We start from the raw sequence: 118,614 nt of genomic DNA on the forward strand, positions 1-118,614 counted from the left end.
TCAACCCGGGATCATTTAGTGACAGCCACAGTCAACATTAAATTGCTGCGATAATAGCTGTGGGACGCGTATGCTACTTAGGACCTACTTAATGAAATCCAGGGTTACTCAAAGGTCAGAATGTAGTCAAATGTGACCTGCCTGGATCACATAAGAGCAGCACTTTTGTTCCCCACATTGCCCTCCTTATAGAAACACACCTGTTTCATTGGGGAAGCAGCGGAGGAATTTGCCCCCTCATCCTCTTCCAGCCGGCTCTCGCTGCCGTCCTAATGAATCTCATCACATGGCCTGTGTTTTCCCGGCTGCTGCTTTGTTTGTTGACCTTTTATAAGACGTCGTTACTCATTATCTTCGAGGGTTGTGCAGTTTTGCCCCATGACACAAGACCTTCAACGGCAACCCCGGCCAACAATAAGTGTACATCTATGTCTGATCAAATCCTTCTTGTCAGTGTAACAAGTCCTTAACAATGAGGCGTGCACTTCACCATGTCTCCCTCCTTCCTCTATCTGTTCTCTCCTCTCACCCAGAAACACAGTGTCCTGCAGCATTACTGTTATTGACAGTAAAACTAATTGGTGCATGGCCATGAAAGTTCCCCTGGGACATTTTAAAGTGGACGGCACAATTTCCTTCACCGTCTAAATCTGCATTCTAGACCAGAAGAAATATTGATTACAAATCTATTAATATGGGTCACTGCAGTTTGCACAGCAAGGGGCGGATGATGGAGGGCTACATGTCTAGACTTAATAAACTGACCTCATCGCCGGTTTGCATAATGGATGGCGATGGGGCAAAGCAGGGAAATCTGTTTCGCAGTCCTAAATGCTCATCACAATAATGGAACAGATGCACTCAATTCTGAGAGATGCCAGTGAATTAAATGTGATTTCTACTGGCAGAAAATAACAGAAATTGGCAGCTATTTTTCAGAGCAGAAAAGTAAAAAGATTCAGTCTCGCACTACTTTGAAAATATTAAAGGGGCAGCATTATGTAAAATTTACTTTTTTTGAGCTTTACATAATGATATAATGTTTTCCCTCATCTTAAACATACCTGGAGTTTTACCGTGATTCTTTCATGCATGTTTGAGAAATTATTGAATCTCTTCAGGCAACCATTTGGGTTTGTAGAAGCCGAGCCTCCACCTCACAGAGCAGCCCACCCCCACTCAGCTCCTTCAAACTAGCAGCAGCAATTAGCAAACACCATGTGGAACTGCGCATCTGCTGAGCTAATTGCTTCTCAGTCGAACGCTCCAACAAACATTTGGAAACACTTGATAGAGGAATGTTGATATGATAACATCTGGAAAGAATAGGAGTTTCTTAAAGAGGCAGTAGCCCAATTTCAAGGTGTTAAATTGCAAAGTCAAGTTTCTTTTAAGTCATGTTTGTTATATACAACATTTTTATAACAACTGAAGGTGACATAGTTACTTTATTGTGCTATAAAATGAAACTATCGGGCTCAAAAACGAAATACTGCTAAATGTGAATGTTTGACAGGCAAATGTATAAAACTAGAGTCAAAGTTCAAAATGTTGTATTCAGTGTTTTATCGCCAAATCTTTCTTCAATGTTTTCTCCAGATCAATTCTACTCCAACAAAGTTAACCAAGTTATTATTGGTAATGATTACTGATTGATTATTGGTATGCATAGCGTCAAAGTGTCTTTTTAGACAACCAGTATAGGTTTAACATAAGGCTTTCTCATAGGTTGTTTCGTTACTACCAGGCACAGGAATGCTTATCAGGAATGCTAACTTATTGAAATTTTCCATCCATTCATTTCTGTTTATCATTGCAGGTGCTTTTCCCCAGTTTTCTACAGTGCTGCCACTATGGTGAGGTTTGATGAATTCAGAATAGATCATGCCAGTAGCTTCTCTTTAAGATTCCTGGATGCTGAGGTGAGTGAGTCCTCATCAGCTAAAAGCGTTTCCATAATGTTGCGTGAGATAAAATAATGTTCGTATAAGGTCAGAACTGCTGCATTTGAGCATCAGTAGTAGAAATACAATAGCAGTGCCACACATTCAGCACACGTATGGTCATTGAAATTGTTCAGCATGTCCAGAAAATCAGTGGCAACCTGTTTTATTTGGTAGTTAAATCATCTATGCCACAGTAATAATAAAGGGGAACATTACTACCTCCAACAAAAGTCTTTAGTTGTATCTTGAATGCCTTGAATGCAAGTTTTGACAGAATAATTGTAACAAAGTCCCTAAAAACCAACTATGAATAAAAACCGGTCTGTTGTGGATTTACTGCGCAGACTAAATACTGATTTACTGAATTGATGCTAATGTGTAAAAGGCAAAGGATTCTGGGATTATGGATTTATTTTGGCAAGTGTCTAATGCCATAAAAGCAGATTTTGGCTAACCCAGATAGCCGTTGATTGCTAATAGCGATGATCAGCATGGATTTACGATGTTCTGTCTGTGTGGGCTCTAAGCACACTGCATCAACATTACGCTTGCTTCACCCAAACACAACAACTGCTCCACATCTTAGAAATTTGACTCTATGGCTTTTTGAAGCACCTGGCGACCTTTCACCTCTTTACTGGGAGAGCAGCATCTGGAAGGTGAGGAAGGACAGATGAAGCAGCCATGCCGAGCTGCTGAGAGCTGTTGACATGGTAACGGATCTGCTTATTAAACCAGTATACTTTAGACACACTGTCCAACTTTCTTTTCAGAGATGGATTACAACCTCCCATCCCCCACTTCATGTTCTGTGACTTTGAAAAGTGTTCACCAGCCTTGAGATTTGATGTCGGATCATAACCACAAATTTGACAGTTTGTTGCGATTTTATGTGATAAACCATGTTATACCAGTGTGTAATTCTATAAAACATGTTTTTGAATTGTATTTTTATATAAAAACATGACTCTGCATGAGACACTTCTTAGTCAATACTCTGTAGACTAAGTGTTGACTAGTCTACTATACTTAGTCTTTTGCTGCAACTACATCTGCAAGTGTTTTGTGGTAACCCTTTTCTAGCTTTGCTCATGTAGAAACTGATGTTTTTGCCAGTTCTTCCTTGCAAAACAGCTCAACCTTAGTCAGACTGGTCGGAGATCAGAGATGAATATGCTTCAATCGAAAACATCCCATTGTAGGTCTGACTTTAGGTTCTGGGTAACGGCCCTCCAAGAAGGTGAATCCCTGACTAGTTCCAACTCTTTTTCACCCTTAAACAGGTTTTCTTTTGGATCACTCTATATTTAGCTGAGCTCATCTTCACATCAACTCTGACCAGCGTCTCAAATTTCATAGCATCTGACCAATGTGTCCCCCACGTGTGTTTTTTTTGCAAACAGGACTCTATGGCTTTGTTTCAACAATGGTTCAGTTCTTTCTGCTCAGTTATAAAGGCAGGATGGTGGAATCCACTATTAACAGTAGTTCTATCAACAGGTTCACCTACCAGATTTACTATTGGCTTGAGGTTTAAATGTGACCTATTATGCTTTAGATAGGTTTACAGACCATGCTCCCTACATTTTTTTTTCCACAAAATCATTCTCAGTCTGCTCAGTTCTGCCTACTTTGAGCTCCTTTCAGAATGAGCTGATTTAGGGATTCTTGTGACTTTAAATACAAGGAGGCAGCTGCACACTCTTTCCTCCCCCCAACTCAACATTTATGCTCGCTCGCGCAATTACACCAGTGTACGTCTTTGAAAAGTGGAAGTAAGGCCTCCTGCTCAACCAACAAGAATGTAGGAAGTGATTTCTGAATAGTAAGTCAACAACAAAACAAACAAAATCCTATCTTTTCCAGCAGTCCTTATACTGCCATACAGTAAAACCAGCTGAGAAAATGTGCTGGGTTGCTAGGTGATTGGCGGAACTTCTCAGGGGTTGCTAGGTGATCAACGGAACTTCTCAGGGGTTGCTAGGTGATCAGCGGAACTTCTCAGGGGTTGCTAGGTGATCAGCGGAACTTCTCAGGGGTTGCTAGGTAACAGGTCTGGGCTTCACTGGGGTTAGAAGGTGAGGGGCAGTGCTTGTTTAGAAGGCTTTTAGGAGGTTTTTGAATGGCAAATTTTCCAGACACCAAAAAACATTAACTTGTTGCAACAAAAATGGCTGGGTGAGTGTAGACTCAAATGGAAGTACAAAATGTGAACTTGACTTGTCTGCAGTGTTCCTTGGTCGTTCTGATTCTGTCTGCTCGTCAGTGTTCTCTAACAAACCTTTGAGGCCTGTACAGAACCACTGGCGTTAAAACTGATACTAAATTACACACGTCCAGACTCTACTTAACAATTAGGCAACTCCTGAAGGAACCTGGTGGCTAATCACACATGGAAAGCGCATTTTGAAAACTTTCTTCCACTTTATAGTTATGCAATATCTTATGATAAAATCCAAATAGGATACACTTAGATTTGTATATGTAGCAATGTATGAAAATGGTCGTGTGGTATTAATGCTTTTTAAGGACATGTTCTTTGTCACATGTCCGTGTCCTTCTGTTTGCTTTTATTCCTTTATCCTTCCTTCTCTCCGCTGTCTTCACCAGTGTACACATATCATTCAGCTTCTGATGTATGCACAGCTGGTCTTGACAGAGCTGTCCAGGAAACCTGTGGTTTACAGATCCCTTAATGACGCTCAGATTTGACTTTCCTTTTTACTTACAGAGGATTTTAACTGTGCAAGGGAATATTGAGGTCCAGCTCGGAGTGTTTGACCACAGTGGGAAACCGCTCAACATGTGGTGCATCCTGATAGACTGAATGGATGTGCCATTTAGTACACGAAGCCCAATGCAGAGTTATGGTTTCTGATCATGCAGGCTGCGGCCCCCACACCTGCTCACACCATTTGTCCCAAAGAATTTTAGGTTGTTAGTCTTCCTAAAATGCTTTTCCACACCTCGGTTTTTATGGGCGTCATAACACTGAACGTTAAGTTACCGAGCAGGCATGTCTGTGGTGCTAAAACGGCAGGACCAAACGCTTTACAGCTTGATCTACCTCACACACAGCTGACACAAAATACCGCGATTAATAATGCAAACAGGTGGACGATTTATTGTGAAGGTCTTCTCTCTATTTTGAGTTATCGAGCAAAGCTGCATTCATTCTCCAACTAAGCCAAATACACCAAAACAGCGCTACGTTTAGTATTTTTACAGCTGCATGCTGTGAGTCATTCATAGGAGATGAACAACCTGCGTTAATATGGAAGCCATATAATCATAATAATTAGTTTAATGTAAACTGTCAGTCTCAAACAGACAGATTGCAAACACCAGCTGAACGTTGTCACCCCACATCTCAGACTTTGAGCAGTTTAAATGGTAGGCTTTACTGCAAACAGGTGCAACCTGCACTCCTATAATTCAATAATGAATGCACCTGTGAGACAAAAACATAAAAAATGAATGCCTGGAAAAGAGAAACTGACCTCCAACTTAAACAGAACTGCGGAGGGCGAGACATCTGTCATGAGAAAGTGTTTGCCCCCCCAATAGATCTTTTTTTGTTGTTGTTTTTGCTTTGTTGTCAAACTTGAATGTTTCAGATCATCAATAAGAAAATACAAAATGCCAGTTTTAGATGCTGATTACAGTTTATTGGGGGTGAGGGAGGCATTTAGGCACAGAAAAAAAACCTCTGTTCTCCTGAGCTAATGTTGTGATTTTAAAGAGCAATGTGAAACTTCAGACCAGAATCTGCAAATAACCAAACAACAAGCTAGAGAAAAGTTGCAAAACTGACACACACCGAGTGAGATCACACCGGAACGTTATTTTTGATTCCTCATTTCCTTTTGATGCACTTTTACATTCTGTTTATTGTTTCACTTTGTGTTTGCTCTGGTTTCACCACCATACTTAGTTGGAGCAAGGTAACATAATTTATCAATTAGAACTAATATTACTTTGTTAGTTTTAGGGAAAACGACATTATGCCGCTTCATAGAGTTGATTGATCCAGTGCATTAATTTCTGACACAGTGAAACCCAACACTTAAAAAATCTTGAAATGCTTGCTTTTACGTATTTTACTTCCCTTATAACCATTTAATTCTGTGTCTTTACCTAAAACAGGAGAAGATTTCCCAACTTTTTTCACACTGGCCAAATATCTCAAGTCAAAAATACTTATGGGTCAAAAATTAATTTTTTACCTGTTCAACAGTAAACTAAATAGGCAACATTTTCATAAGACAAATATGACAGTCAAGTGTTTTGAAGGAAATGTAAATGATTATATGTTATATTATATTACTCTCAAATATTCTACCTTAATGCAGAAATGCAAGGCCACTTCATTAGGTACACCTTTCTTCTACCAGACTGAATTCCCTTTTTGCCTTCATAACAGCCTTACATTTTTACGACGCAGATTTAGCAGTGTGAGAATTATTCCCCAGAGATTTGGGTCCACATTGACGTAGCGTCATGCCATTGCTGCAGATTTGTCAGGTGCACAGTCACAGTTTAAATCTCCTGTTCGTCCAGATCCCAAAGAATTTCCGTTGGACTGAGATCTGGTGACTGAGGAGGCTGTTGGGGAACAATGAACTCATTGACGCATTCAAAAAACCAGTTTGAGATGTTTTCACTTGGTGACAAGACACATAGATTGCTACAATGTGACCGCAAAGAGACGGAGATGTACAGCAGCAAATAATACCTAATTCATACTTTATATTTCCAAAGTGTGCTAAAAATATGTCTCTCAAAACATAACACAAGCCTAAACCACTGATATATGCAAGGACTCGCAACTTAAGCAAGAAGAGTCTTGCTGAAGTCTAAATGGATTGAATTGCTGTCATATAATTGATTGATTCACTGTTTGTACCTAATAAATTAGCCTGTAATGGTGCAATTGAAAATTTAATCCTTGTACAAGCCATCACTATTTGTACAAACTTGTTGATTTACAACCAGACTGTTGACTCCAGTTTGCGTTGTAAGCGATTTACAGATTCATCCTCCTCCCAACACCAATCAGCAGTCCATGCTTTAAAATTTCTAGAGGTGTTTTGTAAATGTTTTTCAGGATACATCATTTCTGTTAAGATCCTAAAATTTATAGTCCAGGCATTTATTTTTTAGTAGATTGCAAGGATTATTGAGATCGGCAACATTTATTGAATCATGCAATTAGTTTGTGATTCTTTACATTTAATAACTGTCTGTAGGAGCCATGTTGAATATTTTTCCAATGCAGGGAGCGTTTGTAGAAACTGTACGATCTCCTATATACTGGGAAATATTTAGAAGGAGAAGCGGCGGGTGCTTAATGCATAAACACTGATGTCAGGGTTGGATGTTTTTCTTTCGCTAATACTTTTCTAAGCTGTGGTGCAGTGAAAAATAATTCAGTAATATTATATTTATGCAGCACAATGCTCCATCGCACGCTTCCAAGTACTTAACTGCTTAGAGTAGCTACACAGACGTCTAATGTGATCACCCCGATGACCTGACCTAGATTAAATCCTATTAAAACTGGGTGGTTGGTGGTTAAATGAGAAATTTAAAGTGTGAAAAGAAAGGATATCTGTATTTGAACTGCATTTACAAGACCTAAAGCTGCCTAATTAGCAACTGGTAATTGTTAGCAAATGACAAAACTGGCAGATTCAGTGGATGGAAAACGAGCTCTAAAATATGCCTGGCTGTACTGGTCACTCACTGGTTCAAAAAAAAAAAAAAAGAAAAAGAGGAAAATGTTTTATTTTGGTTTGGATGTTAGTCACGTATACAGAAGTACTGCGTTTGAATGTGGTTTTCTTGTGAATGGCTGCTTCTTCCTATTCACAAGTCAATTATAGGCCACAAGAGCTGAAGTTTTTCTCAGGCTCATCAGACACTGACAGCTAATGACTCACGTCTCTAAATTTTGTTATGGTATCTTTTAACTGCCAGGATTTAAGCAATGCCCTCTGAAATAAATGACTCAACACACACCCTGTAGTTGTTAGGTCTTTCATAAACGGTTGCTTCTCTGCAAAAATTAATAAACGTATCTCAAGCACGATTCAGTGTTTAAATCAATGGTTCCCATGAGGTTTAAGTTGCTGCTTTTCTAATGTCCTACAGCAAATAGCTGCAATGATGCAGAATTCAAATATTTCCTAAATAGAACCGTCTGACAATATGAAGTAGGGTCAGAGTTAACAATAAGAATAAAATGGCATTCATGGGATAGGTCTAAGGCAAAAACCAAAGCAGACCAAAATGTCACTAGAATTTATCCACCTCTGAGTGGTTTAAAAGTTACAATAATTGTTTTAAAGTGACCTAGTCAAAGTCTGTTCTTAAATCAGACTGTTCATGCTTGAAAACCTTGCAATGTTGCTGAATAAAAAACAATATTTACATATTCATTCCTTCACAGTAATGGGAAACACTCACTGCCAGCTACCACAGACGCTGGAGGGGAGTTTTTGGAGCCAAAGGCAGGAGAACCAGTGACTAGGTTTTGAGGGAAATTACTTTTTCACAAGGTTAGGTAAGTATTTCTTAATTAATTAAGTTGTAATTTGTAAACTGTTTTTTATGTTTTCTCAGGTAATTTAGGTCTGATAAGCTGGGAAAACACTGCAGATCTTTTTAATGTCCACATCTAAATTGTCCCATTCATTATTTTTATTTTTCTGTCATCGTACTAACAAAGCTTAAATATTTGTGCTTTCTCCAGATGACGGTAACTCTAAAAAAGACAGACGTGTCAGTGCTACAAATCTGTTATGCAACACTTTATTTGAAATCTGTTGCAGTTTATTCCCAAATGTTAGACAAAAAATCTTTCACCGAATGTTCTTACACAATTTTATTGCATAATATGTTGCGTCATTAAACGGAGGAAAGAAAACACACAAATCAAACACAGCACAGGCAAGGCCATGTCTCTATAAATGTTAGACTGAATTAGGGTTGAGTCTTCATAGTTGACTGTGTGTCCATATGGGCTCTGCCACCCCTCATTTATTACAGCGGGGGGAAGACGGCCCCCGCTCTGCCACTCAAATCCTCTTAGCCAGCATTTAGCTGATTGATTTTTCCCTTTCTACATCCATTCAGATTATCAATGGGATAAAACCATTAGGTTGTAAATTATTGATCTCTCCAGGGTGAAACGATGTTGAAGAAAGTGAAGCGAATGCTTTTGGCTCCGACCACATCTGGAAGAAGAATATCAGCAAACCCGCTGAAAGAAATTAATCTCCACATACGGATATGCATTTCATTTGCAGCGCTGTGAGAAAGTGTCTGACCTTTCGCAGATTTATTCCGTGTTTGTCACACTCTCATGTTTCAGGTCATCAAACACATTTTAAAATCGGACAAATGCAGCCAGTTTTGGAATCATTATTTCATTTATTATGGGGGAAGTCTATGGCTGTCCAAACCAAACTGGCCCCTTCTAAAAACGTAATTGCCCCCTAAGCTTAATAACTGGTTGTGCCCCTTTTGGCAACATAAGCTATCATCAAATGTTTGTGATCGATGGGAAAGAGTTTTTTTTTATGTCCCTGTGTAAAAAATGCTCTCTATTTTGTTCTAATTCATTTAATTTTTTTACAGCTTTGGACTTGCTGATGCGCTTAGGATCATTGTCCTTCTACATGACCCAAGTGTGCTTCAAGGTGACCTATTATGCTTCCTTTAAGAGGTTAGGATAGGTCTGTTCATTACATTTTATGCACAAAAACATTCTTGCATAAAGACATTTTATTCGGGTCAATTCTGCCTATTTTGAGCTCCTTTCAGAATGAGCTATTTTGGGAACTCTGTCACTTTAAATCCAAATAAGCTGTTGCTGGCCACACCTCCCTGAACGACTGCAAAAAGATGCGCAATTATGCAGTCTAAATTCTTTGAAAAGTAGAAGTAGAACCTCCTGCACAACCAACAACAATTCAGCAAGGTTTCTGGATGATGAGTCAACAGCAAAATGCTTGCCTTTTCCAGCAGCCATTGTACAGCACATACAGCAGTAAAACCAGCTGAGAAAGTGTGCTGGAACTCTGCTTGGGTAGCTAGGTGATGTGTGGAGCTGCGCTGGGGTTGCTAGGTGTTACATTTAGAAGTTTTCTGATTTTGGTGTTTCTGAAACACCAAAAAATAGAATTTATTGCCAACAAATGGCTGTTTTTTTTTTTTTTGTTGTTGTTGTTGTTGTTGTTGTTTTGTTTTGTTTTTTTTTTTTTTGTAAGTGTTTGAGTTGTTCCCTAACCAGAAGCTAGTGGGACCATGGCATGGAAAAGTTTGGGAACCCCTTTCTTAGCCTACTTCATGTTGTCAGACAAGTTCTATTTCAGTCATTTCTTATAACTTTAATAGAGCTTGAAGCCTGGTAGAGCTCTAAAATGTGGTGATTGAGTTGATCTGAAACATTAAAGTGTGACTGGAACACAAAAGCACTGCAAAGCTGCAGCAGTGGGTTATTTATTCTCAACATACTTCTTCTGCAAAAAAAATAAATAAATAAAAAATTAGATAACATTTGTCAAATCAAGCTTCCCTCACAAGCATGCAGTAACGATTTCTTTCTATTCCACTGGCTGTTTATACTCCAGGCCTTTTATCACAGAGATCCGTGATGATGGTTTTGACTCAGCACAACCCCCCCATAAACAATGTATTCCACCTCAGGCCTATAGGAACCGCATACTTCACTCAGCCACCAGATCAGGTCTTTGAAACATGTGGTTTAGCTTTATGTTGTTTAGGATACTTGGGTTAGAAGACTCCATCGGTTTGCCCTGTGTGTTCACCAGATGGCACCGCACATCGTCCCACACAGTTCCCCACAAGCGACAGATGAACCCCCACCTCCGCCCCGCAGTAGACAACCATAAAAAATAAACTAAATGATGATTGTGGAGATTACGTGTTGGTAATTCCTGCAAGGTCTTTAAAGGAATGCCCATGCTGTGAGCTCTAATACCCGGCAGAGGGGATTATGGAGACCCCTACATGTGGTGTTGTGGCTGCATACCTCCAGTCAGACTAAACCCAATCTGTTACAGATTTGGAATAAAGAAGAGAGGTGCAGCGAGCGCATGGGGGGTTTGTGCCGTACAGTATTCATGCCTTAGAGAGTTGAAACCCACTTTTTAAACAGCGGTATTTTTATCTACGTGTGTAAGAACATTAAAAGAAAACCTTGGCTTGTGTTAAGGCTTTCTTTACATTTTCTTTTTTTTTTTACCATTTTTATCCTTCCTTTGTGGATCAGGCAAATCCCAATTCCCATACAGCTTTCTCATGAATATGGGTCCAATTAGGGACATATGTGCATTTTCATATTGAAGCTCATAAAAGGTAAACTCCAGTGATTTACATTACATTTACATAAGGAATGCTAAGTGCCTGCATATGTGAGGTGTGCTAATATCTCTATCGAAAGCAGATGGACTTTCACTCTTCATCACTCTTCACCCAGGGTCGTTTCATTGAGCAACAATCTCATAAATGGGTGTGTTGTTTTTTGATATCTGGAGAATTCCTTTCATTTCCCGTCAGGAGAGACCAAACATTTCGACATTTGAAGGAATCTGAAGCATGTTTAAGTTCTTTGCCATCTTATTCTAGTGGTCAGCCAGTAGGGGGCATCGGAAACCAAGGTCAGGCAGCTCTACGTCTATTAGATCAGTGTTTTATGAGTTTTAGATGTGTTACTGGTGATTTAAAAGCTTGAATGAGCTTGTCAATCCGTTAACCAAGTCCTACAGGAGCCTTGTAATTACAGGTCATTAAAATCAACCAAGTATTTTACAGCATTCAGGGCTACAAACCCTCAGAGACTGAAGCTAAACAGCCAAATTAGTTCTGTGTTTTTCAGCGAGTCGGATAAACTGTTCATCTACTGGGATTAGCACACCAATATCTCTCATATTTTCAGAAAGTGGCAGAAAAAAAAGGGCGGCGGGGGGGCAAAAGTAGCTAAGAAAAACCCCAACATACAGTAGCTGCTGTACGTGGATAGAATACCACCCACTGCAGAAGTTCACAAAAGTGTTGCTCTTGTCAGCCAAGCATATAAAACCAATACTAGAATTTACTAAATTTGACGATTGGAACAAAAGCTGTCCAGTCCAACGAGTCTTGATTACAGCCGTATCATTTAGATCGAATGTCAAACTTGAGGCCTGAGGGCCAAATCTGGCCCATCGGAGAGGATTCAAGATAACAGTTGTTTCCTTAAACATTGTTTTCTTTTTCAGATAAAAGCAGTTTTTATTTGTATACATTCAAATTATCCTCATGTTATTTTAAAAAGTACTTATTAAATGCAGAGATGGCTATTTATTGGTAACGGCTTCTGACAATACATTACGGCAAAATCGTCTCTTTCAGATCTCAAAATGAATATGGCCCAAAATGAAGATGAATTTGACACCAGTGATTTAGATGATTGGGTGAGAACTTGGTGAAAACTTAGATTCATCTCATGCTGACTCTGTACATTGTAATGTGAGAACAGTCCATGGACTGTACCACGATGTACCCACCTTTAATGGCCACTTCCAGCAGGATAATACATCATGTCACAAAGTTCAAATCATCTCAGAGAGTTTTCTTGAACATGACGATAAATTCTCTGTACGCCGTTGATCTCAATCCAAAAGAGACCCTTTGGGGTGTGGTGGAACAGGAGATTTACATCATGTACAGTATGTGCAGCCAACATTTCTACTGCAACCGGGTGATGGATTCATGTAAAAAAAATCCATAATCTCCAGAGAATGTTTCAGACATCTTGTTAAATGTGTCCAGTGATAGATTAAGGCAATTCTACAGAAAAAGTGGTCTAACAAAGTACCAACAAGGTGTGGTTTAAAAAGTCATCGGTGTGTTTCTGTGAAGAGATCTAACTTTAGAGCATGACAGACAACACAGTTTAGTGTTACTTGAGAGTTTAAAATCACAAATAGGAAGGAAAAGGTAGGTTATAATCCGACATGTGGCTTTAATGCTAAACAGCACATGTTGCCAGAATGGACTAATGTCTTGGCATTCGCTCTACAAATGTCTGGCTCTCTGCTTCCTTCAAATATTCCCTAATTTGGTTCTCCGTGAGGTGTTGGAGAACTCTCTCTAACAAGCTGGTTTCAAACTCATGCCAGCGGAGATTTCATATTTATAACTCCATTTAGTGGCACTGCCATTTTTGTGGAAAAAGGACAAGACTTCCCAGGACAGAAAGTGTTGCATAACAGAATAAAGATTACGATTCAGACGAGGTTCATGGATTTACTGTGAGAATAAGCTACAGGATGTCAGAGAGACTTTGTCCCCGCAGCGCATGGGTCAGTGGTTTAGGACTGGATTGTTCACTTGTCACAAATACTGAGAAAATATTGAGGGATAACTGATCTGAACAATATAGAGTAGACTAATGGCTTTCGTATTTTCCATTACTGATGTGCCTAATGTACTATCGCCTGCCTTTGTAGCCAAGGCTCAGGTGCTGCAGCCATGCATGCTGTCGTCATTGACCTGTTCACACTGAAATGGACAGATGATTGGAGAATGAAAGAAAGCACATGCTCTTGTTCTATTGCATTTATTAAAATTCAAATATTTACAGAGAGTGATCTTTGACAATTCAAAGTTCTCCAGATTGTCCCTCGTTTTATGCTTTCTTCTTCTTTATTTTTACCAAACCGTATGAGTTATCAACCATATTTAGGCCTGAGTGCTGTTATTATGGCCACGGGAGAATGTTGATTTTATCTATTTTTTGCCTGGTGAAGCATTTGTGTTTTGTTTTGATTGCGTAAGTTGGATAATTATCTTCTTAAAAGACACAATGTTGATCCATTTTCACATTTCTGGAAGTTTCCGCCAAGATTTATTCAAAATTCCTGGTATTTGACAGATTTCAGGATGACAGATTACACAAAGATTCTTTTAAAGAGAAACAAACCCACAGCAGCACAGATTCCCCTCTGTACTTAGCGGAGGGTATTGGGGCCTTTTGTTTTACAGCAGATCCTCCATGGAGCATTTTAACAACCAGTTAAAATCTCAGTAGCTTTTATCAAACTCCACATGTTTGCAATAGGCAGAAACAACATTTTCCTGGCATATCTAGAGTAACGCATGGGTAAACATCGACTTGCTGATCCGAATGTGCCACTTTTAGCTGCTGTTCGCTAACAGTATTTATTTTTTTGCAGATTTTTTAACGTTCTCATCACGATAAACCTTGTGTCCTCGTCTTGCCGCGGTTGCCACAGTTGGAGCTGTTTTAAGCCTTCAAACTGTTGATCTGACTCTTGTTAAACTGGGCAAGTTTAGACGAGCAGCGTGTTCAAGTAGCCATTCCTTATTCTGACGTTTGGCATACACCTCAATTACTGGAATGGCAGGTTTTGTTGTATTTCTAACTTTTAAGGCCTCATGGTTTGTTTTTGATATCCAAAAGACAAGAGATAAGCTGTATTTTCTGGCACAGTGCTTTAAATTTGTATGAGGATGACTGTTTTTTTTCTTTTTGGGGGGGCGGGGGGGTTCTGAGAATCGCAATAAGTGAAGCGCAAAATGCAAAGCTCAAAGTTCTTCGACTCCAGGCTACAGGATAGTGGAAAAAAAAACAAAAAAAAAAACAATTATATTGGACAGATTTCCAACCATAAAGCAATTATTTCTTCCTTCTGGATGCACTAGGTCAAGATATCCAAGTCAGAAAGGTATAGGCTTTTTCTATGAGATGACATTAGATTTAAAAATCACCTTGCAATACAGATGTTATTCTCTCTGTAACTTAGCTCATTTATCTCCATCTTAAGATTGTTAATGTCGAAGCTCTTCCCTTTAAACCATCAGTGATGATTATACACCCCTAAAATATTAAACCAACACACACGAGAAACTGAATGAGCCTATTTGTACCTGACAGATTACTGAACGATTCAAATAAAAAGCAAGAAACGTTCAAATGTCACCACTGTCGCACCAAAAGGTGCTTTTCATTTCAGAGCTACAACTCCCTTTAACAATACTTTTGTTTAATGTCAGTGATTTTATGTTTTTGCCAGTAAAATAAAGAAAAACTTTTTCCCAGGTCTGAATGCTGATAGTGCCTCAAACTGAAACGCCAGGAGACTCAGGTGAATTTGCATCATGAAGCACAGTTGGATCCTGAATGCTCCCCTGTGCAGTGTCTTGCACCTTTATGAATTCATTTTATTTCAATTCATTTATTCAGGCTTTTGTTTCGTTTTCTGGTTTCCATTGAAGGAGAAAATCTGGACCAAGATCTACTGGATTTGAATAACGCTTATCAAAACATTTGTTTGCCAAATTTCCACATTTCCAATTAGCAATCTTTCCAAATATGAATCGTTTTTGCCATCCGTTTAGGTGCAGATGCAGAAGGATTTCTCTCTGGTGTTTTGCTGCCCCCCGGTGGTGAAACTCTTACACATCCTCACATTAAAGAAGCTGGAGATAATTCAAATAAAAAAAACACCCACAAATGAAAGGAATCAGAGTGTAATTTAAACAATTTCACTTTATTCCGTGTTTATTTCCTTTGTTATACTTTAACAAACACTCTCTCGGTAGGTGAAGTTTACTCTGAGTTAATCTGCTACTCTTCTTCATAAGTGTTGCTCATTCTTTTACAATCAAGCACATAAAAAAAAAGAAAAAAATGATAAAGCATATACTGTCAGCCCGTTATTGTAGGGAAACCAGACTCTCCTACACACACGCTCTAACATCAGACTCGTGTTTGAAATACGAAACGGCAATGCACAAACAAAACTGTGAGAACTAGTGATTAACTGTGTACCAGAGGTATAATTGGAGCCTGTAATTGCCGTAGTGTCTCATTGTTACTCTGTACCTCTAATTTAGAACATTTACATCCCATAAAACAATAACTTTGGCTGAGATCAAATGGCTAACAGAAGCTGTGGTGAAAAACATATTTACTTATAGAAGCAATAAAATCTTTTAGGCTTTTCTCTGTAATGCACTTACACTGCCCCTCTCACATTTATTGTCATCTCTGACAAATTATGTGTAAAACGCCTTGAAATAAAACACTTTTAAGCATAATCTTACACTGAACATCTCAGAAGAATCCAACCTTTAAACTGAGTACATTAATCCAATCGAAAGCGAGAATCAGCAATCATCACAGTCTAGTTTTAACTAGACTCACATTAGTTGATTATTTTGTTCAATATGCTTGACTTGATTTGTCTTTGCGCCTTGATTCTGAAGTTGTAAGGCTGTGGGATTATTTATTTTCCAAAGCCTGAAGAAACATTGTTAGCATGCATATCATTGAAATGTCAGAAGATTTTAAATAAACAAACATGATGACAACTATGAGAAACGTTAAAAATCGGTCATCCCTGGGGCTTTTATCTGCATTATCACCAAATCAACACAGAAATTATTTAAATCTTACAAAAATCATTCAGAATCTGCAAGATGAGCTGAATAGATTCAGTTATAAAGGAGGATCCAAGACTTTGGAAGATTTAACGAGACTGTGCAAAGAGGAACGGTCAAATATTAAATTTTTTTGCCCAGATTTTGAATAATTTCCTTCATTTAGTGCAGGATAAATGGACATGCAATAGTGCCTGTACCCTCAGCAGTCAGAAGGGGGCGACAATTCCCCATTTACTGAATATACAAATAGGCAATAGAAAACTTAAAGGCACAACTGACAGCGCATCCTCTAACCCAGGGGTGTCAAACTCAATTTCACCAGGGCCACTTCAGCATATTGGCCCCCCTCAACGGGCCACATTGACGGTACAGATCAGGAGTGCATCCCTGCTAAAACACCCCAGACAAAAGGTTGACTTCCCTCATCCAGTTCTGTAGAGGCTTATAATGAGTCAATGGTCCAGGTGTGTTAGAGAAGGAATCCATCTAAAGCTGCAGATGGTAGCTCTGCAAAACTAGACTTGGGCACCATTAGCATAAATGTATAAAAATACAATGTTAAAAATAAATTAAACACCACCTCATATTGTTAAATAACTGATTTTATGTATTGAAGTTTAAAATATTACATTTGAGTTTCCATGGATGTAAAATTACGGCTCAGTTTAAAAATTACAATATTTAAATCAGTGTTTAAAGGTAAGCAAACAAATAATAAGTCACATGGCCAGACATGATAGACTTTACGCAAAGATTTAGTCTCAGAGGCAACTGAAATCAATTAATTTAAAAATCCTTTCTGAATATCATCTCATGGTCTCTGAACTAAATGCGTCTTTCTGACCGGGAGCTGACGGCGTGTTGAAGAGTTATGGACCGGACGCTTTGGAGCGTCTGGTTAGAAAGCGCATTACAAACCTTTGGTTGAAATGGCGCGTTAAATTCAAGTCTCCATTACAAACCAGAGAAAACTAAAGAGAATGCAACGTTGTGGACAATGCAAAAGTTAATTAGACTGTATCATGCGCAGTCCGCTGCTCAACCACTGCGGACTGCGAAGAATTAGAAACCGCTGGAAGTTTCTAACATCCAGCGGATTTAACAAATGGAGCCTTCTGGGTTCACGTTACCCAGGAGAGCGGCGCTCTGGAGGAGCTGCAAACGTAACATCTGTCCGTTTCGGAGAAGCGAAACCACGCAAAATAAATAAATAAATAAATAAATAATCCTGGTAAAAGCGCACACCGGACCGCGCAGGGTAAAACACTCACAGAGTTCAGTTGATCTGTTTGGATCAGACAGATCCAACTGACTGATGAATTAGTGCAGATTTTTCTGCAGATGGGAACCAGGAGGAAGTGCGTTCAGAACCCAGCGGGTGAAGTGATGCTAATTTAAGTGAAGTCGCTTAATTTAATTTATTAAAAGTTATTGGGGTGGTTTTTGTCACTATGATAAAAATGTAGATGCATGTGCATTACACCATAGAACTGCCAATTGGTAACTGAAGTAAAGTAGCTTCGATTTCAAAGAAGCCTACATTGAAGTCGATTGGCAAATTAACCATCACAAAAGAGGAAGGCTCTTGTTGTCTCACTGCACCCCAAGAGATGCATAACCTACAAAAACCATTTCTGTCTGGTTTTGAACCAGAGACCTTTTGCATGTAAAGCAAACATGATAACCACTACACTACAGGAACTGAACTTCTCTGCTTTGTTTCAGTTTGAGGTTCCAAAGTTGATGATGTGAGATGCAACGCATGAAAATGTCAACTTAGGTTTGCACTCAGATGCCTGGATTCAGAGTACAGACCATGACACCACAGAGTAAACTCCTGTGATGAATAGAACATACTAAATCTGTTTCTGTCTGGTTTCAAACCAGGGACCTTTTGCATGTAAAGCAAACATGATAACCACTACACTACAGAAACTCATGCTCTTTCCACTGTTCCTAGTAGATGATCCAACAGTTGTTAGAGACTAATGTCAACAATGGGCATGGAACAATGTCAAATACTTATACCACAGATCCTCTCAGAGAGCACAGTAACTTGGTGAACAAACTGTCAGACTTATACTTGTGCCTGATTTAACATTACAGTCCATAAACTAAGCCTGGGATCAAAGAATTGTATTGAAGATGTCATTAGCAGAGACAAATGGTTCTACAGAGACTTGGCTAAATGGCTATGAAATAAAATCAATACTTACAAATAAAAGATGGTTCAAAAATAAAATTGACACATTAAATTAAAAAATATCTGTGAAATACAATCAACACTTCAAAATACAAAATCTCTGGAAAATAAAATATTATGTACGTTGTTTTGAAAAACATTAGAATATAAGCACTTTTATCAAATCTTCATTGTGGTAAGATCATGTAAGTTCTTAAATCCATGGAAACTCAACAGTTTGTAAGGTAGGTGAGTTAGCTCAGCAGGTTAGAGCACCGTGCTGGTAATGCTGAGGTTGTCGGTTCAAACCCCATATGGGGCAATTCATGTGTAAGGTCTTTCACACAATCAACACTTCAAAATAAATAAGGGTTCAAAAATAAAATCAACACTTCAAAATTAAAAATGGTTCAAAAATAAAATCAACACTTTGCAATTAAAAAATGGTTCAAAAATAAAATCAACACTTTAAAAATGGTTGGAAAACAAAATCAACACTTCAAAATTAAAAAATGGTTCAAAAATAAAATCAACAGTTCAAAATGTATAATGGTAACTGTTTCTGTCTGTTCAGTCCATAAACTAAGCCTGGGATCAAAAAATATATTGAAGATGTCATTAGCAGAGACAAATGGTTCTACAGAGTCTTGGCTAAAAAGTAAAATCAATTCTTACAAATAAAAAATGGTTAGGAAGCACATTACAAACTTTTGGTTGAAAATTCAAGTCTCCATTACAGACCAGAGAAAACTACAGAGAATGCAATGTTGTGTTAATCCATTTGAGGAGCCGGTAGTTTATCTGGAGGAAATAAATGACGATGCAAAAGTTAATTAGACTGTAACATGCACAGTCCGCTGCTCAACCACTGCGGACGCGGCTCCGCCGCTGCGAAGAATTAGAAATGTGAAGTCGCTTAGATGTGGATACATTTATCTGCTTAATTGGTGATGGGATCTGGATTCACGGTGAATATTAACTGAACCGCATAAAATGCGACTAAATAGCCGATGTTAATATGATTGTAATTTCACGGATAAAAATAGTACATGACCGATTTTTTTTTATTTTTTTATGTTGTCGGTCAAGATAACGGATAACAAAAAAAAAGTCTAGCGCGACCTGCCGCCCTGACACCAACTCACACACATCTTCATTCACAGTCTTACTTGTAAATCGATTTTTCTTTTCTCGGACATTTTGATGTTAGCTTGTCGATGTCTCAGTTTTATTCGCTGGGAAAATCAATAAGCAGCAGGTGACTCTGCTGCTCTCTAGTGGCGAGAAGCAGTAATGTTGGCTGGTAAAAATCAGAATGCATTGTGGGAGATGTAGTTTGCAGTCAATTTGTGCTCAGAACCTATTTTAAGTAAATCATCGGCCTATAAAATGCTGGGGCCGGCCACATAAAATGACATGGTGGGCCACATGTGGCCCACGGGCCTTGAGTTTGACACATGTGCTCTAACCTCTTTTCAATGCCACCCAATTACCAAAAGGTTGTTGTACAAAGTATTGATTACCAATAATTGGGCCAATGATGAGTTTGTTAAGGATGATTTGACTCAAATTAAAGGTTGAATTTTCCTCTGAATTTCTGCTTAAGAAATATTTGAAGGCATTTCATTCATCCTTCCCAGAGGTGGCAGTAAGTGAGGAGGGTACTGTACATGAAAGAAAGGCAAACATTAAAGACATACATAACAAAAGCATATACATTATAGAGAAAACTGTGTTACGCTTTTTCTTCTTCTTTTATTTTTTTACATAAGCTTTATAGCTGTAAATGCAACATAGCCTGGCTACAAGTGCAAGCACTAAATATATATAATTACATACTGAGTGCTGGATTTACCAGACACCACTTAAGCAATAACTGTTGCAAAACCGCATGTAACAAAATGTAAGAAACATAATTACATTGCATATTTGTTGCTATAGAAACATCTTGTTTTTCTTAAATAAAATGGAATACAAAACAAAGAAATCGCTGAGATGTCTACCTTTTTGCTGCAGCTGAGTAAATACTTGCCAAATACATTCCAGATTACCGGCAGATCGGGGATCAGTTGTTGTTGTTGTGGTTTAAATTGGTGACGCGGGGCTGGATGGTCACCCTCCTGACCGGCGTCTGGTCTGCGTTGCGGTTGGCCACCAGCTCCTGCAGCTGCAGGGCGCCTCCGCCGATGAAGCAGAACGCAGGGCAGACGGGGCCGGAGCAGTCGACGTGGCCCTCCCACAGGGGCCGCAGGGAGTGGGCGTCGTAGAACGTGACACGCCCTTTCTCAAAGTCAAGGCACACGCCGAGTCGAGGAGGCAGCGGGTAGGTGAGGCCCGTGGGGACGTTGTTGTTGGTGAGCGGGTCTCGATTGTTGCCCCCGTGGTTGTTGTGGTGGTGGTGGTGGTAGCTGTGCTGGGGCAGGTATATCTTGCCCATGCCCATGGTGAGGAAGCAGAAGGGCGGCGCAGAGTCCAGCGCGTCCTCTGCTCCGCTGTCATGGCCGCTGTCTGGGTCGTAGCTTGGTTAAAAACAAACGCAGTGATGAATATTTCTGTGTCTGCAACCAAACCTGCAGTGACGTGGAAAACCAGCTGCCCCTGAACTGACCCGCCAGGTGTTGATCAACTGGAACACTGATCAGCACATTCGCTTGTTTATTTTGACGATGGCGTTTGACAAAATTTAGTGTTTACTGCCTGCTCCAGTTACTGTATTATGTTTTTATGGTGTAGAGCACTTTGAGCTGCCTTGCTGCTGGAATGTGCTGTACGAGTAAACTTGACCTTAAGTTTACTCGTTGATGTTGCGACCTTTGGCAGCACCAACCGCCATCAAGCCTTTGTGGTCACTGGAGTGTTTGGCGTTGACATGGAGGAACTTTGCCTCACTCGTCTTTTCTGAAACTGCAGGATTTGAGCAGTTAATTGAAGTGTTTTATTCTGAGCATTTTTCAATTCATGCCAAAGTATCTGATAGTTTTAAGTCCAAGACGAAATGTTTTTTTTTTTTATTGTTCTTTTATTTAATGAGTCATGAAGAAAGGTAACCTCATGTATAGCCTAAGTGCATTTGATATTAAAAGGTGTTGGAAAAATTACCGAGATAGAAATCACAAGAGTTAGAGTCTCTTTCAGATCTTTGTCTACTTGCCTTTAGGAGAAAATGCAACGAGTTTCACAGTTTGTCTGTCAAAACATTCTCTGACAAACAAAGGAAATGCTCTCGTTTAAATACAGTCTCTGCCTTGTGCAAATATGTAAAATGGGTGTTTTTGCAGCTTTGTCATCTCACAGGCAGTCCTCACACCATAAACAGGAAATTAACTTATGAATTTCACCTCTATTATCAACTGTGATGCTGCCAGACTCACTGGAAACATGGGGTTAAATGAGCAAAACGAACAACAAATGAGTAAATTAGTCAAAAAGGGTTTTGTATGTTTTTAGTTGGACTGAGGGCAAAAGTGGCTTTTTGGATTGTAAAGATTAGCAACTCCTGCATGATATATGCTATAAGAAGTCCACTAGGAGACCAAACAGGGCATAAATGTCAAAAAGGAAAGAAATATGTAGTTTCCAATTTTATTTGCAGAACAAGCTTTTTTTTATTCCGTCAATCTAACATGATATTTTCTTGAACCAACTCTTCTATAGCGTCTCTATCTACAGACTGATATTTCTATATTTTCTCTGCAAAATGGCTCCAGCTCAGATTGGTCAATGTTCTCAGCCTCTCCGTTCCATCTGAGTTTCTTCCTACCGACCAGCTTTTCCTGTCCCTCAGAATCCGCAGCATGATGCTGCCACCGCTGTGTTTCACAGTCTGGAGTGTGTGTGTGTTTGCTGAACTCACCGAGGACTGGCCATGTCCTGTGGGAGGTGAAACCACTCCTGCAGTTTGGACTCCAACCCGACTCCAACCTGCTCAGCAAAAACAAGACGCAGCAAACGAGAAGTGAGGCCTCTTGTATTCAACGAGAAGCTGAAACCGCGTTTTTTTTTTTCAGAAACGATCCAGAATCTAAAAATAATTTCTGAACTCCCTTCCAAATCGTTTTTCTTCTACAGTAGAAAATTGCTGTTGTTTTGTTTATTTAATTCACTCGAATCAAATAAGATAGGAAGGACAAATTAGATACAGATAACTGGATGTGAAAATTAGATGGATGGATTTATAAGATCTAATGTATTTACATGACCCTTAAAAATATATCAAATCCTGCAGTTTTCCTTATTTTTCAGTATGTACCAATTACCCTAAGCTCAACATTTTTGGTTTTAACTGAACAACATCTGCCTTTAATGTCTTTTTTTGAGAACTTCACTTCAACAAAACACAAAGAAAATACTTAAAATAGCATAAAATGCCACAATATTACTACAATAGTTTGTTGCAGTTTAATTTAAAAGACCCTGAATGAAATCCTGTTAGAGAGAACTGACAATAGTTCAACCTAACATGTGGTTCAATGGTAATTGCTGTTTAGGCTACAGTATAAATAAAGGGAATCAACAATTGTTTAAGTTTATACAATGTCTCCATGTGGTGCAACTAGAATGAACCTGCCTTTACAAGGTAGGATCCAGGCTCCACTGAGCATGCCCAGTAGTGTCTTCCTTGTGTAATGGCAACGTCCCCCACCAGGAGGTCCGACGTGAGGTGGCAGGACGTGAGCGCGTGGTCGGCGGCCTGCAGCAGGGAGAGACCGGGGACGCTTCGAGCCCCACGCTGCTCTTTGCTGACCACCAGTCGGTCAGCATGGAGACCCCAACGAGAGTCAAGGTAGAAATTAAGCACTGATAGAGAGGAGAAGGCAGAGAGAGGAGGAAGATACGGAGAGATCAGACCGAGAGTTATGAGAGAAGACGAGAAGGAACGTCAGATTTAGGAGCAGAGTGACAGAAGAAGTTCGGGAGATAACAGGAGGAAAGTTGTGCAGATTTACTGCCAGAAAGCATCAAGAAGAAAAGAGCAGACATGCACCTCCTCCCATCAGCACTGCAAGAGAAAAACACATTGATCTTTACACCGATGACTCAGGGAGCCAAATAAACAGCAGTTATCACCACACAGCTCTTGCAGAAGGAAGCCTGGTTGTTGATAGGATAGCAGGAAGGGGAAACAGCCAACGGGGGGAATAGGGAATTCACCAGGCACACAAATCGACCCTTACAAAGCCCCGGATCTGAAGCCGATCCATTTTGTTAAGCCCCATGTCTTAACAAAGTGCAAAACTCATCAGCGCTCGGACAGATCTTGGTTTGGGAGCTAAAATGGGATGGTCTTGTAACAGAGGATGACATAGGGGTGCAGAGAGGAGGGACAGGGATGAATGCACTTCTTACGTTCTGTGGGAGGCATGTAGGCTGGGCAGCGTGGAAGTAGCACAGCTCAAGATGACAAGTACAAAGCTGTGAAATGGAAATAAGTGAGGGAATAAAGAGCAAGACAGTGAGGATGTGTCGGTAGTGAGAAGACTGTTGCAGAAAAAAGGTGGAAATGGAAAAAGAAAAGACTCATTTAGTTTTTTTTGTATTTCAGATTTTACTACTTTTACGACTGTGCCTATTTAGAGGGGCAGTGTTATGTAAAATGAAGTTTTTTGAGCTTTACGTCATGTTATAATGTTATTCCTTTGTCAAATACGTACTTAGAGTGTTGCCTGGATTCTTTCATGATTATTTAATCTTCATGGCAACCATTCAAATGTGCAAAAGTCCTGGGTGGACGCAGCGCCACCTCAGAGGCGTTGCTCCTCCTTGGAGCTGCAGTTTTCAAGCTTTACTTCTTTCGCCTCACAGAGCAGCGACTCCCCGACTGAGCGCTTTCAGACTAGCCAGCAGCAATTAGCACACGGCTACTGGAACTGCACATCTGTTAAGCTCAATATACGAGCTACTTCTCAGTGCAGGGCTGGTAAAAATGTTGTTTTTACCTGCTCTTTCTGAAACTCCGTCTCAGAGTTTCAGACAGAGCAGATTTTTTTTTTTTTAGAGAGACAGAGGCCCGATTTCAAGCTGTTAAATTACAAAGTAGATTTTCTTTTAAGTCATATTTGATTTTATACAGCCGTTGTAAATATCTGCTTTTATTTGAACATTTAAAATCAGGATGGAATCACAGCTTTTAATGAAGTTTATGTGCAGAGAAATCAAGGATAAAGAAAACCAGAACTAGTTGTGGCAGGCAGTACATGCCTCTGTGTGTGGACACAAGAAACCTTTAAGCTGCGCCCTTCACTGGGTGTCAGTCTCTGTTTGTAGAGCATTATCTATCCTTGTGCTGCCTGTTTCACTGCATTTCATTTTGTCTCTGTTTGGTGAACCACTAGACCCATCAATCAGTTTGCTGGGCTACAAAAGAAATGAGAGAAACAGACTATGAACCAGCCAAACTCTTGGCAAAGTCAAACATCGAATAACATCAGTGGCCAAAGAGTTAAGGTGCAGCTCGGAAAGTTAGAATATCATTTAAAATTTATTTACTGCAGTTTTCAAATAGCAAACTCTTTCACCTTTGAGAGTTATTATGCATGAATATGATTTACAGTTCATGAAAACCCAAAACACAAACAATTCAGACAAAAAAAAGGAGTTTCATACTCCTTTTGTTGGCCTGCTGAAAAGCATCTCCAAAAATTGAGTTTTATCTACTAAGAATACTTTGGACCGCTGAGTGATAGTCCAATTCTTTATCCCAGATTTGATGCTTCTGGTTTAAAACGAGGATCGAGGAAAATGACTCTGGAACGGGTTTTGACTCAAAAATCTCCTAACGCTGCTTTTTCAACCTTACTTTTTCCCTCCTCTCAACTTTTCATTGATTTGCTTGGAAACAGCAATTTGTGGACAGCCAGATTCCTCAGCAATTAACCTTTAACGAATAACATTTTCCAACATGTTCAAATTTTTTGAGCGGCCTGTTCAAATTTTGCATGATTCATAATGTGGGTTTAATTTCGGGCTCTGCAAAGACACAAAATCTTACCAAGTATTTTTGGTCAAGTTTCTACTGCAAATATCCTAGTACACTTGAAGTAAAACTGACTTAGAAGTAACTTTTCAACACGATATAGGAGCTTGTTTTAAGTCAATAATTTCTTAATATTGATGAAAAAGTTCTTGATGTAATCTACCAGTGGAATAAGACACATGTATTTTTTCACTGGTAGATTATTTCACCTAAAATTAGTATTTTTCATCAATATTACAGAATTAATGATTTAAAGCAAGCTTTTATATCTTGCTGAAAAGTTACTTGTAAGTTATGTCAGTTGTACTAAGATATGTGCAGTAGAAACTTGACCAATAATACTTGGTAAGATTTTGTGTTTTTGCACTTTGCAATTTCATAAATTGTTTGGTGTCCACCCATTTTTCACGAACGTCTCTACAGGAAAAGCCAGTAAGAGGCGCTGACACGAGCGTTCCCCCACCTGGTGCAGGTGGGGTGTGCAGGTACACCTCCTCGCTGTACTCCCCGTAGCCCGCCTTGTTGCAGCCCCTCACGCGCAGGACGTACACACTGTCCATCTCCAGCCTGTCGATCACGGCGCTGGTTCCGCTCACTTCATCCAGCCGCTGCCAGCCCCACCTGGCGGCAGCCAGGCCTCCTCTGATCCCACCCCTCGAAGCTCCTCCGGGCACCACGCCTCGGCGGCGATACTCCACGGAAAAATGCCAGGCGGGCGCCGACTCCTGAGGCAGCCGCCAGCACAGGAAGAGCTGGTCGTAAGCCAGAGAGCGCTGGGTGTCGATGACGGGAGCCAGAGGAGCTGAAACAAGAGCGTGTTCAGTGTTTACTTTTGTTTGTATTCCCTCAATTTGTCTTTATTTTGGTCTCTTTTATCTTAATATCCATGCATCACCACTCTCTTCCTTACCTTGGATGAAGTTAAGCTCTGTCAGGAGTTTGAGCTCTTTGGAAACATCCAGCTGGAAGTGTCTGAAGGACGGATCAGCAGCCAAAGTGAAATGCTGGAGATTCTCGATTGCTTTGCTCAACCTGGTTCCATTCAAAAGCAAAAGAAAAACAACGTAAGAGGAGGAAAAGTGTTTACACAATGTTTTCAATAGGAAGGATTAAATGGGCTGCATAAAAGACAAGACCACTGCTATTCTACGTTTTTATTACTCCTAACAAATCTGTTGGACAGAGCCAAAAATAACACCTCATTAGTTCTCTGAACACGTCAAACTCATTCTTTTCTGCAGAAGACAAAGTACCCAAACATTGTCTTGTGGGTCATTAAACCACTGAGCAATGCTTATAAGAAGATATGACTCAACCTTAGATTACATAAATATTATGCATCATTTAGATTTAGAGATTAATGCGGATTTGGAGATTGTTTTTCTTAGCAGTAAACGTCTGTGGCTTGTTTAAAGAGGAATCGCATCACCAACAGCAGCAGTGAGATTTAATCAATCATGCAGCTGCAATGATCTAAGCAAACCCGTTTAGTTGTGAATTCTGATACTAATAATGTTAAAATTAAGGGATTTTAACATTAATAAATGTTAGTCTGTACCAAAATCAGATTAAAAACATCACCAGTTAGCACTTAGCCATTTGGTTTTCTCTCAGTATTAAGGTAAAATGTCTTTGTTTTAGTCTCATCTGCCCAAAAGGCCTTGTTCCAGAAGCCGTTTGGTTCATTCAGATGTAATTTTGGTCAGATAAGTGTTTCTCCTGACATCCCTTCAAAATAAGCCAAACACAACTTTAGTTTTTCCCCACCTGTTCCGACTCACACTGAAACATTTAACATGCTGGCAGAGATCTGTGGAGTCTGAGATGCATCTGTTAGGTTTCAGTTAATTTTCTGGCATTGCATGATTTGGTCTTAAGCCAAACCTGCTGTGATCTATTCATGACAACCTGGACAGCTGTCTTGATCAATTAGAGTAATCATTTTCACCCCAATCCAGATAATTTAGAGATGTTCCTTTAGCCCTTCTGAGATTCAAAGAGTGACACCAGAGCTAAACAAAAGAGAAAACCTGTTGTGTGTTTGGCGAGCGGCCTGCACGAAGCAGGGCTGGTCCGTCTCTTTCAGCAGCTCCTGGGTGAAAGCCATGAGCCCCGCATGTTCCATCAGGCCGCGTCGCTCCGCCACCTGAGCAGACAGCGCCTCGCCGCGTTTCTGCCGCGCCGCCTCCAGGGCCTGGGTGAGCGAGGCGTGACGCTCGGCGAGAGCCGCCGTCAGGTCCCTGATGCTCTGGGCCAGCTGCTCTCTGGCCGACACGCTGTTCACCTGGTTGTACAAACCAGAGAGGAGTTCACAGAGCTACGGTGGCTCCACAGGTTCAGGTTAAAATTTTAAAAAGACTGGATGCAATGCAGGGAATGTAACACCCCTGCTGGGAAATACAAACATGTGATCACTGGTGTTTAAAAGCAAAGTAACTGATTTGATGCTTGAAAAATATATGAAAATTGCTTAAAAGCACAAAAGTAGCCAAAGGTGTGTCTGAGACATTTGATACTTTTTTCAGTCGATTTAATGATAACTGATGTCAAACTATCTATAGCCCTCAAAAGTAAACTATTATGTCTCAAGACGAGAGAAACACACAGCAGCTTTAGGATGTTTTGGGGATTTAACTGCTAAGTGTTTTCATCACCTCAGTCTGAGTGATGGCGCTCTCCAGCTGGGTGATCTGAGCCAGAACTGTGTCCTGGCTGGACAGGATGAAGTTCATCTCTTTAGTTATCTTCTCCTGTAAACATAAACATTTTTTTTTAATCCAGTACTTTCCATGTATTAATCAAGACCACTTTACAAAATCAGGAGAACGTTTTTCTCATCAGAAGTGAAATATGACGAAAAGGTGCAATCGAAGCAAAGCAGTGCATATTTGTATAAAACCTTAAGAGCTTGGTAAGCTTGTGCCACCGGGAGGATTTTGTGTCCAGTGTGGATGCGCCGCAGTTTGCAGAGCGGGCAGAGCAGCCGCTGGCAGGACCTGCAGTAAAACTGCAGCTTCTCCTGGTCGTGCTCCGTGCAGGTCAGAACCTGAGCAAAAGAACACAAACAGACCTGGACTAATGCATGTTTAGAATACCATATCATCAAAAACGACATGCAACGTCAAATGTTACGACTTTCTTTCTTATTTTACTTAATATTTTTAAAGATTCTGCTTGTTACTGATAAGTGATTCAGCCTGCAATTCACAAAATAAGGCATTTAATGGGAAAATAGGCAGATTTTTAACAGAAATTTGCCTTTAGCACATTATAAAATAGGGACTGTGTGTTATATGCCTTTATAAATTGTAAATAATAGGGATCAAAGGCCTTTATGCAGTTTAAATATGATAGATAGTGCTTTGCAAATTTTATATTCATCTTAAAGTTTTGTCAAGTTGTAAAACCAAATTTCAATGTTCTGTTAGGAATTGCATGTGATGCATCAACATAAAGCATTGCAGAAATATGTATTTTTACAAATGCAGATTTGAAAAGTGTTGCATGCAAGACCAGTGAACACACTAGACATGTTGAGTAAGAATTCAAAGTAGGTTTGACTTTTAAAACTGAATTACAAGCTCTGAGCATCTAAACTCTATTGAACTCTATTCAATCCATTACCTGAAAACTAAAATGTACGACATTTCTGTCCTACAAGGATAAAGGCTAAAGAGAGCAGTAATCCTGATAGTACCAACTCTGGAGCAATTATATCACTGTACAGTGAAACATAGTGATGGCCGTATCATGCTGTGGGAAGTAAAGCAAAACGGATGGAGAGAAGGGATGAACGAAATGGATGGAGGTCAGGAGTGTCTAACCTTTGGTCTGAAATTGAGTGTCGGCTGGATGTGCTCGTGTTGTGCTCGGGGCGTTCCCCATGGGTGATAGAGCTTGAAACACTCGTTGCAGAAATTTGAGCGGCAGTCAGCACAGCCCTTGGTGGCCTCCAGAGTTTGAGGAGGCTTACAGAACTGGCACATCACGGCGACACTCCCCAGGCTCACTGTGTGTCTGTACCTGGTGCAAGAGTACAAAATAAGCAATTAAGAAATTATTTATTAAAGGTGACCTATTATGCTTCCTGGAACAGGTTAGGATAGATCTATGAGCTTTACAAATCATGTTTATTACATTTTTTACACAAAATTATTCTTAGATAATGAGATTTCAATCTGGTTAGTTCTAGATCTCCTTTCAGAATGAGATGTTTAGGGGCCTGTTATCACTTTAAATCCAACTGAACCCTGCAGCCCCCCCTCCCCCCAACTCGACATTTATACTTGCAGTTGAAAATGGCTGCAAACAAATGTACAATTTTACAACCGTACATTTTTGAAAAGCAGAAGCTGAGGCTCCTGCACAACTAACAACAATGCAGCAAGTGTTTACTGGATGGTAAAGTACCAACAAAGCCCTTGTCTTTTCCACCAGTGGAACTTGAAATGTGTTCAAGTTCCGCTCGGGTTGCTAGGTGACGGGTGGAACTCTGCTGAGGTTGCTAGGTGACGGGTGGAACTCTGCTGAGGTTGCTAGGTGACGTGCAGTGCTGCCTGGAGGTTTTTGAAACGACTCATTTTCCAGACACCAAAAAACATGAACTTATTTCTAAAAAATGCCTGGGTGTTTTTGAAGCGCCTGGGCTGTTTTCAGAAGCAGTAAAAACACATATCAAAGTACCAAACGTGTTAAATGTGAATTTTACATCATAAGTCCCCTTTTCAAGGATGATGTTGGCCTCTCTTTATTGTGTAGGTCAACTGAGTTAAATTATGTAATTTTTATTAAAAAATAAATAAATTCAATCAGACTGTTCATTGGCTGTAAAAAATTAAGTGTTGGAACAAAGAATGTCACAAGCAGCAACAAATACGGGGGAAAGTGAACTGTAAGCTGCTAGACTGTGGAAAAACAGTCATTAAATGTAGCCACTGTACAGTATGTTGTAGTGCACAATGTGCAAGATTTTTTCACAGTTCAGCTGCAGCTGAATAATCAGATCTGGACGTGATCCCACACCTCCTTGGTTTTATTACACACAGCATCACTCCTTAATCATATTTTTAGCCAAATTTTCACAGCTTTCAAATTATTATTATTTTTTCTAGTTTTTGAACTTTTCCAGACTCTGTAATTGTGATAATTACCTCTCCACAATGCGCTCCAATGTGAGGTTGCGGAGACAGTCAGTCAGGCCCTTCTCGCCCAGCTCGACATCCCGGCCGCAGGGGACGCAGGGGAACATCATCACCAGAGGAGGGCCCTCCTTACGCCGTCGCCCTGGATACGTCCCGTGTCCGGGAGAGCGAGGCATGGATGGTGAAGGTGGATGGGGGCCTCAAGCCAAATCCAGAAGACCAGTTAAATTTAAGCCAAAACAGGAAATGAAAACAAGTAGAGTACACTCTCTGTACCTGATCGCAGCACTCGGTCAATGGGCCGCTGCTCGTGTTTGGGAGTGGGCCGGCGTGCCTGACGAGGAGAGCGCATGTTGGGCGTGGAGGCCGGAGAGTTGGGCTCCGGGGGGAGTTCTGGGGGTGGGTAGCCATTGGCCACCAGGACCTCTGAGGCACACATCAGGCAGACGCTGTGCTGGCATGGCAGAACCACGGGCTGCTTGACGATCTCCTTACACACAGGACAATGCAGCTCGTGCTCCAGACTCTTCATGTTGGACTGCAGGGAGAAAAGTTACGGGACATTTAATAATCTGAAGACGAAATGAGAAGCGTGGAAATGCAAAAATATTAGGGAACAGGCTTTAGCTGAAAATGTTTTCATTAAGATGTAACCAGGAATTACTGAGGATAAGGAATAAAACTGTCGCAGACAGCTGTCACTGGGCGCTAATCATGTTAATTATAGATAAAGATCAAATATTAAATATTCAGCCTTTGCATTTCTTATATAACGGTATCCTGCATGGACAAGAGCCGCTTGACCAACTTCAGAATATGCTTTATAATTCTATGAAATTAACCTCATCTTTATTGTACTATGCATGTAAATGTGGTGCATTAATTATACCAGCAGAACTAAGATGTGAGACTAAAATGCAAACAAGTGTGAACTGCATCGTGCATTATGGCAGCAACGTGCTGCCATAATGCACGATGCAGGATAGAGTGGATTTTATTTTATCCTCGAACCAACACTCACGTTTAGAGCTGACGAGTGGCAACGCAGGTCAGCTGAAGCACATCAATTTGACAAAAAATGCAATAAATGTGTTAACAGCTGGAAAAACCAAACCCATGTTCTACTCTTCGCTTCTTATGGAGAGTTTGGGCTCTCAGGTATTGAGAAACAATCTCTTCCTGGAACTGTGGACTCTCTAGAGGTTTTAAATTTTACCCAATCGCTAAGGTTTAGCCGTGACCCATGTAAAGCGCCAGCTGTGTTGAGACCTAACTCCCTTTTCCCTCCTCCTTTCCTATTTTGTCCTCCACCCCTCATCCCTGCCTTCTTCCATTCTTATCTCTACTTCCCTCATCTCTACATATTTCATTTGTCTCCCACTTGTCATGCTTGTTCCTGACCCATCACCTGTTACCTCCTTCATGACTACCTTTCTTCCTTCATTATTCATATGCAATCCTTCCCTCACCCTCTCAGCCTGTTTACTACCATGTCTTACCTTCCTCATCACTTTCTCCTTCTGTCATTCCTCATCCTTTAGCCCTAAACTTCCACTACCTCCTTCATCCTCCATCCCTCACTTCTTATCCTTAAGTCCTTCATCATCTCTAATCTCTCATCACTATCTCCATCTTCATCCCACGTCAATCCCTCCTCCCTACCTGCCTTCGTCACAACTCACCCTCCTCGCCGTCACATCGTTTCTATCTGGGGTAACTGTCACAGAAATTGTAGCCACACAAACATAAATCCTGCTCTTGAAAAATATATCATTTGTAATACACTAGTCACATAAAGAAGTGTGATTTGTATCACTAAGCTTCACACAGTAACTGTATTTGCACATTTATTGGTATTTATTGATGCTTTTATTGAAAAAAGTGAGGGGAAAAATAGCAAAACTACAGTTTTGTTTTTTTTTTAAATGTAATTAATAGAAATTTATCGTGACAACCATAAATAAAAATTCTTATCATGATAAATGATAAATGATAAACGATACGATACTGACCTTTCATCCCCTATACTCCCTTCGTCCCTACTGGCATCATCCCAACCTCTGGCTCCATCATCCCAATTTTCCCTATCCATTCATCCCTCATCCCCTCCTACCTCACTCTTCATCGTTGCATCCATTAGGGCTTTTAGCAATCCCCTGGGTAGCATCTCGGGGTCTTTATCTGTCTGAGGCGGAACCCCCTGTCTGAGTCTCCATCTCAGACTCAGATGGAGTGACTTCTCTTCATCGTTGTGGTCCAACCTTATGAACAGGTTGTGTTTGCGGGGCACTGTGACATCTTACTACATGTCTCTCTCTGACATGCTTCAGCAGATGCCCTTGACACACACCCTCAACCTGAAAGCAAAACTGTTGCGGGTCCGCTGCAGCCATCTCACTCACCATGAATTAACTTCAAGCAGAGGACGAGACTGCCTGAATGTGCTGCACAGGGGAATTTGGTAATTTTGTCACTGCTGTATGATGTGATGGAGGAAAGAAAACAGGGCAGCTCATCTCGGCACACAGAAGTGGCCACAGAAGGCCATGCAGAATATGGCAGGGCAACAAAAACCGGTAGCATGCGGACTGATGAAACCTGCATCTTTCTAGATATAAAATAATAGAGCTGCAGATGTATTGGCTAAAACTGAATTAGCCTTTGCACCTGCAAATAAATCTAAGCTAGCACACTGTTGGAGCCAGTAAAGAATGTGGAATTACCAACTTTATCCTTCAGTCCACCTTTTTTTTTTTTTTTTTTTTGCCATTCTCCAATGTCAGCGCCGGCCTGTCTGACACCTCCTCCAGCATTCACATTTCAGGCCACTACCGTGTTTTCTCCTGCAGACTACAGAAACCACTGCAAACTGGGACCTCTCTGCCTCCTTCTTAAAATGGTCAGTGCGCATTGCCGCTGGTGAGGGCGTTAAAGCAGGCGCATCCTTACCTTCACCTGGAATCTGGGCGCCATGACGGCAGGACTATATACGTGCTTATAGCCACTGTATCTCCCCGCATGAGGAGAGCGATGTCGCTCTTGGAGAGGAGGGGAGGGGTTTGAGGCGTTACATCGCCAGAGAGGAGGTGTGAAAAAAGGCACCGTGCACACACATAGGTGCAGGTCTGCCTGCTCTATTTCTACTCTCAGATCGCTCGCTCTGGCCACCGCTGCTGAACCTGACCGCTTCTAGGGTGGTGGTGGGGGGAAATGCCTCCATTGCACACCGTTTTTTCCCCCTCAGCAGCAAGCAGGAGTCCTGCATCCCGTCTCCATGGAAACAAACATCCAAGGAACCCAACCAAAAAAAAAAAAAAGAAAAGAAAAGAAATTAAAGAAAAAGAAACGCGTGGTCTCACGTTTAGAAATGTGCAAATTTTGAAAATACTTTCCGATCTGATCCACACCAATCATACAACGCAATTATTGCTGGACGGAACCAAAATGTATCGATCCTCTGTTTCATACTAATCTGTGCGCGAACACTGTGCCTTTAAAGCAATTTTCACCGAGCAGTCAGCATAAAGAAAATGTACTGATTTTCTATGTACATCTCGAGACAAATCCAAATAAAACCTTAAGATACTCACGCTGATCCGAGCCAAGGCTTCCATCGCTGATGAGGCTGTTTTCACATCCATCTCTGCCACATGAAGAAAATAGCTGCCCCCTGCTTTCATCATCTGGATGCAACTCGACACGTATCCAGACCGCAGATCTTATAGTGCATGTTAAAAACACGATTACAAATAATTATAATTGTTCATCTGGTGAAAAGAAGCAGCTAATCATCCCTCCTGAAAAGCCAATCTTGCGTGTTATTTTTTTTCTCTCTGTCTCTCTCTCTTTCTCTCTCTCTCTCTCTCAATAGATGCGCACGGATAAAAATAAGCATGTTGGCATAACGTCACATCATGATGCGTTTAGATGGGGAAAAAAAGAAGAAGAAATATTTACTGCCAATGTAATATATCCACGCTGAGTATTAGCAGATGCCTGTAGCTTTATTCCTCACCCAGACATCCCGCCCCTCATCCCAACCCCTCCCTCACCGGATGCCTTCAAATGGCGAGGCACACAGCGGGGAGAGAGCTGGATAATACTGGGAGAGAGAAAGGAAATGCTCTGGGGTCTCACGCTCTCTGCTTATTAGTTAATAATAATAATAATAATAATAATAATAATAATAATAATAATAATAATAATAATAATAATAATAATAATAATAATAATAATAATAAAGGCGTAGAAAATGGATGGTTGGATATGAGGGGCCCCAAATGAAAATACGATTAGGTAGATGTTTTGAACCTGACAGGAGTAGCAAACAAAATAATTAGGATTTTTATATGTAGAAATTTATTTAAATGTCCCAGAATATTAGAAAGTAACATCAGCAGATAAACATTGGGTGTACAGTACACAAGTTAGGAAGTTTATTTATATTTCTCCAACAGTGGGGGCGATGTCTGTACAGCTCTGGAAAAACTGCGCTGAAGCCCTTTTAAAACCTCCTGGTTGTTCCACCAAACATTGGTTTCTGAACTCTCCCTGAATTAAAACATTAGCATCGTTGTTTCTAAATGAATGTGAACTTGTTTTCTTTGCATTATTTGAGGTCTGAAAGCGCTGCATATTTTTGTTATCTTGACCGTATCTCATTTTCTGGAAATACTTTTGCTTGGAATTTCAGAGACATGTTGTCAGTAGTTCATAGAATAAAAGAACAATGTTCATTTTACTCAAACATATAAATATAAAGAGCAGAGAAACTGGTCATTTTAAGTGGTCCCTTAATTTCTTCCAGAGCTGTATATATAATGATATAAACAACACAGTTAGCAGTTTTTAAATTGGACTTCTTCTGGATTTCTTACAACCATGTCATTTCCATAAAGCTCAGCTTTGTGGACTCCACAACTAATTAATGCTCTGTAAACATAATTTCTGCAGCTCCTACTGAGTTTATTTTAGCCACCAAAAATTTTACATTGGTGTATTCACTTATTACTTTTTGATCTAATCTGGATTTTTTTGCATGGCTTGTTTGTACATGCACAGGGTGTGGCTTAGTACCAACCGGTCTGTGCTATTAGCAGGAATTGTTCAGCATTTAACCTGTGAATTATGTTTTCATGAAGCTTTGATCAAGTTTATATATGTAACTCCAGGTTATATTTATTTCTGGCATCACAAATCACATTTAGCTGCTGAAAGAATTGTGGAAAACCAGAATGTAAAATTTGTGGAAACATAATAATAATAATAATAATAATAATAATAATAATAATAATAATAATAATAATAATAATAATAATAATAATAATAATAATAATAATGGCCTTCTAAAAACAAGTAATGATTTGAAAACTTTGGCTCAAAAGTTCTATTTAATGTTTGTTGTAATTGTTTATCATGTTGCAAGCATGTGAAAACTTTGTTTAGACCATTTCTGAGTAGTTCCTTCACTTCCTGTTCAAGAAAATGGTCTTTGTCTTCACTGTTTACCTGCAGGCACTTGTCCCACTTGTAACCTTATGCGTATAAAATGGTGTTGTAGATTTATTTTTTCATATTAAGCGACCAAATCAGTACAATTGTTGTTAAACAAAAAGGCGCTTCTTCTTCTTGGTGCATGCTCCTGTTTTGTACCATGTGAAGTGTTTGTACTTTTCCATGTAGTTTCCAAGAGCTGCTGCCAAACCAAACTCACCTGACATGCTCTCTGTTTGCGCTCTCCACCACTCCCTAACATACTTTGAAAAAAAGCTGTTGATTATCCGCTGAGCCAAGTTTAAACAAGCTCGATTTGTCATACCCTGCAACCACTGCATAACGTCAACCATTCAAATCAGTTTTTTGGTTCTTAAATTTCTTACAAAATATAAAATCTAAAGTGTTTGTCTTCAGCTTCACTGAATCGCATCAGCCCTTGATAATGCTCTCCTTATTTGTAAAAACAAGGAATAATTTGGTCTTCTACCTGATCTCTCTTTCTCTTGTTGCAAGCCTGTGAAGACTTTGTTTAGACCATTTCTCTATTCCTTCATTTCCTATCCAGGAAATGTTCCTTGTTTTCAGTTCACCTGCAGGCACTTGTCCCATATCTAACACTTTAACAATGCAAACATTATTACTGTGACTTCATGAAAGACTGAATTAGGCCTACATAAAAACATAAACACAATATGTGCAGGGTGCACCACTAAAAGAAAGATGTTATTTGTAGAAACTGATCTTTTGAGGTTACATAATGCTGCATTAAAGGACTCCCACACTAACAAACTACTGATTTATACTAGTCATTCTCAGCATTCCAAGCAACATCATTATTCCATCAATACTGTATTTCCTAATACTGCTTTGTTTGCGAGGAACAGAGAATAAAGTGTTATTTAATTTTTTTCACATATTACAAAGTACCGTGTGTTTTCTATCATGTGGAAAGTTTGTATTTTTCCAGTAGTTGCATGTAGATCACTGCCAACCCAAACTCACCAGTCCAGTTTTGTGTTTGCGCTCTGCACCACTCCCTAACATACTTTGAAACAAAGCTGTTGATTATCCGTTGAGCCGGGTTTAAACAAGTTCGATTTGTCACACCCGGTAACCACTGCGCCACACTGGAAACCGTTTACGTTTCCATTTTATGGTTTTCAAACTTTTTACAAATGTAACATCTGAGGTGTTTGTATTCGCCTAACACCAAAAGTAAAAAAAATAAATCCATTTTATTTTGCAACCACAGTTGGAACTCGTTTGGGTTGCATCTTTACCAGTTTTGACTGCAAGTTACGAAACCAATAAAAACGTGGAAAGAGTGTTGTGACTATTTTACTCAAATATCCCTAATTTAATCCACGGCTCAAGTCAGGTAATCCCACAAATCTGGCTTTAGTAGCAGGAAGGAAGCAAAGCTGAAGGAGACGCTTTGATCAGAACAGAGAAAACATGAGTACTGGAAGCCTCTGCATTTGGGGTTGGCAGCATCATGCTGCGGAGAAGATTATTTTTCAATAGGCACAAGATAGATGTCAAGACTGTGATGAACACAGAAAGTAAAAGACTTAGGATTAGAGTAAAGGTTCATCTTCCAGCAGGTCGTCAACCCTAAACCTACAGCCTAAGATAGATTGAAACAGAACTAATTATACGAAGTACTGATCCAGGTGGGCTGAACACAGATCACACACAATTTCAGGTTTTTATTTGTAAAAAATAATTGAACACCAATTTTTTTTTTTTCGTCTTTGCAGTTATCCACTAATAGGTTGTAGTTGTTGTGTGAGAACATGTGCCACTTTCATTGGTTACAGTGCTTTTGAAATGCATTTTAAATGATGAATTCCTGTTTGTTGTTTGTGTGATTGTGGGCTGTTATATAACATTTTCATACAACTTGTTAAACAGGTCATGGCACAAAAAAAAAAAATGTGTGTTGGAGGTCCGGAGGTTGTGCCATTCACTCTATTTAAACCCTCCCAAACAGCAGAGATCTCACTGTGGACTCGCCTCTGGATCCAGGTAAGCTCCGGACTAAACTAAGTGCTGTATTTTTGTTGTTACTGAACTTTTCTGCAAATTTTGCCCACGTAATTCCTCCAGTTTTGCTGGACAATTAATTCCTGTGAATGGGTATGGACTGACAATTTTGCACACTGAACCATAACTGTTTACATCCAAATTTTTCAGGTGCACGCATCAAGAAACTTGCTCTGCTTTTGTTAGGTATGTCTAAAAATGTAAACTGGATGCAGTTATTTTTTTAAAATGTGATTCTGACTACTGTTTTTGTGTCCAGATCATTATCCTGTCTGAAAATGGCTGAAGAAATTACTGAATGCGAGATGGCATTGGGTCTCTTGTTTAGCGTCTTCATGGAGAAGCAAGGAGACGATGGAAAGCTGACCAAACAAGCTTTTTTGCAGCTGCTGAATGAACAGATACCCTCATTCAAGGTGAGGCGAACACATGCGCAGCTTTGGTGTGAGACAATTACCAAATTCGCACAATATGTGTGGCCTAGATATTTCTGCACTTATATTTATTTATGAGTATGCTTTTACTAATTAAGGTTTATAACCCACTAAGCAGAAAAAATGTTACATTGCAATGTTTGATCTATTCACACATCTGCAAAAAATTTAATAAATTACCCAAATGTGCACCTCATGGGGGTAATTTAAGGTGAAATATTGCTAATAAGTAAACTTTTACTCATATTTTAATTTCTCCCCAGGCGGGTGGTAAAAACATTGGAGAAGAGATATTCAAAGGCGTAGACTTCAACAAGGATGGAGCCGTCGACTTCAAGGAGTTTGCTATGATGATTGCAGGATTCGCTTCTATGAACTTTGAGGCCCTTCAAGAAGTCATGGAAAAATCAAAGAAGGGAAAGTAAGACTGAGCAGGCCAAAAACCACTGATGAATTAAAATTCTTGGTTTGACATTAAATAAATAAAACCTTTTGCTGCCAAATCTTTATGCAGCTCTGTCATTCATTTGTTTTTATTTTTGAAGTTGTAGAAAAACTGAAAATGTGGCAAAAACCGGTTTGGTGGAGATTTATTAAACATGTTTTGTGCGCAAACTCGCTAACATTAGTAATTTTCATCACCTTCAGCTGAGTGCAAATGTGCAGAGTTTTCAAAATCCCTACCACAAGAGGGCGCAAGTTCAATATGGAAAGCACACCTGACCAAAGAACAGGATAGAAAGAGGGCATAAAAGAAGGAAAATGTTCAAGTCTTCTTTCAATAATTGTTTTTACTTAAAGGAAACTCAGATCCGCTGACTTCACTGAATGAAAAACAATATATTTTTTTAACCATGAATGAATTTTATTTTTATATTTATAGTGAATCTCCTGATGTTTCTGTATCCTGTAATTTTCCAACATTTCTGCATTCAACTGAAGGGACAAACAAGTGACTTTATTATCTTTTAGGGGAAAAATTGGTCATAAAATCAGACCATTTCCTGCGAGGCTCTCCTTGAGGTGACACAATAAATTAAAAAAAATGTAAATGTACTTTCTAAAACATAAAAAATGTTATGCCCATAGCAGAAGGACTTAACCTTGCACATTTATTTATTTTTAATTTTTATTTTTTATTTATTTTTTTTATTTTTTTAGTTTGTCAAAACTGTTGCCATACAAACTGGAGGAAATTAGCCTTCCAGGATTCATCCAGAGGACGTACATACAATAAGTTTAACACCATACATTTTTCTCTGTATATTTTATTAGTAGCAAAAACTTATGATTAAAATGATAAAAATCAACCAAAATATTCCAAATTAAGCTCATTAAAGATCCAGTAGGCTGGATCGTTACAGACTAATATTCTTTGTAGACAATGAAAATTCTCAAAGTAAAAAAATAAAATAAAATAAAATCCTAATGGTGATCTAATTTTCCAAGCGGTTGCCCGTTTTGGATGTTGCAGTAATTGCATGCAATGTTACATTTTCAACACAAGGTGGCGCTAAACTCAAACTTTTTTTTCTTTTTTTTTACTCAAAAAGGATTGCAGACATGGTCTCTGCGAGATTATGGTTCAGTTACACACGTTGACAAAATAGTTCAAGAAATTATGTTTTATTCCTGAACGTCTTTCATTTCTATTCATCTGGAAGTTCATTTTGCTGTAAGTTTGATTCAGTTTATTCATTCAGAACCAACTGAGAAAAAATGTCAAGTGGTAGTTTTTGCACAAATGGAAACCACCACTGGTCAACTCAAACTGTTTCCTGAAGATAACAGTGATCTTCACAGACTTCAATCTACCAGAACATCTTTGTGATGTTTTGACAGCAATCTAGAATATACCAATAAAGGGACTTTCAGGTTTTTACTGTACAACGTATAAGAAAAACTTTTTTTTTTTTTTCAAATCAGAAGGAAATATATGGCAAAGTCAGAGAATTTACATTAGCTGAACAAGAAGAGGACGCATATGCAAACTTTTGGGCAGATAAAGTTCACTTATAGGTGATTTAAATTGCCTAGATTTTGCAGAAATTTCAGAATGTTACTTTACAAGCTTCTTATACTCTAAAGTCCCCAACAAGATAAGAAAAAAGACTCAAACCCCTTTTCTTGGAGTCCAAAAAGACCAATCACCCGCTTCGGTAAGTTAAACATTCGATTCCTTCATCATAAACTTCAACTCTGTATATAGCCGTTGAGTAAAACTGTTTGTGCTACTCACATTTGTTTGTTTGTATGTTTATTTTTTCCATTTTCATTCATTCGAATCAATTGATCAAACTTTATGCACTTTTCACACACCCAGGGTGAGGTCAGAAACAGAAGGACAAACATTTAATCACTACAGACGGACACACAATGACACGGTCAAAAATGATCAAATCAAGAAATGCTGAAATAAATAATTACTGAGATAGATTAGGAAATCAATTCCAGGATGAATGAGGTCAGTCAGAGGAACCCAGACCTACTGACTGTACTGTGCTTAAAGGATCTTTGGGCGACTCCTACACTACAAACTCTCTGGTTCCCGCCCCCCTTTGCAGTCTGTTATGGTTACAGTGGACAGAAGAGCCTGACTCACAGAGCCGGGGCGGTGTCCGCGTATAAAAACCTCTGCTGCTTTTCTCTCAGTCTCCTGCACACGTTCTGCCCTCTCCTCTGCCAGAGATTCCTCGCGTTTATCCACGGTAAGAGCTAAGCTAACCTACTAACAGGCTGCTGCTCTCTTACAGGCGGGGGGCCCTGCAGTGATTGTTAGAGGACTAATAATGTTGAATCGTTAATATATGTATGTGTGTCAGAGCTAAATCCAAAATAACACAACTTGTAGAAATGTTCCATAACTTTTAACAACTTTCTGACACAACTTTTAGAACTTTAGGCCTATATGCGGTAAAATAAACCCATATTGTGTGTTTTTTGCTGCCTGTTGAAGTGCATTGTAGGGTAAAATAAGGGTGTGGTTGTGGCTGTGGGCACTGTCCTCTCTCTTTACTTCAATCCTACCACTGTGGGCCTCTTCATTTCTCATCTAGTTCAACTTTTCCACTCAGCCTCCCACATCAATGACACAGTCTCAGTTTTTCCTTCTACTTCTCCATTTTTCTCAAGCTGTTGCTACAACAAAGCATAATCAGGAGGATTGGGGGGGTTTTCTGTCAACATGAGGCAATGGCTCCTATCTTGCTGACTAACAACTTAATAACATACCCTGCATAATAACTGCTTGTGAACTTTACTCATTTGTTTAAAGGGTGGCGAGAGAAAGCAAAGAGGGAGGTACCTATAATTAATTTGGGTTAAAGTATTTTGATGAAGATTTAAAAAGATGTAATTACTTTCTGGATGTTCTGTCAATGTTAACACATTAATGTGAAAAGTTTAGCATGCTAACATTACATAATGCATTAACTAATGTGATTCAAAAGCCTCTCTCCTCTGGAGGGTCACTAAACTCAAAGCACTGCATTATGAGGTCTTGTACTGTGGTCAACAATCCAGAACTGCATAAGCAAAAAGGATGACCAAGGAGAGTCATCGTCACATTTTGCTTTAAAAAAACACAAGTTTGGATAAAACTAAGTTGGCAGGTAGCCGACTTATTGTAACGATGAATTGTCCTTCCACCAGTTTAACATTTCAAAATTAAGTTTGAACAAAATTACTTCTTTTAAACCTTCTGGAATATGAAAACCTGGAAAACTTAACATGAGACGATAAAACATTTTCTTAAATATTTACTGAAAACATGCAATTTTTACATTTCAAGCCTGCAAAGCTAATCACACTGCAGCAGTGACTTCAATTGATCAAATGTTTCAATCGATCAAAAGCGATACTTTTCATTCTCTTTACCGAATTAATAAACGCAGCTCTGGTCTTTAGGGAGTTCGTTCTGCACCTCCTCGAAGTTTCATTTGAGTTTGACCGTTTTTCCTCTGCGCCGTCTTCACCTTTCAGTCCTCACCCATTCCCAGCAGCCATGCCCTCTGACCTGGAAACAGCAATGGAGCTGCTCATCGTGGTGTTCCACCGTTACGCCTCCAAGGACGGCCGAGCAGGGACTCTGAGCCGGCGGGAGCTCAGGCAGCTGATGGAGAACGAGCTGTCTAACTTCCTTAAGGTGCGAGAAAGAGCTTGAAAACGTCTCTAGCGCTTCTGATGAAGTGCAAGATTTTTCACTTTCGATCTCTCTCTGTCCGTCCATGCAGTCTCAGAAGGACCCTGGTGCCATCGATAAGATAATGAAGGACCTGGACGCCAATGGTGACGGCCAGGTGGACTTTGAGGAGTTTGTTGCTCTGGTAGTTGGACTGTCTGTTGCCTGTGAGCAGTGCTATAAGATGCACAAAGGACTGAAATAGTGAAAGTGAAGATTAATGCACCAAAAATATTTTTTTGTAAAGATTGTTTTGTCAAATAAACTCATTGGATGATTTTAAACTTTCAGGCGTTCCTGCTTGTTACAAATGTGTGTAATGTAGATATCACTTGAAAAGTGTTTTCCTTTGGTTTTTACACCAATTTTTACTTCCATTTTACAGTTTTTTTAGACTGAAGGGTCAGTCTGGCTGGTTTTAGTTGCTGTTCTCTTGGATGTCTTTGTGGTTCTCCACTTTTAATTTCAAACTGAGTAATATTACTAGAGCAAATTACTAAGTGGCACAATATCTACATCCAAGGTGAATGGAGGGAAATTATACTTATTGCATGGTTCTGCCCAAAAATGAACATATTTAGAGTAAAGTGTGACGAGAACTTAAACTTTTGAGACCGAATCCTACTAAGATTGATCAGACATCATCCTGACGTCTTGATGGCTTCTAAGGTTTTTTTCCTCACTGACTCGCCGGTCTCTGCTCGCCCAAGTGACCCAAGCGTTGGGGTTGAAGACGTCAAGAGGGTATCAGACACAGACCAGCAGTAACTAGAGAAATTTATAATATTAGAAGGCTAATGAGATAAGGAAATGCTCGTTGCTTTTCTGAACTACACTGGTTAGGCAGTTACTCAACTGCCACCCAAGACTTAATCCCATTTATTTACTTTAAGGCATTTCAATTTAAAAAAGATTCATTCACATCTAGATTTATCCCACTGCCATTTGGTCATTTCAAATACTTTCTAAATTTCTAACTTAGTCAAAGAAGACTATTCTTCTAAAAGACCAAGATTTAATCAATCTAATATGAACAATAGTGATGAGGAAAGTCATAAATTTTTCATATTTCGACTATTCCACCTACAGGAATTGGAGTTATTTTGGACAAACAAATGTTGCAGAAACACAGACATTTTAAGTGGCCTGAGGCAAAACAGTTATTGCAGTTTAAAGGTCAAAGTTGAAAAATATTTTCAAGTCTGCCCCGTGTGTACTGGATCTGTAAAAACTGCCTTAATTTTAAGGTTTTTGACTTGAACATAGATTATACTCAAACCTTAACTTTAACAACTTTTACCTCCTCATAAAACTATTTATGTGGATCAATCTCTTGGCAAGAGTGCCAGTGAAACTAGGTGTGATTATGTGACTCCCACCCGTATTTTATGCCTCTCTAACTCTGGATAAAGAGGCGAACTTTGCTTCCTTGCTTCATAAAATCCTGCTTATCGCTGCCCAGAGGAATCTGCAGAATGTTCCAGGCTCAACACACCCTGTTGTGAAGTACAGCTACTCAGCTGATGTTGCAACTTTCAACACGATGATGCAAAAGACGGACGAAAGTTAAATGGGAAAGAGGGTTGCTTTAGGCACAGTGTGGAAACGAAGAGACAGAGTCACAAGATGCATTCAATCAGTCGAGTGTTTTCATTGTGACTCATATCTGGTGAAAGAGAGGAAAAGGCCAGCTCTTCTGCTCCCCTCCCTTCCCCATCCACCCCTGAACAACACAATCAGCCAGGAAGAGCTTCTTTTTTTTCAGTTTTTCATCAATGAAATCAATAATTTAGATAAATGAAATGACAAATGCTTGGTGTTTTAGGAAGGTTTCTGCCAGTGGAATCTCAATTCCTTGCTTGAAATATTAAACTCAGGGAGAAAATACCCCAAATCCTAATGGGCAGGGCTCTCTGATTTATCAGTCTTCATGGCAACAGGGCAAACAGAGCGGTCGCTATGTTACCGGTTTCTGACTGTGTATGTCTGTATGTGTATATGCATGTGCGTGTGTGTGTGTGTGTGTGTGTGTGTGTGTGTGTGTGCATGTGTGTGTGTGTGTGTGTGTATGTGTGTGTGTGTGTGTGTGTGTGTGCGTTTGTTTGTGTGTGTGTGTGTGTGTGTGTACAGAAGCACCACACCCATGTGAACCACCGCTGAGTTTAGACTCGGGTTTTCCAGCTTGATTCACTGTTTTCACACCAAGCTCTGTTGCTATGCAGAGTCTTTTTATACTCTCATCAACTTCATATAAGCGCTATTAATGCAGCGCCACTACATTAATACAATGCAGTGGTGCTGAGTCAGATGTGTAGATATGAAGTAAAGACATTAAGTTTGTCTACTTGATGAAATTTTCATATTAACGGAAATGGATTCAATGAAATCATTACCTTTGCTCCGGGCCCTTTAGAATAAGATAAGCCTTCACACTCTCAGTTTTACTATTGCTGTAGGCACTCCTTGTCAGGGAGTGTGCACTGTGTGAGCTGCTGCAGAGTTAGCAAACATTCAGACCTTCACGCCATACCTGGCTTAAGACAGGCAGGAGCCCCCTCATTACTAAAGCAACACTTCTTTGTCTGAACATGTTAATCTTCCCAGATCTACTGTGAAGCTTTCGTGGGACATTATGTCAAGCTTCTGCCAGCTGGAAACGGTCTGTAAGTGTGTGAAGGCCTTCAGAGTTTAAGAAACAAAATTAAATGCCATTTTCAGATCTGATTTAGTCTTAATATAATGCAACCATTTAAGCAATTGTTCGTGTTACTTTACGCTTCTGTATTGCGGTTTTGTTTTATTGCTAAGTCTTAAAACAAACCAAAAGTAAAATAACTCTAAGTTTAGTGAAACATCAACAAAAGTTAAAATTTGAGCCTAAATGGTTACCTGATCTGATCGGCAAGCGGCTTTTATTAGGAAAAATAATTAAATGTTTTAATGAATTTCAGAGGACCTCCATGGAAAATAAACTGTTCATATTTTAAAGAAACATCGACAACCTGATGCCAGTTAACTTTGGCTTTTAGACCTCAGGCTACAAGTACAGGTTTGAGCCACTAGATGGCAGAAGAGCTTAGATACAACTAGATACCAGCTCCTTAAAATTAGCTCCTTACACAGTAACTTATTTAAAAGTTGCAAATATGTTAAGAGGGATATTAAATCTGTTTTTAATACATTTTTCAGCGTCCATTGATGTTTCTTTCCAGCTCGTTGGTAAAAAATAATAATAAACAGAGCAAAGAAGACAAAGTCTGACTATATTTATTTACACATGAAGAAGGAATATGGAGCAGTTAATTTGTAATCTGTATTTATCTGCATTTTTAAAAAGCGGAAGTGGTCACGAGGGCAACTCTAACCGAGAATGACAAACTAAAAACAGAGCATACACTCACACACGCGCGCACGCGCGCGCGCACACACACACACACACACACACATACACACACACATTTATAGCATTCAAACTGAGATGCCACAGTGTTGATTTGTTCACTTCTTTTTTTTTGGCTTTTTGGTTTTTGCTTTTGTGGTACGACTGCAAGTCACAAATTCACTAATTTGTAAAGAAGAATGAAGCCAAATGGGGTCTTAACAGACGGCTCACAGTGAGCCACTGTGTCCAGTGTTTTCAATTTAGAGTCACATGCCTCTAAAACAAGCAAAGAAAAATCTGAAAACAGTCTTCTGCTTACACAGAACACCAAGAGCGATCTGTTACAGTTCACAGTCAAAGAGTTATGCTACAGTACTTTGCATTAGTATTAATTCCTCATGAATGTTGTCCAGGTTTGGATAAGTTTAGAGAAAGAGAATAAGAGTTTGGGAAATTGTAAGTCCAAACTTTATTCTCTGTTGCATTGCCTAGATGTCTGTTGCTTTGTCCCTCAATTATTTCATCCACAATATCCTCCTTATAGTTCCATTTTTGAGTGCTGCCTGACTTTCTTCTATCCTTTCTTCTTTTCTCCCAACTTTATTTGCAAAGACACCTCATTTTTATTTTTGTGCACCAAATCTGGAGAAAGTTTGCTTATTATTATTTTTTTTATTTTATTTATTTTTTTGCCAATTTTGTTAAAGTTGAGTCATATTGGATGAAGAGGAGCTATGAAGATCAATTTTTAAGTCTTGGCACAGATTCTCACCTTGGCTGGTTTTTGTGTTGTTTCTTTTTAATAAATCATGCAGCTGTGGCTCTTGTTGAAAATTCAGGCTTGTTGTCCCGCTGGAAAGTGAACATCACCCCAATCTCAACTCTTCTGCAGCTTCTAACAGGTGTTTTTTATTTTCCCAGTATTTCCCTGTAGTTAGCTCTGTCGTCACCCAGATGCAGAGAGGGGAAAACCATATTGGGTTTAGCAGCTCATCAAATTGTTTTGACAAGGAAAATTATTGCAAGTCCTAAAAGTTGTAGATGATCTTGCAAAAGGACCAAAGAGAAGGAGGAGTGGCTGGAGATAAGAGGAGTGTTCATAGAGGCGAGGATTCAGGGTGTGGTGATGTATAAAGCATCATTCAGAGCCGTTTCTGCATCCCTGCAGCTCATTAAAACACTCACCGTCGCATTCGAATCTTCTGCCATCTCAACCTGGGTGAGTCAAAAGCCTCAGGGCTCTTCTTTATCTGGCTTTTATTTTATGTATTTATGTACTTCAAACAATATATTTGAAACTTAAAGTTTAGCAAACTAAAATATTTTTTGGTTTGTTGTTGAATTTAACTTCCTGAAACATCCCAGATTGCTACAGTTTTTGTTTTGTTTTTTTGTTGTTGTTGTTTTTTAGAAATGGCAATGGCACAGTTTAATCTTTATGGTTTGTGTCAGATTTTACTTTTCCATCCAATTTTGAACAAAACTAAAAATTACATGCCGTGAAAAAACTGAGCTCCTTAGTCTTGTTTACGCTCTACAAGCTACATTTATTGCACTATACGGCCACAACACTTAAGTTTTCTGTATTATTCATACACAGATTTACATACAAATAACAAACAGGCAGAGGAAATGGAAACATCTGAACTGGTTTCGTGTCCTTTTCCCTCACAATTCCCATCTGCTTACAAACCCTCTGATGGCAGAGTTTCCTCCGCTAACCATGCTCCAGGGAGGAGTCACAATGCAACCACAGCTGGTTCAGCAAAACCTTTACAGAGCTGCCATGGTGCAAAATTCAAACAATAAAAACATCGTCAAGTATCAATGATACGCAAGGTTATTTATTTGTCAGCATGTTCAGGTCAGGGAATCTGCAGAGATGGAGCTGTTACCATATCAACGACCCTATGTCACTCTGTTGTGTTAGAGACCAGCGTGACATAAGAGCGGAGGGGCCCAGGTGGAAACCCAGGGTGTATTTTTATCCAGCTCCATGGAAAATCAAAAAGGAAAAACACAGCCAGTGAAAAACATAATGATACCAAGCACCAGCTCAGCTCATGTGCATTTCGTTGAATTATTTTACAGATTATGTCGATGCCGGCCTCAAAATGTGGAGAGAGTAAAATAAGATTCCAACAAATGCATCGCTGTTCAGTTACTCACACTTTGCACTATTTTTTTTACATTTTCTCTTTTCTTTTATCATAATCTAGCTGCCATCATGTCTGACATCCAGAAGGCCATGGCCCTCCTCATCACCACCTTCACTAAATACGCCAGCAAAGAGGGTGACAAGCACACCCTGAATAAGGAGGAGCTGAAGGAGCTTCTGCAGAATGAATTTGGAGACCTGCTGTGTGTAAGCGACCCCAGAAACATTCAACCATGATCCGCTGTGACACTGCCTTGTAAAAATGTTCATACCTTTTGGAATTTTCCAAATTTGTTCACGTTACCATCACCTGTTCAGTGTATTGTACTTATTATGGAGTAGAAGATAAAAGATACACAGTTTTCGCATTTTTTACAAGTAAAATAAGAAGGCGTGCTGCGGCCATTCAGTGACAGATTGCTGCATCCTGGACACACATAGCAGCAGCATCACATCTCCTTCCTCCCAGCAGCTGTTAAGAGTTTGTAAAAATCCCTGCTCCCAACAAACTCAATGAAAGTTTACATCCCCTTTATAGGTATTTTATGTTGTTTTTTATGCACATTATGTGGAAATAAAGGGATGACTTCAACTTCCTGCAGGAGAAAGAATCTAAACATACAGCTAGAGTTACAATGGCATGGCTTAGATCAAAGCAAATTCACATTCGTAATTATGTGAAATTTGAAAATGTTTTTATTGATTGAGGCTTTTTGTTCAAAATCCTTGAGCTCAAACCAATCATAAATGTTATCATTTTTGATGCATCACATAAAAACGACATGTGTATGCAGTCAATGCCTAACTAAACCTAAAGTACAGGAACAAATTTCAATCTCAAAATTTCCAAAATATTTGAGGTTGTAGATGTGGCAACTACTGATTACGAAGGAGATGAATGGAAATACATGACCTAAATTTTCCAATATTAATTTAATCAAGTGTTATTTTCCATCAACTTCACAACAATGCAATACTTTTTCATAGCATATCATAGAAAATACTGCTGCAAGGCACTCTTTGCGTATGTCAGTACTGACAAACTGGCTAACATTAGACTACTACAGCAAGGTTTGAAGTCAGAAATAGAGTGACACTTTGTTTTTTGACCGCAGAAAGCCAATGACCAGACAGCAGTCGATCGCATCTTCAAGGATCTGGACACAAACAAGAGCAACAGCGTGGACTTCAGTGAGTTTGTCAACCTGGTCAGCTGCCTTACTCAGATGTGCCATGAGCACTTCATTGGGAAACAATAGGAACTCCAGCGCCCTCTTGAGGCTGACTGAAAGATCCGCCATTTGGAAAAAAGACAACACTGAATTCATATGATTTTGTCATTTAAAAATAAAGTCTTTTTTTCCTCTGAAATAGTCTATCTGGTGATTTGGTGGTGTGAGAACTGCCGTGATATTTGTGCCACTGTATACTCTTTGGTCCTTATGCCCACAGGCATATGTGGGAGAGGAAGCTGCACGCGTGCAAGGGGAGAACATGCAAGCATGCAGAAAGAGCCCAGGTTCCGATTCAAAACCAGGCCTTTTTGCTTCAAAGCAGCATTTACAACAGTTTGGAAATTGTTTTAGCTACTCAAAACAATCCTAATTATCTGGGATTCTGTAATTCCACTTTAAAATGTCTATTAAAACGTCTGCTTTAAATTGAGGATTTACTTAACGTTTTTTTTTTTCTAATGTTGGTTTTAAAGAGAAAAAAAAATCGTTATATACATTATAAATGCAAGACTATAGTAGCTTATTAGAGGTTACATCTAAGAAGCTTCACAGTTTAAATATTTCTCCAGTGAACGAAACACAGGTTAACCTGAATGTTCTTGCCTTCAAGAAGCAATTTTAATGCCTTTTTGTGCATGTGCTTGCTGTGATGAAAAAGACATATTTACCTCATAAGGAACAAAATATGTCTTATTAGCTTAGCATATTTAGTAGTTGAACTGATTTGATCAGCTCTACTTTTATTATTTTATCCCAGTCCCAGTGACAGTGATATGATTTAAATTACTCTGAAATTGGTTTTCTTGAAATGCTTAGGGTTAGTGTGTTAACTTGTATTTCCTGGTTAGCTTCAAATTGAAATTAGAATTTAAAAAAAACTTTAATGTTATATATTATGTGTATGTTCTTTCCATTTGCCTCTCACTGATACACTTGAATTTCCTTTCTTAAGAAATATTTTTTCTAGCATGTTTTTGCCTGCCCTATAGAAATATAGAGCTTTAGAAGTAATGCAGGTAAATTAAGCAAACGTTACAGTTTAAATTATTTATAAGTGCAATAACTTGTTAATAAATTGTTTTCACATACTTAATTTTTTTTTCTTTTTTTTTTTTTGCTTATTTATTAAAAATGTTTATTTAATGATTCATTTATCTTTGGGATGGCAGCGCTTCAGGCTCTCCATAATCGTGTGGCCTGTACATTATTATTTTATGACGTTAGCTCAATAACCTGTGTGTAAGAATTGTTGCTTTGATTTAACATTAAAGGTTTTTAATGCAGCTTTATCGCACATTTTCTTTGTGATATCTCAAATCCTCCTGCTAGCACAGGAGAGCAGAACGCGACATACTGACGCTTCCGGTTGGTCACGTTATGTTGCTGTGACTCGTGACGTCACCGAGGGGCGTGTTCTGGCCAACAGAGTCGGTCTGTTTGGAGCTAACGTAACTGAAGGGACAGAGCTCAAGTGTTGTTTTGAATTTGCTGGAAATCACCGACTGCAAAAAAAAAAAAAAGAAGGGAGGGGGATTTAAGAGCCCGAAAAAGAAGAAGATGGCGGATGTCGGAGGCGATGAAATTCGGCCGGCTCACCCCACAGCGTCCCGCTACAACGGTCCAATCGTCGGTTCGTCCGCGGGCCAGAACGCAGCAACGGTAATGTCTGGTCCTCGGATAGTGCGGATCGTCAAGTCGGAGTCTGGCTACGGTTTCAATGTTCGCGGTCAGGTCAGCGAAGGAGGGCAGCTTCGGAGCATCAACGGGGAACTGTACGCTCCTCTTCAGCACGTCAGCGCTGTTCTACCCGGAGGTGCAGCAGACCGAGCGGGGATAGCGAAGGGTGACAGGATCCTTGAAGTGTAAGTCAGCGTCAATCCTTCCAGTAAAAGCTACTAAGGCTAGCTCCTCAGCTTTAGCCCATATGGATGCAATTTGAAGTATGTGTGTCATTAGTGTTCGTTTATACTTGTAGCCATGTAACAAAACCGGTTAAATATATATAACATTGGCGTTTGAGTTAAGCATTTAGTGAAGGAGCTCGAATGACCTAGCTAGGGAGTTAAACAGAAAGCTAACCAGCTTACATAAGTTGGACAACAGGCTGTGCATGTCGATTAGCTGGCGCTAACTAGCAAGCCTGGTAGCTTCTGTTTTTAGCTAAACCACTTGTGCGGTTTAGCGCCTTAGAAAGGGTTTGATTAAAACAACAACCATGTTGACTCAGTATTAACTTGCATGATAGAAGGATTTGTGTTTTGACGGCAGTGTTGTTCCTCAACATCGTGGTTTAGAGCTAGCTGGCTTTAGGGGAAGCCTTCAACATCAGTGTTGTTTACATCTTCAGACAGATGATGTTTTACCTGTTACTTTCAGTTTTCACTTTTGGGGATTTAGGGTTAAAAGTTATTCTAGTTTAATCTAGAGGTTTATTTCTAAGAGCAGTTGCCGATAGGTAATAAATCACTCAAGTGGTTTAAATAAATGAGTTTGTTTTTGTTTTGATTTATGTTTTAATGTACAATACCTTGGCAGTACAGTAATCAAACGTCTCATCATTTGCTGCAAAGTATCCTGCATGTTTCCATAGGTGTTTTTCACTATTTGCTTTTTGCAATGAGGTCCTAGTCTTTGAGGTTGGAAGTCCTCCTTGTATATTAAATTAAATTATAAATCTAAATCCTGGGGAATAAACCATTTTGAACCCAACCATAGTTTTTACATCAATAGCTGGATCTTATTTATTTCTCTTGATGATTTAAAATATTGTCTCTGGTTGCCATGTAATGAACTGGCGATCTATCCTTGTAACGTCATGTTTAGCTGGTGTTTGTCTCCAGCAGTCATTGGGGCACAGGCGGAGTACACCCTGGTCAGGTCGCTAGTCCATCATAAGGAAACAGGGAGACACACTCAAATCTAGTAATATAAGTGTATTCAATTAACCCTAACAGTCATTGTTTTGCACTTTGAGAGGAAACCAGAGTACCCGGAGAGAACACAGTCATGAACATGCAAATTCTGTGCAAAAAGACCCCAGGGCCTTATTTCAGTCATTCTAAACAAAGTTTTGTCAAAAAAGTAACTGACTCTTATTTGATTTTTTTTTTTTTTGAGTATAGAAGAATAAAAATGCATACAATGATTTGCGCCATTAAGTATTACATAAAAAAGTTTAAAAAAAAAATACAAATCTGAGGGCAGGATACAATGTTATTTGCAACGTTTTGATTAATTAAACTGCACAGCATCCTGGGAGATGTAGGCAAAGGAATGGCGTTAGCTGCTTAACCTGTTACAGCAAGATAAGCAATGTGGGTGGCATCAACTAACTAACTCACTCACTCGTTGGTTACCTAGCAACAACCAGTTGAGCAACAGCAGTTTCAGGTTTTGCCACCGTGCCTCATAGCTGCACAAAAATAAACAACAGAGTGGAGTGATAACTGTTGATAAGAGCAAATGTCACACCACTAGTTTGGCAGTATTTCAAATCTTTAAAACAACAAACTAATCAACAATTGTTGACAATGATTGATGGGGAAATACTTACAACGTGGTATGTTTTTCAGCCATGTTGTCCAGCCCTATTCAAAACCATGAAAAATGCAAATAAAATTCCTATCTAATTGCTTTTATGTAATACAAGAAAGTAACAGTACGTCTTACTGCTGCTATGGCAGTAAAATTTATTTTTACATTTGAAATAAAATTGATTTTTCTTTTCTTTTCGATAAGACATAAACTCTTTCTCAAATTATTTTGTGATTATTACACCTGACTTTAAGCAAGTTTTGTCATATTTCTCTTTCTATAAACATGTGGCATCTCCATAACAAGCTGAACTATTGGTTTTCCTGTGTTGAAAGTGCAACTTACAGCTTAACAGACATGTTGCTCTTGGCTTGCTAACTGCACCAACAACATAATTGATGGAGCTCCTTCAGTTTCTGTAAATGACTGTCAAAGTTTTTCGGAATCGAAAATAATCTCAAACAGCTGAATATGTGTTTATTGTGTGTTAAAAGTGTATCTGGCTTCTTTTGACCTGCTGAACTTCAGACGGATAAAACTCCATCACTCTGCACTCTCTCTGGGATTTAAGTAAAATCACAGTAAAATTGGGAATAACTTAAAATTGTAGTGGTTTTGAAACTACACTAGTCACTAATCCGTGCTTATTTGTTGACAAGAAGACTCACAATGTCGTCACATTCCACAGTATTCCCACAGGGCTGTAACCCTTGACCCTTGGAATGTGTGAAATTTTTATATCTTACCTGTTTGCAGCTTTTTAATTTCCCTAGTTGCCCCCATGTTGGCTTTAAAATCAGCAACAAGAGCAGAGAAAAGTTGCCCGTGCTGTAATGAACCTGATCGGACTAAACGGGGACAAAAGGAAGAACAGAAACAGAAAACAAGGAACCCTGGCCTGCTTCAACTTGCTGAGACACCAGAATGTGTTTTTCTCAACACAACCTCTCAGTTTTTCTGTCCTTTTAGTCTCTGAATGTCTCAGGTCACATGACAGGACCAATACTTATCATGTGACCTCTAAACTGGTTTGACCATTTTGAAAATCAGACAAGGATCATCTGATTAGGTATGACATCACTGTTAACCAAGGAAAAAACAAACTTTAGGAAGCGTTATGCCGTTTCTTCTGCTTGACGGTGACCTTGCTTTTCTTCTGTTTTTGTTGAAGTAAGAATAGCCGTCTGCATGCTATTTAAAGATCTTAGTAATCAGCAGTGACTGACTGTACACATTTTCTATTAATCTCTGACCATTTAGGACAATCACTTGTTCAGTTATTGCTGTTTTTTTATTTCTATATTTTCTTGAATTGAAAAACAATTCAAACAAGTATAACAATGCAGTACAAGGAAGGGTTTACATGGACTGAAAATGTTCCGGTTTTAACTGCAACGACGAACGTGTGTGGACAAAAGCCTTGAATAATTCATCAGGGGTTTTTGGCCTGAACCCTGTTATTGCATCTAATTATAGTTTTACAGGAACAAAACATTGCTCCAAAAATAAACCACTTTATTTCCATTGCCGGGCTTTATTTCCTGACCCACTATGTTCATCAATTTGGTCAATGCGGCTTGTATAATTTTATTTATTTGTTTGTTTTGTTTATTTATTAATCAGTGTGTAAATCAGTAAGTAGACTGATTTAGCCATGAGTTCATAAATCCTTACTACTCAAAGAATCGGGTTCTTGCAGATGGAGGTTGTGTTTCAACTTCAGCTAAAATGATGAAGAAGTAATGTAATTTACAAAAAAAAAAAAAACAATTATTGTCTCTAGCAGTATGTTTTGAAACTTAATGGGTAGTTATATTAGGTTTTTCCAAATAAATGTACTTTTTTTTCTATAATCCAGCAGCTATATCTCCTTATGGAAATAATCACAATAGAAGAAATATTACAAATTGATCGTAGTTTTCTGCCTCTGTACCTATAATTTGACTTAATTTGACTCAGGAATTAGTCTGTTATTTTAGGTACTGTAGTAAGAGACCAGGTAAATCTGTCAGATGCTGAACGAAACCCTACGTCATGATGATAAAAGACCAGCAGTGGTTGGTAATCAGTTGTGGTTAATGGTTGACCATTTCACTGGTCAACCATTACTTAATAAGTTAATATGACTGTGTTTTCCCTCCCATTGATATTCTTAGAATATCTGTCCTACATGGTTATATATATACACACAGTAACTGTTATGATAGATTTGTGCACATGCCTTTGCTTTTTGTTTTTTTTGGGGTTTTTTTGTTTTTTTTATTCCCACCTTGAATGGGTCCTGCTGGTTCTCGTTGGACGGGTAAGAGAGACACCTGATGCCGTCACCATCTGGTCTCATCAAAGCCAAGAAGAGGGAGGCGAAAGGAAAGGAAAACAATGGAGCTGACCTGGCTTACTCCCATCTCTGTGCTAATCAGTGAAGGACAATGTGCTGTTATTACACCACACTGTAACCATATAATGCCCAGGAAGCATTGGGTCCATGCATATTTATTACAAGTGTTTCTTTTCCTGCCAAAAATAGGCTTGAGTGGGATCATCAATATATTCATGGATGCAGGGTTTCACCAATAATGCAGAGATTATCTGGTGTAGCATGTGATCTTATTTTGTTGCACTTTTATTTTCTCCTGCATTGTGGCTTCAGGCCACATGAAATAAACTCATGATTCCTCTTAAGTGCATGAGAACAGACCGCTGTCACCAGGTCGATGCAGCACAACGGCAGAAATGGGAGTTTTCTCCTCCGATTTTCACTCGTCTTTTTCTTGATTCAGGAATGGGGTGAACGTGGAAGGAGCGACCCACAAGCAAGTGGTGGACCTGATCCGTGCAGCGGAGAAGGAGCTGGTTCTGGCCGTTCTGTCCGTTCCGCCCCAGGAAGCTGATGGATTAGAAGGAGGGGAGGACGTCCAGCCGAACTACGACTACAGCGACAAGCAGGCGGTGCCCATTTCCATCCCCACGTACAAACATGTGGAGCAGCACTCGGAGAGGTTTGTGGTGAGTAGATCTGACCCATTTTCTCACTTGTGTTGCATAAAACGTATGACGCTACACCTAAATTATTTTAGTAATCAATTAATCTGTCAATTATTATACAGATTTTTTTTATTAGACCACTTTAGCATTTTCTATACAATATTAGAAATGCATTAAAATATAGAAATAAACGAATAATTCAAATCGAATGCCTGAAATGCAATAACGTTGCATTTCTTTAATGAAGTGGAGCCGGGTGGATATAAAAAAAATGCCACCTGAGGAGCTTTGGGCAAAATATATTGACAGACAAAAGTGTTTTATCTTAAAAACTAGATGTATTTATATTTTGTAGAGTTTTGGCTTAATTACTGCTCTGAATATGTTTTCTTTTTCTTTCAGCAAATTGACTCTTTTTGAGTCTATATGTTACTTGATTGTTTCAATAATCGATTAGCCACAATTAATAATCATTTCAGCTCTGAAAACGTACCAAAATAAAGGAACAGTTACTTCAGGAAACAGATACAAGCTGAATGTTTTCCCTAACGCTAGTTTGCACGTGTTTCAATGTCAGGTGTACAACGTGTACATGTCAGGCAGACAGCTGTGCTCGAAGCGCTATAGAGAGTTTGCCATCCTGCACCAAAACCTGAAGAGGGAATTCTCAAACTTCAACTTCCCAAAGCTTCCTGGGAAATGGCCCTTCTCCCTGTCGGAACAGCAGCTGGACGCTCGGCGCAGAGGCCTGGAGGAGTACCTGGAGCGAGGTGGAAACGCACGAAGCTGACAGAATATTTTATTTGTTTTCATTGTGTGTGTGTGTGCGTGCGTGCGTGCGTGCGTGCGTGCGTGCGTGCGTGTTGGCTTTTCAATCTCTTGATCAAGTCAAGCTAAGACTGCAGTTAATGTGTGGATCTTATGTAATTTGGATGAAAAATCCTCCTTGTGGAGATTTAAAACACTGTGTATTGTTAATATTTAATTGCTTCGGAGTTATTTGCTTTTCTCTGATCACTTTCTCCCTGTTTCTGTCTACAGTGTGTTCTGTGCGAGTGATAGGGGAGAGTGACATCATGCAGGAGTTTCTCTCTGAATCAGACGAGGTGTGCATCATATTTACTAGTGTTATTCTTAAATTATCTGTATTCTATCTTCTGCTTATGTTAGATTATTTATTTTCCCTATTTTATTTTACCTCATTCCCCCTTTTTTATTATTTTTACCCTGACAGTGAAAAAAATGTAAAGAAATGTACTTGCATTTTACTGACTTGGAGCCTGTTCTGTAATATTTTTGAGAAATGCATTGGACAGATTTGCAACTTAATGATGATATATAAAAGGAATCCTTTAGTTAGATGGAGTATAGAATATCTACTATGCAGCTTGGATGAACTCCTAATAAACAAAACACTGACTATATGATGAGATGCCTGGAAATTATTCCAGAATTTGTGGAACACGCACTGTAGATAATAAAAACTGTCTTAGAGCACTCTCAATGTAAATATTTTGTTCTAAAATATCCAGAGTGTTATCAAAACTGTTGCAAAAATCTTAAAATTTTGGCAGCAACCCGCTAGCCACTAAACTAGAAAGCATGACACTGCTGTACGCTAACACACAAACTTTAGCTGTAATAAATTCAGCTCTGCACTCAACGCCGTTTGTGTTTTCTGCGTGCAGAACTACAACGGAGTCACAGACGTGGAGCTGCGGATAGCGCTGCCTGACAAAACCACCATCTCTGTGCGGGTTCGTAAAAACAGCACGACGGACCAGGTGTACCAGGTAAGGGCAGCTGCTGCTTCACTGATGCAGCAGTTCAAGCAAATATTGTATTTGAAACTGTCTGCGCAGAAATAACTGAGTTCATATTGCTCTTTTTTTAGGCTTTAGTGCTGAAGGTTGGAATGGACAGTATTATGGCAAGCTACTTTGCTCTTTTTGAAGTCATCAACCATTCTTTTGGTGAGAAATCTGTTGTGAAGCTTTCTCAGAATCATGTCATGTTTATTTACGTAGCGCATTTCAGCAGCAGGGCAGTTCAAAGTTCTTCACATCATAAAAATGTAATAAAGTAACATTATGAAGCAATAAATGTTAGATTTTGTCAGATGTCATCAAGCAAATATACATCAAATCTACTGATCAGTGTTCCAGTTGTTATTAATCATAGACAACTCTAAACAAGAAGAGTTTTTAGGCTTGACTTAAATGAAGTTAGTGTTTCAGCTGTTTTGCAGTTTTCTAGAAGTTTATTCTAGATTAGAGGAGCATAAAAAGTGAATTCTGCTTCTTTATGTTTAGCCCTGGAGATGCAGAGTGGACACAACAAAGGATTTTTAATGTATTGTGGTGCTAAGCCGTTCGGTGATTCCTAAACTAACAGAAGTATTTTAAAGTCTGTTCTCTGAGCTGCAGGGAGTCGGCGCAAAGCCGGGGTGATGTGCTCTATTTCTCTGCTTTTAGCGAGAGTGTGAGTCAGTTTATTACACGAGCGCCAGACTTGTAAACGTGGAGGTGTCACCTGAGGGCAAGTGTTGTGGTAATTCTGCCGTGATTTATTTTTACCTAAGCACATTCTTTTCCCTTCTTCCTGGTTCGGCTGCAGTGAGGAAGCTCGCTCCGAACGAGTTCCCCCACAAGCTTTATGTGCAGAACTACACATCCGCCGTTCCTGGGACGTGCTTAGCGCTCCGCAAATGGCTGTTCAGCATCCAAGAAGAAGAGCTGCTCAGAGACAACCCGCTGGCACTACACTACTGCTTCCACCAGGTGTGTTAACAGCTCTAAAACCTGTTTTAGTTTGAAATGGATCTTCCTTTTGATTAGAAAATTAGCTTTCCATTTTACCTCTGGCTACTCAAGTCAGGCCACATTTGCTTACAGTTTGTCGCCACGGTTAAAGTGACATAGGAAATATAACCAGGCAAATTATATAAGAAATCATAAACGCATTGGTTTGTGTCTAAATGCAAATGGCAGCCTGAAACACACACCATGAGTTTACATTGCATATTAGCAACAGGCGCACAGCTGTGTGCTGAGTGCTAAGGTCGTTCATCACCTGAGGCCTGTGCCGTTCAGCAGTGACCCATTAAAGGTTAGCAGTGAGCCACCAAAACAAACCTTTTCAAATCATGCTGTCACTTTGGGTAAAGTTGTGAGCAGAGCTTTGCTAAACATGTGCTGATGTGGGTTTTTGTCATATTAATAAACTTTATTATAAGCTTGGCCTCTTTCCTGGTGTTAAAGCATTCAGAGGTTTTAAGATGTCTGTTTAAAAATGTTTTGTCATAAAATTTCTATTGATTCAAGGCTTTATTATTATTATTATTATAACTCCAGAGACGCTACACATTTAGCCAATATATTAAATATTTCCAACCAGAAACTAAAAGGACACCATCAAACTCAACAGCTAATATCTGCTTGTTATACAGGTGCAAAAAAAAAAAAGAAAAAGCTATTGAGATTTTATTATAGTGAATTGTTATAGAATTTGAAAATCACTTAAAAAACTCATTTTTAATACGAAAAAGTGACATTGTGGCCTAAATCATCATGCACAGCTGTGATAATTTGACAGCTGTCCATCAGAAAGTTTCCCACAGAAGATGCTGTTAACGTCCGGGCATGAAAGTTCAGTGGACGGAAGAAATGTGAGAGAAAAAGAAACGCAAGCAACAGGTATAACTCCTCAGTGGTCCCAGAGTGTCTCTTCAGATGAAAAGGAGGTTTGCATTTCATTTTGAAATCAAGAATCTGGAGGAACAGAGGTGTTTCCACATGTGAAGTCAGTGAGGATTTGGAGAGCCATGTTGGCTGCCGCTGTTGGTTCGCTGTGTTTCATCAAGTCTGGAGCCACCTAACAAGAAACTTTAAGAGCACTTCATACTTCTGTACACTGACGAGTTGAATGGAGGCGCTAACTTTATTTTTCAGCAGGATTTGTTCCAGTACAATGAAATGAGAAACTGAACTTTGTGTTGTCACGAAATGCAAACAATTATCCACATTTTTGATTATACAGTATTATTTGTCTGTATTCTAAATGCCTGTGATAATCTAATCATAAGAAACCCTGATATTTTTATTTATTCATTATCAAACTGACCCATGTTTAGACTGCAGAGAATTATAAAGAACAGCAAAGAGGGAAAAAATGCCACTGGACAGTCACACTGAGTGTTTTTCCCTCTTGAACATGTAATAATTTTCCCTCCATCTCTTTCTGCCACTCTTCCCTCTCATCGGCGCTCTCTGTCCGTTTAGGCACTGGACGATGTGAAGAAGGGATTCATAAAAACGGAGGACAAATCCTACCAGCTGCAGAAACTGGCAGAGCAGCGCAAGATGGCCACAGTCAGTACCACAAGCCAGTCTTTGTTTACTGGGAGGGACTGGGGGGAGATTTCTCGGCAGAGAAACTCCCAACACGGACAGAAAGAGTCAGAAGTCTTTTCACAGTTTCGAAAGCAACCCTCAATGGTTCACTCAGACCTAAAACCACTAAGCTCGCATAGATTTGTTTGAACCGTTAACTCACTGCAAAAAACCTCCTTTGGTCAAGTTTATAATGCAAATGTCTTGGTGCATATGAAACAAGACAAAATAACATACAAGTAACTTTTCAGCAACATATATGAGCTTGTTTAAGCCAATAAATCCTTATTATTGATTTTTTTTTTTAAATACCTGTTATAAGTGAAATAATCTGCCAGTGGAAAAAGACATTTTTCCATAATATAAGTTAAAATGTCTTGTTCTGAAAATGTCTGGAAAGTAGCTTTTCAGTAGTTTTGTCTTATTTTAAATGTACTAAGATGTTTCCACTGGAAACTAGACCAAAACACTCTCTAAGATTTTGTGTTTTTTTTTGTTTTTTTTGAAGTGCTAAAGTTGCCGTTTGTGTCAAATCAAACTACAGAGCCCTGTGAAAAGCACTGACCTTCACACTTCCCTTTTACAGTAACATGTCCCTGTGTATTTTGTCAGGAGTTCATGTGACAGACCAAAGAGGTGGAAGTAGGAGGAAATTATATATCTTCCTACCTATAAAAGTCTAAAAACATCCGACTTCTATAGATGCTCCCCTCACATTCACACTCGGATACGTTGCTTTTATGCACATCTTAATGTCGTGTGTGTTGTGTTTTTGTAGCCTAAATTCTGACTTCCTCCTTTTATTTCTGTTTAACCTTTTGTTTGTTTTAATCACATTGAATTAAGCTGGTTAGGATCATACTGACCTGCTGTTTGCTGTGCTGCTCGTCAGTACCTGAGCCTGCTGCGGACATGCGAGGGCTATAACGAGGTGGCCTTCCCCCACTGCTCCTGTGACTCCAGGAGGAAGGGCCACGTCATCACCGCCATCAGCGTCCATCACTTCAAGCTGCACGCGTGCACCGAGGACGGCACGCTGGAGGTGACCGCGCTCGTTCGAATGCAGAACAGCAGAGCGGACTTTGCGCTCACATCCTTACTTTTAAATTTTAGCGCTTTTCCCATTTGTGTCGGGAGTTCGGCTTCGACTTATTCGAACCTGGATTTTCAGCGGAGACATTCTCTCCAGCATTCAGATGAATGTTTGCTTTTCATTCGAGTCCTTCTGTGTCTTCCTCAGAACCAGGTAATAGCTTTCGAGTGGGCAGAGATGCAGCGCTGGGACACTGATGAGGAAGGCATGGCTTTCTGCTTCGAGTACGCCAGAGGGGAGAAGAAACCGCGCTGGGTTAAGATTTTTACCCCATACGTACGTTTTGGTTCCACATCTCCTCTGGCTTGGTGTCATTTATTTGTTTGCTAGAAATGTGATAAATCTCGAGATGCTCACTGTCAGAAGTGACGGGTGGATAAATATCAGGTTTGACACTCATCTTATGATAAAAATAGCAATTTTACAGCGATAATATGATTGAGATTTCACTGTCGTTAATGTGAAAAGATTTGTAATAATGAAAGAGAAACAAGAGTAGAGGAGGAAAATATTGGTTAATTACCATCAATATTTTCACCTCGAGTCGATAACATCAAAATTGCCTCTTTTTTTTTTAACCTTATATTATCAAAAACCACAAACATAATGAAGAAATAAAGTGTTTTTCTGATGTAAATTTTCATTCCTCAATATCTAGAACGAGAACGTAACAAAACAATGCCCAACAAATGCGTAAATGCAGTTACATCAGTCACTAAAAAGTGCAGAATTAAGTATTTTTCTGAAGTGTTTGTCGGTAAAGTGGGGCTATCTTTAATGTACAATGTAATAATAGCACCTTTTGCATCATATGTATTAATAAGCAAATGGAAAGTGCCATTAACAGGCTTCCCTTGTTTTCTCTCCTCAGTTCAACTACATGCATGAATGCTTCGAGCGTGTCTTTTGTGAGCTGAAGTGGAGGAAGCAGGTAAGGGACTCCTCCTTTCCTCTGTTGGGAAATATGCGACCTCGTGCCAGCTTTGTATGTCTAAACTTAGCATGTTCTTTCATTCTTCTCTGCAGTCTTGCATGTTTTCCCTTGGATTTGTGTTTAAAATGTCAGCTTTTTATTCCCTTGTGTGTGTGTGTGTTGTTTTCATCTCTTTCAGGTGGAGGAAGAGGAATCCGATAAAGACAACAAAAACTGCAGCAACAATGGTGAGCAGCTCTCGAAGTAAAGTTCATTAGATTACAGTCTTTAGTTTGTTAAAAGCACTGCTGCAGGTCAAGAGGTTAAATTGTTATCGCAAAGGAATATGCAGTCTGAGAGCCGCTTTGATCGATGGCAGCCATCTGGGAACATGAATTATGCAACATCGTATCGAATCAAACCTAAAATGTCAGGGGAAAGGGGGAGAATTACAACCAGTAATTCTTTATTTATTGAAAATGAAATTGTACTGATTGGAATTTGGTAAATTAATCTTTCTTAGAATGTGCACTTTTACATTTATACCCCTCAGAGTACCTTGCAAAAGCTTCTTTATGCTTTAGCCACAGACTCCAGGGAGTTTTATTGGGATTTTATGTGACAGCTGATCAACTCCTGCATGATCTGCTTTCTCTTGCGTTTACTGCTTGTGCATAAAGTCTACTGTATAAACAATACAATATTAGAAGTGCATTGAAAGATGCAAATAAACAAAATGTTTTATTGCTTAAAATGCAATAACGGCATTCCTTTAGTGACCATTTGATCGTTTGTAGCATCGGCAGCTAAAATGTACTTCTATCGTCATCATCATGTGATGAGCTCAATGCTTTCTGCTTGAATTAATATAAATACGGTGCAGGACTGATCAGTTGATTATTTTATGGATTAACCGATTAATAACTGGATTGCAAAAGTTGCTTAGTAAGAGATTTTTTAAGCTAAAGCTGTGCCACTTGAGGAGTTCTGGGTAGATCATGTTTACTAGTTGTGTTTTGTCGTTCTTTTCTCATCTTAAATGCAAAATGTATATCTTTTTATATGGTTTTAATCACTGCTTTGAGTTTTTTCTTTCAGTAGATGGTCTTTTTGTAAGTCTGCATACACCAGTTAACGATTAATCGATAACTGAATTAGTTGACGATTAATCGTGATTAATCCGATCGATTGCTTGAGCCCTAGTTGTGTTCTTGCAGCATGACTTTCAAAATAAGACGGTCACTCAGACTTGTTGCCTTCCAGAGTACCTGCCTCCTCTGGAGACGCAACAGAAGGGATGGCGCCACCTAGGGGGTGAAATCGCAACGTCCTAAAAAAAAAAAAAAAAAGTAAAAGAAAAGAAAAGAAAAGGATTTTCTTCACTCAAACTAGAACTGATCCACTCGCATCATCACAGCCACCTACAGAGAGCGACCATTGACAAACAGAAGAAGTGAGAGTCTGAGGCAGAGGAAGAAAAAAAAAAAGTCACTCCCAAAATAAATCCAAGGATGGGGCAGAGTGAGAAGAGAAGCGAAGGAGAAGCAGCATCAGCCAGCTTTCATGTAATTTACTGGATCTCCAACGTGTGTCTGTTGTTTTCTCCTCCATGCATCTACCCTGTGATGTTTGGCTCAACACTAGAAAAGTCTCACCACTGGACGGGTCGAGACGTGCAAGCGGCGTTCCGGTCGCACACCCTCGCGGCGGGAGCTCCTCGGTGAAAGAGCCAGCTTCTGGGACGACTGTGGGGTCCAGATGTTCTGCTGCTGGGTCTCGAATGGCAAACCGAGCTGAGACACGAAGAGGAGAGGTGCAGCAGGCAATGGGTTCCACTTCTTTAAGTCAGTGATAAACACAAGCAAAATCCAGCTCTACACTTACACTGGTGCCGGACATTAACAGAATTATTTTTTTTTATTATTTTTCTTCGTTTCTGGAGTCCTGTCTATGTTGGAGAATATGGCCAGCACAAATGTAACAATGAAAATGGATGTGTTTGTAATTATTTGTATGTTAACAATCATTCCTCTGTTAAGAAAATATAGATTAATATAAGACCAAGTAAAATTTGTTTTTTTTTTTGTTTGTTTTGTTTTGATCTGACATAATGAAACGCTAACTGAACTGCTGGCAGGGAGCTCAAACTAATCTCCATCATTCACCTCGTGCTCCAGCCTAATTCAGCAGAGAGTGACTTCTGTTGGCTCTCGGCCATTAATCTCAACATATGGATATTTATCCTCATTCCAAGTGATTTTTATTTTTTTATTTATGGCAAACTGACAGACCTGGGTGGTTGTGAAGAGATGGTGTTGACATTCTCAGCTCCTGAACAAAATGCGTCGAGCCAAAGCTTTAACGTTTTTGAAATGTCTCACTTTATGCAATGTCAGGTTGTGAATATAAACGGATTCACGAGGTCGTGTGTCCCGAGCTGCAGTTTGTTGGGCGGCCACCAGGGAGCAGCAGCAGCTAAGATGGGGAGAGCTGGGATGGCAATGTTCTCAGTGTGATTCCCTCTGGGTCTGTAAGCCACCAGAAAGTATCCGTCTCCTGCAGTTTGTCCATTAAGCAAGTCAGGAGGAAAAGATGTGATGAGTGTGTGAAAGCAGATGTGCATGAAGGTGTGTGACTGCCATCCGCATTCAGAGTGATTCCTCCTTCTGCACATACATGGATACAGTGTTTGATGTGTGCAAATGCACTTGATAAAATTTTACATTCGACAGAAGCCTTTGTGACTTTCTGACGAACATGGCGGTTTGTTTATGTTTTTCTGTGTTGCCGGGAGACGGCGCGCGTCAGCGTCTTGACTTCGGGGTTGTAGCTTTGTTTGTCCCACCGAGGGTTAGAGGTTTATCTCAACGAGGCATGGGCCGGTTAGCGGTGTCTGCGTTAAAGTTTCAGAGCGGATAAAATTTCCCAAATCTACCATTAAATACCTTTTAGTGATTTAAAAGTTTTCTTCAGCTGTACGGAGCAAAGAATCACACAGCCCTGCTCTACACTCTTTCTTTACTAATCTGCAAATACATAATGTAGGTGGTTTTAATTTATGTGCATAAAACTGTTTTAAAATTCGACTTTGACTTTTTTTCATTTAGCTTTATGAATAAAGATAAAAGTAATAAAGAAGGTTAGTGTTCAACAAAAGCACATAGAACACGACCAGATCCTGAAAGTACATAGTTAAAAAAAAGAATATAAAAGGTAATATGTTTAATAAATATGTGTGCAGTGCAGAAGACAGACGCAACTTAGAAACACAGAAAAGTCCAGAAAATGTGTAATAATATAAAACGAAACATTTCAAAATAAAAAGGTAAGCCGTGGTAGTACCAGGATAAATTTCAAAACTATGAAATTAGGCAAAAGTCTATGTTGGAAAATAAAATGGCTTAATAAAGTTGAGCCCAAAATTGTTCCAGATTTGGTTTTAAGGTACATCTTTTAATTTACCAACATGTTTCTTCTGACCAGCAACTATAAGAAGGGTTGGACTGAGCTAAAACCAATGAAACGTCTTTGCTTTCATGTTGAAATTGATCCTTTCTTTATGTTTTATCATCTAATGGATGCTTGCACCATTTCCTATCGGAAACAAACTTTTTAGCTGGATTAAAATTAATTTTGAATTTTGAGCTATTTAATTTTTTTTGTTTACATTTTTGCGTAAACACCATAAAACAGTGATTTTTTTTTTTATTTATTTATTTTTAGCAGAGGTTACCATACAGTAAGAATCTCAGCCCGGCCCATGCCTGCTCTCAATTTCTGAGTCATTCCTTCGCTTCGCTCACAATTTGCCAGCAACCAGAAACTTGAAATCAATACTTTTTGTTCACGGTGGTCTTTCTTTCTCTTGCGTTTAAGTGTAAAGTGTTTCTCTGCTGTCATAACGAGCTTTCCGTGGGCATTGTGCCGTCTGAGTGCGTCCTCTGTGTTTGTCGTTGACATTGCTGATAAGCCCGGAGGCTCTGATTGGACGAGTGTGATGAGCTGTTGGTGCGAGAGCCGCAGATTGAAGATGGAGGGGTTTAAACTGAGGACGGCAGAGATGTTGGACAGATTTAGACTAATGGGGTTTTTCTCCTGTTTGGCTAATATTGCTTAAACCACACACACACACACACACGCTCACAGAAAATAAACAAAAACATATTCCCGCCTTTCTGCTACCAGAGCAGCATTGCCTTTAGGTTAAAAACAGCTAACATGTTGGTGTAGCGCGTTGTCTTCGCTGAACTCATCCTGGGTCGTTTGATTGAGAAGCTGCTGCTGTGCAGATTGCTGGACCACCAAAGTAATAGCCAATTTGGATCTGGATGATTTAAGAACTGCAGCTGCTCAGCCATGATGATGTTATTTATTTTTTTTCTCCCCCCTCTGCGCGATAAAGAGAAGAGACAGTCTGAGGTTTGCAATTGTGCGCGCTGCCTTGTTTGTCCTCTGCTCCCTCGCTCTCTCCAGGTTTAGTCTCCCATCATCGCAGGGGGATGCGGTTGCCGTGGCAGCAACACGTTGGCTCAACACCCTCAGTGCAGCTTCTGTTCCTTTTATTCCCGCCAGCCAACCGACTCGCTCCTCCTGATAATGTATTCAAAGCTGTGTTTGGGGTTGTGTGGATGTGTGTGTTTGTGTTTTTGATTATTATTTTTTTTTATTTTATTTTATTTTCTCCCCCCACTGTTTGATGTTTGTTCTCTGTCCCCGTGGCTCCTGCTGCTGTGAATAGATTTATAGAAAGCTGCTTTTGGTTGCTTTGAAAAAAAAAATATATATATATATTTGTGGTTTGTTTAGTCTCGTCTGTATCAGATATAATTTTACAGCTCGGTCATTGGCAGGTGTGTGTGTATTGATGGCGTCAGTTTTCATCCATTGAACCCGTGAAACTAAATGTCATAATGAAAATGAAAGCGAAGACGCGACAGGAATGTAAAGAAGCGCATTTTGTAGAGATGACCTGTTGTGTGTGTGTGTGTGTGTGTGTGTGTGTGTGTGTGTGTGTGTGTGTGTGTGTGTGTGTGTGTGTGTGTGTGTGTGTGTGTGTGTGTGTGTGTGTGTGTGTGTGTGTGTGTGAGAGAGAGAGAGAGAGAGATGCTGGGCGACCCGAGCTTTTAATTACGCTGTTGGTTTTTCAAAAATAATTATTTCAAGTAGGAGATAATTGACATGAATGTTGGTGTAGCAAATATAGTGATAGTGAAAGTAAAATGAAAGAAACAGAGTTTATTCCTCGCTAGCTAAACTGTCGTCAGGGTTTTTGTGTTAAACAAGCATAGTGGGCCTTTTCTTTTTAGATGTGGAGCATTTCATGACGATCGCACTGCTCGTCTTTTATCCAGACGTTTTTGAGTTAGTTTTTGTTTGTTTGTTTGATGGGTCCAGTTGGAGTCTCATTACCAGCACTAATATCTGAATTAGAGATGCACCGATAAGAGTTGGTGGCCGATCTGTGTTTTTTGTTCAAACTATGATTACAGTGGAGCCTCTGGTATTCTTGAATATCCACCAAATTTACTTTAATATGCACTAATACAGTAGAAACCGTCTTGCTACCACGGCTGTCAGTCATGGTTTCCTTATCTATGCTCCAGGATTGGCTACTTTGTAAACACCAGCCAATAGCTGGTCAAGTAGCATTGCTCTGATATTTCAGATTCCCTAGATAAATTTTCTGTCAAATGTTTCAGATATGCTCTATGAAGAAATCCACAAATATCAGGGTTTTGCCCATTATAAGCCTGGCGGGCCACCAGGCTTTAATTGTGCCCCCACCAGGCTAAGCATTGCTTATATATTTAAGTCTTTTTAAAATGTTTGCATTTTTAAAGATTTTTTAGTTGGCGTTCAGGTGTTAATCTTCCAATCTTTCAACAACACATGATTATCAAGTGATATTTTAAAATTTCCTGTCAATTAAAAAAAAAATTTAACTCAAAAACGCGAAGGGCCGCTGGATGAATGACTGCTCTAGCACCCAACTACCGGGCTTAGCAAGTTTTCTAGGGGAAACTTTGAATAGGCAAATTTTTCTGTGACCAATTTCAAATTATGTTCTTCTGAAAAATCCACAAATAGGCGGGTATCCGCCTATTTTTTTATCTTTTTAATTTGTCCTTTAGCAGGTTTATTCCTCTGCTGCACAGCCATGTGTTGCCATTTGACCCCAAAACAAAAAGTCTTGTACCAGCAGGATCGCAAAGTCAGAAAAATGTCAAATTTGAAACGTTCCTTGGTAATTATGGGAAATAACTGGAAATAAATTAGATAAATGTAACTATTTAAGTAAATGTCCCATTTTCAAGTAATTTTTTTTCCAATAATATATGTTTGAAAATACAAACAATGTGTGCCTGTAATGGAAAACGCACTGTGCATGTAGGGGTTGTGGCCTCAGTGTGTGCTGTGTGCATGTGATCGAGGACCGGTATAAATATACTCAGACTTGCATGCATGAAAACAAGAGCTGCATTTCATTAAAAACCTTTTTCATTGCATTAATCTGACTTAAATTTGCACTTATTGTATTGGTTGTGATTAATCCACATTTCAAAAATCACTTCTTAGTCCCATAAATTGCCATGTAAAATGTTCACTTTTGAAAGTTCCTGGATTTTTGCTAGCATGCGAACAGATCATTTCTCTAGGCAGTTTGGCACTCTTTCATTTAATAACAGAATACTTCAGATTGTTTTTGAGTGTTTCGTGTTTTGCCATCTTTTTTGCATTGATTAGGATTCTGATTGTTGTTTAGACTGATAATTATGAAATATGAGAGATTATGATCCCTGATCAAAACCAAATAAGCACTGACTTTATGTATAGACAGTCAAATTTCGGTAGAGTTAGAATAAAATATTCAGTTCTTGAAGCCAGTATGATGCGTCCCAAACTGGGTATTAATTGACACCCAGTTGGTACAAAGCGTCCTGTGACTGACGGCTCCTTTATGTGTCCGACTTTTTCAAGTATGAAAAGACAAAAAACTGCAAAAGTACAAAATGTTGGAGACGAAATGAACAGTACAGATTCTTACTCCCCATTGGAACACTTTGTACAAGCTTTAACAACTAACTGCTTTTTAAATTGATTTTTCTAGTATCCACTTGTAGTCTATTGTAATTTTGCGGATGAATCAAAACGTTAATGTCCTTCCGATTATGGATTGTAAACGGTCATATTTACAACAATCAACTGGATTAAACAGGAACCAGATCAAAAGTCATTTATAATAATATATAATACAAAGTCTCTAGAAAGTAATCATAGTCAACCGATGAAACTGAGGCAATAATTTACATAACTGATAAATTACTGAACTACACAGAAAACTGAACTTCCTTGAAATGATTTGAGTACATGGATATGAAAAGGTTTTTTTTTTGTTTTTTTTCTGGTAGACAAAATAGAAGCAGAAATGGCAACACGTGGATGTAAAATGAGGTTACAGTTGTTAGCTAATCAGAGGGGACGTCACACTGGGTGTGTGCTGGAGATGAGTTGCTGTAAAATGGATATATTATTATATACAAGTTGTGCTAATCTTGTAAAACTGATTAGCACAATTAGCAGTTCTAACGTTAAACTCCTGACTCCTACAGAATCCTGCGTTTTTCATGACTCTGCTTAGAAGCTCAAAATGACCAAAAATGCAAGTTTGCTTCACTCCGATCAGCCATCTTGTTATCCCCGAGAACCTAACTCTTTTTAAAAATAACTTGCCGAATGAACGACTTAAAGTTTCCTGTTAATAACTTAATAAGAGTGTTGTTATTGCGACTTGTGCTCAGTTATAGTCTCTTCACTAACTGGGGAAACAAACAGATTTCTGTCCTTTTCGCCCACTTCTTCTTGGTGCATCTCTAGTGCAAACTCAGTATTCATCCAGATCAGATCAGTGTTTGCATCTTTTACCTTTAACTAACATGACGGGTGGATGTGTTTTTACGATATTTGCCTACTTAAAGTTATCTGTTTACTGCTTTGAAAGGTTTTCCAAAGCAGCAGGAAGACGCTGACACATTAAAGAAAATTAAAAACAAAACTTTATCGCTAAGGTGTTGTTTAAAGAGTCATAGCAGAAGAAGCGGACCGGTTTTTCTCCAACTCTGAGCCTTCTTATTTATTGAAGCAGATTTCGTAAAGATTGGTGGATTTCTCGTACTTGATGCGTTCGTTTCAGCTGCACAGGCGACTACCTAAACACACACAGTGGTTAAAAGACATGCGGTTTCTCATTTAATAAGTGTATAAAGACTACAATTAACTCAAGCTAAAAAAAACGTATAAGGTTTTATATTTAAAAAGGTCTTTGAAGGTTTACTAACCAGTATAAATACATGAAAAAGAAGAAAAAAGTTTTAAAAAATGTTGTGTAGAGTAATAAATTGTAACAATATTTTAAATAAAGTTCTATATATTGAGAAAAAAAATGCTGAGTGTGTGCGTTTATTTCCTTTCTCTTGGACATCAACAGTGTTTCCAGCTTCCGGTGGGATTGTTTTCCTCTCTGATTGTTGCATGGATTCTCTTCCCGTCCAGTGAGACCTCACTAAACCCAAAACTATGAAACAATGAAGCAGCAGCAGCATTCATCTGGGGACACATTACCCTCCTACAGGAGACGAACATGCACTGGATATCTTTTTAATTTCTTTAGTGTGATAACCTAACATTAAACCAAATGCATAACAGACTCTGATGCTGAGCTCCTTCCTTATTGTTTTCTTACCGTCCACCTCGCATGACGGACTCGCATTTCCTGCCTGCAAACGGCCCCAGGTTGATCCGCAAGGGAGAAGTGCTTTGCAGTAGATTACAGGTCCAGAGGCCATGCGCTGCTGCGGTGTGCAGACCCGCAGGCGCATTATCCCGGCAGAGGCAAGATGACATTTTGATGTGCACAGGTTTGCAGAGTGCTGCTGCAGACTGAGATGAGGGATTTAAAACTAAATAAATAACTCAGAGGCTGCTGGTGCGCCACATGCAAGACGTGATGTTCAGGTTGAAACGCTCGTCTCGTTTCTCTACGCAGCCTCTTGAGTCCAAACACCTTTTTTGAAGCTTTAGGTTTGATTTTTGTTGCCGTCCCTTCATTGTTGATGTTAGAAACTTACAATTGTGTGGCTAATTTCAACATTCCAGCTGCAATAAGACTATTCTGATAGCAATAAGTGTTTCTCATTTACCCTTAAAATTATTTACATCAGGGTGCAATGTGCTGGTTTTTGAGATCTTGGCCTACTTCAGGTTGTGAAGCGGGTTCTATTTAAGGGATTTCTGTTCAACAGACGTTATAACAATACAAATTTGGTGTGAAATGAATCCAGTTAATGGAAGTAATCAGTTATTTAATCATCTTTAGAAGGGGAGGGATCGTATTTCACATAAGTCCAGGTTGGGTTTTTTTGACAGTTGTTCTTAAAAAAAAAAAATCTAATTTGGAAACTTTACGACCCCAATTTAGCTCCACAGTTTCTCTCTTAAATAGTCATTTTTCAAAAGTGCTTATGTTTCTTTCCTTTAGTTTAGATGACAGGAGGAAACAGAGACATTAGACTTTATTTGATGCGCTGAAACATTTCGATGCGACAAACAAAAGGAAGAAACAGAAGACATCTGAAAGGGAACCGCGCCTTCATGACGCTACACGTGAATCAGAGCCGACTTGTGGCCGGGTTGTTTGCACTTTGGTTCTTAACTACAGCCCACAGAAAGAAATGTTTTTATGTGTTAGAAGAGGGCTTGGGAAATAATAATACCAAAGAAAAAAAAGAAATTGACCAAAAGGGCACTTGGGGGCAAGAAGCAAAAAGGGCAGGTGCTCAAGCACCCCGAGTCCCCCCCTCTTGCACGTGCCTGGCCCAGCGAATGGAGGACAGGAGTCGGACTCCTGACTACCGCGGGCTAAAGTCTCTGTATGCGGGGCGCCGTGCTAACCACCGCGCCGCGCAACGCCCCTATTGCGGTAGCCTATGCTGTAATTTACAGAGTGTCTTTGTTAAATTATTTACATTTTTATACAATTTGAGCTTTCTGACGAGCTCACCTAGTCCACCTTCTTTCATTTCCTTGGAAAAATCTGTTTTGTCATGTGATTGCTACTAGTCGACTAGCCCAGAAAAAAGTCATTGCAGAGAAAAGAATCGGCTAGTCGACTAATTGATGCAACCCCTATTTCAGATTGTGGCAGGAAGCCGGAGTGCCCGGAGAGAAACCTGCAAACAGGAAACCTGTCAAAACTTTTTACCTTTTGCCCCACAAATTTAAATCAGACACATGTTTGGTCCCAGTCACATTTCTCCAGCCTCAAAATGGTTACTAGGTCTTCTAGGATTCTTTTCTTCTTCCGATGTTAATATTTTTCGCTCCTCTCCAAAGGGCCCTTTGCCATCTTCCAGAGGAGGGGCTGGAGAAATTAACCTCTGGTGTTTGCTCAGTTCTTTTCATAAATGTAAATGAAGCCGTTGTTGGACATGTCTTCACTGCAGTCGCTGTCTGCAGTGAAGACATGCTCGTTGTCTGCCTTGACGGTTTGTTCCCCCTTCATTAGGTAACAGTAGATGTCCGTCAGCTTCGGATCCCCACAGATGACAGAGGACAGGTGGTACGTCTCCGTCCCACATTCTGCAGGGACCTCGATGGTCTGAGTGGCTTTCGTTTGGTGCCTCCTGGTCAACCTGTGCAGAAAAAACACCAGGACCTTGTTATCGGCCAGACAGTGTTTTTTCTGCCAGGGTGACCCGCAGCCTGAACAACGGCGCTTGCATGCCAAATCCAACCAATACTCAAGCAGTATAGATATACTGGTTGAAAATAGTATCGGTGGAAGGGCAATCATGGCGCCGTTGTTCAGGAGCCTGAGGGAAGTGGCTCCACAGTTAGAGCAGGAGTCGTTGTCATACAACTCTCTATCTGTGTCGCCGCCAAACGAGTCCAACCAGACCAGAACAGACTCCAGCAAACATTTGATGTCGTAGTCCTTTCCCACGCCTGATGGCAGCTTCCTCTCGCTCAGCTCCATCAGAACAGGGGAAAGGTCTTGTTGACTAAAATGTTTGCCGGGCTGACGGACAGCTGAGTGTAAGAGCCTCCCACAGCTGGGGATGGACGATGCCTCCAGAAAAATCCTTTCCTGAGCGAGACACCGCTTGGTGACGCTCAGGTTCAGGATGCTCTGGAAAGCAGAGTTCACCCAGCTGTTCTGGAGCTCATCTGAGAACTTGAAAAAGTTCTCCTCAGCTTGTCCGGGTCCTGCAGATGCTGTCCTCCCTACAACTGGCAGATCCGAGCCAACGCCATCTACTGAATTAACAGTAGGGGAACAGGAAACCTCGACTCCAACGGAAATCTTTAAATTCAGAGCAGCTCTGTTGTTATCTGAAACAAAGGTCCCTGTGAACGTCCCCTTCAGAGGACTGTTCTTTAAGGATGGGACCAGGGAAACCAAAGCTTTGGCTGTCTCCTCACCCAGAGCTTTGGCTGCGAGATCAGCCGCAGACAAATCTTCCCCAGCCGGGTCAGATTTTTCTGTGACTGTTGTCTCACCCCCATGGTGTACAATCGTCTCTGGACAAACCTCCCCAGCCGGGTCGGTTTGTCCAGAGACAGTACAGTCGTCCTCTGTACTGTCTTGTACAGAGGACGAGATGGAGTCCGCGGTCCCAACGTCCAAAGTCTTTTCAGGACAAACCTCCCCAGCCGGGTCGGTTTGTTTTCTTGAACTGGATGGAAATCCTCTCCAAAACAGATCGTCCTCTTCAGTCTGATCATTTTCTTCCTTGCAGTCCTTCCCAGGAAAGAAACGATCACATACTTTCTTCATGCCGGTGGTCACGGCATATCCAATGCCCCAACCAACCGGGAATATCAGGGGAACAATCGCTGTCGCAAAACTGAACATTGTTGCTTTACACAAATCTGAAACTCCAAGAAATGTCTGGATCCTGACTGATGCTTAGAGATTCCAGCATTCAAGCGTTAGAACTTCTTTGATCTACTGTGATGTACGTCTATGACCTCATCAGTGAGCTCACTGGACTTCTGGCACAACGTCTTGCTTCTGATTGTTGCTATGGGAATGATCAGCTCAGCTCTGCATGACTCAAGCTGACATAAATATTTAAATAAAACGTTATACTTTCTATTTATTTAACATGGAGAGTATAATAGATTTGTATATGATTAAATTTTTGCTTTTATGGTTTTCCATACCTGCTGTGGTATAAATGTTCTGAAGCCTTTTATCCATTATTATTTTTAATTACAATTAATTCATTAGGATTATTCATGTACAGTTGTGGTCAAAAGTTTACATACACTTGTAAAAAACATAATGTTATGGCTGTCTTGAGTTTCCAATAAGTTCTACAACTCTTATTTTTCTGTGATAGAGTGATCGGAACACATACATGTTTGTCACAAAAAACAGTCATAAAATTTGGTTCTTTCATAAATTTATTATGGGTCTGCTGAAAATGTCACCAAATCTGCTGGGTCAAAAATATACATACAGCAACAAAATTTGTCAATTTTGGTGATGTTGCGAGTTGTGTCAATCAAATTAGCTTCATGTCATGGCCTCTTCACTTCTTGTAAGTGATTCTGATTGACTACAGCTGTTGACTTCTCATGAGCCCATTTAAATAGGGCTCATTTGACCCAGTGATTAGACTCAGCTACAAAAGCTACAATGGGAAAGTCAAAGGAACTCAGTGTGGATCTGAAAAAGCGAATTATTGACTTGAACAAGTCAGGGAAGTCACTTGGAGCCATTTCAAAGCAGCTACAGGTCCCAAGAGCAACTGTGCAGACAATTATACGCAAGTATAAAGTGCATGGAACAGTTGTGTCACTGCCACGATCAGGAAGAAAACGCAAGCTATCACATGCTGCCGAGAGGAGATTGGTCAGGATGGTCAAGAGTCAACCAAGAATCACCAAGAAGCAGGTCTGCAAGGATTTGGAAGCTGATGGAACACAGGTGTCAGTCTCCACAGTCAAGCGTGTTTTACATCGCCATGGACTGAGAGGCTGCCGTGCAAGAAAGAAGCCCTTGCTCCAGAAAAGGCACCTTAAGACTCGGCTGAAGTTTGCTGCTGATCACATGGACAAAGATAAAACCTTCTGGAGGAAAGTTCTCTGGTCAGACGAAACAAAAATTGAGCTGTTTGGCCACAACACCCAGCAATATGTTTGGAGGAGAAAAGGTGAGGCCTTTAATCCCAGGAACACCATGCCTACTGTCAAGCATGGTGGTGGTAGTATTATGCTCTGGGGATGTTTTGCTGCCAGTGGAACTGGTTCTTTGCAGAAAGTAAATGAGATAATGAAGAAGGAGGATTACCTCCAAATTCTGCAGGAAAACTTAAAACCATCAGCCCGAAGGTTGGGTCTTGGGCGCAGTTGGGTGTTCCAACAAGACAATGACCCAAAACACACATCAAAAGTGGTAAAGGAATGGCTAAACCAGGCTAGAATTAAGGTTTTAGAATGGCCTTCCCAAAGTCCTGACTTAAACCCCATTGAGAACATGTGGACAGTGCTAAAGAAACAGGTTCATGCAAGAAAACCATCACATTTAGCTGAACTGCACCAATTCTGTCAAGAAGAGTGGTCAAACATTCGACCTGAAGCTTGCCAGGAGCTTGTGGATGGCTACCAAAAGCGCCTAGTTGCCGTGAAAATGGCCAAGGGACATGTAACCAAATACTAATGTTGCTGTATGTATATTTTTGACCCAGCAGATTTGGTGACATTTTCAGCAGACCCATAATAAATTTATGAAAGAACCAAATTTTATGACTGTTTTTTGTGACAAACATGTATGTGTTCCGATCACTCTATCACAGAAAAATAAGAGTTGTAGAACTTATTGGAAACTCAAGACAGCCATAACATTATGTTTTTTACAAGTGTATGTAAACTTTTGACCACAACTGTATTAATCATTGCTCAGTGCTAGGAACAGTCTGTGACCTATTATATTTATTTTTATTAATTTTCGCAGACAATTTAATGCTGACTATTTTACCAAACATGAGAAACAAAAGCAGAAGAGCGACCCAGGCATGCACTAATACATAATTTTATTGAGGTCCAGAACCCAGAAGTTCTTGTCTTGTGTCATTCAGGAGCCTTGGGGATAAAAGGGCTTCATGATTGTATTTCAAAGGCAGATTTCAAGAACAACTCGGGCAAGAGTTTGGGTCGGTGCTATTCCGGGATGTAGACGTGTGAAGGAATCTCCACGATGTCAGTAACACAGAGTAAGGATGCCTTAGGTGCGTGCGTGCGTGCGTGTGCAAGTAAAATGCTTGCTACATTTCTGCGCGAGCATTTTATACATATATATATATATATATACATACACACACACACACACACACACACACACACACACACACACACACACACACACACTGCTCAAAAAAATAAAGGGAACATTTCACTTTAATTTTGTGTGTGGTTCCAAATCCAGGCCTCCATTGGTTAATAAATTTGATTTCCATTGATGATTTTTGTGTGATTTTGTTGTCAGCACATTCAACTTTGTACAGAACAAAGTATTCAATGAGAATATTTCATTCATTCAGATCTAGGATGTGTTATTTGAGTGTTCCCTTTATTTTTTTGAGCAGTGTATATATATATATATATATATATTACTATATATATATTTGTAGCATTCCCATTTACATTTTGTTCATTCAGTTTCTCCTCATTGTACAGTAAAGTCGCGAGTCAACTTTTGTTTGCATTTTTAAATGAATTGTAATCACAGCTAAAAGAAACCCTAGTACTTCTGTTCACCGACTCTCCAGCAGAAAGTTTGATATCTGCTCCAGATAATTTAACACCAGGAACAAATCGAGGCTTAATGAGGATCTCCAGTTGCTGTTTGAGGAGGTGAAAGCGAAACATCCCCGTCTTACAACAGGAACACCTCTCCTCCGAAAAGAGCCTCCAATTTTCCCTGTCAGACTGGAATAATGACCTCAGAGCTGCTGCTTATCTAGTGGTCACACCTGAGGAAAAATGTGTCAAGTCCACTTATTGTCCACTTGTCTTGAAGCTCCGGTGCGGGAGCCTCTCCAAAACGAGTTACCTCCGGCACTCTTCTTCTTCGTCGTCTTCGTCTGCTGGAGTCAATTATTCTTTCTTTCCTGTGTCCTCGCTCGGTGTGCAGAAGTAGCTTCTCCTTGTGCTGAATCTAGAATCTTAAATAACATTATGTAACCGCGCCTTCCCCCCTTCTCTCTGCGCTTGCATAATCGCATATATTTGCTCAGAACCGAACCAGAAGACTCGGATTATCTCTGTTTATTTTAGCTCTTTGAGGAAAAAAAAAAAATCCATGGCACTTACACAGAATTACAGCATTTTTTCCCGGGAGGAGCGCTGAACATGAATATTCCCTCTAGCTAAAGCGAGTATCACAAGATTTTAAATGCATGCAACGTTGTGTTTGTTATTTAAACATGACTTCTAGAGTGGCATTTAAAAAAAAGTAGTACTACTTTGCCGTCATGCTTCACGCCACAGCAGTCAGCGTTCGTTTTTCTGTAACATTTATTATCAGTGACTCCATAAAATGGGCCGTATGGATAATCCATCTTCACTGAATTTTACCAGGCAGATCCATCACATCATATTAAAGCCCATAACATCTCAGGCTGGTTTGTGTTGCCTTTGACCTACTGGAGCATGAAGAAGAAACATCCTGGATGATGCTTCAGCGTGTGAAAGTGGAGACCGAGGTCACATTATGGAAAACAGGAAGAGAATGAGTGCAGGCTGACTTCCCCCCCCCCCTCCATAGTCATGAGAGGTGCGTGTTAGCAAATTGGAATAATCGGAAAAGCATTATTGTGTCGCTCAAAATGTCAAACTTTTATTCCATGAATAAATAATTGGTGTTCATTTTGATGATTACGACCTTCAGGTAATGAAACTCCAACATCAGGTTTCTCAGAAAACTTTGAGTCAAAAAGTTAAGACTAGTAAAAATAAATAAAAGTATGTTAAAAGCTGGACTTTGTCCAAATACCGTGCAGTTTTTGTGCTCAGTGCAGTGAATATTTTAACCCTAAACATCTCAAGGCTGCAGTTATCCCTGTGTGGGGGATGCACATTTTTTCCTTCCACTCAACTTTGCGTTTACATGTTTGTCTTTCATGTTTTAGATATTTCCTGCATCAAGTGAACGCATCACCTCCTCACCATGTCATTAAGTGCGGCAGAAGCCTGATAATCACCCTTTTATTGAAGTCAGGTGTGTGAATTAAGGGAAACTTTGAAAACATGAAGCATTTTCTGAAATATATTCAGCTCTGGAAAAAAAATGAAGAGTCCCATTAAAAACCTCCTGGTTATTCTGAGTTAAAACATCAGCATTGTTGTTTCTAAATGAATATGAACTTGTTTTCTTTGCATTATTTGAGGTGTGAAAACACTGCATTTCTTTGTTTATTTTTGACCATTTCTCATTTTCTGATAATAAATACAACATTTTTGCTTAAAATTTCGGAGACATGTTGTCAGTAGTTCATAGAATAAAATAAAAAAATTAATTTTATTCAAATCCATACCTATAAAAAGTAAAATCAGAGAAACTGATCATTTTAAGTGGTCTCTTACTGTTTTCCAGAGCTGTTTATATATCAATTTTAAATAAATGTCTCACATAAAAATGAAACATTTTAATGGTCCAAAGGATATTTGGTAAAATATTCTGTGGAATAAGAAAACAAAAGTGGAATTAAAAAAAAATCTCTGTTTATGCAATGAATCTGCAGCATTTCAGAAAAATAAACTTCATGCAAATCATCAAACTTTGTGGCAGTAGTGTGATGGACTGGGGCTGATTTGCTTCTTTACTTACTTAATACAACTTTCTATAATTGATAGAACCATAAATTCAGCTCTTTTTACTTTGATCTGAAGCAAACGTGGGTCATGCAGCAGAAAAACTAAGCTCATAAATAAATGAATAAAAATATTTCTGTGCCCTGGGCAAGTTGGATTTAAGGCCTGGGCTTAAATCCAACTGATGTGACCTTAAGCATTAACATTAAAAAAAAACATCCACTGTTGCTTAAAGTGGACCTATTATTCAAAATTCACATTTTGCATGTTTTTGTACTTTTACTTTGGTCTCAACTGCTTCTAAAAATAAACCAGGCGCTTAAAAAAAAAAAACACCCAACTGTTTTTTTGTCTGAAAAATGAGCTGTTTCAAAAACTTCCCAGTTCTTAAGTCAGAATCACCAATCACTGCTCTGTTACCTAGCAACCCCAGCTGAGCCCAACCACGTTACCTAGCAACCCAGAGAGATCTACAGAAGATTTGGTCAGCTCCTTTTACAGCTCTATCCGCTGTACAATGGCTACTGGATAAGACAAATGTTTTGTTGTTGACTTACCATTGAGAAACCACTTGATGCATTCTTGTTAGTTGTTCAGGAGGCTCCATTTCTGCTTTTCAAACCTGTTCGGTCGTATAATTGCGCATCTGTTTTCAGCCATTTTCCCACGAGTGTTAAATGTTGAGTTGAGGAGATGTGACCAGGAGCGGATTGTTCAGATTTAAAGTGATAAGAGGCCTTAAACATCTCAAAATAGACAGAACTGAGCAAATTAAAATCTCATTATCCAAGACTGATTTTATGCAAAAAATAAATAAATAAATAATGAACATTTTAGGCCACCTTTATTTAACAAAATGCTGCAAACAAGGGCGATGTAAAGCACCGAATGTTTACAGAAATAAGAGGCATTTACTTTATCACATGGTTGACTTGAATAGCTTCTTTTTCACCCTATAAATTAATTAATCATTTGAAAACTACTTTTTTTTGTACCAAACAGTAAAAACAGAATAATTCTGTAAGGGAGTCGCTGCAGACTGATTGGTTGCAACGGGCCAGTGTCCCAGTGGGTGAACACCTCATATCCACTTAACCCCGTGACCACAGCGGCCCGAGCAGGTTAAAGGACAGTCTGTAAAACCAGTGAATACAGCCAGGCAGGATTAATCAGGCCTAACGACACATCTGTAGGAATTAGGCTCTCAGGGAGAGGCGGGCATCAATCAACGTCTGGAGAATCTCCCTCTCTCTGCTTCTCGTCAGCTCTATCGACCGGCGCTTTGGGCCTCTGGTAATTAAAAGGCATTGATCGAAACCTCAGCCGCAAGATTGTTGGTACACAAGCAGGCAGCCGCAGCGCGCCGTAGCGGGACTTTTAGAGAGGGAACAGGTGTGCCAACACACCGGCTGGCTGCGTTAACGTTGTACAATCAGTGTTTTATGGATCGGTTGTACACAAGGTGTCTTGAGTTTGTCAAAAGTTTGTCTTCCTACGGTGCCTCTGATTTGTAAAATGTGCAGTAGTTAAATCTTTGAGAGCCGCAAAAGGCTGGTTAACCCCTGGAGTAAATAAGAGTAGGTTTGGGGGGTAAAAAATAAATGAACAACCGCTTAAGTGTGTGCGTACGGCAAACCCGTAGGCTCATCTTCCCCACGGACACCCACAGCCTCCCTCTCCTTTTTTTTTCCATCTGAGTGAACACAGTAAATCTAAGTGCTGCCAGATTGCTGGCGCTGCACATTTTTCCACCGTCGAGTTAGCTCATCAGGCAGGGAGCCTTGGCCGGCCTGAATGAGGACGGGCGCACTACTATAAATACACCGGTGACTCTTTACTCATCCTGGCACACTGACTGAGTGACACAGTGAAGGCCGCACATAAACCCCATTCCCCTCAATGGGCGTGTGGACGCACAGAGATATGTCTCTAATTTCTGTTTATTTCTGGAGTATATATTTCTCCCTCTGGGTGTGATAAAGTGCAGCGACCTTTAATTTGATGCCGGTGACTGAGTTATACTTGTCTGGGCGCACATCTCCGCTGCCACCGTCCTCCCATAAATCTGATGGATTACCCAGGATGCCACTCTTTCCTCTATTAACCCTCCTTTCCTCTTCTGCACCTTCCCAGTATATCCCCCCCACCACCTCTTTTCCTTCCTGAACTAGTGATCAATTAAGATCCTGTCCACTCCCACCAACACATAAGCACTTCCTGTCTCCCTCTTTTCCCCTCACTGTCATTTTTCTCCTCTTTTTGGGTGTCGGGACAGTCACAAGGCAGAAATACAAGCACTGCGAGACGTAGGAAAAAAGAGAATATTTTATTTTCTCTGTACAGATGTGAGTGTCAGCATGTGCTCAAAGGAGAATAACCTTTAACAAACCCTCAGGCAGGAAGTTTACTTTCTCCCTGCTTGTGGAATTGAGTTAGACGAAGAAGAGACAGAAAGACAGCAGAAGAAGAGAGGCGCTCTTCACTTTGAAGCCAGACGGAGACAGGAATATACGTGGTTGGCCTTCAAGGTAAGAGCCGGTGTTTATCCATCCATATTGTCCGTGAGATTGGGTAGTGAAGTTCAGCGAGAACAACCAGAGATCATTCTTTCTGCAGCGATGCAAGCTATCGATTAATCATCAATTTAAAGTTGATTAATCGACTAACAATTAATTGATAAGCGGCCATCTTCTTTTCAACCTGAGTTTTCTCCTGTATCAAGAGGGCTGAACGTCTTTCCATAACATGAAGGGCTACATTTGCTGAATTAAAAGAAAACATCATTAGATATTGACTGAATAAACTTTCTCACATTAATAAATGGGAACCTCTAAGTTGCTGAACAGGAAAATAAAACATGAAAAGAATTTGACATACTGAATCCCCCATGAACAAAGTACAGAATCAGCACTTTTGTGAAGTACCGTCTGTCACTGCTGTGGATTGAAGGAAAGTTAAAACTTCACTCCATAAAGTGCATTAACTCACCAGCCCTCAAAATCGACCGCGCTTCTTCCAATGCATTATTCGGCCCGTTTATTTCTGTCATTACACCTGCGCTTCATAGAAAATTAGTCATTTTTGAATGATTAGAACTGCTACGCAGCGAGGCTGAATGAGCGCTATTAAGGTGAAACTTAAGGATCTTGTTGATTGTTTATATTTTCAAAACAGAACCGCATAAAGAACGTTTTGTATCAGACTCTTTTGGACCATTTCTCTTTCCAGTTCTGGTGTAGCTCCGCCATCTTTAATCCTGTAACAACGGCTCCGGTTAAGGATTACCATGCGCCCTCTGCTGGATGGCGTCCAAACTACTCCACTTTTAAGTCAATAATTCCTCAAAATATATTTAAAAAATACTGGTTATAAGTAAAATAATATAGCAGTGCAACACAACACCTCAATTTTTAATATGGAAAGAAAATGTTTTGTTCCACTGGCAGATTATTTCACTTGAACTTTTTCATCAATATTAAGGAATTATTTACTTAAAACTAGTTCCTGTCTGTTGCTTGTAGCTTGTAAGTTAGATTTGTCCTATTTCAAGATTACTAAGATATTTGGACTAGACCAAAAATAGTTGGTAATATTATTGTGTTTTTGCATTGCAGAAGTTAATTTCATCCACTTTAATCTGGGATGAAATTAGGTTACAGTTGGAATGGTTGTTGGACCATGGATGGGCCGATAAATTAAGAGTTTCCTTCACTTTGACAGATTGAAGCAGAACTAATAATTCTGCAGACTTGGCAGCTACATCCTGCCATCACTCATGGACACCAAGATACTCGATCTCACGCTCATGAGCTTGGCTTTGATCTGGGAACACATATTTAGAAATACAATCACCAGATAACCTTTCAAAGTCTCCCAACAAAATGTTTCAGGGGGACATGATTGTATCCAGGGGCAGGTGATATGGACACAGTTTTATCAGGATATTTGGTGGTACTATTGGGATAACGATAAACATGACAATACTATTTATTTTTTTCTTTTTGACGGGCACAGCAATAAAAAAAAAAAAAAAACTCCCAAAAACACACTGCTCTTGAAAATCATAGCCATTTGAAATGTATGTCTTCAGGACATAAATAAGTGTGATGTGTATTACTAAACTGCACACAGTATTTGGATTTACTCATATTTCTACATGTATTCTTATTTATTGATCTCATTGGCGGAGAAAATTGTAAAAATAGAAATTACGACAATATGAACAGCTTTGGGGGAATTGAAACATCATTAATTGAAATTTATTGTGAAGACAATAACTCAAACTTTTCATAAGAAATGTACCACGATAAAGGAAAAACAATATGATAAATGCCCCACCAGCAGCTGTAGCTTTTCTCCAGGTTCACAAAATGAATGTAGGTTCCTTCAACTTCACAACTGAGCCTCCTCAGTCGTCTGGAGAATCCTTTTCCGCCACTTCTAGCTTAAACGTTTCCAGGAAAACTACAAAAATATTCATGGCTTTCTTAAGTGGCAATAAATGTGGATACATGTCGCTAGATCCAATGAAAACCCCAAACAGCAAATCTGTCCAACACCAATAAACACAGCCTGAGGCTAAGCGCTGAGATTTATTTTCCTCCTGTCATAACATGATTAGAAGCTCATTAATAAGCCACACATTGCACTGGTCATGTTTTCCTATTAGGATGAATGGAGGCGCTCTTGTTTTATTCCCAATCAGTCCCACATACATCATCCAGCTGCTGTAAAAACTCTCCAGAGCATCAGATGTAAATTAATCTGCAGCTGAAACGTTGAGGGACGTTTGCTTAAACTGCGACACGCAGCATTTCTGTTCACTATTTTAATGAAATCCAACTGGATTTGTTGATGTGACAAAAATATTTCTCATGATGCCAATCTCTAGTTTTAAAGGTTTTTCTTGTTTTGCTTCTTCTATAACAATTAGATTTTGTATCTTTGCTGACAGTTTGAAGGTAGTTTATGTAGTGATTTGTACACTTTGGGACTAAAATATAAAAGAAATTCAGGTCGATTGTTGTTTTGTTTTAAGCAGAATCTCTTTTTTCTTATTGGAAACTGATATTCAGTAACCCTTAACATTAAAATCAAGTTGGTTTTTGTTGACATATCGACCTGAAGATGTACAGTCCTTGTAAAACAAGAAGAAAAAACTGATTCATCTTGATAAAAAAATCACTTGACTGAAACACCATTAACCTGAGAGGCATTAAGGAAATTATTAACATTGTGAAATATTCAGGACAGCTGCCAATTTTCCCAGGAGGAGATATACCAAAAAGCTTCATCAGAAAGGCTTCAACTAGCATACTGCAGGTTGAAATTACATAATAACAGTACAAGCCAAGAGAAAAGCCTCTTCTCTATAAAAAACATTGGTAGCATGACTTTGTGAGCAAGACTACGGAAACAAGGTTCTTTTGACAGATGAGACCAAACAGGATAGCAGCAACGATCCTAAATGCAGCAGCAAATCCTCCCCAGAATGAGTGAGAAAGAAAAGAGTTATGGTGCTGCAGCGGACGAGCCAAGATCCAGACCTGGGGCTGATTGAAATGCTGCGCTGGGGCCTTCAGGGAGAAACAAATGTCTGCAAATCTTAATGTACTGAAGCAACTTTGTTGTGAAGAGAGGGTCAAAAACCCTCCACTACGATGTCAGAGACTGAAGTATTGCAAAAAGTAGGTTGTTCGTGATTTTGAAACAGCTTTTCAGTTTTTTTAAAACAGTAATCTAGAATTTGTTGAAGTTAGATTCCAGTGTTTTTTTTTAACTAGATGAAGAATAAATCTTTTATCATCCCAATTTATATGAAATGAAGATGCACTTAATGTTTTCCATGAATGCGTGAGTTCCAGTCCAAATAATTAGCTTTTAATCTAAACATGAACTATCGATGAGCACAGTTTGAAGTTCAATTGTGAGAGGAAAGTTTATTTTCTGAAATAAGTTTTTGGTGTAAATCACTTGCAAAAAAAAAAAAAAAGAAAGAAAAAGTATGCTTTAAAAAAACCCCACCTAATTCAACATGTAATGTGCAAATTAGAAAACCTTTCTGAAAAAAATTTAATGCACTACTTTTGTTATCAATATGGCTTTAGACGCATAGCACCAAATAGAGGAGAACTGGCAAAAAAAACAAACATTAAAGTATTTAAATAGAGTAAAGTCTGATTGTTTTATTTTATGGTTTGCTTGCATGAAACTAGACTTTCATGTAACCTTTTAAAGTGCTTTTGTTTTATTTTTTCCCCCAGACTTTAAGAAGGTCTTGCAAATTTCACTTCGGACTTGAGCTTTTCTTTTTCTCATTTTCCGCTGAGTCCTTGCAGCTGACCATGGCGGCATACTGGGCAGTGTCTGCTTAAGGAAAGTGACAATATGTCCGTCCATCCATCGTCTAAACCCGCTTAACCCTGCAGGGTTACAAGCTGCACCCTGGTCAGGTAACCAGCCCATCACAGGATAAAACGAAGACAAAAAGGATAAACATATACACACACGTTTGTGTTGCTATCTTTGGGGGGACTTTCCATTGACTTCCATTCATTTCTACAGCCTAAACCTTACCTTTACCCTTTTCCTAACCCTAACCATCACATACCTAACCCTAACCAAAACTCAATTCATACCTTAGCCCTAAATCTGACCCCTGACCTAAAAACAAGCTTTCCCCTTGTGGGGACCAGGCTCCGGTCCCCACAAGGAGCAATTGGTCCCCACAACGTAGTATATGTCAGGAAAATCATCCCCACAAGGTATTACAAACAAACGCGCGCGTGCGCACACACACACACACACACCTAGGGACAATTTTAGGCTGCTTTCACACCAGTCCTGTTCATCCAACTCCAGTTTGTTTGCCTAGAAAGCCTGATTCGCTTCGGGAGGTGTGAATGTGCATTCGAACTCTGGTCGGTCTAAAAACCCAAGTCTCAGTTCAGAAGTGAACTCTGGTGCAGCTTGAATGCCTATGTGGATGCAAGTAGACCGAAGACTGCTCCAAAAGAGAGGAGTGAACTACTGAGCAGGGCATTCTGGGTAAATACAACCTAGAGTACCTGGAGAGAACCCACACGTTCATAAGAAGAACATGCAAAATCCATGCAACAATGCCACCAACTAACAACTGTGAAGAGAAGATGTGGCAGATTTAAATAGTCTAAGGATCTGATCATCCTTTAGCTGATAGCTAATAGATCTTTGGGAATTTACCCTGTTGGTGGTAAAATATGAGTTTCTGTACAATAAACTGTTATCTTTGGTATTTCTCTTTAATGTAACTAAAGAAATAGAAACATCCCTGTGAGAGGAAGGTAAAGAAATCCACTAAAATGATCCGGTACAGGATTGAAGATGAGCAAGAAAGGAACGGTAGTCCAACTATCCCGATGTAATATTTATCAAGAGCACTTTAAAAGATTACATAAAGTTCTGATTCCTTGGAAGCAAAGTTGTTAGAAACTCTTCGTTGAAATACAAATTTATAAAATAATCAGAAGTAATCTGGAGGAATGAGTATAACTATGAATAATGAAAAATGATGCCACAAACAAAAAGTTAAAAAAAAGTATCTGTCAACATGACCTTCTTTTAATACTTTTACAAAAGTATCGACACCATTTGAAGTTTTCTGCTTTTTATCACATTACAATGACAAACTTTACTGTATTTTATTGGGATTTTATTTCAGAGACCAGCACAATGTGCTGCATAACTGGAAACAGGGTATCTGCAGATCTCAGTAAGTCAAATTTAACACTTTTAAGACCTTATTAATGCCACCATGACTGAAATTTAAGACAGAAAAAAATATAAATGAAAGAGGGTTGTTCAGGGATTCTGCCACATTATACGACGGCATATTACGGCCATTGCCAATAGAAAAGAATGACGAGTAAATTTATGCCAGAAAAATCAGAAATTTTGAGATTGTCAGAAATTTTCTATAGAAACTTGAAAATTTCTGAATGTTTTCTAGAATATTTCCAACTTTCCAAGGTCAGAAATGACCAAGTTTTAAATAAGAACATTTCTGAGATTAATCAAAAATTTTCTGATCTTTTTCTAGTAAATTTTCAACATTTGGAGTTCAGAAAGTTACAAAAGAAATTCTAGAAAATTTTAAAGATTATTCTCAAAATTTCTAAATTTTTGGTGGAAATTTACTTTTTTTTTTTAACTACAATTACCCTAATCTGCTGTCACAGTATTACAACTAAGCACAGCAAAAACCTCTGAAATGTCTTTTCTGTCTGTTGCGTACCATGTGTTGGGTGACACGTTTTAAATTTTTGCATCATCCTTTAGCTGATTAAACTTAGAGCTAATAGCTCTAAGTTATTAGAGGTTGTAAGGTCAACCTGTATTTTTTTATGAATTTAAGACATTTTAAAGCCTTAATTTTAGCTGCATGAATTTAAGACTTTTTAAAGTCTGTTTAGAGTTGCTTTGGTACCATAATAAATCAAAGACCAGCCAACATTTTGATGTGTAATGATGGCATTTGGAAACATCTAATGCTTCTATTGTTGATTTTTATTTTTTATAATGTAAAGCACTTTCAGCTGACTTGTTGCTGAAATGTGCTGTGCAAATAAAATTTGACTGATTGATTGATTAAAGATGCTTTGGTCCTACAAAGTACTGACACTGAAAACGAATCCAAAGCTAGAATCTCACTGAAATTCCTCTGAGTTTAAGGTTGCAACTGGATAAAATGTGAAGTTCAAGATGTATGAATACCTTTACAAGCCACTGTGGTATAAATAAAAACTAGGGTGGAATTGTATAATAAATAAACATTAATATTTCTGAATTAAGCCCAGCTAAGATGATGTTTTTATTCAAACTGCCAGCAGAGAGACTTGCTATATTTTGCTGAAAATCCCTGCATGAAGGCTGTGGTGTTGATTTGCGCTCTCGTATATTCTTTAAACTTCATAAAAATATTCTGAAATTAAAACTGTCAAGAAGCAGCAAACCAGTCAGAGGAAATTAACAAGCGCCTGCTCCTCTACGTTTAATGACCTCATCCTCTTCCTTCTGCCTCTGGTGTCCTTTCTGAGCCCTGACCTCCTGCCTGAGTTACTAAACCTCTAATATGAAATCCAATGAGTGTCGTTGGTCCGTTATGACCTGCCAGATGCAGTTAAGTAACCGGTGCGTGAATTTTCATCGGTCTCCGCAGCGGCACAGCGACGGGCCGCTGCATTGTTGATGAGCGGCTAATTCGAGTTTCCGGGTCGAGACGCGCGCCGCACACAGAGCGAGCCGCTGGGGAGCGTTCTGATTGGCAATCGTTTCACAGAGATAAGGTCTCGGAGATTCAAAGTGGCTCACAAGCAGAGATGGGAGTTCATCTTTGAGAAGCTTGTTAGTCTGAAGGATTATCCAAAGCCTTTCAATTTCACTGTCATTAGCTGAAATGTGATTGAATAATAGATGAGTTCCTGTGCGATGCGACTCGCTTGATCTTCGGTCATCTTTTGTGCATCCGAGCATCAAGCAGCTTCCCAAAACTCTGCCTGTCTCAGGTTCCCAGAGGGACAGTGTCTGTCCTTCACGTCTGCTCTTTGTTTTGTGTCCTTGTAAAAGCCTCTTCTTCTCACATCACTTTGAGTGATGCAGTATTTTCTCCACCTGTGGGACTAAGAGGCTGTCTCCCATAACTGAGGAAATGAAACAGTCACATATCCGTCTCTTTTATCTGTCGCTGCCTATCTGTCTGTCTCTTCTTCCTCTTTTATGCCCACAGTCTTCCCTGACATCAGACCGTCATTACCTCAGGTTGCATTGGCGTCCTTGTCAGACTCATATTTCCCTTTAATTTTAAACAAAAGTCCTTTTCAAATCGGCCTCAAAAACCAATTTCACCTTGTCAAGAATCTGATAAAGCACCCTGCACTCTAATTTCATTTAAACTTCACCCTATGTTCCCTTCATCATCTGTTTTCTTCTTTTTTGGTTACGAAACAGCAGGTATTGCAAAGAAAACCATTAGTTTCTTTCCATTCCCCCAGATCCTTGCAATCACAAATCACAGCGCTTACAGTTTGCTGGAAATCGTGTTTCCTTGGATCAGAGCCCTTTCCGTTCTACATCCCATACTTAATTTTCTCCAAAACGTTCCTTTGCGTGTGTGTTTTTTTCTTCCTGTTTTCCCCTCTCCCCCCTCAAACAAAATCCTTAGAAATAGCTTCCACAAAGTTTGGAGCCGACATGAGGATGGAGATGGTGCAGATGATGTTGAAGACGCTAAACGCCACCAGGCACAGGCGGTCGATCACGGCGCCCGCAAATTTCCACTGGTCAGCCATGCTCTCGGTCTCGTCCTGCTCTCGGAAACGGTCTGCCATGTAGCGCACCTCCTCCAGGATGGCCTGCAGCTGCGGGTCGCCCATCACAGATGTCGAGCACCCTCCTGGTCCCCCTCCGAACCCCCCGCCACTAGAGACAGTGCTGGGACACCCCACTGTGTCCATGTTGGGAGTTGGAGGCGGAGGGGAGCTGCAGAACTGCGACGGCAGGTGAGGAGGCGGACTTCCTGCCACCCGTGGAGGTCCTACGGAGATGTTGTTCCTCTGGACGGGCTCCGACAGCACCGAAGAGTCCTCGATGCTCGGGAAGCCCATGTAGAGAAGGTTCCCGTTGTTGTTGGCGCTGGTTTGCAGGTGAGGGTGTCCCGCGTGGAGGGGCCCCGTCTGGAGAGGCGTCAGGTTCTGCGGGTGCAGCGGGTGGAGGGTTGGGTCGGGAGGGTTGGGAATGCTGCCGCTCTGTGATCCCGAGGAGCAGCGGCGTAGGTGCGGGGCGCAGGGCGGTCGCTCCGGATCGTCGTTCTCCCCTGGCCGCTTCATCCTCAGGAACCAGGCGACCCACTGCAGCAAAACGAGACGCACCTGCAGGAGAAAAAAGAAACACTGAGATACAAACCCTTCCACAACTACTCATTCTCCTGAAAAAATACAATCAAGGGGATCTATTGTGCTTCCTTGAACAGGTCAGGATAAGTCTTTGGATTATAAAAAAAAACATGTTCATTACATTTTTTGCACAAAATGATTCTTGGGTAATTAGATTTCAGTCTGCTCAGTTTTGCAGACTTCTTGTCATTTTAAATCCAAATAGCATTGAGTTGCTGGCCACGCCTCCTACTCAATGCTTACACTTGCATGTGAAAATGGTTGCAAACAGATGTACAATTATACACCCAAACACCTTTGAAAAGCAGAAGTGGAGCTTCCTGCACAACCAACAAGAGTGCAGCGAGTTGTTCTGAATAGTAAGTCAACAACAAAGGACTTGTCCCTTCCAGCAGCCATTAAGCAGCAGTAAAACCAGCTGACCAAATGTGCTGGAGCGCCGCTTGGGTTGCTAGGTAACGGGGTTGGGCTTGACTGGGGTTGCTAGACCACGGCGCAGTGCCCATTGACTGTGACTGAACATTCGGGAGGTTCTAGTCAAAACATCCCTGAAGAGTTGTTCAACTATTAATTAAATTAAGGGAAGTGAATAAAAAACTGTACGCCAGATTTTTACTCATTACTTTGTGTTGTTCTAGCAAATGAAATGCAAAATGTGGTCTTTGTAAGGATTGGGTTTTTCTGTGTACTTATTTAGGTTTCTGTGTTCTGTCGAGTCTCTGTGTTGTCCCGTCTACCCCTTGATTGTTTACACCTGATCGTCTCCCTGTGTATCTGATCACACCTGTGTTCCCTGCTCCTTGTCAGATCCTCGTCTCGTGTCTGTCTGCCGTCTCCCAGTTGTCATATGATTGACCAGCTGCTACCAGACTCAGAGCTTTTGCCACTGCTCATCTGTGCTGCCTGGATTGTTGCGTTTATCATTAAGTCATCATCACTACTCAACCGCCTGGGTCCGTCGCTTCATCCTCACCACCTACAGCTACCACATCATGATAGTCTTACAGGAAAAATGTGAACATTTTCACAGAGAATCAACACTTTCGAAGAATTGACTGTAATATCAATGAATAAGGTATTATAAATATACTAAAATCATTTCTCCTTGATGCTCTCAGAGCTCCAACGAAGCTGTTCTAAAAGCCTGTTTGATTTCAGATGCCGACTGTTTCCAGCGTTGTGGTTTGTTTCATTCTGCAGCAGTTTGGTCTCGGTTTCCAGTGTTGGTCGGTAAGAACGCCCGAGGCAAAGAAAAAAAAAAAGAAAAAGATTTTTTTTTCTTTATGCCTTTTCTAGATTATCAACAGAAACTCTCAGTTACTTTCAAATGTAGCCCTAAATTCAAACTGTGGACTCACTGAGATAGGCTGTGTGATTACTGTTTTATTGCCCTTATGAGCTTGTAGAGCAGTGTTTTAGTGAGCTACAGCGTTAGATAAAAACAGCACAAATTGGTTCGGATTTAAAACTTCTGCTCCACTCATCCTCTCCAATCCTTTATGAAGAAAAAAAAAAAGCCTGAGCGTGTCCTGAAAGGGCAGAATGACCCAGCAGCATCCAGATGGGAGTCTGGCTGCTAAATGAGAGCTAATGTCCAAATGACTGCTCAATTAGTGTCTGCAGAACATCTTTGGAAGTCAGCTGGTGTTGTTTTTGTGCAGCGCTCTAATTATGAACTGTCCTAATCTGAAGCTCATCAATTAGTTTGCTAATTGGGCGTCGCATTGTCTACACAGGCCATTCATCAACGGAACGTCCTTGCGATATGTCAATGCATAAAGCACCTGCTTGCACAAGCAGTCAGCAAACTTGTCCACATATCAATAATTGAAGGTTCTCATTTTTGCAGGTAAAGCAGAAAAAAGTGAATCCATGCTTTTAAAATATGCCTGGATTTTACACTACCCATCCACATTTCAATTTCTGCTATAAATTATGCATGTCAGAACTAACTTTCTTCATAAAGGCATGTTATTTTTTTCAGCATTGAGCAGAAGGTAAGAAAAACAGAAGCAGGGAGTGAGTCAAACCGAGTACACCCACATATCCAGAGTGCTTTGAAAAGCACTCCTGTTGTAGTCTGTGGCGAGGCATTTGATGAACACGCTACTGAAGACTGCTGCTGCTGGATGAGTCACTGCCGATGAAGTCGGCGAATAAAAAGAGAATCTGGCATCGCAGCATACGGTGCGCTAACGAAACTGAGCTGGGCAGAACAGTGGGATAACAAAAGTAAGATTACTATAACAGGAAGGTTGAAAAGAGAAAACATGATGAAAATACAGCTCTGGAAAAAATTAAGAGACAACTGAAAATTATCAGTTTCTCTGATTTTACTTTTTATAGGTATATCAGGGTTTCCCTAAGTGTATTATAAGCATGGCGGGCCACCAGGCTTTACTTGTGCCCCCACCAGGCTTAGCATTGCTTATTTATCTAAGTCTTTTTAAAATGTTTGTTTTTTGTAAGACTTTATAGTTAGTGCTCGGGTGTGTAATTATCAAGTGATATTTTCAAATTCCATGTCAACTTGAAATATTTTTGGACTCAGAAACACGACTGCCCTAGCACCCAACCACTGGGCTTAACACGTTTTCTGGGGGAAACCTTGAATATGTTTGAGTAAAATGAAACATTGTTCTTTTATTCTATGAACTACTGACAACATGTGGCCGAAATTCCAAGCAAAACTTTAGTATTTATTAGCAGAAAATGAGAAATGGTCAAAATAAGGAAAAAGATGCAGAGCTTTCAAACCTCAAATAATGCAAAGAAAACAAGTTCACGTTCATTTAGAAACAACAAAACTAATGTTTTAACTCGGGTTCAGAAATCAGTATTTGGTGGAATAACCAGGAGGTTTTCAATGGGGTTCAGTGCAGTGGACTCTTCATTTTTCCCAGATCTGTACGTTGTAAAGTGTCTTACCCATTTCGGCATGTGCCCTCCATTTGGATCGTGGTGATGATACTGTAAAACCACAACTGTGGCAATGACTGACATCCCAACGATGATCATTATGCTGGCAAAGTACTGACCTGAGGAGGAGGAGGAGGAGGAGGAGGAGGAGGAGGAGGAGGAGGAGGAGGAGGAGAAAGCTGTGAAATAATTCAGTTTCAAGTCAGAGCAGCAAGAAAAACATCTACAAGGTTAACATCTCAGTCATTTGCCTTCATGGTGCTGGAGTTTTCTGTAAAGTTTTATTTCTCTCCAAGCATTGTGAGGTCAAAGATTGAATACTTAAAACATATTCACATTCTCAAGAGGAGAATCAATTCAAATTTACTTTTTTTTCCCAAGGTAACTGAGGTTTGATGGCATCGTTACGGCCCTGCTCATTCGTTCTGTTCATGTCAGCAAAATCAAACAGATTAAGATGAGAGCAGTTTGTCTTTATACAAGAAAAATGCTGAGAGCAGCACTCTGAGGATTTTTCTGAAGCTTTTAAACACAAGGTGTTGTGTCTTCAGGGCGAGATTTGCATCCGTTTCTGGCTGAAGTTTTTCCTGTCTTTAATTTTCTGCACCGTGGCCACAATAAATTTAGCCCCTTAAATTTCAGGGTGAGCAGGTGGCTTGTGTAAATTCAGCTTTTTTTTTTTTTTAGGTTATCTTTCTTAGCGCTGCTTCCTTGTAGCTGTATGTTATGACAGCATAAAATGTCCTTACAGTAGCATATAGGTGCGATAAATAAGCTCTCTGTTGTAAACCTGACTAGCTGCAAATCACCGTGTTGCTCAACTGGACAATGGGTTTGCTATAAATGACCAGAGCACACCAATATTAGTTTACTGGTTTAAAGGAGAGGAGATTTTGGGAAGAAGACGATTTAAACCGAAAAGCAATAAGGCAAAACAGGAAGAAGAGAGAGAAGATTAAATGGATTTCGCTGGGAGAGAGATAATGTACTGAATTGATTTGCTTTATTTAAATTAAATTTGAATGTAATTAAGGGTTAGACTGATTGAATGTGACTCTAAGCTGAAAGTACGGCGCTGCAGTGAACTTTGGTTGGGAAAAGTTTGAACATATTGAAACAAAAGTGAGTGAAATCTTGAGAAGAGATGACAGAATGATAAATAGGATGGAAACTGTCGGATGCAGGGCTGGGCGATGTGGACTTGAAGTTTAATAATAATAATTTATTACTTCCTTTTTAGGTAACTGACACAAACACAAATGCTGCTCTTGGAAAACACCAATTTGTAATGAGATTCTTCAAATAAAGTCACATAAATATGTGTTATTTGCATCAGATTAATTATATTTTCAAATTTATTAATATTTACTGATGCTTTGATTGAAAAAACAGTTAAGAAAATAGTAAAACTAACAATCCTGACATTACGAACTGTTTTAAACATCATTAATTGGAATTTATTATGACCATAATAAATCTAAATTACCATAAGAAATTTATCACGATAAATAATAAACGATATGATAAATATCCACACCTAGTGGTGAATAAGAACACTGAAAAAAAACCACAAAATCTGAAATATTTTTGTTCTAGTTTCTAGTGCAAATATCTGCACTTGAAATAAGACAAAACTAACTTTTCAGTACGATATAGGAGTTTGTTTTAAGTCAATAATTCCTTAATATTAACTTTAAAATACTGGCTCTATTGCCACTTATAGCACGACATTTTCACCAGTGGAACTAGTGCTTTTCTTTTAATTTCTACATTTTTAAATTAGAGGGATAGAATGGTTAAATAAAGATTGATGATGAGGACGGTACAGAAGAATCAGAAGATTAATTAGGATGAAACGGCATCATAGAGAGGAAGTAGAAGGATGATGTAACAAGGCAAGGATGATGAATTGGATGAAATTACTTCACAAAATGAAATAAGAAGGATGAAAACAACACAGGATGAAAACATGGGATAGAAAAGCTTCATAAAGAGAGACAACACTCATGATGAACAGGACGATCGAGAGGATGGAGATTCTCTTTTAGAATAAAAAAAATGGCTTTCTGTCTTTTTCTTCCAGGCTGCCAGACCACATAAGCCTGGAAATGGATGCAAACTCCTATTTACAATCTTTAAATGCTGATTTAGTGGAATGTTTTGACTAGACGTCATGAATATTTTATTTAAATTTACATAAAAATAGAAAACACGCTCTCCACGTACCTATGAGCGGGACGGAGTCCGACGTGGCGGGCATTATCTCAGCCACCAGCAGCATGAAAACAGTGAGCGACAGCAGAACGGTGATACCTGCAGGCACACACACACACACACACACACACACACACACACACACACTCAGATTGTTTCTGAGGCTTTAGCTACATTTTGCTAGGCAGTCGATACTGTGGTTAGGTTTCCCTGTGTGTTCATTGTTTTGATAAACGGTTAAGGCTCATGATGGGATCTGGTCGATTTATGTAAATGACTCTCTAAAGCCCCGACACTGAATCAGCCCCAACCCGGACGCTCCGCATCTCCACAGCCAAAACAGCAGAAAAAACTCTTCTCACACTGCTGGGAAACAAACCTTATGCTCTTCATTTATCCACCTCCACATCATTTATGGTCCAGATTTAATTTAAGCAGTGCTTTGCTGGCAAAACTGTCTCTAATCTGAGCATTCAATTAAACCCCAGAGTTTAGAGGTGAAATGTGAGTGCTTTAAGGCTGTTAGGTGAAATAAAAATGCTTCCTTTATGTTTAATTTTCTCCTGTTAAAAGGAGGCTCCTTTAACCCTGAGCGCTCGGTCCTGACGTCGCTTCGCCATCAGCAGCGACCAGAGTTCAGTCTGGTCATAAAAACTAATTTTCCAGGTGGATAAATTGTCCCAAAAGTTATTGCGATAAAAAATAATGTTGTTGTTTTGAGACCATCTTGCATTATTAATGACACAATAATGCAATAACAGATCAATAAACTTTCAATTCTAAAAATCATTTGACACCGGAAGGGGAAAACGTTGAAATATCCAAAATTAATAACCAAAAACAAGAAATAAAATAGATTATGACGTCTCTGTAAACAAAATTGTTCTTAAAAGTTTTGTCCTGTGAGACAAAAGCAAAAGACTGAAACTTCTGTCATCCAGTTTTTGGTAGAAAGAGAGAAAAGATAAAAATGATAAATAATGCAAATGAAAATGATTGAGCTTGTTTCAATTTAACATGCGATTAACTGATTTATTGCATATTTGCTTAGCAAAAAATACCAAAAATGTCCTCAAGTAGGAGTGAAAAAGTATTTGGTAAAAGGTTAAAATTAAGTACAGAGTAACTCATCAAAACAGCAATAATTTAGTATTTAAAAATTACATAATAAAATGGATCAAAATTTAAAGTTATGTGGAAATGGCATTTTAAAGATAAAATTGAAAATGAGTCATAGTAACACATGTGTCAAACTCAAGGCCCGCGGGCCACATGTGGCCCGCCATGTCATTTTATGTGGCCCCCCCAGCATTTTATAGGCCAATGATTGATTTAAAATAGGGTTTGAGCACGAATTGACTACAAACTACATCTCCCACAATGCATTCCGATTGTTACCAGCCAACATTACGGCTTCTCGCCACTAGAGAGCAGCAGAGTCACCTCAAGCTGCTTATTGATTTTCCCAGCGAATAAAACTGAGACATCGACAAGCTAACATCAAAACGTCCAAGAAAAGAAAAATAGATTTACAAGTAAGACTGTGAATGAAGATGTATGTGAGTTGTTGTCAGGGCGGCAGGTCGCGCTAGACATTTTTTGTTATCCTTATCTTGACCGACAACATAAAATAAAATCGGTCATGTACTATTTTTATCCATGAAATTACAATCATATTAACATCGGCTATTTAATCACCTTTATGCGGTTTAGTTAATATTCACCGCGAATCCAGATCCCATCACAGATTAAGCAGATAAATGTATCTACATTTTTCTCGTAGTGACAAAAACCACTGACTGAGGCCCCAATAACTTAATAAATTAAATTAAGCGACTTCACTTAAATTAGCATCACTTCACCTGCTGGGGTCTGAACAACTTCCTCCTGGTTCCCATCTGCAGAAAAATCTGCGCTAATTCATCAGTCAGTTGGATCTGTCTGATCCAAACAGATCAACTGAACTCTTTGAGTGTTTTACCCTGAGCAGTCCGGTGTGAGCTTTTACCAGGATATATATTTATTTATTGCATGGTTTCGCTTCTCCGAAACCGACAGATGTTATGTCTGCAGCTCCTCCAGGACCCTGCTCTCCTGGGCGTTCTGGACTCTGTAGAACCATTTGTCTCTGCTAATGACATCTTCAGTACATTTTTGATCCCAGGCTTATTTTATGGACTGAACAGACAGAAACAGTTACCATTATACATTTTGAACTGTGGATTTTATTTTTGAACCATTTTTAATTGTAAAGTGTTGATTTTATTTTTGAACCATTTTTAATTGTAAAGTGTTGATTTTATTTTTGAACCATTTTTAATTGTAAAGTTTTGATTTTATTTTTGAAACCTTATTTATTGTAGTGTTGATTTTATTTTTGAACCATTTTTTAATTGCAAAGTGTTGATTTTATTTTTGAACCCTTATTTATTGTAAGGTGTTGATTTTTTTTTGAAACCTTATTTATTTTGAAGTGTTGATTTTATTTTTGAACCCTTATTTATTTTGAAGTGTTGATTTTATTTTTGAACCCTTATTTATTTTGAAGTGTTGATTGTCTGAAAGACCTTACACATGAATTGCCCCATACGGGGTTTGAACCGACGACCTCAGCATTACCAGCACCGTGCTCTAACCTGCTGAGCTAACCTACCTTACAAACTGTTGAGTTTCCATGGATTTAAGAAGAACTTACATGATCTTACCACAATGAATATTTGATAAAAGTGCTTATATTCTAATGTTTTCCAAAACAACATACGTAATATTTTATTTTCCAGAGATTTTGTATTTTGAAGTGTTGATATTATTTTTGAACAATTTTTAATTTTCAAGTGTTGATTGTATTTCAGAGATATTTTTTATTTGAATGTGTTAATTTTATTTTTTAACAATTTTTTATTTGTAAGTTTTGATTTTATTTTTTAGCCATTTAGCCAAGTCTCTGTAGAACCATTTGTCTCTGCTAATGACATTTTTAATACAATTTGTTGATCCCAGGCTTAGTTTATGGACTGTAATGTGAAATTAGGCACAATTATAAGTCTGGCAGTTTGTTCACCAAGTTACTGTGCTCTCTGAGAGGATCTGTGGTTTAAGTATTTGACATTGTTCCATGCCCATTGTTGACATTAGTCTCTAACAAAATGTGGATCATCTACCAGGAACAGTGGAAAGAGCATGAGTTTCTGTAGTGTAGTGGTTATCACATTTGCTTTACATGCTAAAGGTTTCTGGTTCAAAACCAGACAGAAACAGATTTTTGCATGTTCTATTCATCACAGGTGATAACTAAAGGTCAACAAGGGTTCTGTGGTGTCATGGTCTGTACTCTGAATCCAGGCATCTGAGTGCAAACCTCAGTTGAAATTTTCATGCGTTGCATCTCACATCATCAACTTTGGAACCTCAAACTGAAGCAAAGCAGAGAAGTTCAGTTCCTGTAGTGTAGTGGTTATCATGTTTGCTTTACATGCAAAAGGTCTCTGGTTCAAAACCAGACAGAAACGGTTTTTGTAGGTTTTGCATCTCTTGGGGTGCAGTGAGACAACAAGAGCCTTCCTCTTTTGTGATGGTTCATTTACCAATTGGCAGGTCTATGGTGTAATGCACATGTGTCAAACTCAAGGCCCGCGGGCCACATGTGGCCCCCCAGCATTTTATAGGTGGATGATTGACTTAAAATAGGTTTTGAGCACGAATTGACTACAAACTACATTTCAACCAAAGGTTTGTATTCAGAAAGAATGTTTTTAATTAATTGATTTCAGTTGCCTCTGCAACTAAATCTTTGTGTAAAGTCTATCATGTCTGCCCATGTGACTTGTTTTTATTATTTGCTTGCTCACCTTTAAACACTGATTTAAATATTGTAATTTTTAAACTGAGCAGTAATTTTACATCCATGGAAACTCAAATGTAATATTTTAAACTTCAATACATAAAATCAGTTATTTAACAATATGAGGTGGTGTTTAATTTATTTTTAACATTGTATTTTATACATTTATGCTAATGGTGCCCAAGTCTAGTTTTCCAGAGCTACCATCTGCAGCTTTAGATGGATTCCTTCTCTAACACACCTGGACCATTGACTCATTATAAGCCTCTACAGAACTGAATGAGGGAAGTCAACCTTTTGTCTGGGGTGTTTTAGCAGGGATGCACTCCTGATTTGTACCGTCAGTGTGGCCCGTTGAGGGGGGCCAATATGCTGAAGTGGCCCTGGTGAAATTGAGTTTGACACCCCTGTAGTAACACAATCAGATCAAAAACATTTTTTTCCCCAAATCAGTTTCTTTAAAACTTATTAAACTTTAACAAAAACTGCAGGTTTGTGTCTCTGTTTATGGTAAATCTTTGGTCAAAACATGTTTGTTTATCATTTAGTGGGTAGAAAATCCAGAAATTTTACTCAGGTAAGAGCAGCAATTCTTCATAATAAAATTACTCAAGTAAAAGTAGAAATACTCCCAAAAGTATATTTTAAAAAGTTACTAAAGTAAATGTAACAGAATAAATGGAAGTGACCGTCCTGCATTTTCCTTGAAGCCAGTGCCTGCGCCTTCCCCCAGAATCAATTCACTAGCCTTAATTACATCAATAGGTTAATTGGCCGCATGTGTGAGGCTTTTCTTCTCCCTCCTTTGGAGAAATGCTGTATAATCCATCGTGTATTGAGGTTGAGGAAATGTTTTGACAAAGCTGCCGTGGCTTCCCTCCCAGTTTCCTCCCACTCAGACTGGAGGCAAACAGCACTTTTAAAAATATATTATCATCCATTTAGATTACAGAGCGAGACGACGGAGAGCCACGGGTGAAAACAAGGCTGCTGCTCGCAGATTTTCTGAGGTGTAAGAGGGACGTTCTAGTAGCTTTTAGGTAAGTTCAGTGAAACCCAAAATGAGCCAATTAGTACTGAGAGAACCACAAAGGAGCGGCTGAGAACTCAGGGTGTTTGATATGTGCTTTCTTAAAAAGCTGGAGCTTTCTCACACGTCATTATTTCTGCTCTTTAAAATCAAGATAATAGTCTGGAGTCTTTAATGCTCAGGCGGCTTGACTGTCAGATCCTAAAAGAGGGTGATAGTGAAATTAAAATTTAATTTTGCACCACTTCTTTTCTTTTCATCCTATTACAATCAGTCTCGGCAGTCCTTCATTTCTTCCTTCGTCTGTCCTCCATCACCTTTTTCTAATTCTTCTCTCGACTCTTTGTTTTTTTTTTTGCCTTCTTCCCACACCCGCCGCCGCTGCTCTGTTTGTAGTTATCCGGTAATCCCTCTACTCTCTCATCTTCTCCCCCTCCCAGTTTGCCTCCTTTGTGCCTCATGATAATCTCCTCCTGTGCCTTCGCGCTGCGATATTTCACAATGTTTCACTTTAAAAGACGGCCTATTTTCAGAAGTTCAGTCTGAAGGTAGAGAAGTCAGAGATTTGATCTGTTTATAGGACGTTCCTCTTGGATGAAACAGATTGTTCTGGAGCTGCTTCAGTTTCCTCTTTTGTCTGTCTTGGCTCGACATTTTGTATTTCTGGACCAGCACTGATTAAAACATCAAAGTATGAGATACAATTGGAGCAACAAAATACTGCGTAGAAGTTTTAACCAAGGGACTTACGACTCTTTGAAGGGAACTGAATCTTCAGGAACTGTTCACTTTAAAGAGTCAGTAAAAAGATAAGTGTTTGAACATTTAGAAGCCAATTTATTCCCAATACAGTTTTTGAAAGTCACAAAAATGTAAATTAATCTGTATTAGGTAAAATTAATATTTTTTCAAATATAACCACCAATTTAGAAGCATAATAAGGGAAGAAAACAAATCGACTGGAGCTGCTTTAGCAGAAACAAAAATCCTCGTCTGCACCATTAAATATAGAAAATATCCACCCATTCCTATCAATTGTATCAATAATCTTAAATGAAATGAAAATAACAACAGTTTTGATGTGTGTGCAGAACATTATAAGCTAAGTTGTAAAACACTAAGAGCAGCTCTCGCTAACTTAGAATTACAAGAAATACTAGTTAAGAAATATAGGTTGTTCAGTGCTTATTGCCATAAATAGTGAATAAAAGTCAACAACGTGGCAGCAAGAATGCATTTCTGCAGATTGACATGTTGAAGACGATTCGCTGAAGGGACACAGATCGAACCTTGAAGCAGACAGGCTGTAGCAGCAGAGGACAACACAGCGTGTCCCTCCTGTCTGCTGAGACAAGGAGGCTACAGTTCACATCGTTTCTCCAACACTGGGCTGGAAAAGTGGTGCTAAGTCTCATGAGTCTTAACGTCCAAGAATCCTGGACAAATGAAAACATGGAACGCCCTTCCTTCGACTTAGACGTAAATGTAACCAATACTAGAGATTTTAAAAGAGCCTTGGTTAATTAAGAGTCATAATTGTACATTTATGAGTCAATATGCTATGTTGCTAGTGCTATATTAAATGTGCGGACCTGAGGAAGTGCAGGCATTGTCATGGCGATGGCTAATGGGAATCCAAATAAAGAAATAAAAATAAAAATGTCAGCTGAGACATTCAGAAAGTAGGGTGAGAAGTTGGTGAAAGCAACATGAGAACATTATACCACCTGCTGCTGGTATAATGATGTGAGGACAGCTACCTGGCTTACTTTGGGCTCCAGTTAATAACTGAGCATTATTTAAATTTCACAGCCTGCCTTAATATTTTCTACAACAATTTATTGGATTAATCGACTACTGAAATAATTGTCAACTAATTTAGTAATTGATTAATCGTTAACTTTAGTATACAGACTCAAAAATATGCCATTTTCTGAAAGGACAGCACCCTTAGAGTAGATATTAAGTCAAAACTGTGCAAAGAATATTTCCATTAAATAAAAAAAAACTTCCTAGAACTCGTGGCAAAGTTTTAACCTGGTTTAAAAATTTGTAAAAAAAAATCTCCTATTAAGCACTGTCTGCAAGCAACTTATTAGTCGATGAATTGAGAAACGAGTCAAGAGATCAGCCCTACACTGTACTGACGTTAAGTGAAAAAGAAAAGGCGGAGCTTTTTTCTTAGAAGTAACTTTTAGCTGCATCCTTTCCAACAAACCACAAAACATTCACAAAATAAATTCTCTTTTATTGCATTTTAGGCAATAAAATGTTTCTTTTCTCATTAAAGCAAAAAAAAAAAAAAATTAACTCTTTATGAATGTTTATGACTGTTATTTGGTGAATAATGACACTTTTAATGCAAAGTTACACTAAAACTTTCATTAAAAGTCCATTTAAACTGTAAACTTGGTATTAACATTACCAAATGACACTTTATGACAACAGTCATAACCACTTATGGTAGCATCATCTCAGTCTTATCCACAGCCCTTCAAATAAAGTATTATCTTTCTCTCTTAATGCATTTTTCCACTCTAAACTTCAGAATTTGTAGACGCAGTTTTATGTTTTAAGTGCCCTTCATTCTAAATAAAAACTTATCCAGAAATTGGGCTTTGCTAAATACAGATGGGGGGGAGAAAACCCTAATAAAAATACATAAAACAGAGAATTAATTCGGAAACATAAGCATAACAGCTGCTTCCTATACCAGGAGTCGGTTTTGGATTTGCAAATTTGTCAACATAAAATGGTGGAGTCATAAAAACAGCAACAACAAAAAAAGAAAGAGAACTGAACAATTTTCTAAAGTAGTTCCCTGAAATAAACATCTTTGACAGCAGCACAGCAGCTCCAAGTGGAAAAACAACAACTATATAACTATCTGGATTCTTCACAAACTCATGAAATAAACGCTGGGTAAATCAGAAGATTTCTGACGTCATGACCCGAGGGAAAAAGGTTGCATTCACAAACACTAAAACTTTATCCAAGTCAGAGATCTGGAGATACTTTTCCTGCTGCAGAATTGAGTCATAAAAAATTAGTTTCACCAAAACTTCTTCTCTTTATCTTTTGCGGTGCTGATTATTTTTGATGACCTCGAGATTTTATTCACAAAAACATCCAGCTGCTTTTGTGGAATAAATGATGCAGGTATTCTGCTGCAAACACTTCACATTAATAACAGATAGTTTTTGATCTCACTCATTTTTAAAAAATCTTTTTATTTTTTGTGGCCAAGGTTTTCTGTTTTGTTTTGAAGATGTTAATTTAATAATCAACTTGCGCAAAGAGACAAGGCTGACAGGATGCGGCAATCTAATCAGAACGAGTCTCGGCACGTCAGATAAAATCAAAACTTTTGCTTGTGTTGTGCTTATTATAAACAACTCGCACAGCTGTCTTTAACTAGATATGGCTCAAGATGTCTGGGGGAAAAAAAAAACATGTTTTCACGCCTGCTGGTCGTTCTGACTCGTCACTGGATTAATTTTCTGATAACTTTAAAAACGGCGTAATAGGAATAAACAAAAATTACATAAAATATTCTAACATGTCTTGGTCAACTTGACATCTAAAACTCCAAAATAGCCAAACATTTTACAAGACAACTCTGGCTTTAACAAAAACAGGCTTTTTGCAGGAATATAAACGGGTTTCTCTTCATGGGAAGCCAACGTAACCCGTCTTAAAGCTATTACTCAAATCTAACGATCTTCTAATTCTCTTAATGATTCTCTTAGCAGCTTCATTCCTCCCGGTGGAGCTGTCCGGGAATAATGGGTTATTATTAAATAATTTATTTAAAAACATGTACATGAAGTGAATCAAACGTCTGAACACAAATATAATTGTGCTAAATTCTAGCCGTGGCACTGAAATGCAAAGATAGTTATGACAAAGCTGTCTTAATCAGTTAAAATCAAAACCTGCTGGTATGGCATTCATTTAAAGAAAAGGTTACTCTACAATCCTTCTGTAAATAAAATTGTCTATCAAGCTGCTTTAGTTCTTTTAACCAAAATGTTTGATTTTTGAGCTACAATAAGGTTTAAACAAGCGAGTTTCTTCATTTTTTCCCCCTCAAAACAAGAAGAAAATCAGTAATTGGTACTGGCTAGTAAAAGCCTGATGAATTAACCTCTCACTTAAACCTTTGTCAAGATAAATTATTAAAAAGTGAAAATAAAAGGATTGCTGCAACGTCAAGGCCCCTTTTATCCAAATGGGTAAAGACCTGGTTTGTACCTCATTAAACTCTAATTGCAGGAATGATGGGTTATTATTAAATAATTTATTTAAAACCATGTACATGAAGTGAATCAAATGTCTGAACTCAGACATAATTGTGCTACATTCAGCCGTGATGCTACAATGTGCTTTTTTTTTTTTGTTACTTTGTGTTAGACTTTGATGTGTCGCCTCTGTTTGCACCTTCCTGAAGTGAACGTTTCGCAGTCAGAGTAAAACCAAGCAGCTTCACCGTCCGCCCGCTCTGAGCCACTCACCCAGTGAAATCTTCTCTCCAGAGTCGGCCGGCAGCACGAAGATCAGCAGGGTCATGGAGGAAAGCAGCACGCACGGGATGAGCAGGTTCAGGGCGTAGTAGAGCGTCCGCCTGCGGATCGTGATCACGAACGTCACGTCTGGGTACGGCTCCTTGCAGCAGTCGTAGAAAACCTCATTTCTGGTTCCAGGAACTCCTAAACGAATTCAATCAGAGAAACTTACTCCGATTATTCAGGAGTAAAGGGGTCTTTTTTCGGATGTTTTTTTTTTTTCTCTTCTTACCAATTAAGTCCCACTCTCCGTTGGGCATGTATCCTGAGATGTCAGCATCGGTCATCTGGAGGTCCAGCAGCCAGCCGTCGTATGTCCAGGAGCCAAACTTTAACTCGCATTTCTGGATGTCGAATGGGAACCAGCGGACGTCCACGTTGCACGTGCTCATAAAGATTCCTGCAGAGACAGGCGAAGACGCGTTTGAGGTTCAGACGAGCTCTGCAGCCCGGCCAACAGTAGGAGTCCAAAGAGTTTACAGCTTGAAACTTAGGAAGAAGCCTGAAGAAAAGAATGCTGACTAGATAGCAAACTGCCTCCCATCAAAGGCACGTCTGTGTCTTTTCTCTGCTTGTCAGATTCTCTCTTCTCCGCTCTGCCGGCACACAGCTGTTAGCTGAGCATCAACAGAATGCAAACATTCACAGCACCGCTGAAAAAATTAGATTACAGTCCCTGCCCTAATGAGATTGCCCCCTTTTATCATGCAAAATAAATGTCCTCACACGTATGCATCAGCACGGCGCTCTGCCCAGGGTGTTATCCCTGGGAATCACAATGATCCACACAGCGGTTTTCTGGCAGACTGAAGCTCTTAATGTACTTAAAGGACAAAATTAATCAGGCCCGTTAAGACATTCTCACACACGCACACACACACACACACACGCGCGCGCACACACACACACACACACACACACACAAACAAAATGTCATGGAAGCCTTGCAGCTCACAGAGAAGTTCATTGTGAGCCTGTCGACATGCAAATAAGCTCTCAGAAGAAGTTAGCAGGCTGACTTCCAGTTTGAGAGCATGCAGAGGTTAATCTCTCATTTATAGTATGAAATTATTTTCATGCACTTTTTGCTCTGGAAAAATGAGTTCTTGCACTTGCTTCATGGGGGTGAAATTGTTTTTAGTAACCACATTATTGGGAACCAGAAGGAAAAAAAAAAGATAAGAAATTGTTACTATTCAATTTCCCTGCAAGTATTAGAAGACGTAGTAGTGGTAGGTATTGTTGTATTTCCATCATGCAAGCTGCCATTCTGTAAAAACAGAAAAACTTTTAACATTTTTTTTTAATTGCTTTGTGAAATCACAAGAAAACCACTCAATGTTCAGAACACAAATGTTGAATTTGTTCATATAATTCTTTGTTTTTAATGACCTTGTTGGTGTTAGATCTGATTAAAACGACTTCTACAAACTTGGGAAATGTTTTTTATAACATGTCATGGTTATTTACAGTAACTTTAAATAGATGTAATGGATTAAACTCTATAAGTGAATCTGTTTGGTGCAGATTCCAAAGAATGAAGCTTTTAGCAACAAGGATCATTGTACACAACTAAACATCCAGTGTAATTATTTTCTGATTACATTGATCAGTAAATTATCCATCTTATGCAATAAAAGCTTCAATCTTACACTTGTTTTATCAGGACGCAATCACATATTAGCCATATGAACCTAAAACAAAGCCTATACAAGACATAAAAGCAACTGGTCTCTTCAGTTTTCTGCTTCTCCTTCAGCTCTGTTTTTTGTTCAACCTCTCTCAAAAATTTCTCAAGGCTCCTGGGATTTTCTTTTGTCACTGTCACGGAGAAAAGGCGGCTCTAAAAATACAGCAGAAATCACTTGCATTGGAGGCATTACATGGCCTTGAAATAAGATTGCCTTATTGTAAATGCGACACAGTGGAGATAAGAGCTGAAACTTGCTGCACCTGTTGTCTGAAATGTCATTAATCAGAGCAAAGCAGTCACAAGCTGGCGTGCAGGGAAAATCTGATTATCTGCTTATATTTTGTTTTAGGAACGCACCAACCTCATTACTGGCAGCCTGGTATGTGGCAAAAACCTTAAAATATTTAGAAAAATATAATGAATAAATCTAGTCATTAGGGGGAAAAAATCTCTAACTTATAGGAAATGACTATTTCTACTTAAAGTCTTGGTACTTTTCAGCAAACTCCACACATTTACAAGGTGGAAGGATAGAAAAGCTCTGGATGTAGATAGCATCTAAAAAAGACTAATACCTAAGACAGACTTCATGCTTTGAAGTAGTGCTCAAATAGTGAGCTTTGAAGATTTCTTTTTTTTATCTCTTAACATCCACCTCACAGCGCGTGGGAGCAAGATAAATATGAGCCCTCGTCCAGCCTGATAGCCAGTGGCTACAAGAAGCAGACCTTGTGTCACGTTTTTTATAAGATAAAGAAAACAAAGTCATAGAAACTCAAAATAACTTAAAAAACTAAATAAAAAAAACATATGATAGTAATTTTCCACTGGTGATTTCACTAAAGCAACATGGTTTGTTTTGCTCCACTGAACAAATTCCCTCTAATGTAATATGAGATAATGCTACTGCAATAAAAGATTAATTTATTTTTATAAGTTTTATCCACATTTATAAGCTATTTAACTAGATTTGGCATACCTGTAGCATTTTATTTACTGTCGATAAGACCCTCAGTAGCAGCTCCAAGCAAATTTATATCATTGGTCAGGCCATCAAAAACCTCTCCACTTACTTTTCCACACCTGAGTTTTTTCTTTAAACACCCCCTTGACTGAATCTGAACTAAACCTCAGCAAAGAGCAGACATACATAGGCTCTGCAGCAATGATTCAATAAATCTGGTCCATGAGCTGAATGCTGTCCATGACTTTTACTGTAGTGGGTAATTGAAGCTCTAACTCCCAGCTGCACAATGGGATTCACTCTAAGGCTCTTTTAATCTGGGAGGGCCTGAGAAAATACAAAGCAAAAACCCATGAAACCCTGAGGGAGTCGTCATCGTCACAGGAGTGTCTGTCGTAAGGTTTAGAAATGAGGAGAAGGAAGTGAGCGCTGTAGGCAGTTTATACTCACAAATGTTGTTTTTCTATCAATGAAATATTCATGTCAAATGTATAAACAAGAGGGCATGCAGAGAGTGCAGAATGAGCTGCTGCACCTCCGGGAAATGAGGTATCAGACAGGCATAATGAAAAAGGGGGACTTAAACAATTTTAGTTATATATAGAACAGAAAATTGGAAAAGTATTTATAGGACTTCACCTTTTCCACATTTTCTCACGTTTTTACCACGAACATCAATGTATTTATTCATGACAGACCACCGCAAAGCAGTGTATAATTGTGAAGTAGAAGGAAAAATAATACAGCCTTTAAAAAAAAAAGGTTATAGTAACATACAGTGGGCCACAAGAGTCAACAAAATGCAAAAACCGCAATAAAACAACACAGCAAAAGTCACAACAGCAAAAGCCACAACAGAAGCTATGCTAAAACGGAAGTTATGCTAGCATGCTTATCATAGCTTCCGTTTCAGCATAAATTCTGTTTTAGCAAAAAACTCACTTTTAGCACAAATTCGGCTTTGGCACAAATCTTGTTATAGCATAAATCACGTTTTAGCATAACTTTATTTTCGGCACAACTTCCACTTTAGCAAAAATTATATTTTAGCAAAAAACGGCTTCAGTATAACTTCCGGTTTAGCACAAATTCGGCAGCATAACTTCCGCTTTAGCATAAATTACATTTTAACATAATTTCGGCCTTAGCATAGCTAAAACCTTTCTGTTTTGGCTTTTGTTTTTGCGTTGTAGCTTTTGTAATTAAGAAAAATGAATGCAGAACGATAATCCAACCTGGAGGGAGATACTTTGCAAAGCCGCTGGAGTTTACCAGAATGTTGGTCTTAAAGGTGGAGTCGAAGTCATCATCTGCACTGAGGGAGGAGGACAGGGGAGACAAGTGTCACCACCTACTGGTGTGCATCACTGTGTCGGAGGTGTTTACTGTGTTCAGGTGTGTTACCTGTTGTAGAGCAGAATATCTGGAGTCCAGATCTGATCTGTGGTGAAGCGAAGGTTTTTCACGCCAGGGTGGTCGCTCTGGTTCCACTGCAGGTAGTGGTCGTACCAACTCTTTAGACCAACACAGACAGATAAGATGATGTGGCCCAGCAGATTTACAGGAAAGACACTTTATCTTCAGTTCCAGATGAACAGAAATAGATTAATGCCAAAGTACTCTCCCCCACCAGGAAATTAAGTGTTGTAGGCACTTTTAAAAAGTTGACAGCATGCAATAGCAGAGTCACTTCAAATATTTGCAAAGACTGGCACATAAAGTCTTCAGAGCATACAAACTCAACAAATAGGAAACATCTCTGCATCACTTATGGTTAAATAGCATGTTTTAGTTCAAATATATTAATTGCTGAAGTTAATTTTCACCAGGAGACTCTTACAGTCATGATAAAAAAACAATGTACACTCTTTATTAATTAAAGTTATTAATGTTATAAAATAATATGGTCTTTATCAGGATATAAAATAAAATAAAAAAACCTTCTAATTTAATAAACGTGATAAACTGATCACTAGAAGGTGTGATCACCTCTGATGATTGCAATTTTTTGCTGTCAACAGTGCATTTTTCCAATATCCTCACAACAAATTTTGCTGCATTAAATCAACATTTAAAGAGTTAAATTTCACACTGTACACAAATCTATTTGGTCCTTGTCAGAATTGGTGTTAATTTAACTTTATCTGCACCACATTCTACTCTATCTGTTGTTCCATCAGCTCTGAAGAAGTCGATAAACTTTGACATTGTATACTTAATGCTGAATTTTAAGAATCTGGAATGATCCTAAAAAAAATCATAATGTCAAGTATTTCTCAGGAAAAACCTCTCACAAGGTGAAAACATAAAAAGAAAGTTTCAAATCTTCCCAGGAGGGAATCTCCCAGCAAATTCACAACAAGGTCAAGTTGGTGCAATGCCCCCTAAACGTTACATTTCTAAGTATTCAGGCCACAGTAAGCTTATGAAATATTAAAGTTCTTGGTATTTTTATTTGAAAACAAAAATCCCTGAAGTTGTCTGAATGGTAGAGGGTTGATTTAAAGTTATTTTGCAGCCAGAAGACTTAAGCACATTGAGTTGACTATGAAGTTCTGTGTGTGACAAAGTTTTCTTTCAAATGTAATTCTATTCGTCAAACAGCTGAAGCTTAGCTTGGCAAATCTAGAACAAAATGGCTGAACAAGAAAAGAGCAGCGGCGTTGGAATGGGCCAGAAAAAGCTAGTGGATCCTTAAGAGAACTGTGCAGAAACCAATATTTGCAAACCTACACGAACTGAAGCAACACCATGAAGAATAGTGGATAATAATCCCTCCACAATCATGTGAGACTTAAAGTCAGACAGAAAAACAGTTTTTTGAAGGCGTTTTCTTGTCTTCCAGACAGCTTTTCTTAGTAAAACTTGAGTGTTTTAATGATTTCAGAATCCATAAAATACCAGATTCCTTTTTTTTGTTCAAACTTTGAAAGAAGGAGTAAAACCTTTTTACTATGAATGCATTTGCTGAGTTTAATTAAAACGATGCCTTTTGTTTTCTTTTGGACAAGCAATCATTTAACTCTACTGGCATTTCTAAAGAGAGGCCCATTTTTCTTAGCTCTAAATTTAGAGATACTGGGTTACAGAGAGTCTTGTGACCTTAATTTGGTGCTACGGGTTATATAAAGTGGTTCATAAAACATACACCCACAGAACACCAGGAAAGCCAAACACCTGGTCCTTACCATCTGAAGCCACATGTTGGAGGTTAACACCTGGTTCTTCTCATCCTGAAACAGATTTGAACATATTTTAGTAGTTTCTTTAAAAACAAAATTTAAAAAGTAATCTTGAAGCCAGATAAATTTAAAATATAGCAAAAAAAAAAAAAAAAAAGTTAAGGCTGCATTTTCAGGCTTTCTGATTTATCTATCTGATGGTTGTAACTACATCATGAAGAATTAAGAAAATATGTTAGCCTAGTTAACAAATTGTGTTTGTGTATATAACTATTTTCTGTTCTTTAATCAGTTACGGGGTGTGATAGAGATGCCTGGAAAATCAAGTCATATAAAATCAAGAAGGAAGTAAAAGTTGAACTGCCAGTTCAACAATCTGTGATCAAGCTAGCTGAAAAAACAGCCAAACTTTCCTCCTTGTTCAAATACAGAAATTTATCACACAGTCAGGACTTTATGTTTTTTTAAGGAGTTCTGTAAGACTTAAACTTTCACAACACAGAAAGCTGAATGTCATCTGCATAGCGGTGATTAGAGATTTCACGTAATAAACGGGAAGCAAAACAGCAAAAATGAAATGGGGCAGAGAGCAGAACCCTGTGGAGTATTGAAGATGATTTAAAGATGATTTTAAGGTTGACTTGGCTACAGAAATACTTAATAAACCAAATCATAGCTGTAACAGATATGACCGCCCAACATTTTAGTGTCCAGAGTAAGATGGCTGTGGATCTGAGCATCTCTGCGCGAATAATTAGAGACTCTGAGGAGAACCAGCTCAGTAAACTGAGCTTGACGAATCCAAAGATGTCTTTTTTAAAAGGGCAAATTGCATTTTTAATGATGCTGGGACCTGGCCTGAGGTCAGCGAAGAGTGAATTACTGATGATCCAATGATATAAAACACTGCTTTCAACAGCAGAGAGGGATTAAGATCAAAAGCACATGATGTTGGATTAATATGGCCTGACAGTTCAGAGATTGATAGCATAAATAGACAGTTCGTATCCACATACCACATCCATGATCTGTATCAAACTGAGGGTGAAGAAGACGGTCAGAGGATGGGAGTCATTCCCCACTGGCCGCTCCATCCGGTTGTAGTCCTTCAGGAGGTTTTTCAGCAGGTTCCTCTGGTGAGGCCCCTGCAAAGACACTAAATAAAACAACAAAACAAGACTTACAGCAGGCAAAAATGATCACATGTGATCAAGCCTGATGAAATCACAAAGGTTATTCCAGCCCTGAAGGAAATCCTTAACCAGTGAAATGGGTTTGGGGTTACATAACTGCTGCAGGCGAAAGCCATCAGTGTCATATCGGAACATTTAATTAAGAGAAAATGAATATTTTTACATATAAAATCAAATTTAGGGAAATGTGACTTAAATGAAAAGTTAATGGGGTGAAACAAGTTGTGTAATTGCAAAATTAGGTCATTATTATGTCACTTTCATGAACATTTGTATTTACTTTTGTTGTCTCCTAATGAGACATGGTGTAAAGGTCTTGCTCTTCACTCAGAATAAACATTCAACAATTATAACAGATTAATATAATCCCGTGGGAAATTAAAGAGAGAATTAAAAAAAAGACACTCAGACAATCCTCAGTGAACCAATTAAAAATACTAAAACTATTTCAGGGCAAAAGTGGCTTAAACTAGTGTGTAATTAGGTTGGTTTCAAAGGTATGGAGGTCGAATGCAAATGAGACGAGTAATTAAATATGTAAAGATTATTTTGCATAATTTCTAGTAAGCTTTTTCCACATTCAGTAAACCCTTCATACAGTTTTCTGTCTCATTCAGGGTTATAGAGATCCTGACGTTTTGAAATATTGAATATTATGAAGCAGTAGTAGAATCACATGAGTAGTTTTTATGAGATGCTCCTCAGGTTTTAGTGGGACAAATGTTTCTCAGAGCCATAAAATCAAAAATCTGGAAATGATGAGCCATACATCAAACATAATTGGACTTTTCAAAGTAGGTAACTCTCTAGAGGGATCTCTGACAACAAAAAACTTATAAAAACAAAGAAAGTTTGGACGAGACATTGTTATATATGAGAAAAAACAACCATAATACACCAAATTAATAATGTGCTGCTTAGAGTTTATCAGTTAAGGAAAGACTTTATTCTTCTGTGCTGTTACTTTTAGTTGTTCTCTGTCAACACCAAATTTCTCCTAATGTCACCAGATCGCGTTAGATCAGTAAAGTTACATAAACACTCCAAGGTAAAACCCAGACTGATGGCTTGGAGAAAGATGAAACTTGCACAGTCAGAAAGAAAGCTATTGTGGTGATCAAGCTGTTGGGAGGAAAACAGGGAAATTAATCCAAGTAACAATTCTGCCCAGAATTGGAGCAGAAATTATGTAAATTTGAATCAGTCTCCCCTGGGGTGAAGTACAAGCTGAATTTGTAACAGAACTCTTTTAAATCCACCCAGAGGGTGGCGGTTTGCTAAGTCTCCAATTAACTGCACTCAGTTCTTTTGACTAGAAGAATCACTATTAAAAACTTAACTTTAGAAACTCAGACCAGAGCTGCAGACAATTTCTAGAAATGATCACTTATGACATGGACAGGTTTGTTTTGGAGGTTTATTTCTACCGATATTTTTTAGTGTACACAGGAAAAATGTGTTCAAGATAAAACTTTTTACCCAACATGTGCTGTTCAAATTATAACCCTTTTAATTAGCTGAGTTTAAAGCACCATTTTTACACATAAAGTCAACTCAGTGCATTTCTTCCTGTTATGTAAAGACGACCTCAGGCGTCGAAATGCAGCACAAGATAGAAAAGCATCTACATATAATGAGGAACAAAGTAAAAATGCAAAGAATCTGCAAAAAGAGTCAACAAAATTATTTTTAGGACTGATATGAAATCATAGAAATTCTGGGTCCAACATAAAAACAAATAAATACCATGGTAACCAAAAACAAATGTTTGTTTTAGCCTCTGTCTAATAGCATCAGTTGTAGACCTTCAGTATTCTGGTGACATGTATATTAATACAAGGTGGTGCCGTGTTGGTGGAGCAAAGGAACAGCATTTTATTTTAAACTGGATCCTGAAATGGATGCCAGAAAAGAAAACCAGTAAAAAGTGACTGAGATAAAAAAATATTCCTTTCAAAGTGACAACTAAGCAGCAGCTACATAAAAAGAGAAAATGAGCCAAATGAGAGGTAAAGTATGGAGTCAAACTTTAGAAAAATTAAGACTTTCAGTCAAAGCTAAAGGAAAAACACTAAAAAGCCCAAATTTAAAGATGGAGTCTAATAAGATTATGAGTTTTGAAACAATTTTACAGGCTTTATGGTTTGACTAAATTAATTCTGATTTCTTTTCAGTCATGTAAAAAAATCCTCTCTATATTTTCCTTCAGTTTTGCTTCAAACGACCCAGAATTTCTAAAATATCTTTTCAACTGGTTCTTAAAAGAAATTCAGAATGTGTAAGAAAAGTTGAACGTACAAATATCAGATAGATAGATAGATAGATAGATAGATAGATAGATAGATAGATAGATAGATAGATAGATAGATAGATAGATAGATAGATAGATAGATAGATAGATAGATAGATAGATAGATAGATAGATAGATAGATAGATAGATAGATAGATAGATAGATAGATAGATAAAGGAAGGAAGGAAAACAAGGTGGTGGAAGCATCATGCTGTGGGGTTGCTTTTTTAGCAGGGAGGAAAATAGATAAAGTTGCCAGCAACCCATCAGATTGACACATTTTCAGCAAACAACACAACAGAGTTTAACAGGAAAAACCTGTTTTTAAGTCTTAATGGCTACAAAATCTACACCAAATCGATAATTACCAAAAAAGATCTCAAGTTTTTGCTGACTTTTTTTCTGCTATTTCCTTAAGACTTCAGTTTCATACACTGCTCAGTGTTCACGTAGCTTTTTTTTTTTAATTATTCACTTGCTATTCCATCCACGTTTTATTAATTCCCATGCACATATTTAAAAAGTTCTGCCAAAGTCGAGCACAGACTGCACAGAAGAAGAAAAGAAGCAACTGAACTCGGGAGAAAGCCTCATAACAACAAGACAGAGTGTGATTAATATTATTGCACTTCTCCATAGTGCTGTGAAAAAGGACAAAGGACGGCAATGTGAGTCAGAGAAACATCAGGCAGCTTGCTTTAAAGCTCCTCCGAGTGAAAGAAGCAGCAGCTCTGGATTCTTCAGAGTGTTTCTCTTTCTGCAGAAGCACAGTCTGAAACTTTTGCCTTCCTGTCCTCCTGTCTTTCATGTCGTTCTGGTTTTTGATCTACAGCCTGACTATCTCGCTCTCTCTCGCTCGTCGCCTGTGGGGAAAGTTCACCCGATCTGCCTCTCAGCTCTGTCATCCGCCGTCAGCCCGAAACCTACTCAGCTTCCCGGCTGCAGCAACAGGGAGGCGAGATGCAAGATGCTGATCTGTATGTGTCGTTAAACTGATGGGCTCCTTCTGCAGGGGGGGGTTACCTTGATCTGAGCGCAGATTTGGACAGAATGAAAATGTTGGAGTAATGAAATATTCTGACAACTCGAATCGTTTTGCCTGCTGCATGTGTCACCGCGGTGTCAATCTGCCTGGTTAAAAAAAAAAGCCATCCAAGCACAGAACATATGTCTCCAGACAAACCATAACACATTAATCTAAAAGAAACCCCTAGATGTAAATACACAAGCAAACAGGTGAGCAATACTCTCACTTTTCTCCCCTTAAAATGTTTTTTCTCCTTATAATTCATATCAGATGAAGCAAAAAAAAAAAGAAAAAAAAGAAAGGAAAATAGCACCCCGTTCCCGACTGTATTCCTATAAAATGCCACTGCTGCAGCCAGAATCCTGAATGAACGAGGAGGAGAGATGAAGTCAAGCTCACCGTTGATCAAAGCGGAGAGTCCAGAGAGGAGAAGAGCCACAGAGTGCCACATCCTGGTCAGGAGCAACCGGAGGGAAAAGAAAACGGAGACGCTCTAGATGTCAGAGGAGAAGGGGATGGAGAGAGGATGGAGATGTGAGCGGAGCTCCGCATCCAGTCGGCATCAGATGGGAGCAGCGTGAGCATGTGCTCGCTGGAGGAGGAGGAGGAGGTGATGGAGGAAGAGGGGGAGGAGGAGATGGGAGCCGAGAGCTCTGTCTGCCTCTCAGGGGAGGTGGGTCTAAAATGGAAAAGCAAGAAAAATGTCAATGATGCGAGTGAAAGGGTTGTAGATAGAGAAGGAGGGTGAGAATGGAGAGGTTTTAATTGGTTGAGCAGATGATGGTGAAGATTGTTGGGAAAAGGAGAAGATGAGACCATTCATGTAAACAGTGCAGAGAATAGAAACTATATTAAATAATTCACGCTTGATTTATTCGTTTTTATCGTTTATCGTCAGATAAAAATAATGAGTAGAAATTTAAAAATATAAGTTCTAAATATTTATCCATCTTGATTTGTTTATTTCATTTTTCAGCGATTGATTAATTTTTTTATTTTGTATTTTATTAAATATAAATATATATGTATATAAGATTAAAAATATAATTTCGATGTATTTATCTGTTTTAATGAATTTTGTTTTGATTTTCAATAATTATGGCTTGAATTTATATTTTATTATAATTGTATTTAAAGACATAAGAAGAAACACATTAAAATATGTAATTTCTATTTATGTACCTACTTTTATTTTATTAAATTTTTGCGTGACGAAAATGTAGCATGTCAAATATTTTCACAGTTTTGACCTTATATGTGTCTGTTTTCATAAATAAAAAGAATTAACTAATTTGACTAATTAAAAAAAATAAAAACACTAGAGTGTTTTTTTATCTACAACACAATAATATGTAATCAAAAATGTAACAAATGTTACAAAAATACTTGAATAACATTAATTCAAACATAAATAATAAGCAAATAAAAAAAGGATTTAAAAAAAATTTCACTGAAATATTTGGCTGAGTTTTCTCCTCATCCTTTAGTTTGTAATCAGTAGATTATCCTCCAAATCCCCAACAGTTTCTCATAAATTCATCCTTCACACACCCCTGCTTTGTGTTATCTCTCTCTTGTTAACATGTGCTGCACAGCATGTTTCAGAAATCTCCATGACAGATTCTCTCACTCATGATAACACACTACAGTGGTGACGGCCACGCACCGCTGGGCTGAAAGCCCTGTGTGTGTGTGTGTGTGTGTGTGTGTGCGTGCATGCATGTGTGTGTGTTTATGTACGTATGTGAGCGAGTGTGTGTGAGGTCTTTGAATCAGCGGTGCAGACGGACTCCGGTTTAATTGAGAAAGTGCTGGGCTCTGCAGGAGGACACTGGGAATGTGCATAGTTAAACTCTACTTCTCATTTGTCCTCGTGAAATGCTGATGCAAGGGCAGAGGCAGCGAGAAGCTGAGAGACCGAGGCACAGAAAGGGGGAGGGAGGCAAGAAAATGAGGAAGAAAGACTTAGACTGTATAATAGATTACCCTATTACTTCTGCTGCCCTTCGGAATTACCCCCCTCTCTCCCAGGAAGCCTGTCGCACATCCGGAGCTACACATTCATGCTCCGCTGCACACAGAGGATGGAGAGTGGGCCCTTTGAGGCGAAAAGAATGATGGCAGAGTCAAGAAAAACAGGAGAAACTGCACATTTGGAGCAGGAAATAAGCAGAATCTAATCATCTCGTTGCTGCTTCTTTTTTAGTTTTTTTTTTTTTGTAATTTGTGCCTAGCTGATTTTCTGCACGTCACGTTGTTGTGCACCGAGCAACCAGTGTGACACAGAGCCAACAAAACTAAATTCATTAGGCCTCGTAAAGACCAGCTTGGAGGCACTGAGGCGTGGGTGACATCTGGTGGTTTGTTTTCCAAGTGCACGCTGCGCTGGAGCTCAGCACTGGCAGGAGTGTTGTCAGGAAGCAGCAAGGAGCCGCTCTCAATTAACAAGCAGGGGAGTCGGATAAGCAGAGCAGGACGAAAATGAGATGTTAATTATAAAAAAAAAATGTCAGGAAAATAAAGTCAGAGAAGGAACTGAGTTAATTTCCACAAACCGTGCTTTGCAAAACTTACTTTAATGCATAGACCAGCAAATGCACGTTTTTAGAAAAACTGGGATAAATTTATGGCATTTTTGTGCCAGGAATTTTGGGGCTTGTGACAAAAACCAGAATTGCCGTCACGATCTATTTGAGTCTATTTGACCCATCAAAGGCTTTACATAAAAAAAATGTAAGACTTGCAACTGCCGCGCTTCCTTTGATCCAATTTATTATTATGTATCTATTGTGATATTTGACAGAACAATCAAGTAACACTGTTATAAAAATGCTATATATATCAAACAATTAGAAGAAATCTGACTTTGTAATTCAACGTTTTGAAATTGGGCCTCTGTCTCTTTAAAAAATCCTGCTCTCTCTATAACTCCGCCTTCAGGAAGTTATCACCATATTGTTTCTCTATTAATTCTCTAAGAATGCGTTTACCAGCATTGCACTGAGAGGCAGCTCAGCAGATGCGCAGTTACAACAGGCGTTTGCTAATTGCTGCTGGCTAGTCTGAAGGAGCTGAGTGTGGGAGAAGCATGAAAGTTGCACCTTACAGGAGGATCTGTCTTGAAGGCGGAGGTAGGTTCACTCAGGGTTTTTCTGCAGCTGAATGGTTGCCAAGGTTTTCTCAAACACGCATTAAAGAATGGAGACAACGCTCCAGGTCTGTTTTCGATGAGGGAATACATTATAAAGGCGATGTAAAGCTTTAAAAAGCCAAATTTACATAATACTGCCCCTTTGACTGCTAGTGAAGTATACATGCAACAGT

At 39.1% G+C, this 118,614-nt stretch overlaps 6 protein-coding genes across 7 annotated transcripts; 4 read left to right on the forward strand and 2 right to left on the reverse strand.

The window, feature by feature from the left end:
* Positions 1-15,508: 15,508 nt before the first annotated feature.
* On the reverse strand, positions 15,509-35,149 carry trim46b (tripartite motif containing 46b). The gene is made up of 12 exons (XM_014987737.2): positions 34,311-35,149; positions 30,997-31,258; positions 30,730-30,919; positions 29,404-29,602; positions 28,479-28,625; positions 28,234-28,329; positions 27,610-27,863; positions 26,490-26,611; positions 26,043-26,381; positions 23,174-23,403; positions 22,460-22,527; positions 15,509-21,125 (listed from the first exon to the last, which is right to left on the reverse strand). The coding sequence occupies exons 1-12, from the start codon at positions 34,401-34,403 to the stop codon at positions 20,672-20,674; spliced, it is 2,454 nt and encodes an 817-aa protein (XP_014843223.2). The 5' UTR covers positions 34,404-35,149; the 3' UTR covers positions 15,509-20,671.
* A 2,993-nt stretch (positions 35,150-38,142) lies between these two features.
* LOC106918165 (protein S100-G-like) lies at positions 38,143-39,199 on the forward strand. Its single transcript, XM_014987712.2, has 4 exons — positions 38,143-38,244; positions 38,413-38,448; positions 38,522-38,678; positions 38,960-39,199. Exons 3-4 carry the CDS (start codon positions 38,541-38,543, stop codon positions 39,119-39,121), a joined length of 300 nt encoding a protein of 99 aa, XP_014843198.2. The 5' UTR covers positions 38,143-38,244; positions 38,413-38,448; positions 38,522-38,540; the 3' UTR covers positions 39,122-39,199.
* Positions 39,200-41,251: 2,052 nt separating this feature from the next.
* LOC106918185 (protein S100-A1-like) lies at positions 41,252-43,160 on the forward strand. The gene is made up of 3 exons (XM_014987736.2): positions 41,252-41,404; positions 42,678-42,840; positions 42,929-43,160. The coding sequence occupies exons 2-3, from the start codon at positions 42,700-42,702 to the stop codon at positions 43,079-43,081; spliced, it is 294 nt and encodes a 97-aa protein (XP_014843222.1). The 5' UTR covers positions 41,252-41,404; positions 42,678-42,699; the 3' UTR covers positions 43,082-43,160.
* A 2,725-nt stretch (positions 43,161-45,885) lies between these two features.
* LOC106918184 (ictacalcin-like) lies at positions 45,886-49,787 on the forward strand. The gene is made up of 3 exons (XM_014987735.2): positions 45,886-47,477; positions 48,478-48,623; positions 49,532-49,787. The coding sequence occupies exons 2-3, from the start codon at positions 48,486-48,488 to the stop codon at positions 49,673-49,675; spliced, it is 282 nt and encodes a 93-aa protein (XP_014843221.1). The 5' UTR covers positions 45,886-47,477; positions 48,478-48,485; the 3' UTR covers positions 49,676-49,787.
* A 1,066-nt stretch (positions 49,788-50,853) lies between these two features.
* snx27a (sorting nexin 27a) lies at positions 50,854-71,008 on the forward strand. 2 transcript variants are annotated; one of them, XM_088010334.1, is made up of 13 exons: positions 50,854-51,513; positions 55,966-56,191; positions 56,748-56,940; positions 57,212-57,276; positions 57,859-57,963; positions 58,065-58,143; positions 58,787-58,950; positions 60,451-60,540; positions 61,454-61,603; positions 61,802-61,930; positions 62,526-62,585; positions 62,767-62,815; positions 64,212-71,008. In XM_088010334.1, the coding sequence occupies exons 1-13, from the start codon at positions 51,209-51,211 to the stop codon at positions 64,289-64,291; spliced, it is 1,695 nt and encodes a 564-aa protein (XP_087866460.1). In that variant the 5' UTR covers positions 50,854-51,208; the 3' UTR covers positions 64,292-71,008. The 2 variants fall into 2 exon arrangements, with proteins under 2 accessions (XP_087866460.1, XP_014843220.1); XM_014987734.2 differs by having other exon boundaries at positions 50,865-51,513; positions 63,831-71,008.
* Positions 71,009-87,008: 16,000 nt separating this feature from the next.
* chrna11 (cholinergic receptor, nicotinic, alpha 11) lies at positions 87,009-115,756 on the reverse strand. Its single transcript, XM_088010335.1, has 10 exons — positions 115,690-115,756; positions 111,795-111,934; positions 110,785-110,829; positions 109,001-109,110; positions 108,832-108,911; positions 105,172-105,339; positions 104,889-105,083; positions 95,516-95,602; positions 93,299-93,408; positions 87,009-90,346 (listed from the first exon to the last, which is right to left on the reverse strand). Exons 1-10 carry the CDS (start codon positions 115,739-115,741, stop codon positions 89,624-89,626), a joined length of 1,710 nt encoding a protein of 569 aa, XP_087866461.1. The 5' UTR covers positions 115,742-115,756; the 3' UTR covers positions 87,009-89,623.
* Between the last annotated feature and the right edge of the window lie 2,858 nt (positions 115,757-118,614).

This window comes from Poecilia mexicana, unplaced genomic scaffold (genome assembly GCF_051168715.1).
Source record: "Poecilia mexicana isolate PSO_F unplaced genomic scaffold, ASM5116871v1 scaffold_11, whole genome shotgun sequence".
Taxonomy (NCBI): domain Eukaryota; kingdom Metazoa; phylum Chordata; class Actinopteri; order Cyprinodontiformes; family Poeciliidae; genus Poecilia; species Poecilia mexicana.

Bases quoted from the DNA above. Each gene is read 5' to 3' on its own strand.
- trim46b (XM_014987737.2), bottom strand. From the start codon at position 34,403: ATGATGAAAGCAGGGGGCAGCTATTTTCTTCATGTGGCAGAGATGGAT. The intron at 26,382-26,489 runs GTAAGGAAGAGA...CTCTTGTTTCAG, and splicing joins AGAGCTTAACTTCATCCAAG to CTCCTCTGGCTCCCGTCATC. The intron at 21,126-22,459 runs GTGAGTTCAGCA...TTTTTAACCAAG, and splicing joins CAGGACATGGCCAGTCCTCG to CTACGACCCAGACAGCGGCC.
- LOC106918165 (XM_014987712.2), top strand. From the start codon at position 38,541: ATGGCTGAAGAAATTACTGAATGCGAGATGGCATTGGGTCTCTTGTTT. The intron at 38,679-38,959 runs GTGAGGCGAACA...ATTTCTCCCCAG, and splicing joins AACAGATACCCTCATTCAAG to GCGGGTGGTAAAAACATTGG.
- LOC106918185 (XM_014987736.2), top strand. From the start codon at position 42,700: ATGCCCTCTGACCTGGAAACAGCAATGGAGCTGCTCATCGTGGTGTTC. The intron at 42,841-42,928 runs GTGCGAGAAAGA...CCGTCCATGCAG, and splicing joins AGCTGTCTAACTTCCTTAAG to TCTCAGAAGGACCCTGGTGC.
- LOC106918184 (XM_014987735.2), top strand. From the start codon at position 48,486: ATGTCTGACATCCAGAAGGCCATGGCCCTCCTCATCACCACCTTCACT. The intron at 48,624-49,531 runs GTAAGCGACCCC...TTTTGACCGCAG, and splicing joins AATTTGGAGACCTGCTGTGT to AAAGCCAATGACCAGACAGC.
- snx27a (XM_088010334.1), top strand. From the start codon at position 51,209: ATGGCGGATGTCGGAGGCGATGAAATTCGGCCGGCTCACCCCACAGCG. The intron at 57,964-58,064 runs GTAAGGGCAGCT...CTCTTTTTTTAG, and splicing joins CGACGGACCAGGTGTACCAG to GCTTTAGTGCTGAAGGTTGG. The intron at 62,816-64,211 runs GTGAGCAGCTCT...GCTCAACACTAG, and splicing joins CAAAAACTGCAGCAACAATG to AAAAGTCTCACCACTGGACG.
- chrna11 (XM_088010335.1), bottom strand. From the start codon at position 115,741: ATGTGGCACTCTGTGGCTCTTCTCCTCTCTGGACTCTCCGCTTTGATC. The intron at 105,084-105,171 runs GTAAGAAGAGAA...GAATTCGTTTAG, and splicing joins CGGAGAGTGGGACTTAATTG to GAGTTCCTGGAACCAGAAAT. The intron at 90,347-93,298 runs GTAAGACACTTT...TTTCTCCTGCAG, and splicing joins GAGGGCACATGCCGAAATGG to GTGCGTCTCGTTTTGCTGCA.